This window comes from Macrosteles quadrilineatus, unplaced genomic scaffold (genome assembly GCF_028750875.1).
Source record: "Macrosteles quadrilineatus isolate MER2022 unplaced genomic scaffold, UCM_ALF_1.0 Scaffold_2__2_contigs__length_208266976, whole genome shotgun sequence".
Lineage (NCBI taxonomy): Eukaryota > Metazoa > Arthropoda > Insecta > Hemiptera > Cicadellidae > Macrosteles > Macrosteles quadrilineatus.
The window spans coordinates 200,519,255-200,663,433 of NW_026542595.1; the positions used below are offsets into that span (position 1 = coordinate 200,519,255).

The 144,179-nt window shown below is 31.4% G+C and overlaps 11 protein-coding genes across 13 annotated transcripts; 10 read left to right on the forward strand and 1 right to left on the reverse strand.

The window, feature by feature from the left end:
• Positions 1–4,540: 4,540 nt before the first annotated feature.
• Positions 4,541–8,434, reverse strand: LOC128983891 (uncharacterized). The gene is made up of 3 exons (XM_054403145.1): positions 8,301–8,434; positions 5,555–5,767; positions 4,541–4,879 (listed from the first exon to the last, which is right to left on the reverse strand). The coding sequence occupies exons 1-3, from the start codon at positions 8,367–8,369 to the stop codon at positions 4,649–4,651; spliced, it is 513 nt and encodes a 170-aa protein (XP_054259120.1). The 5' UTR covers positions 8,370–8,434; the 3' UTR covers positions 4,541–4,648.
• Positions 8,435–20,939: 12,505 nt separating this feature from the next.
• Positions 20,940–23,788, forward strand: LOC128987543 (uncharacterized). Its single transcript, XM_054408442.1, has 3 exons — positions 20,940–21,022; positions 22,446–22,649; positions 23,352–23,788. The coding sequence occupies exons 1-3, from the start codon at positions 20,960–20,962 to the stop codon at positions 23,637–23,639; spliced, it is 555 nt and encodes a 184-aa protein (XP_054264417.1). The 5' UTR covers positions 20,940–20,959; the 3' UTR covers positions 23,640–23,788.
• An 11,330-nt stretch (positions 23,789–35,118) lies between these two features.
• LOC128985270 (peptidoglycan recognition protein 1-like) lies at positions 35,119–38,624 on the forward strand. The gene is made up of 4 exons (XM_054404661.1): positions 35,119–35,226; positions 36,349–36,585; positions 37,581–37,708; positions 38,476–38,624. The coding sequence occupies exons 2-4, from the start codon at positions 36,359–36,361 to the stop codon at positions 38,622–38,624; spliced, it is 504 nt and encodes a 167-aa protein (XP_054260636.1). The 5' UTR covers positions 35,119–35,226; positions 36,349–36,358.
• Positions 38,625–40,438: 1,814 nt separating this feature from the next.
• LOC128985271 (peptidoglycan-recognition protein SA-like) lies at positions 40,439–43,704 on the forward strand. The gene is made up of 4 exons (XM_054404662.1): positions 40,439–40,815; positions 41,285–41,412; positions 41,937–42,028; positions 43,666–43,704. The coding sequence occupies exons 1-4, from the start codon at positions 40,520–40,522 to the stop codon at positions 43,702–43,704; spliced, it is 555 nt and encodes a 184-aa protein (XP_054260637.1). The 5' UTR covers positions 40,439–40,519.
• LOC128985272 (peptidoglycan-recognition protein SB2-like) lies at positions 43,679–46,438 on the forward strand. Its single transcript, XM_054404663.1, has 3 exons — positions 43,679–44,087; positions 45,635–45,762; positions 46,290–46,438. Exons 1-3 carry the CDS (start codon positions 43,747–43,749, stop codon positions 46,436–46,438), a joined length of 618 nt encoding a protein of 205 aa, XP_054260638.1. The 5' UTR covers positions 43,679–43,746.
• Positions 46,439–48,311: 1,873 nt separating this feature from the next.
• On the forward strand, positions 48,312–52,294 carry LOC128985037 (peptidoglycan recognition protein 1-like). Of its 2 annotated transcripts, none has more exons than XM_054404412.1 (4): positions 48,312–48,375; positions 49,493–49,744; positions 50,530–50,657; positions 52,075–52,294. In XM_054404412.1, exons 2-4 carry the CDS (start codon positions 49,515–49,517, stop codon positions 52,245–52,247), a joined length of 531 nt encoding a protein of 176 aa, XP_054260387.1. In that variant the 5' UTR covers positions 48,312–48,375; positions 49,493–49,514; the 3' UTR covers positions 52,248–52,294. The 2 variants fall into 2 exon arrangements, with proteins under 2 accessions (XP_054260387.1, XP_054260388.1); XM_054404413.1 differs by having other exon boundaries at positions 48,348–48,375; positions 49,510–49,744.
• A 640-nt stretch (positions 52,295–52,934) lies between these two features.
• Positions 52,935–55,962, forward strand: LOC128985448 (peptidoglycan-recognition protein SB2-like). The gene is made up of 4 exons (XM_054404934.1): positions 52,935–53,023; positions 53,983–54,227; positions 55,135–55,262; positions 55,811–55,962. The coding sequence occupies exons 2-4, from the start codon at positions 54,007–54,009 to the stop codon at positions 55,960–55,962; spliced, it is 501 nt and encodes a 166-aa protein (XP_054260909.1). The 5' UTR covers positions 52,935–53,023; positions 53,983–54,006.
• Positions 55,963–57,596: 1,634 nt separating this feature from the next.
• On the forward strand, positions 57,597–61,990 carry LOC128984661 (peptidoglycan recognition protein 1-like). 2 transcript variants are annotated; one of them, XM_054403996.1, is made up of 4 exons: positions 57,597–57,728; positions 59,321–59,453; positions 60,905–61,032; positions 61,829–61,990. In XM_054403996.1, exons 1-4 carry the CDS (start codon positions 57,659–57,661, stop codon positions 61,939–61,941), a joined length of 444 nt encoding a protein of 147 aa, XP_054259971.1. In that variant the 5' UTR covers positions 57,597–57,658; the 3' UTR covers positions 61,942–61,990. The 2 variants fall into 2 exon arrangements, with proteins under 2 accessions (XP_054259971.1, XP_054259970.1); XM_054403995.1 differs by lacking the exon at positions 61,829–61,990 and adding an exon at positions 61,592–61,794.
• A 12,281-nt stretch (positions 61,991–74,271) lies between these two features.
• LOC128985443 (peptidoglycan-recognition protein LF-like) lies at positions 74,272–77,838 on the forward strand. The gene is made up of 4 exons (XM_054404926.1): positions 74,272–74,527; positions 75,948–76,075; positions 76,891–77,016; positions 77,723–77,838. The coding sequence occupies exons 1-4, from the start codon at positions 74,292–74,294 to the stop codon at positions 77,764–77,766; spliced, it is 534 nt and encodes a 177-aa protein (XP_054260901.1). The 5' UTR covers positions 74,272–74,291; the 3' UTR covers positions 77,767–77,838.
• Positions 77,839–87,458: 9,620 nt separating this feature from the next.
• On the forward strand, positions 87,459–91,606 carry LOC128985273 (peptidoglycan recognition protein-like). Its single transcript, XM_054404664.1, has 3 exons — positions 87,459–87,703; positions 89,074–89,201; positions 91,470–91,606. The coding sequence occupies exons 1-3, from the start codon at positions 87,465–87,467 to the stop codon at positions 91,604–91,606; spliced, it is 504 nt and encodes a 167-aa protein (XP_054260639.1). The 5' UTR covers positions 87,459–87,464.
• A 4,672-nt stretch (positions 91,607–96,278) lies between these two features.
• Positions 96,279–143,329, forward strand: LOC128985275 (peptidoglycan recognition protein 4-like). The gene is made up of 4 exons (XM_054404665.1): positions 96,279–96,522; positions 97,677–97,810; positions 106,083–106,149; positions 143,077–143,329. The coding sequence occupies exons 1-4, from the start codon at positions 96,287–96,289 to the stop codon at positions 143,327–143,329; spliced, it is 690 nt and encodes a 229-aa protein (XP_054260640.1). The 5' UTR covers positions 96,279–96,286.
• Positions 143,330–144,179: the final 850 nt, after the last annotated feature.

The following is a 144,179-nucleotide window of genomic DNA, read 5'->3' on the forward strand; positions in this document are numbered from 1 at the left end:
TGCATGAGGTAAATTAGCATCCTACAGCTTGGTATTATATACCTTGTGATTAGAATGTCAGGGGAATTAATAATACTTGCTACAATGGATGCTAACTAGCTTAACAACACTTGATCACTCTAAGCTTTCCACTACCCACGTCAATACGAACATTAATTCCTAGTAGATAACAATCGCTTTTAAAGCTACTCATAAAATAATAATAATATTTTTTTTCTACTCATAAAATTTTATGTAAAATAACGCCTTTTAAAATTTCTGCTGATAGTATCAATTGACAACAAGCATAGTAGTGTAAAAGCTTTTAACCTCACATTACCTAAACGAAACATTTGTAGTGTCAATATACTTAACACATTACAGATTATTACTGTGTGCGCTCATTTTAAATTTGCACTTTATCACTAAAAACATATTCCATCCTAAATGTAAGTGGGAAAAGAAGCCAACAATCTTAACGCGTTACCTTATTTACTTTACTAAATTAAAGTTTATGGTGGAAATTAATTACTGAATACAATAGAAGGATTTAATGGTACATTGTAGCTATTAAAATCAGTGCTTGGTCCTTATACTTTCAAAAATTAGTGTACTTTAATTATATATTTGATAGCAAAACACGTTTGCCCACGTTGAAATACGATTGCGAATTGGTTATTTGTCTTAATAAAAGCTTATAATTAAAGTAGAGTAACATTCTGCACAACAATAAGCTTACAATGACCTACAAACATAGAATTACTTGTGTGATTATTATCTTCCTTTGAATCTTACAGTCTCGTCTGAACTCCTACACGCTTGATAAGTTTATAAATTGGCTTATTATAGCAAAAGCCATAAAGAAATATGTTCAGCTCTTAACACAGCTGCTTGTGATGTTTCTGTAACACGTAAATATTTGTTTCCTCCTTCTTGCTAAGACTTTTTCTACTTGTGTTTGTAAACTTTGGAATGTAAATTTTGAATTTTCAAAGTTACATTTAGTAATATAAGATAGAGTCGACAAATTTGTTAAAATATATTTGCAGTTCTCGTATTAAAAGTAAATATTCGGTATCATAATCAAACATTCACAGTGTTTAAAAAAACTCCACCCTCTTAGAACTTAACAACCTAATTGAACAATGGTTTGCAATATCTATGAATAGTAATCCTTTGTTGGTGTTTTGGCAACTAGTTTCGGTTCTTCTGAACCATCATCAGGCCTCAAGGTGTCAGGTAATCACTTCATCCGAAGGTCTTTAACAGAGTTCAATGAATAAAATATATACGACACACGATTACATATGACACAGCAGAACAGTCTAGACTTTACTAAGGCCCAGTTACGTTCGATTTTGTAAATGTTCCTTTGTGTTCTTTTTGTAAACCTGTGTAGGTTCTATGCCATCGTATGTTGTATATGTTTAATTTTTTTTAACTCTGTTTGTTAACGACCCTTGATTACCTGACACCTTGAGGCCCGATGATGGTTCAGGGGATCCGAAACTAGTTTCCAAAACAGCAACAAAGGATTACTAGTAGCAATTAGTGTAAACAGTTTTAAGTATAATACACTACTGTATTCCGCTAAACAACCATTTGATAAATAATTTAACAAATATATGTTTAACTAAATTGTATTGAATTCATTGAATCACGAGAACTTATCAGGACAACTCACATATCAGGTCAAAGGTTGTTAGAGTTTATCCCACTCATATCGTATGATTGAAATTATTATTATTTTTTTTTTACTTTTACACCTAATAAGCATGTTTAGGCTAAATTTATTGATTGAACCATTCGTTCCAGTATGATAAAAATTAGCAATAACATTATTTGGTTGTTTTTTTTTAGCAGATTGTTCTTGGCAACAAATTGTTTTTTAAGTTTACATTTAAAAAAATAACTCCAGCATCAGGCACATTATTACTGTGTTTTGTTTGTAAAATATATAGTTCCTAGTTTATTCCTCAACAAGGGTATAGTATTCTCATCATCATAATAATAGGTATTATAAATACATAATGTATAATAATACATACATAATAATAGGTGTTATTTTAAAAATGTTTGCAAAGCTTTAAGGTTTTAAACATCAAGAACAATATTTCTGGAATGGGAAATTACCGCTTGTTCTATACACAAAGGACAATATGTGGTTTGCATGTCAAACACAACATGTCATTTTCAGACATTCAGTCGCAATTACAAATTGTACAGACATTTTCCGAATTAAATGTCCCTCATTTCAGCATATGATGATACTGTATACTTACTCTTTTCACCCTATGATGTAAAGTGTTTCTTACATTGGGCTGTGAGCGTTGCGGGACACAAAGGACCTGCATATTATTAAAGTAAAATATCTTATTTAAATTATTTTCTTCCCTGCTGCACTCCGTAATATGGTATCCAATGTAGTTCATGTAAATCCGTAGTTTATTCTAGGACGCTAGGCACGAGCCTAGGATTGTAATTTGCCCTGGGGGTTGTAGCAATATCACTTAGATAAAATCCATTGTTGATTTAGTGGGCTTTGAAACTCAGGGACCGAAGTTCTGCACTCAAATGCATGGTTACAAATAATTTGGGTAAAACAAATCTTCCTTCTAAAATTTTTTATTTTTATTTTAAGTGTTTCGCTTGGTTAAATTTGAAAGAAGCACTGAAGTAGGTGACTTTGACGAGAAGGACTTTAGTGGTCTTACTCTGATGAAATAAATACTTCCACATAACGTTATTTGCATGTAAAACATTAATAATTTGTTATCTCTTTGACACTAACCGAATTATTTTGAGCATTTTTGAATGGAAACGTTTTCTACAGAATTGCGCGTACCCCTTATGTTTTATCCGCTAAGATGTATTAATATAAAAGATTATAAGTCATAGGTTCAAATCAGAATGATATTCTAAATAGATTACTATATGCAGTCCACAGATGATAATATTGTTTAACCCAAATTGATCAAGGACTAAAATTGCATAAATCATATGCATATTGCATGACTCATAATTTTGTAAGGGATTCTGACAATGCTAAATTTTACCACTTTTGTTGATAATTCCTCTAAAACTCAAACATTGTGTTACTTAGCTCAATATTGTAAGTTTGTGTGTGTTTTTAAATAATATTATTATAAGCCACCACCAATTATAAAATATCTCTCGTATATTTTTTTTTATTTACCAAAAAATATACTGTGTGTAACTGGAACCTTTTTTAAATTGACTTGCATATTTATTCTACTATATCATTTTAATTTACTTCCCAAAAAGTTTGTTGAACCGCAAAGCACTTTGTTGCACCAAAAATCAAAGCTGGAAAGAGTCTTACTTATAACAAAGGGTTCTCCGCTCAGCAAAGATCTTCAAATTGTCTGCTTGGTAAGTTTTCCAGACATTTTAATTAGGTGCTGTTTTCATCATGAACGAATCCTACTTTTACCTTGGATAGCCTTTTATCTCTTTTAAATGAGCACTGCAATTATTACACTAATTGAAGGTCAAACTAAGATTCCAGTTAATGAAGATTTGTAACTAGGGCGTATATAGATTGTTTAAATGTTTTATGTACATTCGTAGCCTAGATTATAGTTTAGATTTTAGTTACTAAAACAGGTGCAACATTTATTTCATGATTTAGAATATCCTGCTAAAATGAAAAAAAGTCTATTTATCCCAATTTGATAATATGGAAATGTTATTCCAAAAAACCTTTATTAGAAAGAAGAATTACCATAAAACGTACTCAGAATATAAAACAACCCCTGTCTACCCCAATAGACCCTCATTCGGGCTTCACAAACCGCCTATATCTTCTGCAACATCTGGGAACTGGAATTAAAAACCTTAGTATTGGATAGCGTTGTAGTTATTTTGCTTCTTTTCTTTGTTTATCATTATCCTGTTATGCGTTAAGTTTATTTACTAACTATTTACACTAACTGATATTACTTATAAAATTTTCCCGTAATAATCCTTCATGATATGTTAAGTATTTTTTATGTTGATGTAACTTACACGAGAAAAAAACATGTCCAGCTTGTATTTCATAAAAAATACCACATGTTGTACTGAGCATTTAAACAACTAAGCTATATTACAGCATAATATATGTGCCTACGGGGACTTAAAACAATGAAATTATTGGGTACCTAGTCCTACCTTTAACATGATTTAACTAAGATTATTGATTTTACAAAATGTTCGAGTTATTTGGGCTTTAAAAATACAGCCTTTTCAACAATACTCCAATATAGAGTTAATGGCTATTACATAAACAAAGGCCAGTACGTTGTTTGAATGATGAGCAAAACTTGTCATTTTCAGGCTTTTAGTTACAATAACAAATTTTTGACTTTGTCTGCATCCACAAAAACACTTATTTGTCAGGATTAGCCATTCTAGTATGGTTTTCCCCATGTGAGGTGATTATGATATTTGGCAATCAGGAAAGCTTCGTATAAAGCTTTATTTATCAATTTTTAAATCGAAAGGTTTGGTTAAATTTGAAACTACAATATAAAAAGTTATATAATCACTAAGAGGTTTTTATTCAGAAATACTTTACATTATTTAGTTTGTGTTAAACATTTCTACTTTAGTAAATGTATCTCACAAGCATACACGCAGTTATAAATTATATAACTTTGCATTATAATTAGCGCAAATTTAATTCCTGTGAACTGCTATCGCAGTCATTAGTACATGAATCCATGAAGCGCTTTTCTCGTAGCTGATTTCCACGCTTCATTGCATCTAGTTTTATTTTTGCTGAACACACAAATTGATCTAACTTTGTTTTCCAAGTGTCGTTTTTATCTTGAATACATGAAGAATCTCCCTTGCAAGTTTGCACAGCATCGTACCAGTCCTTGTCAATACTTTTGATCTGAAAGATTAACTCAGTTAAACTTTAATCGAGATCATAATTTACCATTATCTTTCACCTTCCGTACCCGAACACTTTATTGTGATTTGATAAATGTTGTATAAAAAAAACTAAAGAGATAAAAACACACTGCTAAAGGAAATGTTTAATATTATCGTTATTTGGTGGTAAATCCTTCCTACCTCTTCAGTTGTGTCAACACTTGACAATATATATTTCATATCTAAAACATTTAAGAAATTCTACGATCATACCGACGGTTACTTGATGACTATTAGAACGAGCTTTGTGTAAGCAAATGTTATTTAATACCTTTACTCAAGTAATAACCTATAAAAAGCCTACGGAACCTAGTCGATGTTTATACTTCCGATGAAAGCATATTTGATTGAAAACCAGGACCAAATTAATTATATTTGAAAGTGAGACACCTAGTTATAATGTGATCTTATCCCTCCTCTGTTCATAGCCAACTGCATTCAATCCTTCTAAATACCTTCTTTTATGTAAAATAAAATAAAATGTAAATAAAATAAATACCTTAAAGTTATTCAATGAACAAGGCATGAAGATGTCCTTCTGAGGTGTTTTTTATGTTTTTAAGTAACAATTTAATCGACAAACTTAAAGCTATTTAATAAAAATATAAATTATAATACAATAAAAAAAGCTTACCTGTCCCACATTGCCAATCATCATAGTTTGAAGGGACACACTTTTAAATCCATACCACTTTTGTTTTTTCAATTGAGATTTACATTCCTCAGCTCGGTCCCCAGTGTATTTCTTTAGAAATTCGTCTTGGGAGTTATCGTAGGCATAGTTGGACAGTTCATTTTTAGCATCTACTGTCTCCTTTTGTTTGTAATGATATGTATCTACGATCGCCTAGAGGCACAAATAGGCTGTTGAACTGTATGATTCCACAGCATAATCACAACATGCAAAGTTTAACCAGTTGAATAATATTTAGTTTAAACAGAAATCTATGAACAAATGAATATAATTTTACAATATTTTAAACATTTACAATATTTTAAAATACTTTACAATATTTACAATAATTACAATATTTTAAAATATTTTACAATATTTTATATTTATATTAATATTTATATATTTTTTCCAATATTTTTACTTTTATAATATATTACAGCACAATTTAAGATGTTCTGCATAAGTGTTACTTTCTCAAATATTGCATACTTGTGGATGAAAATGTTTTTATTGAACTAACACCTATTTAAAAACCAAAACGGACCTAATTGTTTCGTGAATTAAACCCGCAAGCTGCTGAAATAAATTAGATAGGAGTAATCATTGTTTTCCTCCAGCTATCCTTTATTGTAATGTAATATCAATTGTTTGCAACGCCATGTGTCATTTACAAGAAATATTTAGATAGGAGCTTTGTTAATAGGTAGTTATTAATAGATTGAGTAGCTTCAACAAAAATCGAAATTGTGTCAACATTGAGAATTTTTTTCTTTGGACTCTTACGTAAAGACGATTACGAAAAAATAATCAAATTCAATTTGATTTCACAGATTAAAATATTCCGAATTATAAGATAGGTTAATTATTTACTTCATAACACTTTATTTTTATAGGATTATAATATAAGATTAAAAAGCACTTTAAATGGGTATTTACACTTAAACCTTTAATGTGCTTACACGACTAACTGTAAATGAGTTTAACCGGTTGCATACAAAAAGCATAGTTAAAAGTATTCCATTTATTGTTAATCATGTTTATACCTCACATTTACACCATCGTGCATGAACAAAGTCAAATTGAAATCGTATAATTTTGTTGTGATACTTCATTCTGTGCTAAACATATTCAGTTTTTTTCGCGTTTTTCATGGTAAGTCCTAGATCTGAGACTTATAAGTACATATGTTTACTTTACTTATGGTATCAAAATGTCAAAGTACTTAAGCCTTAAAAGATAATAAGTCAAATTTCACCGATAAAAAGGGAATTGTTTGCCAAGTAGTGAGTAATTAAATTTATTATTTATTTGGGTGTCACATATCCTCATTATTAAGGCATTCGTTCTTATTAAATGTAAAAAATAAAACTAAATCTTTTATGTTCAGTGCGGTAAAGACAATATAACGTCAGGTGTTTCCCAGATAAATTGGCATATAAAACATTTAATTATTTGTATTTAACGTTGTAAGTCATCAATAACAAAACCAGTTTCATTGATTACATTATCTTTGAGTTGACTCTTTTAAGTCATCGGAAATTATGAATGTTATTCGTTTTGAAGTAACGCGTGTAATACTTTGCAATTGCTCGAATTATAGCAACAAGTGCACGGTGCGTTTTTTACAAATCACGGTACGTTTTGAATAACACAGTTAAAATTCAAGTAAAATGACAACATTATTTTTGCAAACGATTTATATTATTTAAAGCCTTAATGTACATATAAAAAAACAGTTAAGGTGACACAGTACTCCCTATCACGCCCATGTTAAAATTACAGTTTTTAGGTACACATTACTTTTACAAATATTAACCTATCAACTTGAAATTTTTGTACTAAGTTTAATACATTATTACCAACAATAATATGAAGCAAAAAAAGTTTTTGAGCAAAATTAAATTGTAAGTATGATTAAAAAAAATATAAAATATTTTGTAATTTTTTTACATAAAATATTTTTTTATTTCAAAGGTTTTTGGTTGTCATGGAAACTGATTCGTATTATTGTTCCTTATCATATGAGGAACACAAACACCAATTTTTATTGAAATTGGATTATAATTGAGGAAGAAAAGTGTACCTGACTAAAAACCACTTGACTTTCGGAAAACGACAAAAGTAGCCCCTGTCACGGGTAGTAGTAGGACCCTTGGGCATGCTAAAGTAAGAGTGTATAAAAGTCGCTGTATAGCTTAAAATAATTTTTTCTTCCATACTATTTGGTATGTACGTGTTCAGGAAAGTGTGTTCTACAAAACTAAATAATACAAAATGTTTAAAAAAAATTTATATTTGATGGCGTACCCTCTGCGTCTTGATTAGTAGTAGGACCTTGGATATGCTAAATGAGGCTGCAATAGTTTATAAAATTTACTGAAAAAACCAAAAATAATTTTTTTCTTCCTTAATTTTTATTATCTACGTGCTCAGAAAAGTCTGTTCTACACAACTATAATCCCTCAGCCGCCACCAGCCTTGGCGCGGAGTATAAATAAAAAAAGATAAGGAATTTTATATTTGAGTACTGTGTTATCTTAATCATATGTTGTAATACAAAAACACTCTGATTGGTTACAAATAAGCAATTTCTTTCTGGCCTTACAATGTGGTTTAATTTAAAATAAAATATTATTTTGGTGTATAAAATAACTATAGGTATTTTGTAACAAACACAAAATTTGTTTGTATGCGGAATACTTACACGGCTCAAGTGGAACACAGCAAGTAAGACAATGATACTGGTGAAAGCCATTTCTTGCTTACGGTACATAACGGAGTCGACTGTACACACAGATGTTTTGTCGGATGATCCGCCATAGCTGTTATCGTTATGTTCTGTTTTGTACTCAATAAATGTCTTGACAGAAATTATGACTACTTGTTCACCGGAGAGAATTGCTGTTATCTCCTAATTCAAGAGAAGTATACTAAATGAAATTTGTAACAGCTAAAGCCTGTTGCGAATTTTCAAGGCCAGAGTGGAATAGCAGTATATTATTTATACTGTGTAAATCAATTTGCTTTCTATTTTAGTTTGAAAATTATACTGATGTTATCAATAATTTGTTTCATGTACGTTATTATTAGGAATTCTTTTATAACAAATTTGAAGGATATTTTATCCAAATTTATTTCAAAATACTAAAGGAATTAAAGAGTTGAGGGCTATTAAAAAATCAACAATACATCTATTCCTTTAACGCTATCACTTACGTTTAGGAGCAGATTATAAAAGACAGGGACTGTAGAGAAACGGATTAGTAAACAGATTTTGTTAAATACTAGCCACCATACCCGCGCTTCGCAACGGGAAGAGAACGCTTAAGAGAATAATTACTATTTTATAGATCTGCTGTATGTAGATAAACTTTTAGTAATCCACTAAAAAGTATTAACTTAAAATATTAACTGGCTTCTTTGGTTTCCCAGACATTATTTTCTGGGAAATAAACCATACAAGTACAATGGGTAAAAAAAAATGGAAAATAGAAAGTTATAATAAGAATTACGCAATTAAAAAATAAAACTCCTTATTCACACATTATCAAAAATGATTTATTAAAGTAAAAACATAAAAATAACTGTAAACAATCTTACTTTACAGTTCTAATTTTGTATCACAACTGCTATTAGCAACTGTTGTCATAAATTAAGACAAATAATAGTGCGGCACCCTGTCGGTACATTTTTTTTACATTTTAATGCTATTGATCATCACGTAATCAAATTGTTTAGTTGAAACAGCAGATTCCTTAATTTCATTTCAATAAGAGTACTCATAAGGTTAACATTGCAAACTCCAGAGCCACTGGGGCGGAGCCCTTTTGACGTATCTGCACCAAACTTCACACAAACCATCCTTGAATAATGCGTAATAATGCCTGAAAGTTTCATTAAAATTTGTCGAGTGGTTTAGGAATCCATTCAAATATATATACAAACTTCCTCTTTTATAAATATAGATATAGTATGTATTATCATGGCACTATCTATAAGGCATATTTTATTTTAAGCGTACTTTTCCTGGTAAAAATTAAAATCCACTTGAATATTTCCTAAACCAAAATTACTTGTCTTTTACCTCTTTGAAATAAACTATATCACGTCTATAATGATATTTTACTGAAAAACATCTTGAAACAACATATTGTATACATTCAAACCCATCATTAATGGGGTTTTCACGTGAACGTAATCATATAAGCCAATATAAATTAGTGTAGGCTAAGAGGCATAATATTTCAACAGTTCTTGTGTTAACTGTTTACAGTAGTTTATTCCCTCTAGATAATTTTCAAATTGTTTATATTGTCTATACAAATAGAAGTATATCGCCCACCACCGACTCATACATACGAGGTACGCCCAGTTTATGATCTACTCGCGTGTTCTATCAACAAGGGTTTGGTGCATCAAAGACATCACGCTAAATTCCCATTAACGTTCATACAACTCAGGTATTGAACATTCAGCTAATGTTCATGATCTGGTGATATTAATCTTCTGTGTTGCTGAATGGCGTTACCAGTGATCACCATTATAGTGTTATAGTTGTGAAAATTTGAATAATGTCCATTGGGTGTGGCAGAGCTTACATCACCAAACTTGGCTACATAGACTATTTAAAGTTCCCCATTGTCACCCCCAGGTACAAAATAATCGTATATGAATTTTTAGTATCGAGATATTTTCATGGTGAGGAATTCTCAAAATGTAAGACTGTTGAGAACTTGTAAAACCAAATCGAAACACAACAAAATTAGCCACTACTGGCACGATCATACATTTTTGTGTCCCTTACAGTGGAATGAATAAGACGAAATTATAATAATGCACCTTATTGTTAAATGTTCGTGTACTTTCAGAAATGTTATACCAAAATGTTTCTGAAACAATAGGTGTTCAATATTTCTGGTTGGTGGACGTTTAAATTACTAAGAGAATTAGCATTATCTCAAATTTGTTAACTATACCACTGGCCTACTAGTTTCGCATGAAAATCTTTATATTCGCCATTTGCTTTAACAGATTTTTAGAACCTACATCCAAGAATATTTCTTTATAACGTTATTGTATGAGGTCGTGAAACATGGTATGTCAATTTGGATTCCATCATTCAAATATGTGTAGTTTGCTCAATCATTATCACTAACAAGTGTACATGATTAATAAATAATTGTTTTCTTTGATAGATGGTTTTGATGATGTGCCTTTCATGATTATTAAACATCACTTGCAATATACGTTTCCGACTACCTACACCCGTAAATACTATTCCATAAATTTTTATGTAAAGCACTACACTTTCAGTAATCATAAAAAATATGTATACTATTTTAAATCGGCCCTTCAAAATAAACAAACACAAGCATACACATTATAACTTAGTGTCAAAATAAATCCACAGCATTATAAAACCTTGGCAGTGGTGCTTTAATAAAAAAATAATTTTTCTAATCAAAATACTCCATACAAATAATCATCTTTTTCAGTAGTCAGTTACAACAGATAGTCTAGGTTCACTTTCATAAAGATTGTAATCGTACGCAAGTGTCTTAGTGACGAACGAAGAATGCCGAAGAAATTCTATGGCAACTCGGACGTTTTGGATGGGCAACTCTTCAACTGAAAAGTAAAAAATAAGTCATACGTATGTAGAAAGTCCCTCAGCTTCTCATACAATAGTTTCAACATCTAGGTAGTTGTAGTACACTGGGCTAGATTAATTTGATTCTACGCGTCGGTTATTCTTACGTCGCTGGGGGTGGTTCAGGTTCATTGCTCGGAGGTGGGGCTACAGCCGAAGCAAATATCTTTGGTTCACTTTCAATAAGTTTGTAGTCGTTGGCAACTTGCTTCAACACGTAAGTGGAGTAACGGATGTAGTCAATAGCATTCCGTACATTCTTTATAGGCAGATCAGCAACTGAAAAATATCATTGAAAATGTATGTACAACGGGCACTTCTCTCGGCACTTCATGGTTATGATTATAATTTATAGATTGTTGATGATTTGGTTTAATGTTTAACCACATAATGAATAATCAATCTGAAAAATATGTTGATCAATTGTTGTTAAATTCGCCGCAATATTAAGTTACATCAGTGATATAGAGTACAACTATAATATTTCTTACTTTTAGATTTTAGATTTAAGCAATTGTTATATTGTTATGAAATCTGAACGGATGGTCTTAGCAATATTTCAATAAAGAACATCATTTTAACTGCATCCTCTAATTTACATAAACGTTTTGAAGTTCAACAGTCCTAGCTACCAAGCTACAAATTATTTTTGAAATAGTATACAGAATTCTAGGTGAAGAATTAAGAGGCCCTAAAGTAACTGTGTCTTATACCGAAAGAACTAACTAATTTGACAAGAACTTTTTATTGAAGTATATAATGAATGGGTGAAGTTTTACTCACTGTTTTCGTAGTTTCCGATGAAACCAAACTCGACACTTCTTCCATAAAGCTCTGGAAATCTGTCATTCCTCTCGGGAAGAAAGTCCCACCCTCGTCCTTCGTACACCTTTCCATCACCACCGACAATAAAACTGAAAAATATTACTCCAACTAAATGTGAATGTGTAATCAAATTAAACCTGATTGTTAGTAAAACCATAGACAAAATGAATTGAAAATAGACTGTCAGCCGTGCACGTGCAGTGGTTACGATGGTTACCTTAGGTTCTGTCGCACACCGCTGGGAGCACCGTGTAGTTACGTAGCGAGTAGGCCGTAACTACATGGCGCTCCTAGCGGTGTGCGCCAGAACCTATGGTAACTGCAGCACAGCTGACAGTATATATTTAACTCTCTTTGTCTAAGGTAAAATTTAGTATCCTTAACTAGGTCTGTAACCAAATTAAAATACACTTTTGCAGTATATGTAAAATGGAGGTCAAACAATAATAGGTAGGACATGCTCGTAAGAACGGGAAATTTGGTATTTTATGCTTATTTTTTGTATCAAAGTCACTAATACTTGGATTGGGTACCGAATGGTCGTGATAAAATGCCTCTCATATTGATATGACTACTACTGTATTTATTACTTAAAACATCAACCGAAAACGTACCTTGCCAATTTTAATGGACTAACTGAAGATACACCTATAAAATGGAAACACTTAACAATTATTAGAGCCTAGACGAGCTAACTCATGAAATAATAATAAAACTGCAAAGCAAATTTCTAATAGCATCGTTCCCTAGATATAGAAATGACAATCCCTTTGGTATTTTAAAAACATACATGTTTATACGATAAATAACCATTCAGTGACTTTTAAAATTAACATTGCTCTTATAGCGGGCAAATCCAAGATGGCCGTCAGCTTCCAAGGACTCCCTTGGAAACCAATATAGAACCACAATAAAATTTTCTTTTGGAATTTGATTTTGGGATGGTAAACAGTCTTTCTAACAGCCTTCAAGGACTCCTTATTATCGTTACCACATGTTATCTGTAAAACACAGCTGTCATGCCTGATTTCTTTAAATGACAGCGGTATATGCGTCTCTAAATACCAGTGACAGCAGTTTGTAAGGGAATTCATATGATCCGTTGACTGTAAAAGGTCCAGGTTTTGAAACAACATTAGAAGCATGAAAGTAAGCTTGTTTTTATGTGCAGGTCCAGTAGATGGACCTAGTACCTGACGAGATAAATATTAATGGCGTGACTACTAAGAAATCTAGGATGTGCTTGCAAAACATATTACACGATAGCATTTTTTGGGAAAATGTACTAAGTATTTTTATCACCTCTGTGGATTTATTTGACATAAATAAGATACTACATCCAAACACGAGTCACACTAGGATTAAAATTTCCCAAAGGTTACAAGAACATAATTCATCCTTACTTGTAACCGATGTCTGGTTTCTCTTGGTCCACCATATGAGACTTCTGCATGTCTCTGACGGCCTTCTCGCATTGAGTGTTGATCAGACATGGTTTTGTTCCTGTGTTGTAGGTAAAGATGACATTAGGTATCGGTTTGTTCTCTATAGGAGGAGGTGGTGTCGACGAGGGAGGCTCCGCCCGCCATCGAGACCTGGGTATAAAGGCGTAGTGGTTCCCAAGCGAGTAGGGGTCTTTGGTTGATGACATGTTGGCTGAAACAGTAGTTTTTACCTTTATGGACTACAACACTAAGTGTTTGGTCATTTTGGAAAATATTAGGATGTAAAAAACTAATTAGATTAAACCCAGACTAATGAGTTAGTAAGGCCCAAAAACTTAACATTTAATAGACCTATTTAACTGGTCACACAATTATGAGTAAACGAATATAATATCACCAAGATTAAAGAAATAAAACACAGAATAACGGAAAAATCTATAAGAACTGAGGTTAGTCATTTATGTAAACATTCAACACCCATAATTGCACTGCAAGAGGTAAAATATGCATAATACAGGGCATTTAAATGCATAAAATACAAGTTTATAGTTAATTATTTGTTATTTATTAGTGATGAAACATGTATTTCTAAAATTACAAAATGAGGATTTTCTACGTTACTGCTATTTTTTTAAACGACAAAGTATAAGACATGTATATTTTTTCAATTTCGCGCACCTTTCCTTCAAAACTATTTTCTGCCGATTTTCATTTGAAACGGATAGCGAGGCCATATTACCTAACGGTTTACAGTGTTTTAACCAAAATACGATTGTACCAATACTTAGACAGCCTAACTCATAAGTTTTAAAAAAATAAGTCAATATATTAAAATTATGTGTTCTTCTTTAAGAATAATTCATTACAAAGATTATATTAAACAAAAAAGGAGGTTAACTCATTTACTTACTTGTTCCTTAATCAACAGTATTCTTCAGAAATATATGTACTACATTTTATTAGTGTGTATTCATTGAATCATGTTTTGTTTAGAAAAAATAATTGAGCATTTTGAACAGATCAAGAACATTAGCCTTATCTAAATTACACCCTTATCTCTTATTCTAAAAAGGCTTTGACTGCTACCACATAAACTATGAATTTATAATAAAGCTAAGATAGTTTTTCTAACAAACTAGTTCATGATAGCATATCCGTAAAAATACATCTGTATAATATTTTTTTGTATGTTTGTATAAGCTATTACGCCGTTTTAAACATTAGTCGGGTGAATACATTTTTAAAGAAATTAAAAAGTTTTTCTTGAAGCTTAAACTAATATTTTGCGTAAAGAATGGTATACATTATCGTTCAACCTGGACAGCAAGTTCGCTCCGCGGATATTGAATAATACGCTAAGCCTCAGGGGAAATAATGGCTAAGAAGAAAGCGATTTTGGCAAGGAAATGAGAAAAGTCTTAGCTCAAACGTATAAAAGGGAAATCTTCGTTTTACGTTTCCATCCAAACAAAACAATATTAATAATTTATTCTGTGATTTTGAATATCACACGCTGTTTTCGACACGGTTGGTATTTTTGAGTCTTTCGCTTAAACAGTTTTTTTAATTTACTTTATACCCATTGATTTATTTTCTACCTAATAGCAAATAATACCATGTCCCTGAACCGATTATTCTAAATCGAACAAACAAATATAATCAAATAAACTACTCGACTTTTCCTATAAAATACCTTCTGTATTTAAATTGTATATTTAAATTACGAAGTCCAATTGCACATTATTACTATTCAAAACGGGTTTAACCATCTGCATGTTTGATATTGCAGCATCCCCAAGAAAATTTGAAAACGTGCAATGCATTATAATCGGGAGTCTATTTAAGTTAAGTTCCTTATTACATACTAAAGCTATTTGATTATAAAACTGCCTCTCTCCTTAATACTCCTATGACTCTTAAGATTTTAACCTACAGGGTATGGCAAAAGTCTGGACCCCCCGTTAACCCTTTAACGCGTTTCAGTAGGAAAACCAAACTCGGCACATATGTACAACATAAGAAATTGCACTTTTTCCTTAAAGTTAGAACTTTGCCCCAGCCCCCAAAATGGGGTATTTTGGGGACAGCCCCAAATTTTAAAATGTAAACACCTATCATTTGACGCCTCATTTTAAAGGGGTTATCAAGAGAAATTGAATGGCACAAACAAGAGGTCAATATCGCACCCCTAATCAAAATGGCAGCCATTTTAATTATTTAAGATGAGCAAGCAAGATAAAGTCTGGACACCCACAGTTAACTTTACAAATTTAATATTTTAATACTGACCAAAAGGTGAATTCCCTTTTTTTATAAAGGTATGGTGAGTTTAGTTTTCCTGCTATAACCTGTTAAAAAGTAAATAGGTGATATTTCAAAATGACTGCCAATTTGATAAAGGGTGCGATATTGACCTCTAGTTTGCGCCATTTAATTTATCTTCAGAAACCCTTTAAAATGAGGGGTCACATGATAGGTGTTTACATTTGAAAATTTGGGACTGTCCCCAAATACCCCATTTTGGAGGCTGGGGCGAAGTTGTAACTTTGCTGAAAAAGTGCAATTAATTTCTTATTTTGTAAATATGTGCCGAGTTTGGTTTTCCTACTGCATCGTGGTAAAAGGTTAACTGGGGGGTTCCAGACTTTTGCCTAACCCTGTATAATAAAAGAATAAAGAAAAAGAATATTAAAGAATTATAAGGAAGAGGTGTTGTCCATCTGTCTATCTGTGTGTTTGTACGCGCTAAACGCAAAAACTACTGAACCGACTGGGCTCAAATTTCACAGAAATAAAAATTCAGCTTTAATAATATATTTAAAACTATTACCGATATTGACCTAGGACTCTGCTTCGTGGGCTATCAAGGTTCTGAGGTTAGAGTTTAAAAACTGATTATTGATTGATCTCTAACTCAGCAGAGAGCAAATTAACAAAGTTTGAAATGTACACAAGCAGAAACAACTGTCAAATTCACTTGATGTCACAAATTCCACACAGCCGATTTGAACTAATAATACTAATAATACTGTAATATTATAGAGGGAATTAGTCTATGGGTAGAATAAATTATTCATTAATATAGGAAATAAGTAAAATTAGTTTTTGCCGTATCAACTTAGGCTTTTGCGCTCAGTTTTGAACTTAGCCTTTGATAATTATTTTCTAGATGTATTTTTGTGGAATGTCGTGTGCAATTTAACAAACTTTTAAAATCACACATTAAAAAGAAAAGAATTTTGAACTCAAGTTTAGTTTAAAAATATGTTTTATTCACTTAGCTTACAAGCTCAATCCATGGGTTTACTATTTTTACACGCACATCATGACTAATCTAACCTTGACGCCACCTTGTTATTATACTTTAAAATACTCGTAAAAAACCCTTACAAAGCATTTATTACTGAATTAATGTGCATAATTAACGTGACCTATTTTACTAAACATATGTTTGACTTAAACTAAGTAAAAAATATGTCACAACAAAACGGTATGCATATTAATAAATCTAGTATAAATTCAAACAATGGAGAACCATTTTTGCAGTGCCTCCAGTATACGTACTAGAATACTGGAACTGACTTTTAAATGAAACCTTAGTGAATAGTTAATATTGCAAAATTGTTTCATACATTTAGACGAACTGAACCAAAGTGACTCGCTACAACAATAATTGGTTTACATTGTTAATGAATAATCCGTGCCTTGGCGTGTAAATCTGTAGTATCCGGTGTGATAAACCGCACTTCCGCCACCTAACTTCCGCTAAGTGTTAATCATCCTGTTACTTCACGTCACTTTCCTGCCTGTTTGTAGATAGCTTTTACGATGATCAGATATAAAATACAGCACATACAGAGTATGCAATAATTACTAACGTAATGTGCAATAAACTGTAAAAACGGATATTAAACCATTCATCAAACTTGTTCCTTGCACTAATTATGACCGTTTTAAATTATTGCCATTTAAAAATAACTAGCTGATACCCACGGGCTTCACCCCGTTTGACTTCACAAGTAAAATTATTGATTGGTTAAGTTAAGCTGAAATATACATAACCAAATACAGTAATACAAACAAATAATCACACCTCGTTTTAATAAGGTAATACATTGAAAGAATTACATACGAATAAGTACAGCTGTGGTATTTTTATGGAAAGTTCCCTTTAGAAAGAAATTACGACCTTTAAAAAAAAAAAACTAAATAATGGATAGTTTTGCGCAAGAATTCTTCTCATGACGAACATTTTAAGTATATGGTTTATGGGAGTGTGACTTGTAGTTTTCTCAAAAGTTCATGGGTACTTTGGGATTTATATGTGGATGGGAAATTATACTTAAATAACTACTGAAACCTAAAATGAATAACATATCAGCTATTTAGCTATACGAATAAATCCCAATAAGCTTAACATCTCCTCTTCGCACACATAATATAACAAAGTACGGCTACAATCTCAAAACTATACGCCTAAAAAGGTTACATTATTTTTTACAAAATACTATTTTTTTAATCAAGGTAAAACTGTTCAAACATTAAACCACTTACAATAGTATATTTCGTACCTAGGGCCGAAAATGAGGTTTTGCCGACTCGAGACCTTTTTAAAGTTCGAGACGAAGTCCAGAACTTAAAACGATCGAGAGCGGCAAAACCATTTCGGTACGTGGTATGAACGTTATTTTTCAACACACTATACCCTATTACCACTATGCACCGCAATAATAATGCACACTACAACACAACTACAACTTTATGGTTATGTGAAGAAATAATTTGAGGAATCGGCTAAAATAATAATAAATAGTTGCTAGGCAGCGGTGACAGTATAACAATTTTATTCCAATGCTATGGATACTGATTGTGTAAATATGCATTCATGTTTTAAGAATGTAAGTAGGCAGCTGATTTAGCGGCCCTAGGGATGTAAAAACCTGCTCGGTCCCCAAATGACGATGACAGCTGGCATGGCCAACAAAACGTAACTTTCAGCCACCAAATATCGTATGTAAAACAACTAAAAACATCATAGTGTGGTGAAATAATATTTTTAATCGTTCCATTTTGGGTTAGTAAGTAGCCAAATGGATGCAAAATGAAAAATATGAAAAACTGATTTAAATATATATAAATATAGAACTAAGGTCGGTAAAATTTTATGAGTTGATGAGTCTACATGGGTTCTATATTTTTTACACTAAACGCTGTTTTATATGTTTACGTAATACCTTACGTATACAAATATTCACCTCATTACGTTAAAAGGAAGATATCACAGATATGTGAACATTACATGTGTAGCAGGATTTGGAGGGAAATATGTTGAGTGCACAAAGTCTAAGCATCATTTCAAGTTTTAGAATGCTGTCAGATAAAATAAGATTAATGCGGTCTCTCGACTTAAGCGAGTTGCTTGGCTGCCTAATGATGCGAAGTCCCATCGTTTGGAAGGGAAAAACTCCTTATCTATTTCCATACAGTAAGCATGAATAGATTGCTGATTGCAATGAAGCTGAGGCGGCTGAATAATCCGTTTACAAAATGATTTATTATTAATTCATTACCGGGGGATTTTGAAAGAACCTAGAAAGGACTAGAAGAAAAAGTTACAAATAAATCAAATAAAAGAGTTGACATGAATATAACATATAATATATATACTTGTTCAAATTAAAATACCCCCGCCGTAGCAAACCTGCAGACTAAGAGAATTACCATTTGCCTGAATTGATTTTAAATTAAATCTGTTTAAATAACATTAGGTTTAGGTTTGCGGCTACAGCGAGGCTAATAAAGTGTGGTTGGGTAAAATATTAGTAGCTTACTATAGAATAAATAAATTTTCCAAGTTTGATCAAAATATTTCGATAAACAAGCAAACTACAACCTTTTACAATATTCTCAATACGAACATTGGAATTTAAAATTTACATTTTTTTAATATTTTTTCCGTAACCAATGACCGTACAAAAACACTTTGGTATACTAAATTATTATTTTTCAAGATCTTTAAAATGGTCAAGAGATGAATTGGGAAATTGTGTGTTTTGAAGGTCAAACCAAGAAGGTCAAAAACCATAAAACCCTTTTTAACCCCGTAAAACCCTGTTCCCCTGGTCCGATCATGCTAGTTCACGATCTCATTAAAGTTGATCCAGCCTTACACCTGCAAACCAAATGTCACCAAAATCGGGGAAAAAACTCAAGTTATAGCATTCACGGACGTATGTATATAAATAAATATATAAACATTTGAACGAATGGTGTTCTTGGCCTCTAGGGACATGAAAATGAAAAAGTATATCGGTCCCGGCTTTTAGATCTTACCGTGCCACCTATGGTAATAGCTACTTCCCTGCAGGGAAATTCGCTAAAAATATATATCTATTATTTTGTTTAAGGGCTAAAAAAGATTGTTTGTACTTCTTTTGCTTTTTAGAAAAAACTCTCTACGTATTTAGTTTCTATAGCGTATACAACCCCGCAAACGATATCCAAGTATAATCAATTGCTGATACAGTTTATACTTCAAACACACTAGTTTCTTTATACACTCTATAAAAATGTTTTAAACTAAATTAGTATAAATTCAATATTTATAACACAGGAAGGTTTGGAAAAATGTAAAATTGTCTATTTAAAAATGGTGGAACAAATGCTACTTAAACCTTTTAATTTGTATGAAAACGACCTTACAATAAGTACTTTAGTATTCCCTTGTACAGATTTTTTTGTATTTACAATTCAAAATATTTGTGCATATTTATAGTAACGGTATTAAAAAACTATATTTATAATACAATCAAGAAAATATTATATCTTTCTTTTATATTAAACCAGGACGGTTATTAAAAATGCAGGGTTGAATACGAAAACTCGTGACAAAAGAAATTAAAAGTTGGGTTTTTATTTCATTGTTGATACTTTATTGCGAATTCTCGAATAGCGTTGGGTAACCATTTACCTTTTATTAAACGGATATAAGACCTCTTGAATATACAATTTGGTTTACATTTTTTTCCGTCTTTTCTAATTTTAATCAGTAAATATTTCATAAGGTAAGGGACACGATGGACCTGCAATTTCAAAGATTATGAAACTAAATTAATATAAATCATTTTGACATATTTGTTTAACCACTAATATGCATACATGCACACATATATTTTTAGTTTCTAGGTTAGAAAGATTAATTACATTTGTAACCTAAAATTAACCAGGCTATAGCCAAAAGTATAATATTAAAAAAACGCATTTAGTAATAAGATTACAATCGGAATTCAGTTCGGCAAAAATGCAAGGTAAGAAATTTACAAAGATGGACCACTGATTGTTCAGATTAAACTGATTGCGTTGATAATGCTGATATAGACACACCTGATTGTTAGCAACAATCAACCAACTGTGTAAGGGTTCATTAATGGACAACCTCCCGCCATGGAGGCGAGACTAGTGTTCTTGGATGTGATTCTGGTAGTTTTGCTGACTCTCAATTCTAGGGTAAGACTCAAATTGCTAATTATAATGTAGTGGATATTCAATAATCTACTTACATAGGATGTGTAGCTTACTTTTGTTAACTAATAATCCATATTAAAATGTACGATATTATACTTAGTTTTCCAGTTGGATATAAATAAATAATATTCATTTTGAATTTAAACAAATGCATTTATATTTTATGATTTGTATAGGAGCTCAGCAAGGGAACTTTCGATGGATCTAATGCGTACTGTTTAGCAGTAGTTATTAATTGGAAAACTGTTAATCTCCTTAAAATTAATACAAATAATTATATTTAATTAAATAAATATTTTGTATTACAGAATTCCAATTAAAAAATACAGCAACAGGTATGAAATGACGGGTCAGTTTTTTTGTAATACTAGGTACTATACCTGTGCTTCATAATGGAAAGAAAAATCATTATAATAATAATTGTCATAGATTTAGAATGAATAATACATGATGAAGTTTTAGATTAAATAATTCTACCGCATAGTTATATAAAATTACTATATTTATTTGAATCAGCTTTCTAAAATGTCGAAATAAGCATTTGGTAGTTCTTCTTGTTTACATTGAAATGCCAAAGCAAATAACAACATAATGAGTTTTTATCAATATGCCAATGGGACACCAATCAATATTAGTTTTGAAAACTTTACCTTTAAAACATTGCACATCCATGGGGCGAAGCTCGCGATGAACTTAAGAAAGTATTCAGGCTTATGTGTTCCTATATATATGGGCCATCTTTATGGTTAATTTTGGCTATATTGGTTTAGTATTTTAGCCATGGCAGCCGCCTGGACAGACATGCAGACAGACACGACCTCAATTTAATAATAGTGTAGATAGATACAGTTTAAATCCGGGTGGTAAGTCATACAGAATTTTAATTTGTATACTTTTAATAGTGATGTTTATAAAAAGATTATACGGTAGAATTGTGTAAAATTTTATAAATGAATGAGCTATCATATCGTATAAATAAACCCCCTATCCTATTTAAATCCTGTATATTATGTCCTTCGTGTCATTTTAGGATACAATTAAAGTGTGAAAAAAGTGACAGATAGCAAATCATATATAGATTTGTGTAAGCAACTTTGTGTGGTTATGTGTAATCAACTTTTACATGTTTATCAAGTTTCATAATATATTAGAACCAGGTATAAAATGATTGTTATGTAAATTTTACGAAATTCTGGACATGAACTTTATAACTTCTACAGTTAAGAACAATGTGCACATTCAAAATGGAACTTAAGTTGTGGAAGATTATTCAGTAGTACCTATAACTAACTGTAGGATTAAAGTTTTCCGTAACAACTGCTACATTATATTACCATAAGTCCCTAAACCTATTGTACTGGATAGTTTTATAAACCTATTTTAAAGTTGCAACACATTACAACAGGGTGAAGCAGACAGCTATGAAGCTGAGTTGGATCTGACGAAGGAGACATGGGATAAGGTTCAGAAACTAGGAGACATTACTAAAGATGTTGAAACGCTGCTGAATAAATACAATGGAAACGCTGCAGAAAACTGTGTGAAGCAGCTTCCTCAACAAAACTACCGTTCTGCTCTTGACAAAAAACTAGCGTCTTACAAAAGCAAGGTAAGTTAATACATTTGTAAGCCAAATCGTTGTTACTCTTGCAATATTCTCTTCTAATATTTATTTAATTCGTTATAATTTATTTAGTTACAGAAAAATTCAAATGATGGCAAGTAGACTAAGTCCTAAGTAGTTCCATGGAAAAAGTTTAAAGAATGATTTACACTACGATAAATCATATATTAGTTTAAATAATGGATTATTAAATAGACAAATTTAATCATATTTTCAATTGTTTTTCAAAATATTTTCAAGGTTATTCAATATTTTCAGCAACAGAATAAAGCCTACTTAAGGTATTTCATAAACAGTCTACCACAAAACTCGTTGTTTTTGCTAGTGGTTCCTCAAAATGCAAAAACAATCCTAGAATAAAATGAATGTAAATAAGTGTATTAACGAAGAAAATACATCATGTACTATTTTGCTTGTTTTGGGCATTTATATATTAAATTTATTTACTATCTTTGTCATTGATTTTTTACAATATTATGTCTTTGTGAGATCAGGAATGAAAAAAAAAACATTATTTATTGGCCTGTTATAGTTTTCACTTCATAGTAAAAAAGTAACTAAATAAATCGTTTCAATAGTAAAACGAAAATTAAGTACACCAATCGTAAAATAGTTAACTTCATACATGGCTCACCATATAGAATATAAACCACCTATACCCTGTTTAATTTATATCTTAAATTCCAGCTCGACTACAATGAAAAATTGCTACAAGGTGAATTGCAGAAGTGCGGCACAGACGAACCATGCAAAGAGGAGGTGATGACTAAATACGAACAAAACATGGACGCAGTGGTGACGAATGCAAACGTGTACATCCCTGGGCTTAAGACTTCGGCACTCAACAACCTGCAGAAGTTTATGGACTCGTGTGTTCAAGGGACTGTGGTAAAGGATGAGAGCCGGCCAGTGCCCAAGAGCACAAGGGATCAAGAGAACTACGACAGTGAGGTCGGGGATCAATGGCATTGGTAAAACTGAGCCTTTGAAGGTCTAAAGCAGTTGATCCAATAATGCCATCATGATCCAAGCAAACAGGTTTCAAAGCACACTGAGTTCACTGAGCTAAATGTTTCCTATTATTTTTTTGTCTGGAAATAATATTTTTCGTCATTTACTTATAATCTGAATATTCCTAAATCAAGTAAAGGTATTTTCTAGTGTTTATTTCAAACCCTTGTTCATAGTTAATATACACTAAAAAAGATTGTTTGCGTTACCTTTTTTGTATTCAAATCTAAAAAAAAAAAAAAAAAACTGCAAGTGCTAAGAACAGTTGCCAAACAAACCAGACATATGTTTTTTTTCTGAAAATATAAGATGTAAAACTTGAGAAATTGATTACAATGTTCTCAAACGGACAGGCAGGCCACAACCTTACCCATCTAATTGAAGCAACTTGGGACCTCGGCTCACCTTTTCCAGAAAGAAATAACCTACTCTTGTGTAATTTAGAATAGCTAATAACAAAACTTAAAGTCTAAACATTTCTTTGCTGCAAAACCATACAGTTGTCAATTCTTTCCAGTTAGTATTATTCGAAATGGATTAATATTTTATTTGTAATACGAGTACTGTATGTTACGATTCAAAAGTTTAAAACAAAACTAATGTCCAGCTTGTCTTACGTCAATTTTACCGAGTATCCCATCAGTTAAAAGTGATAAAGATGAATGTGATATTTCCAAATTAAGGCAATAACTTCCCACGAAAATCAATGGTGAGTTTTGGGATTAACTTAGTTAGCAACCGATCTAAAAGTGTATTGCAGTTTAAAACACTTCAGATGCATAATATATACATTTCATTTGTTGTAGATAAAATATTTTATTTAATAAGGTAGCAAAATGCATTTTGGTGTTGTATAGTAAGGTCATAGCATGATAGATTTACTCCAAGTACTGAAATGCCCAAAGTTATAAGGCAAATCATTAAAATAGCTAAAACTCTGCAGTTGGTTTAAATATTAGGTCAGTGTAGTTTTACTACCCATATTTTCCATACTTTCAATCACTCCTGTTTCTTCTGTTGTCTAATAATTTGATTGTATCTAATGGTGGATTCCAATCAAACGGTCTAGAGTTATCACTCAGTTAAAGACAATCTCAGGTAATCAATGTAAAAAAAAACTTATATCTAACGTTTTCACCCTGAAACCAGCCACCCTTCACAGTTTTAATACTCTTTGAATTGGCTACTGGCATGTAAAGACAATTTAAATTCCTAATATTTATTATCGTTCAATTCGACAACTCGTTTATATTCCCTTAGTCCACACTGAAGTGTTATTGGCTTCAAACTACACCAAACGTTAAATCAAAGCGAGTGGTAATCAAACTGTCTGATGGAAGTGTTTGTGCCACAAAGACTTGCAAATGTGAGCTATTTGATCAATGGTAATTGTCATCAGAGAAAGCGTGACTATCATCGCTTGTGGTTGCATTAGGTCCTTGTGCGGATAACTCCATCATGGTTTTTTTTATTTGCTTCGATTATTTAATTTGTTTGTTGTTTGTTTGTCCTATTTAATTGAGCAGATGCAAGCCATTATACGTCACTGTAGTCAAAAAGTCTAAGTTTAAAATTACATACTGATTTTTTTTTATGGATTGAGCTCAAAGGTAATACTACTACTTGGAGGTTTGGAGCACATATTATATAGGTCCCAATGTATATAGGAACGACAAATGTTCACTTGTGGCTGGGGTTAGCCCACAAGCACCGGATGCTGGGATCGACGTGGCTTTGAGTGTTTTTTTTTTTGTAAAATTGTATCCATACGTTAGTTTTAAGGTATATACTTTACATAAGTGTAAGGCTGCTGTAAACGTTAAGTGTTTGACTTCTAGCCAAGCTTGAAATCCCATAAATATTGTTTACAATTGACAATGGTTATGCATTGTGTTAGTTACTCGAAGGGGGAGCAAAACCTTAATTTTAGCTGTAGGACTCCATATCTGGAAAGAAAAAAAAACAATAATAGTAATCCCTGGTAGGCAGATCTCATTGTATACATCTGCTGTTAACTGCCTATTTTTTGTATTGCGAGTCTATTAATCTTTAATGTGTACTAGCTAAATTCATTACACGTTTTGAGGGCTATATGCAATAACGTTACAATCAATTAATAATAACGAGTATACCTACAGGCAAATGTTGTGGTAACATCAAGGTTGTGGTTTCAATTGGAACTGTTATATTGTGGTCAAACAGTACCAGACATGATTACATCTAATGGAGGAGATTGAAGATGGTATAGGCTGAGACTGGATTTAAGAAAGGGTTAAAAGAGAATAGAGGAGAGCTAATACCTAGGGTGTGTTAAATCCGGTTTGTTCCAGAGAATACTATGTATAAATGTTCTACTACAATCAACCTTCATTTCATTGAAGATCTCCGCGTTTCTCAAAGAAATGTCTGCAGGACTAGATGATATTTTTTCTTTGTAACTGTTTTAGGCCATGGCATAGGTAATAGGTTTAAAGTAAAAACCTATTAATTTTTTTTCAACACTACCTTACAAAACCCGTCCTGAAATGGTAATTGCATTCACAAAAAAGACTTTTGTAGCTGTTATTTGCACTCAATAACTAAAATAAGCAATTAATTAGTATGAATAAAAATAGTTAAGCTTTATCTGAAATAAACTAGAACCAAGTGGGCGTATTTGTTAATTTAATAGTTACCCAATCATATAAAATTTGAAATCAAAAAGAATTTCAAGAAAGAGGTTTAAAGAAAGAGTTCAAAGATGGTGTTGAAAGAAGATAAATTTAAGGGAAAATTAGAGTTATAATTTGAAGTATCTTTAGAACAACACACTTAATTAGGCCAGACGTATATCAATTTATATTTTGTTTATAAACTTGCAAGTATAGCACAAAATTAAAAGACATAAGAGTAATTAGTTTTTTTTTAAATCTGAATTTCAACATATAATAATGCATGTAAATACTACATTGAGCTTTTGTACCATACTTACTCTGTAAATAATGTTTTTTTATAAATACTTTAAATAAAAACCGCTGTTATTAAGTTATACTCAGTTTTATTTTATCTGTTTATGGTTTTGTTTTTTATATTCGTGGAGAATATAACAAATAGAGACTGTAGCAAATATTAAGGTGTATTTTAATTTTAAATCTGGAAAGAAGATACTGCTAAGCAGAAAACAATATAAAACCAATTATTCTGGTTGTATTGAATCTGCGTTTCAAGAAATTAAAAACAATCTTTGCGAGTTCTTGGTTTTATATTAAGCACTGTTGAGGGAATTCAATTAAATACTATTGAAGATTGAAGTAGACACCGTTTACATTTCAATTATAATTCAATCTGTTGGTTTTGTATCCAAAAGACTTGCCGCTGCAATATTTCACTTACAAAATGGTTTTGTATTTAAAGCAATAGACTAAAATAGGAAAAGTTAACTATCAAACATTGATGCTATTCGAAAATGTTAAATGCTTTTAAAAGTATATTTGTCATTTTGTATGAAGTGAAATATACAACAATTTCAACAACTAGAAATGCCGCTTTAGAATATTTTAGAAGGTTTATACACATACGTAAATTGACTACAATTTTGAATTGTATGTATGGTGATCCCAGGATGATTGGTACAGTGTTTGCTACATAAATCAATGTAAATCGTCTTATGTAATTTCTAAAACAAATGTTGTATACTCAAATTTGATCTCAAGGCTTGATATATTATAGCCTATTGGTATGTTGAGTTTAAGTAAGACATGCTACGAACACTAGTGCGATGAAAGTGTTTAATTAGTGATTAGTACCCTACTACACGTCTTGATTGTATTCTTCCTAAGGGTTCTTACATGCTAATTAGAATTAAAGTATTTTCGGTACTTACGTATTATACGGAGGCCACTTATTTTACACCGCGCTGCGGCGGTTAGGTTAGGTTGGGTTATCATAAGTTTTTATGACTCATCTCGTATAGTTCGATCCATAACGAAACTAGGAAAGTTCTACAAACATATGTATGATAACCCAACTTAACCCAACCGCCGCAGCGCGCTGTAAAATAAGTGGCCTCCGTATAATACGTAAGTACCGTATTTTCTTATAAAGCCTTTGTTTGTCCTAAGGCACTAGGCATAGGATTGTTTTTTACATTACCTCAGGCTAGACCTAGGAGTTGCAGCATTATTACTTAAAATCCATTGGTGATTGGCGGGATTTGAGCCCGGGAACTCAGGGACTGAAGTCACGCACTCTAACCACCACCATCACCAGCTCGCTCCCCCTTATAAAGCCTTGCTAGAGTTTTCAATTGATTTAGCAGCATGCAATTAATACTGGTCTAAGAACACCTGTAGAGAGAGGCAGTTTCTATTTTTAAAATAGTTTTTTATATTACAACAAATAAGATTGTTACAATTCGTAATATTTTTAAACAACTCGTCTAACTTATAAACAGTCTATTAATGTTAACTGTTTACAGATACAATTAGTTTGACTTCATTTACGTATTATTGACCTTTAAGAATGTGGAAGAACAGAGGAAAGTCATGTTTCTAATGTGGCTCGCCCCCTGGTAATCTCTGAACGTGATTTTAACTTGCTAAACTTTTAACAGCCTTAAATTTCCTTTAAAATATTTCATTAACAGCTTGTACTATTTTCAAGTAAAATTTATTTTTTTTGTTTACACATTTAAGTATAGTTTACACTTACAATGTATTTCTTTCAGATGATGACTTATAATATGATATTTCACAATTTTTCAAATTTTTTTCATGAATTTATCAGTTATAATAAAACAACAAACTGTTTAACAATTTATACTACAGGTATGTAAAGGTGGGCATGTGTAAGGAAACAATAATGTTTTCGCATTAAATAAATAAATATAAATAATATTTTTAAACGTTTTACAGAACAACTCAACATAACTAAGTTAAAAAATACACAACAATTATAATAAAACAAAATGTATGATACAATAAAATTAGAGGCACTACACGATTATCTTACAGTCATTTTCAGTGGCGTCGTCCTGTAATCCAGCTACTAGGAGGTCACGAATTGTGGATATTTAAAGTCATGCACTGTGGATGCGATACTCCCTGGTGTGGATTAACGTCCGCACGAGTGAGTACTACGACTATCCGCAGTACTATTCTGATAATTAGACCAATTCGTATATACCAAGGAAAAATGTGGTTCAGTTTCCACTATAAACTATAGGTCCCTTTACCATTAACTGTATGGGCTATTAATTAACAGCTGTGTCTAAGGAATGTCGGCCTTAGTCACTAACAAGACTACAAGATCGCGCCACTCATCCTACACTCATCTCCACTCATACTTGGCTTAAAATACCTACTATGTATGGTCGCCATTTCATTGAACAGTATTGAACAGTAACATGTTTCTTTTGAAAGCTAGGACACCCCAGTTGTTTTAATTACATGGACAGATCATTGTATATCTTTGGGCCAAAGTAAGAAAACCCTTTTCTACCCACTTCTAGAGGCACTTATGCAAATTATGAAGGACGAACAAAGTAACTTACGATTCCTTCTACACTGTCCGTTAAAATCAAGCTAGACAATTGTAATTACCATGTCGGTTTGGGGTGAAAAGTAACATTCAATCAGCAAAGATAAATCACAAGCTCATTCGCATACATGGCCCAACATTGCTTTACAAAGGAAGGATAGTGTTCTCATTGATGGACAAACAGTGCTACACGATCGGGACTGATTGTACATTTGTACAATTCTGTGTTACCCAGGCAGTAGAAACAAAGTGATTAAGGTATATTTTGGCATACAATCCTCATAGTATGAGAAAATATTTACCAAGTACATCTCAGTGTTCAGTTGATTAAACAATTTTGTATATGAAACTGGGCCTTTCTTTCTATGGTAAAATTTCAAGTCGGTTTTGGCGTGTGTTAATTACACGGTTAGTTTTAATTGGGTTACGTTTATCTCTTCTTTTAGAATAGTGTATATTTTTTGGGTTTTACATAGCCGTTAGACTAAAAGAGACGACAAAAATGGTCCACAATCAGATATTTTGATTTACCTAAAATAATATTTAAGCTAGAAGAAATACATTTGAGATAAGCTAACCTTTCTATGGATATAAAGGATAGTATATAAAGGAAAAAAACATGTTTGATTTATGTTTGCTAGTCAAAACAACATATAGTATTCCTCATTTAGTGATTCGGGGTCACTAGATATATATTGCTTTTAGAACAATTGAGACCCTCTGGCGTATTACGCATACAACATTTTAAACAAGCTCCGAAACATTTATAAAGGGTGGTAGCAAAGTTATTTCCAAGCAAATTAATTAATTTGTCATGTGGTATCATGGTGGACGAGTCCTGGATGGATCACTCTCAAGCAATCGGGTGGCAAGGTGGGAGGCCACGTCGACTAACCCTACCATACCAGCCAGGGAGGAACTGGCTGCTGGTGGAGGCCTGCATTACACGGTGTGGAAGATCCTAAATCGAATCAGGGTCGAGGCACCAAAATGCAAGACAACATGCAGAAATGGGGTCTCTTACCAGATGAATAAAACATCTTGTGTGCGTGTGGTGCTGTTCAGGATCCTGGCCATCTGCTGATCTGTACACGCCTAGACCAGTCTTGCACATTAGATGATATTTTACAAGCGAATGACAAAGCCATATCGGTAACTAATTTTTGGAAAAGCGAAGTCTGATTCCCGGACACGGAAAGCAAGTATGGTGGATATAGTAAAATGGTGGACAGTGGTAGTATAATTATGGTACAAATATGGTACTGAAATTTACACGGGGTTTCCAAAACATTTCCCATTCGTAATCCCATCAGTATTTAATTTAAACCTATACCTTTTTGTTTACAGTATCTTATCTTACAGATCGCCTAGCCTTTGCTACGTAGTAAGCAACTAGCTTATACTTACAATCTAATAAATACAAGCTTTATTATTTAATAAATACAAATAAAATAACTAAAGCAACAGCAAATAAAAAATATTGTGAAGTTAATCGCACAAAAACCTAATCCGACCACAAGCGATGCTAGTCACGCCTTCTCTGATGACAATTACCATTGATCAAATAGCTCACATTTGCAAGTCTTTGTGGCACAAACACTTCCATCAGAGAGTTTGATTACCACTCGCTTTGATTTACATTTGGTGTTCTATGATCACTATCACACTTTACGGTAGACTAGAGAAACATCAACTTCTGGTTTCATTGGACGTCAATGGTAAATATTCTTGTTGATTTTGTACGTAAGTACCTCATTAAGAATTATACTTCGTTCACAATATTTAGGCAGGTTTATGGGAAGAAATATATTCACTCCACTTGACCCTAACCTTTAAGGTAATTGCTCAACACCTGATTAAGCAACATACATACATACAAAGCGGCATGGGAACTTCCCCTTAAACCGCTTCAATATTGTGAACGAATTACGGTACTATTAAAATATATATACCCCCACCACAGCAAACCTGCAGAAAAAGCGAATTTCCATTTGCCTGATTGGATTCACATTAAAATGACTCCTTAAATATCACATTTATTCCTTATTTAAACACAATTAATTAGTTTAAAGAGTACTTAGGTTAGCTGCAACAAAATCCTAAAAGTTTTTAAACCGTATATATATATATATATATATATATTATGTGAATTTGATCAGTTGGTATTTTTGCCCTCTAGGGAGCTCAAAAGGAAAAAAATAAATCGGTACTGGGTACACGTCTTACCATGAGTACTACTGTAACAGGCTATTTCCTACATGTGAAATTCGCTTACAAGATTATTTTACCTGTGCATATGCTGGTGTAATGACTTTACAGTTCTAACCCACAATATTCGCGCGTCTCATAAACAATCTATATCCCAAAAAAACTATAGTAATTAATCCTAAGTATTGTTACAATTGTATTGAAATAAAATATTAACTGCTGTCTACACCTTTAGAGACAACTTCTCTTAGTCTAGATGTTCTTACATATATTTTTACAAATCCGTTGTAAGTTTTACATATTCGGAACGGAAGGAGTTGTGGGGACAAGAGACAATTTGACAGAGCTACTAACAATCACGTTCTGAAGCGACGAGTGCCGAGCCACAAGGAAAACGTGACTTTCCTCTTTTCGTCTACTTTGTGTGACGGTGGAGAACAATACTTGAATGATCTAAAACCATTAACCATTAAGCTTCTCAAATCATCTGTTTACAGGTTACCAATCATCAGCAATAATTGAACGAAGCTGCAACCCATACTAGTTAGTTAGCAAGCATACACTAATTTATATTCGTTAGTGTTTATATTTAAATATTTCCAAACCATTATTGTTGGAAGATGAGTTAAGATAACAAGTTTTATCGTCAGAAATCTCTAAGAATACAGTTTTTTTGGAAAATTCATTTATATATACATAAAATACAAAATAAGGCTAGGACTACAGTTTTTTCTTACTGGACCAGTACTATTTAAGTCACAAAATCAGCTTCCTAAATGGTAGAAATAATTTCTACTATACAGTTTTGAAATTTTTTTAAAGTATAACGCAGTTCAATATAAAGGATTTTATATTGATTTTATATTGATTTTTTTGCCTAGGACCAAAGGCAAGAGCCCGGGATTGTTTTGCACATTACTTCAGGCTAGGTTGCTGCATTATCACTACACAAAATACATTGGTGTTTTTTTGGGATTTGAGCCCTGGACCTCAGGGACCGAAGTCCCGCGATCCAACCACTAGACCAATTCACTCCTCTTTAATATAAGATTGCAAGTTTTAGGCAATGTAAATAATATAAAAAATTTAAAAAACAATAACATTTTGTATTTTAAATTGAAACTCTCAATTAACCTAACTGAATAGCCACTACTAATACACTGTACAAGTATTTCAAACCTACTCAAAAATAGTAGTAACACATTTCAAAGCCTAATATTATATTGTAACGTTAAATGCGAAATGTGTATTTATACTTGTAAAATGACTGGATTTGTATTATTACGTGTTAAAACGGTCACAACAGCATTTACAGAGCTGCAACTAATATTTAAACGTCGCAAAGGGTTGTTAATCTTAAATAATAGGATTGTTTGACCAGATGCTCTCAATTTAGTGTGCATAGCTTGTTAATAAAGCGTTTGAATAAACTGAGAATACTTTGATAAACAATTATTATGATAAACCCAAATAAAGCATTCTTTGATTCAATTTAACTTTGAAAATCTACTAATTTAGTAACTAGGCCTAGTTAAGTCTCCTGTTTGTAAGATTATAGGAACGTTTTTGTCAGATACAGAGTATGCTAACATACAATAAAATGTAATTTGTCTACAAAGAGTGGTCCAAAAAAAGATGTTTTTTTAAATAAATAATTAAGAAAGTATACAATATTGTCTGATAAAAAATAGTATATTTTTTTACAAATATATAGGTCAGCACAATGGATATAATGTATATTAAATACCTCGTTTTTATTTTTACATAACAAAACTTTTTAGTTTAATTCCAACTACGGTTACAGTTAAAGAACGTAGCAGTGAATTCTCAAACAAAAACAAACAAATGTATCCGGATTAAAACAGATACCATGTCGACTTTAATGTTATTTAATTGCATTCCCTCGACGATATTTAATATTGAACTAAGAACCAAAGATAACTTTTTAATTTCTTCAAACCCGGATAACATTGGAAGAGCCATTACAATCAGAATAATTAGTTTATTTTGCTTTCCTCGTTTTCTTTAAGTTAAGATTAAAGGGTGTATTTGTTTATACAATTTAAACTAAACGTATAATCATCTTTAATATAATCAATAATAATATATAATCAACTTGATAAACGGAACCAAGGTAAAATGTGTACGTTTACATTTAGTACTGAATTTTCATTAAAAACAGAGTAATTGTTATACATTTCTTATATCTAACAGTAAGTCATGTAGCATTGTATTTTTAATCAATACGACAATATTCTATACCTTAATGGAACTGTCAAATGATTTTCTAAGGCAGCATAAATACTTTTTTTAGTTCTTATATAAATTAAGTTCAGATTTCGGCTTCAATTGGTAAGCAATCGTCCATCAGCAAAGATAAATCACAAGCTGATTCGCATACATGGCCCAACATTGCTTTACAAGGGAAGGACAGTGTTCTCATTGATGTACAAACAGTGCTACACGATCGGGACTGATTGAACAATACTGTGTTACACGAACAGTAAAAACAAAGCGATAAAGGTAGATTTCAGTATAGAAAATGTCTCACATTGCCAGACGTTAGATAAACAAGTATAACAGTGTTCAGTTGAAAATGGGCTTTGGTATCGCACAAAAATACTTTACAAACTATTTTAATTGTGTATATTTTGGCGTTTGTTTTATAGACATTTAGGCGTTACCAACATACAGTTAGTATTAATACTTGTTAACGTAGTTGAGAGTATTAACCCAGCATATCTTTCATGGATTAAAGTTGAAACTTGAATAAATAATTAATTGACACTCTGTGAACCAAGAACCACATATTAAAATTATGTGATATTTGGAACAACTTGAAAATTAGGTCATTTCTTAAAACTGTATAGTATTTTCTTGAAAAAAAATATAGCCGTATTTATTTATTTATTTCAGATTAATTTTTATTATTCATTTTTCCCATTTATTTCAGAATAAACCGTTATTACCTTTCATAAGTCTTAAAGCCAACTTTTTTACATTTTACAATCTATTGTATTTGAATTCCAACAACAGGTAAGTACATTACTTAAAACATCAAGTAATCTTAATCAAGTAATCTTTAACGTACAAAACAAAAGTATTAGTGAGAAAACTAAAGAAAGACGTTGGTTGTAGGATTTAGAAGTAATATTGGGATACATTTTTGGTCTCAACTTTTCTTATTTCCTTAAATAAATCGCTTTATTCCTGACCATCATTTCCCAGAGGGGTTCAAGACTTAGCGACTTGTTCAATATCCGTAGATCAGAGTTCTATTGTCAAAGTTGAAAGCCGTACTTAACCAACATATTGTAGGGCTTCTTTTGTTTGACTAATAAATAACGACCCAGTATTACTTTGTCCTTTAAAAAATGTTTTTTAATCTTTTTATTCTATAGAACAAGTGTCTTAATATTATATTTCCATTAAAGCGTCTTAAACATAAAAAAAACATTATGGTTAGGACCGTTCTATAACCTACCATATATTTTTAAATCTAAATTTGATATTTTGTATTATGTACATCAATTAATTACAAGTGTAAATTGAATATACGTCAAATGTGTGGCTTTATTTGGCAAATCTGTGAGACTAAGTGTATTTTTCTCACCATATGTTGATAACAAAATAATGTTGATCAGTAAAAAAGGGAATTATCAATTTTTGATAATAGTCTAGACCATTGGTTTTAAATTCTTTAGCAACATGGCGTCCTACTGTATCATTTTATGTATTGTAATATTTACGTGTTATTCAATAACACACTTACTTAAAATAGCTACAAGAATCCAAAATGACCTAAACAATACGCAGATTTATTGAAGTGAGTAGCTTTTCTTTTATAGTTTATTAAAAAAGTTGTATAGTTAATGATACATAGTAAAAATATTGTATATTCAATTCAATTCTTTCAAGAACATAGAAAGAAAATATAAAACATGTGGTATATACTACAAGCTGCTTGAATAAATAATTTTTTATTTGATTTTCGTTTTAATTTGGAATAAAATCTGGAACTGTTTACATCTATTAATTTAAACCTGGGGGTTTTTCCAGGTTTGACACAATCTTACAGGGAAATATAACCTGTAAATCCCAAGGCTTAGAAGTCCATTTGACCGAAATTCCCCCCGATCCAACTTCAACCCTCAATTCCTAACATTCCATTTTCTTCTATTTATATTTAACACGTGGTTATTAAAATATTAATCAGATAAAACGTATGTAATTTAGATGTAAAATGTTATATTATGATTCATATATTATTGAAATTTAATTAATACAAATTATTACTTTGTAAAAACCAGAATAATAGTGTCTCAATTTAAATTTTTTTTTGTTAAACTTAAAACGTATTTGTTTAAATTTTACTTCCTTCACAGTATACATTTTCTTAATCCTAAATTTCTCCGTTAACTAGCTTTTAATACATGATATTAGGGTATTTAAAAAAGATTAATATTGCCTGAATTCTTGAGATGATGTTTACTATGATTATAAGTACAAAATAAGCATGTTACGTCATCTTTAGATATAGTTTACAGCCTACACTAACATTAGTTAACATTATAATAATTTATTTATTATTATTATTATTATTATTATTATTATTATTTATTTATTTTTTTTATATAATTTATCATTGTTAATCTTTTTTAAATATAAATACATTGTTGTTATAGTTATTGATAATTTTGTTTTTATGTTAGTATTAAATGCATGGCATGAAAGTGTAAGTAAAAGTGAATTGAAAAGACAAGAAGAAACCCACTGAAGCAATAATATTATAAGTGCATGAACTGCTTCAATGTAAATGGTGTTTAAACTGTATTGAAGCATGTAAATAAAATAAAAATAAAATAAAATTATATAATATGTCTATAAACCTTTATAATATTTTTCACCTTAGTTTATGATATAAAAAAAAGTTGACTACTATTTGCAGCTGACCTAAAATGTCATTCCGCCTCAAGACTCGCTCGGATTGGTTCGCCAGGACGCCTCATCTTCCTGTCCCTGTGTTGCCTGGTCCAGTATCTTATGTGTTTTTCAACTACATGAGAAAGCAGTATCGTCAGAGAAAACCGTCTCCTGGGCCTCGACCTTCCCCTAAGCAAATCATCAGTGAGCTTTCGTATGTACAGCAAGGGGATATGCACAAGTACGCCGACATACGCTACAAGTAGGTAGCCTGGAATCATATTTATATTGTAAAAACGATGCCAGGAAACTTATTAGTATTCAATATCATTGGGAAAAGTATATAATTTGAAAATTTAAATTTAAAGGTCCATTTGATCACGATATTTAAAGATATTTTTAATTTGGGAAAACAAATATATCTGGTTCACATGATACAAAATAGGAAGCAAATAAATCATACTTCAATATAATACGTCATCGCTCATAATAGAAATCGTGGTGCAATTAATTGACACGTTTTGCCTATCGGGTCTGATTATGATTGTTGTGTTTAGTTTATTGTATTTTCTATTTGATCACGATTAAAAAAAAATTCAAAGTAAGATATACAAGTCTATGTGGACGGGTAAATACAAGGTTAAAAGAGGCCGACAACCTCTTACAAAAAAAACGTTAGCACATTGATACGTAAAAAAATACCAACGGTTTTTATTTTAAATTATGTTTATTTTATGAATAACGTTAACCACACTGAGCTGCTGATTTTTTAAGTTATCTTATTTGGTTGCCGGTGTATTTTACAAGAACTACTCACATTGTATGACTTAATTCACCACAAAGTCAACAATCAATAAGGCGATTCGGTGGCTCAGTAGGTAACACCACAGGTTTTGGGCCCAAGGCTGTCGTGGTCTTGGATCCTGTTAACTGCTACAAATTTTTATCAGTTTAGTACTTTATGGGCTCACATTACTCTGCTGGATGCGTTCCACGCACAATCCTCTGAGGCCTATGGAAACGGACTAATGAAAGCGAAAGAGTCGACCAACCTATTTAAAAATACAGTATTAATTCAATAAATATTTGGTAGCTTTTATACCTAACTATCCTTCATTATCCAGCCTTTAATGTAAGGTCCTGAGCATAATTAACTACACAAGACTAAGCATAACATTTTCATACTCACTAATCACCAGGTTATCATCAGATAATTATCTAACAAAGTTAAAAAAAGGATATTTATTGTTTTTGCAGTTTCATGATTGGTCCTGATGGTTACGTATATGAAGGCAGGGGATGGATATCGGCATCTACTCTACCAATTCAAATAACCAATACTACATTCCATTCGTTGTACATTGGATATATTGGAGACTATGCGGGTAAATAAAAATACTCTCCTATAAGCTACCTACAAGCAATACATTTTAGACCATATGACGAATACGAAATCGTAAATATTTGTTTTTAACGTTGCCTTTTTTCATGTAAAACAAAATATTTTTAATTCTAGATATTTTGAAATAAAATAATCAAACGATATTACGTTAATGGAACTTACCATTCTTCAGCATAGAAAAGGGTGAATTTTATTAAATGTAAAACACATATTTTTTATAAAGTCCGGATATTTTGAAATTAAATGATCAAATGGTATTTGAAGTTAATGTAACTTTTCAGCAGCATGGAAAAAGTGTATTAAGCAACAACTATTCTGAAGATAAAGTCATAAAAGACATATTACCTACTCTGACGCAAATTTGAATACTTCATTTCTTCTAATAAATAACAATTAAATCCTAAATATACGTATTAGGTGATTGCTTATTATGTGTTTTATAATGGTCTCCGAAAAAAAATATTCTGAGAAACTATATGACGATACTGCAAACTTTCTAATCCATACTTTCAATATTATGATGTTTACTTGGTAAAAGCAAATAGATAGTGCAAAGTAAATAAGAGTCGAACAATTTATTATTTTCGTTTTTGTTTCACACATATATCCATGTACATAATTATTATAAATTTAATAAAAATTTAAATTTTAAAGCCTGAGTTTTTTCATTTGTAATTAGTATTATGAATGTTTTTTTTTGCCTATAGATTGTGTATATATTATGTATAACTAATCGGTTTTGTATTTCAGATATGCCACCTCCAAAAGAAACATTTGAAGCAAGAGATGAACTGTTGAAGTTTGGAGTTCAAAACAAATTTATCAAAAAAAAGTTTTATAGCGTTACCCTTCAGCTACCAGATAGTTATAAATGCCGATGGGAAGAATACGTTGGATAAATGTATAAAATCTTTACACAATACGCAAGGGAAAAATGTCTATTATTGTTCATGTATATAATGTAAATAGCTGTATTTAAATAATTAAACATTAGGAAATTTTGTTTTAAAGCTTTAATTATATTACCACTTCACACTACGTTAATCTGATTTATAAAATAATAAAAATAAAGCAGAAGCTAGGAAATGCAAAAAAGGAGCCAAAATTAATATATTTGTAAGCAGGAACATGTATGAATCATAGTTGAAGGAAAGTATGTAACCTCCAGCCTTTGAAACAAATGACGACACCGAAATGTAACATTTCAGAATTTTTATACAAAAAAATCGCATTATTTTTGCCTGTGTTTTCAATACATTCAGAAGGCTCTAAGTATTTCTAGAGGCTTCGAACACTCTACAAAAGTCGTTTTTGTTTATGACGTCATAGTAAAGTATTTATGTGGTGACTTAGCTTTCAACATTTTGTGTAAGTACTTCCAAGAGAATCATGGACATAAACAACATTTTTCTGTTTTAAAATTGATGTTTTGTGATCCGTGTAAGTCTACTCTATACAATACTACTTCACATAGCTTAATTTATAACTTCTGAATTGATTCATGAATACCTGAAAGGATTAATAAAATTATGATAATTGTGAACAACCTTGTGTTGTAAACTGCAGACAAAGACAAATACTAAAAGAAATTGATGTGTTCCAAGTTGTTTCGTGATCTTCCACAATATATATGAGTTAATTAAAACTTGGAATTAAAATGGACTTAAATTGTCACTTATTCATTTAAAAAAACTTACAGTAGGCTATACATGCATTAAATACAGACATTAATTATTGGAAAACACGAAGATTATTCATCCTTGCGATAAGTATGTTTAGATTACTCACGCTAACTGTTGGATAACATGCGATATTATATAATTCATTATTTGATGTGTGGTGTATTGAAAAATCTAAACCATGTTTTATATAACACAGTAACTGAAATTGACAAATGACTGAAATGTCTTAATAAGTGTTTTTGATATAATTTAACCTGATATTGTTGGGACACAATTTTGTGGATATCGTAGAAGGTAATGTATACATAATAAAATTTCTGGAGGTTTATTAAAAATTACAGTGTTACATTCAACGAGTTCTATATTACTTACTTATGATAATGCGTCTAGAGATTATAAATATATTAAATAATAGAAGAATAAATTAAATATTTTAATTCAAGATGTACAAGAAACTAACGTTACCATTTGTCAATATTTGTATTTATTTTGTTGAATCTATATCATTTTAGAAATTAAAATTTTATTTTTTTTATTACCTTTTTTAGACAACATTCTCAAATTTAACTTTTTGTTTAACTGAGACTATTTTATAATACAAATTATAATAATTGTAACATGCATTTTGTGTACAGGTAACATGTAAATTGTAACCTTATGTGGACAGGTTTTATTCACAATTTTATTTTTCCATGTCTTTTGCATACGTTTTCAGTGTACACTGATTGTTGTTTTCAATGTAGATTTTATTTTGTCCCTTGTTTTGACTACCATTTAGTTCAATAGGTTGGTTTTACTAAATTATTCTTTAGCATTGGGTAGGTCTTTTTAACGATCTTATATTGTTTTTTCTTCTTTCTAACATTAATATTAGTTGGGTTTACAGATCCCAAAACGTAAGAAAAATTCATTTTTACTGATCGTGTTGGTCACCTATTAGACAATAAAAACCTGTTAACATTTGCTTTACTAATATGTTTAATATTACCACTCTTATTGTTTTTGTAGATTTCCGAATGAAAACTACAACCATTCGCAAATATGAAACTTCATCGGTTTAAGCAAGCTTAGGCTGTATCAGAGTATAAACAAATTTAAATACCAAAGTAAATATGGACGAGATCTTTGACACATTGTTCAATCAATACAAAACCGATCTCAACATTCGTTCCAAGAAGGTATGGAGGTCGCATACCGCTAAGAGGCTGAAGGACTCACATCCTGCTGCTCCCCTTCAAGGACCAGTCTCCTTCGTGTATTGCTCCTTCAACACAACATCACCTAAAGGACAACAGAGGGACTTCATGAAGGAGCTGGGACCTCGGCCTAAAACACTTCAAGTGCTTGACGCTTTAAAGTCCATTCAAATGCTCGACCTGAGAAAGAAATTTCACAACATCCGTTACAAGTAAGCAAAGCTGCCTTTTTGGAACGTGTGTAACAGTGAATAATACTTTGCTATGATTTTACGTGTTTGTGTAATGTTGTTCAAATCGTTAACTTGTGGATACCGAAATACACATGTGTAACTGCCACAGCCAACTTTTTATTGCTAAAACTGTGTAGTAAATTAGTGTATTACAATCTGGAATTATAGTTTCTCCCTCATAGCAATGTGAATCAGATGGTATAAATATCATATAGCTGTAAATCACTATTTTTAAATTGATTTTTAAAAGAATTGGGCGTTTTACATGAACCAGTAATTGGAATTAGCACACTTACTTTTAAAAGGATTTAATGAATCTAAATCAATTTTAACGAAATAGAAACCCCATAAAAGTATGGTAATACAAATCTTCTCTATCAGGTAGACAGTATGCCACATTGGCTATTTTATGGCCTAAAGTAGTCATGATTTGTGTACTACTTTTCAGCTTCATGATTGGCGGAGATGGTGTAGTTTATAAGGGAAGAGGGTGGAGGATCCGTCCATCTTTGCCTGCAAGACATGTCAACAACTGGAATCAAGGTGTTTACTTGGGGTTCATAGGCTACTTTCATGGTACGTAGGTATATTAAACCATTTTTTTTATATCGCACTAAAAAAGATTATTTACAAGAAAAAACTATTAAATGTAAGACACTGATACACCATTGTACGCATTTAACGTAATAATATGAGTTACAAGTTAATTGATGAATTAATGAATAAACAGCTTTATTATTACTAATATCTGCTGATACTTTAGCATGAGTGATTTATTAAAATCTAATTTTGATTTAGCTGAACTACTCGTACGGATTAATGTACCTGAACTAGATTAAAATATATATTTATAGTAAATATATATATGATATATATATATATATATGAGATATAATATATATATATTTAGCAAATCATATGTATGACATTTTTGTATTTTCAATTTCATTAATTATTTTGAATTGGCGAATTGTATTATTGTCATTTTATTTTACTTTATGAAAGTTTATATGTTGAATACTTATGTATTTTGTTACTAGACTACTTTGGGCCATTTTTATTTTCCAAAAAATAAATAAATAATGTGTATCATTTTGCAGATGAACCACCAGACGATAAACTTTTCCAGCTTCGAGACGAACTTATAAGAATAGGCATTGAGAAAGGTAGCATAAAGAAAAAGTTTTTTATGGTCAACTTGGCATTTCCTAGTGTTTATAGGTTTAATTTTGATATGTATATAAAGTAAAACCATTGTAAAGAGCATTGTATATAATTTTCGTTTTGTAAATTCTTAAAAAATATAGTTTTTTATGTTTTACAACCATGTGTTGTTTGATTTCCTTCATAACTATAAATTTAAGTGAGTTGTCTTAAAAGAATATAGAAGAAAATATAACCAAAGTACGACCAGGTAAAGCCTAAGCCCATGAACACTGTACTATTTATATTGAAACCCACTTAAAATTTGAAATAAAATTATTTTTCAAGACCAGGATGATGGTTATTTACCCTATAAAAGGAATTTTACATAGAATTTGATAAATTTATACAATTTTGGATGTTTAAAATTATCTTAAAATACCATAGTGACAGATCTATTTAAAAGCTTTTTAATTATCTGGCTATTCATGGTTTTTAAAACCATTTTCAAAACCATCTACTAAATTTTATATGTTTAAACTTCAACTAAAATGATAATTGCAGTTATAACCTAGCTTGCAGCTTTATTATGACGGAAGTACAAAATGTGTATAATGCGTTGCTCTAAAATGTTTCACACATTATGTCAAGCAAGTCCAATAGGGTTGCAGCATTATCACATGGATAAAATCCATTGGTTATTGGTGGTATTCGAACCCGGGACCTCGGGCTCTAAAGTCCCTAGCTTTAACCAGCTTGACCAGCTTGCTTTCCAATTTAATTTCTCGGTAGTTCCTATGGATCACACGTGCATGTTCAAGTATATAAATCCAACTATGACAAATCGAATTGAATCAATTTGCTACTTAATTACAATGTGTAACACGAGTATTTGCAATAGTTGACCTAAGAAAATATTGTCTTCCTCTTATCTTTGTCAAATAATTGTAATGGGTTATCTGTAATCTGTTATAAAAATACCATACTTTTAATATTACTAGAATCTTCCGGTGGTTATCTACATTATTCATATTCAACATTAGTTGTTATATCTTTACAGTAGTTGTAATCGTTAGGACAGCAAATAAATGTGCGAGAATTAATTATTCGGTTTGTCAGAGTATTTTAAATAAATAATAAAATGGTATTATATAAATTAGTATCATAAATGAATAACTCGAGTTAATATACTTTTGGAGTTTCAAAGCAAGTTTGTTAATTTAAGAAGAAAAAATGTTCGGAAAAGAATTATACTCTTCAAAACAACGGTATGTGCCATTATAAGTTTTTAACTATACACTTATACAATTGTTATTATATTTAAGAATAGCTTATAACTGAAGCATATTTCTGTGATGCATATTGTCATTTCACCATTAAGAAGGTAATTGTACTACATTAATGTACATTAATGTATCTTATTTAATCACGTTTTGAATCGATTATGTGACTTTTGTTTCATAATACCTGCTGGACTAGACAAATTACAATAATATCTTGACTTTAAAACATGCAACAGAAGTATCTCATGTAACTTTAAAAGGCCAATATTAAAGCATTAAATTGTAAATGTAAGTGTGTAAATATTTTAGAGCTAAAATATATAGATGTTTAAATGTAGTAGTATTTTTTATCTATCTTTGTAAAATATATAGGTATAAATATAATTGACATTAACTGTTACAGATGTTGGCGGATCAGTTCTACTATTACAAGCATGCCTAAACAACGTGTCATACCTATCCACTGAAGAAGAAACCTATCACAATGAATCAAACTAAATTAAAAATAAACCCAGAGAGGAAACCTCCGGTTCCCTCTGACTTTTGGTATAACTTTGACAACAAAATGTTTAAAATTCGAAAAAAGAAGTTGTGGTCCCACAGCCGACAAGCCCCTCAAAGAGTGGATAAAATGCTTGTGGCAAAAACACCAGTGTCGTTTGTGTATTTATCCTTTGGAGTTGCTACAGTGAAAGTGAACTCTAGAGTGGCGGATTATTGGGCTACAGTGTTGGGCCCAAGGCCAAAGACTATACAAGTGATAAAGGCCATGCAGGACCTTCAAGCGAGGGAGTTCAAAATGCTGAAGCCGGATATACGTTACAAGTAAGAACCTAGGATAAATATTGTTATAGTTACGCTACTAAGAGTTAAGCAATTTATAACAAAAATAATTGATAGTTAAAACAGAGGGAAATTAAGGATAATAAGAAACACTCTGTTACCCGGATATTTGAAATGTTTCCCTAAAAGCTTTTGTCTTTTAACTAACCCAACTGATCATTAATCAAGTTGGTACGTATTATAAGATAGATCTATTGTGAAAAAATCTATTTTAATCATATATTAAATTGCGAAATAACACCCATTTAAGTTTTTTTCATTTATCATTTAGTTTTAGCGAATTTCCCTATAGGGAAGTAGCTATTACCGTAGGTGGCATGGTAAGACCTAAGCCCGGGAGCGATTTACTTTTTCATTTTGATGTCCCCAGAGGCCAAAAACACCATTCGTTCAAATTTTTATATATGTATATATATATATATATATAGATTTATATATATATATATGTGTCCGTGAACGCGATAACTTGAGTAATTTTTTTTCCGATTTTGATGAAATTTGGTTTAAAGGTGTAAAGCGGGATAAACTTGAATGAGTTCGCGAACCAGCATGATCGGACCATGGAAACAGGGCTTTACGGGGGGTTTTATGGGGTAAAAATTGGTTTTTCTCACTTTTGACCCTCAAAACACAAAGTTTCCCAATTTCTCTTTATTTCTTTTTAAAGAGCTTAAAAAACAAATAACTTAGTATATAAAAGTATTTTTGTACGATTATTGGTAACGAAGAAAATTTAAAAAATTGTAAATTTAAAATTCCCATGTTATTCTTATGGAGAATATTGTAAAATGTTGTAGTTTGGTTGTTTATGGATATATTTTGATCAAACTTGGCAAACTTATTTATTTTGTACTTAGCTATTAATATTTTACTAAAAAACACACTTTATTAGTTTCCTTGTAGCAGCAAACCTAGGTACTCGACCTATAATGTTATTTAAATATATTTAATTGAAAATCAATTCAGACAAATGGAAATTCGCTTAGTTGTCAGGTTTGCTGCGACGGGGGTATTTTTATTATTTTTGATTGTCTCGTTATTTTAACCTATAAAACATTTCCCAGAGGCTTTCAACGTAAAAAGTATTATGGGTCCGAAATTTACACGAACAGCACTTAAAAACCAACATGAAAGCACTCTTTACCCCATACAAGGAATACTCAACCTTTAAGGCAACTATATGTTTAAAACTTAGATGCATTTATCTGTAGGCCAAGTTATACTCTATTTACCTAAAGATTGCTAACATATATTTGTATTTAGTAGCACATATATATATATATATATATATATATATATATATATATATATATATATATATAAATGTTTTTGTGATCTAATTGATTGTGGTATACTAGATCTGAAAAATAGTTTTAACACAGTGACTTTCAAATAATATTGAAGACAAATACTACTGTATATTCTAGACACCCAAAATATAATTGTTAGGTCAATTAACGATTATCTTAACGATTATTATATTTTATTAACCTAATTTTTAATCTAATTGTTTTCATATCCCCTGACAGCTTCATGGTAGGAGGAGATGGAGTTGTATATGAAGGAAGAGGATGGAAAAACAGGCCACAATTACCTAAGAAGTATTGGTACAGCAATGACCAAAGTCTCTACATAGGCTTTATAGGTAACTGGCAAAGTAAGTGGACGTTTTGACAGTGTGGTAGTTTTAAAGTTAGTGGTAGTTTAAAAAAATGCATGACAATTAAACAATTAAAAGCAAAAAATAAAAGTCAATGAATCTGGAAAACCAGCACCTCAGTAAAAAAAGTATGAAAAAATATGATCGGCAAACTTAGTTTGATTAATATTTCAATTTTATTAGCCTCTTTACATGACTGTTTTCAAAATAAAAGAACACAAATATTTTTATTTTTTTATAAAAATTGTTTCCAGTTATGTACAACTTCCAGTAGAGTCTTTTTACTCGATTGTATAAGCGATTTTTTAAAATAGATCACTCCAAAAGTTGACTTCATGCTCGTTTTAAATAAGTAGAATCATTCAGAAAAACAAAATGACTACTATACTATTTTAAATTTAATAATACTGTATATTATATACAACCTAGAACCTACATAAGCATGGATTTCTTAGTAAATCAAACTGTTAGACCCATTGAAATAATGTTCAATAGAAACACTAATCAATGTTATTTTATTTCAGAAGTGCCACCGCCAAAACATCTCATAGACCTTAAAAACGAAGTGATAAAAATAGGTATTCAAATGAAGATGATTAAAATGAAGCATCTTCAGATTGTACTTCCATTTACTTGTGATTATAAACATGAGCTTAATAAATATATATTTTAAATCATTGTAGTTATGAGGTAAAAAATTATAATATAACTAATTATTAAAATATAAACATTATAAACATGAAAAAAAATATATTTAATGACCATGCAAAATTGTATTACAAATACGCTTCTTATATTATTTACCTGTAAAACAGTTTTATTTTGTTAATATTTTTGTTTATTTATTTTCTTACTATACAATAATAAATGTTATACCCATGCTTTGCTAGGGGGTGATAAGACAGAAGTGCATTATTATGTGTAATTTTGAATTAACTTAAAAATATAGTTGTTTCTATTATTGATCGACTGTACCACTTAGTTTTTTAACACTCTTATATGGCAAGCCATAGGGAAATTCTGACAAAAGAGAAATCATTAAAACTTATACGAGTTATATTCTTGTAAAATATTATAATTTAATCTTGTATTGAGAGAGTTATGTAAAATCTTTAGGTATTTTAAATTATAAATTGTTCTATTTATAAATATCCCTCCACGTAAGCTCTTGCGTTTTAAATAGCCTATTATCCATTTGGATAAACGGTTAGTCAGGTTGATGATTTAATTTTTTGGTTTTGATTATATTTAGTAAAATAAGCAAAATGAATCATATGTCATATATTTTAAAACTGTTGTTCGGTTTTGGTCATCACGTAACAAATCTGTAGACAACTACTCTCTTAAAACAAATATTAATAATAAAGAAAAGCATCAGATTCTGGATAGATATTAACTTATTTCCTTAAAGCCACTAGATTTTTTTATCATCGTAAAACAAGTACTGTTCTGTCTAGAATATTTTGTGGAGCTTCAATCTGTCAACTGAATTGTAGCTGAAATATCGTCTGAGAGAACCTATATTTGTCGCTTATGGTTTTCGTCTACACAAATATTATTATGTTTACAATTAAATTATAAATTTTACTTTTACACAATTACTATCCATTAATAATGACTTCAAGTGAGGGGTTTCCACATTAGGCCGGGTTACTCGTCCAAAACAGTGACATATTTGCACACAGAATAACAGAGCCAATATATTTAAAATTAAGTCATTCTCTTATATTTACATTAATAATTCAATGATTTGGGCAATTGACTTATATGCCAGCAAATTGTGGCCTGCTACGTCCAAATGCTGGTTGGGTGGGTGCTTGTTTTTTTATATGAATTATAATTATGTCAATTATTATTAATTAATTCTTTGACACAGCATTAAAATTCGAGGATTAATTTATGCAAGATATGGAATGTAGGTGAAAAGTGGAATAATATAATGGAGCATATCCATATCCAAAGCAAAACCACTCTATCAGATAAGCTTTTTATACAGTACTTAGAACGATCAAGTTTCCTTCCGCACTATTTGCTGGTTGTACCACGTAATTATGCAATTAATTTTTACACAATCAGGTTTTTATTCGTCCTAAGATGCTAGGCACGATCTCGGGATTGTTTTTCACACGACTTCAGGCAAGACCAAGGGGTTGTGACAATATTACTTGGATAAAATCCATTTGTTATTTAATGGGATTTGAACCTGGGACCTTATGGACCAGAGTTCGCGCTCTACTACTAGACCTCTAGCTACTTTCATAAACATGAAATAATAAATAGCATTTAATTTATTTGAAGTAAAATACCAAAAAAACAGTGTAACTCTTCATACCAAATACCGGCACGAGTTGTAATACGGTTTCAAATAGAAACGTGATGTTATATAGAAGTTATATCATAGTAAGTCCCAGACAGACCGATAACAGAGGCTATCTAAATAATATCAGTTTTGATTGTAAATAAGTTAAAATATTTGGATAGAGATTAGACTAAAAATAAATGAATAAAGTTTTTTTTTTCATTTTAAGAACAATGGAGACTCTTTTGTGTTAAACAGATTTAACCAAATCATCATTTTTCGTGGGGAAAGTATTAAAGTAACCTAAACATGTAAGTTTAATACAAATAATTTATTTTTGACCATTCAAATTTCGATTTAAATTGGTAACACCTTATTTATACTGCAGCAAACAAGGTTATGAAATTGTTAAAATGTTTGTTAGTACTCTAAGAGGAAAAACACAATCATTGTATAAGATCTATGTTAGTAGGTAGGCTTATTTATCTATATTGGAACGCTAAATTTACCAGCTCATAATAGCTATTTACAAATTAATTCATAAATAACACATGTAATGAACATTTCACCTAAACTAGTTTTTTTTCTACAATCAATTATTTTCCTGTATACGAATTTTATATAATAATGAGGTAGAAAATAAGTTTGCTAATTTAAAACACTTGCATTATATTCACTTATTTTTTTAAATGGGTATATTCAATATGGGTATGTGTATATTCTAGGTATAATGAAGGTTTATTTTTTAAGACAAACCTAACTAATAATTATAGTATTTGAAATCTAGGTTAAAACTAACATATGTTCAACATTTGCTCGGGACTTAAACGGTCGAGAGGACTAAGATTCCTGGGTCTGAAAGGGATTCAGACCGTTAGTTATTAGCCGAATTTGTACCGAGGTTCCTTTGAAACCTCATGTTTTACCACTAAAACAGCTAGCCCCCATATGTTCTGCAGTTCTAGCACTTGATCGAAGATAATCAAGTTCAACTGTCTTTATCGTTGTCTGTAAAAAAATATTTTCGTAAAGTTTACAAATAGAGATGGCTCAACGTCTTAAACCACGTTTGAAATTTAATTAAAATATAGATTCATTGCAATTAAAACTACCATTAAAGAAAGCTAGGTTTATTGTTAATAGTTTAATAGAACACTAATAGTTTAGCTCCAATAAAAGCCAATAGATTCTATATGATTCGAAACCGGACTTAAATTTATGTCATGATGAAGCTCTTAAAGAATTAACTATACAAAAAAAATAAAAATAAAACAGCTGATCATTAACTATACTCTCATCTAGTTCATACAATACTAATAACTTTTGCCTTTAGTCACAATGCCAAACAATATATGCCTCGTTGTATAGATGACAAACTCATATAATACATTACGATTAGACCTTTTTAGGATTTTTTATTATTTACAGAAGACCCACTTTTCCAGCGCCAATGGAAGACATAAGATTTGTGACCAGGCAGCAATGGCGGGCGCAACCATCGTCGTTCGTTCCCACCATGAACCCACCAGCCAAGATGATTATGTTTGGGTTTCCTCAGCAACAGTACGCTCCTAAGGGCAAACCGTGGCTTGGAAGTCGACCTTCGTATGAGTCGGCTGTCTCTGAGATCAAGTTCATTCAGAAAATGGACCTTAAGAAGTATCCAGACATAAAATACAAGTAAGTTTTTCTTAACATCATGGAATTGTTATGATGTACAGGAATCAGTGTTTATCAATTGTCAATTATCAATTATTGAGATAGGGACGCCACCTAGGTGCGTATTTTAACCCAAATATGAGTGAAGGATGAGTGTAGAATGGTGTGTGATGACCTGTGTAGCTTTGTTACTGACTAAGATCAGCGGTTTCATTAGTCAGGATCGTTTATTTAAAGCCCAATGAAAAGAAACAGCTGGGTCCAGTTTCGAACCATCAAAATGCTACTGACTTTTCTCAGGATCGAACCGGCAACCATTTTATTTTAGGCTTATGACGCTAATTATTTAAGGGTTTAAATAACTTCCCAAACAGAAATGTTTTTTAACATTTTACAAATGACAGATTTTTGAACTTTTTGTTCAATTTATACTTTATTTCATTTATCTATGAGAGTTTCGTAGTTTTATCAATTAAAAAAAAAATTATAGAGCGATTAAGTTTAAATCGAATATTTACAAAGCTAAAAAATTTAAACAGCAAATGCCTAATTTATCGATGTGTTTGTATATTTATTTTGTCGTAGTACACATTACGTTAACTTAAGATTATATTATTCTTTTTGGCCTAATGTGGTTTTTACTCTTAGCTTTACTACTTTTACATAAAACAATTTTGTCAGTAGGACTAAAAAATGTGCAGCAAGTTGCGTAGATAAAGAAATAGATTCACTAATCAAAAATGGGCATATGTGTTAATTTTGTATTCTACGGATATTTCTTATTATTTTTATTTATTATTTTACAGCTTCCTCATAGCACCTGATGGGATTGTATTCGAGGGAAGAGGTTGGGACAAGGTCCCAACGTTGCCATCAAAATACAGAATCTTTTCACACCTCTCCTACTACATAATGTTCATAGGCGATTTCATAAGTAAGTAAAGCGTGCATTGAATGTTTATATTCTATTATTCCTAAATACAATAGTTAATTGTAAATACAATGTGTTGATAAGTTTAACGTAAAGTAACACTTAAAAAAACGATTTAACTCAGAAAACCATTAATTATTGAGCGGAGTGAGTGAAGCTATTATATTACACTCCTGATTTTGTTTTACAAATACTCCTCCTGAACGGCTAAAGCAATCCGCACGAAATTTAGCAAAATCATATTAACCAACTAAGGAAAGATATAAATCTAAAACGGCACAAATCGAACGAGAGGGCTTTTCCATACGCAAAGTTTAAGTTTAAGGAATTTAACATGGACTTTATGGGTTAATTGGTCACCATGACAGCATTTGCAAGATAACAATAAAAACTTAAACAAAACAGTCGTAACATATATCTATTAACTAATCATTTAAGCTAGTACATTACAAATACAGAACAAAAGGGACTAGCAATCTGATTAATACCGTTAAGCATGATTTACTACAAAATGCATTAACGAATAGGCTATACATACACGGTTGACTTTTGATACCGAAAGTAAACATTCCATTTACGTGAACTAGACGTACCATTGACTTTGGATACAGCAAGGAGGCATCTCATTTAGGTGAACTAGATGTAGCATCGACTTTGAATACGGCAAGTAGACATTTGATTTTTGTGAACCAGATGTAGCATTGACTTAATATAACAATTGGTTAATATACTTGGTCGAAGTTCTGGTATAAATGGGAAGTTTAATAACTGTACGTCGTGCATTTATTTTTACTAATATTGGTTAAAGTTATTTAACTGGTACTAAAAGAATATTGCTAAAATACGTAAAATAGCACTTTGGTATCGTTGACATGGGTCGAATGATATCAATTAACGTCAAATATAAACATTGTTCCACGCCAAATTTGCTGGAATCCTTCTTTAGCACTTTATTACTCATTATAAAATAATCAGTGATTCATATTATAAAATTTAGGTTTGTTTTTAGCATTGACAATGCCAATTTTTACTCTGGAATAAAAACAAACATTTAATATTAGTTTAAAATCCTAAATTTTGCAATCCTCCTACAGGCAAACAAACGACACTTGCCGAAATAAATATGTCATTATATTTTACCTGTGCTACGAAATGGTTATAAAAATGGAAAATACGGTTCGATGCACACTTTAAATATGCAGTATATACAATATTTTATGCTTGCTTTTACATGTATAAACAAAAATCTTGTAATTTATATCATATCAAAAATTAATAATCAGAATTATGCCACTCCATAACATTCACGAATGCACATAAAACCTAGCAATAACTACTGTTCACTAATTGTATTTAGAATATTGTTAAGGACATATGTGAGGTTTTATTCTTGGATATAATTGGTATTATATTTTTCCAGATGAACCTCCAGGTGACGAATACTACATAGCAAGGAATAAGTTATTACAGTTTGGTGTCAGGCACAACTATTTGTGCAAACGATTTCTGCTGTATACGCTGAACAGCAATATAAAGTCGCCCAACGAAGCGTACGATTTCAATAAAAGAAGCTTGACCGGCTCGAAATTCTGAATATACAAATTCGTGTAAATACGTGTAAATAATGTTATTTCTATTGAACATATATATATTCTTATGAATAAAAATGGAAACGTTGAGCATATGCAGTGTTTATATTTACGAAGTTTTTATAGAATCCTTTCCACTAAATACTTTTACTAAAACTATTCCTATTTTTATGTCTAATCTGAATTAATATCATGTTCTGTTTTACTGATGAGCATAAACATTGTTTGTTCCAATATAACACATAAACATTTACTAACAATAAGTAATACCGTATGCAGCATGAACACACGTGTTAAACATGTGTGTGGGGGCGGGGTTGAAAAATTAAACGAGTTATGAGGAAATTGATTTTATTCTGTGGAAATTGACGAAAATATCTTAAACAACCAGTTCAAATAGTGTACCATCGCTTAATAGTAATGGTTATCAAAATCCAAAGCTATATGACTACTTTTATAATCGGGAGTGATAAGCCGATAATGATAACTACAGATGCCATTGTCATTACATAACTTTGTAGCTTCACATGTTTTGGCACAGACAATGTAATATCATAGATTAAATGTAAGCAGTTTAAGTACGAACTAAAACAATGTATGGTTGGCTACAACCTGTTTTTTATAGTGTAGTGTATAAAAAACGAATTGTTTACAGCGGTTTTTAGTAAGAAAGTGGTGTTTAAATTTGCATATAATGTTTTATTGCATGTCTGATTAAATTCATTGAACAACTTGTGTGAACTTTATTGATTGAAAAGTGGACATGTAATTGAAATAAAAGTAAGTATATATATTTTAAAATAATAGAACATAAGGCTATTCCGTCCACTATTTTCAATCATGACTTAAATGTAGCATTTTGTAAATCACTCTAGAAAGTATTTAAAATGGTTTATAATACAGTTGTGGTTTTTATAATATTTATCATAAAATCCATTTAGAAGGATCCAAGCCTATTCGTGTTAGGATTGTTTATTTCTAATTATTGGCTTTTCCAGATCTATAAATGAATTTTTTCATGAACTAAATATTATATTTTGCATGTATACGTAAAATTAAAGATTTGAAAGGAAAAAAAAACAATTATACAAAAATAAATACAAAAAACATAGGATTTGTTGTGTGTTAATACTAGAAGCGAGGAAAATGTTATGAGTTTATCTTTTATATTCTAAATTTCCAAACCCCTTCTATAAGTAAGTATACTTCGTAAACTTACTATTACTATCAACGTACTAAGGGAGAACACATATGCAGTTTTAGGTAAACCTTAGTCTATGTGTAAGTCTTTCTCTAGCGCACGTTATAGGTGTCATTAAAATACAGTTTTTGACTGTGTGAACTTTTATGGAATATTGTATGCACTCACTGTCCATAAAAATTACTCTTTAATCAATTAAATATATCTTAGTTCACTTTATTCGTGGTTGAGGATTTTTAACTCGTAATTCACGTTGTTGCTCCTTGCTTTGCTTTATTACAAAACAATCCTATAGAATTGCCTTACTTTTTACTAGTTATTCCATAATAAAACCCTTGTTAAGTAATGATTATATAACGTCCTCATTTTTAGTGATACTATTTTCCTACGGAAAACATTCTTTTAATATGCAATTTATATTATAATTACTTATATAACTTGTTGTATTTTTTTAATTATTTATGTCGTTTTCCTTTTGTAGGCCTCTCAGTTAGTTATTCAAATTAAAATGTGTTCACAATTCATTTTTCTCTTGTAGGCTATAACAATGATAGGCTAAACAATGAGTTCATTGAGGGTTGTACCAAGGAGGACTTGGGGAGGTAAAGACATCCAGGGTAACCTACCACGTGTCAAATATCCAGCTGACAAAATATTCTACGCCTTTGTATTTGCGGAACGAAAGCACGGACCTAGGCCCGGGGCCTTGGAGATAGAATGCGTCGAATATCTACAAAGGTTACAAAACTGGGACATGAGGAGGAAAAAGGACATCAGATTCAAGTATGTATTGCAATATGTATACGTTAGTGTCTTATTATTTTTAATCTATTTTAAAAGGTTGTTGCTAGTTTGTAGCTGGACAATCATTGGTTAATCATTGGGCGTTAAGCATATGCTATCTTGTCTATACATATTTTAAGGTTAAGGATAATATGTTAACTTAATCCTTACATGTGGCTTATGTTGATGGAATTAATTAATTACGCTAATAACACAATAGACTTAGACACACAGTGTTGGTTAGCAGTTTGGGAAAACTGGCCGAGTGTCCAGAACATCCTCATCACATGGGGTTTGGTCTTCTTTTCCTAAAAGAGTTCCTCCTAAAATTGCCAACGACTTGGACAGTGATGGACAAAATCGTTTGCCAATGAGTTCTTCTTTGAAATTAGTACTTTTAGGCGAATTGTTTGGCCATTTAAAAATATTCACTATTGATCACCTGTATCAGTTACTCTCCAAGCTTCGGTTGACGTACGGGAGCCCTGAGTCCTCCCGTACAATACGAAACAATACAGTACAATACAATACAATAATACACAATACAATACAAAACAATACAGTACAATACAATACAATATTTATAAAATACCTTTCAACAAAAATGTTTATAATTTTAAAATCCTCAATTATATTACAACTCAGTAATCTTTATTGCCTATTATTAAATACATTTACGAAAAAGGAGTTCTTGATTTGATGAAAATTATATTTAATTAACATTACATTTTATCGAGTTATGATATTTAATGAAGACAGTACATATGAAATCATTTCATTTTCAAAACGTTAGAAGATATTAATTTCTTCCACCTTGGAAACAAAACTCAATATTTACTAGCGATATTTATTAAGATACAACCAAAACATATAAGGTAAATGTATATTTAATGTTGTAATTGTTTAGTTTTGTTATTGCCCCGGACGGAAACATTTACAGAGGTCGTGGATGGAATAACGCCCCTTTTCTCCCACACAAGCATAAGGAATTCAACTACACGTCCTTCTACATCGGATATTTAGGGGACTTTAGATGTAAGTATAGTAGTTTTTAGATACTATTTATGTGTTTATTATGATAAAATATTTAGTACTAGCCTGGTGACTAGCGTCTAAAATTATTGTGTCAGAGTGTTAAGTCAGATTCCTGATCTACCCTGAAAACGTTTGCAGGGCTTGGATAAATCTACTTGAAAAATAATATTTTGTATTATATGTACCTGACGTATACACTACGAGATGGTCACTAATACAGTTTATTTTCCTCGTACCATTGAGGCGAGGAATGGATAAAAGAAAGTCCTGCTAAATGATATTTAGGTTAATTCAAACAAGAACGAAGTTTATAGTTTTAAACATATATTTTTAAATAGTTGACTACTGGCTTATTTAAAACCTAATACAATTGTTGTCAGTCAATATAAGAAATACGTTTCTTAAAAATGTAAATACTGTTTCAGTTTATTATAAAGATTGATAAACATTGATTGTAATAATCGTGTATTACCTACGTTTTTCACGTGTTAGAATAAGTCATTTCAGTACTAAAATAAAATCATATTTATTTAAACTTTTCGTTACAGATGACATGCCTGCTATAGATCACTTGTACCTTCGAAGAAACATAGTCCAATTCGGTATAGAAAACAAATATATATCTGAAAGATTCATCGAAATCAACTTGAGACACACACTTATACCTCTTTTGTTTGATGAGCTTGTAAAAATAAATTGATAAAGTTGTAAGAAAAAATTATATTACAGTTGGTAATTTATTTTATTTTAATATTTACTTAAAGTGCAATTATAACATTGTTGAATAGTGCTATATTTAAATATCTTTTCATAATTAAAAGGTTGTTTAGAACAAAGTAGATGTGTATATTAAGGTTGAGTACGTTTAAATTATACTTTACGTGGTTTTCTATAGTAACTGTGTTCTTCTTATCACCATATACTTAAATTTATTTGTTATCCTGGCAATATTTATTAGGATTTCTATAATCCACACTGACTTTGGGTGTATATGCTTTATATTGTAAAGCTATATGGAAAGTCCATATAAAACATTGTTTAATTATTACAAGTTTCTTATTAGTTTTATGCCTAATGTCATTGAATTAAAGCTGCAACCTTATATTCAGGTAGAGTAATCACATTATTTTGTGTTGCTTCACTAATAAAAAAAAAAAACAAAGACAATAAGTGAATCGAATTCAAATCTTACTTAGAGTGATGTAAACAAATACATTTTTACTTTGAATGGCACCTTGTGACGCAAATTTACTGCCAAAGAAAAATAAATTTAAAGTAGCACAGGAAGTTTCGCCACTTAAAAAATCAACAGAGCCTAAGGAAGTGCTAAGTTTGGTCGATGGGATACTCCAGAGACCATTGGTGATTTTCGGTAGTCTAATTTAAGTAGCCTTAATTAACCAGTGATCAGAAAAAAGTATCTCTAGACATAACAACATCACCACCCTACACCGTGAGTTTGATGGGGTCCCATAAATTTGTCTTCACTCTGTGGGACTCTATTAGACATTTGATTTAAACTTGAAACTATTTCAAACCGAAATCAAATAAACATACGAAGATTTAGAAAACAATATAAATAACCATGTATGACATTGTATTTTGTCATAATAGTATATCCATAGGGAGCTGAAGTTATTGGAAGCTTCACATAAAAGTAAACAAAATAAAATTGGACGTACTTTAAGCTGGTGTTATACTTTTACTTCTATTTATAACCAACCCTGTAGTTGAGGGATTTGTATCATACCTACTTGCTATACGATAAATAGTTTATTTTAACACTAACAAGAGTGTAGGAAAAAATCTCATATATAATTTGTACTCAGTTACTGTCTGAACTCATAATTATCGATACTTGATTTTAGATATGTTATCAGAACCAATATGACGTTGACTAATCTTCATAGCATTATCTACTTAGTAAAAGTCTGTTATATTCATACTTTTTTTGTTGAGACAAATAACATGTTTTATTTGTAGTAGAACTGATATAGGTACGTTTTATGACTAGTGTTTTTAATGGCATTGGATTTCATTGTGTTACTTATTGTATTTGAATTATTTAAATCGTTCGTCTTTTCGTACTTAGCTAAAGTAGTCTTTACTTTATATTGTTTGCTAAGCTAAAAAAAATACAAACATTATTTTACTAAGGTCAAAGGCTTTACTACTTTAATAATAATACTTTAAAAATGTTTTTCAATAAACAATACTTTATCGTAAATGCATCCAAAACGCAAGCAGCTTGTGAACTCTCTTATTCTACATTGAACTTAACGTTATAAATTTAAAGTTGTAACATTGCATTGTTGCCATTTTCAGAGAATTCGTTATTATGAAAAATGAAAACAATATAAACAGGTGAAATTGGTAGACAATTGACTTTAACGAGAATGCCTTTCAAAATGCACTGCCAAGACGAATGGCGGAGAAGAGCAGCGGAGTGGGAAGGTACAATGAAAGGTAAGTGTAGTTTAAAAAAACTTTACATGTTGTGACATTTCAATCGATTTAATAAAAAAAAATATTAACCGTCCATCCTTCGTAGATTCATTTTAAGTATATTTAAAACCACACAGTAAAAAATATATATTACATAACGCGTGAACTAAACGTGCAAAAAGGTAACATAATTTAAAAAGTCGACAAGTAAGCATTTTTGTATTAATTTTCTTCGTTTATTCAGACAAATAAAGGTTTATAAATAAAAAAAGGCGAGGATCCAGCGTACCCTAACCTTACCCCTCCTAAGCTGAGTAAAACCATCTGTTTTCACTATTGAAATCTTTGGAGAGTGAGCTGGTCAGGTAGTAGAGCGCGGGGGCTTTGGTGACCGAATCCTGGTTTCAAATCCCACCAAACACCAATTAATTTTATCTATTATCACTAGTACTAGCGTGAAGTAATGTTTAAACCATTCCAGGGTTATAGACAAATATTAAAGACTTTTGAATAGGATTTTATGTAAAGTAATCTAATATATAAAATTCTCGTGTCACAGTGTTTGTCTGCAAACTCCTCCGGAACGACTTCACCGATCGTTATGAAATTTGGTGTGTAAATTCTGTAGGTATGCGAATCGGACGTAAACTATTTCCCGTTTCGAAATTCTTAAAAGGGCTCCGCCCCAGTGGCTCTGGAGTTTCCCATGTTAACCTTATGAGAAATGGAATTAATGAATCTTAACAGCTGTTTCAATTAAACAAGTTGGTTCTGTTCTATGATGTTCAATAGCATTAAAGTTACAAGGATTACCAACAGGGTGCAGCACTATTATTTCTTTTACATTTATGACAACAGCTAATTTGCAACCAAAAGGTGAGTGAGCGTAGCGAACGAACTTCAACCTGGAGGCGAGTGAGCGTAGCGAACGAGCTAACCTGGAGGCGAGTTAGCGTAGCGAACGAGCTCCAACCTAAAGGCAAGTGAGCGCAGCGAACGAGCTCCAACCCAAAGGTGAGTGAGCATAGCGAACGAACTTCAACCAGGACGTGATTGAGCGATGCGAACGAGATCATCTACAATATTAAACGTAACGGTACTTTCTTTTCATCGGTCTGTCTTAGGGGAAACCTATAACTTAGGCGATACGAAGTTCGCCGGGTCAGCTAGTGTGTTTATAAAAATGGTTACTTCCAAATCGTATAGCATAAATATTTATATTTACCCTGCATTTAATTAAATTGTATAACTAACTGATCCTACGAAGCCTGCTATAACATTTTTATCGAAACTGATTAAAGTTAAATAAACCATTTACAGAAAATGACTCTATAAATATTATATTTTTGTAATTCTAAGTTAGCGATATTAATATATTTAATATTATTAAACATAATAGAGCTGAAAATAATTTGTTATACAACTTATAATTGATTAAAATGTTGACATGAACAAGAAAATTCCAAAATTTACAGATGCACATTCTGTCAGAGAATTATTTCGCCCATTCCTAATATAGCTACAATCTTTAAATTGCATTTTTATGGATATTAATATTCACATTCAAAAGTACTAACAAAAATGTTTAGTAATGCCTATAATTTTCACTACAGGACCGATTATCTACATATTCTACTCAGTGACAGAAGATCACTATTGCAAAACCAACAACTCTTGCTGTAAAATGATGAGAAAACTTCAAGCTATTCATAGGGAAAAGAAACATTTTCCGGACATCAGATACAAGTAATACAGTACGTTGGTTTATTTTTGGAATGAATAATTGCATTTTAAGTGTAATACCATTTAATGTGAATTTTTTATTTAATTGTTTTATTAAGGCAAGATATTGGTGAAGTTACATTATACAGTATTACTAAAACAATAGATTATATATGATACATTCGACCTTAAAATTTATATTTAAATCAAACTTAAAATTAAGTAATTAACGTAAAATATATAGATAGATTTATATCGGTCTAAACGATACCATACATTTTAGAAATTTAAAATTGTTCAAAGATGTTGTTTTTATTTTAAATGTCACTACTTGATCACTCATTAGTAATTTACAATATCTTTCTAAGTCGCATTTCCTTTCTAAAAATACAAGGCAATTAAAAATTACGTCGTAAAACAAAATAAAAGTATAACAAGTATTTTTGTTAGAATTTTACTACTTTTAAAACTTTATACTTTGACATGTTATAATCTTATAAAACTACTCGTAAAAGCAGTGTTATATAATTACGTATTTATAAAATCTTTTGTTCTTGTTTGTCTTCAACAATAGGTCTAACAATTTCACTTTTAATTTTTTTATTGTAATACAAAGGGTTTCTTAAGAGGTTTAAAATTTTACCTACGAATCGGAAAAAAGCGACTACGTTTTTAAAATGCTACTGATTCTATTTTTACAAACATGTAAAATACGTCAAGCTCTAAAGGTTATGGTTTCTTTTAAATTTGATCGGTTTGCATCACAAATAATAACTTAGCAGCACATACTTTACAACATATAACATTGACCCTTAAAAATTAATATTAGTTTCAAAACTATTCCATGATACAACCTATAAAATAATACCTCAAACTTAAAACAAAGTGCCTTGACTATATAGTCGTTTAAATTACCTTGTTACTGTCATAAACGATCCTTCGTAGTATGTGAGACTACAGCTGTTTCATGCTTCAAAGGAGCACATCTTCAGGTCGGAAGAACGTCAAGTAGTCTTCATTGGGATTAGATATTCCTCGTTGTGGAGTTCGTCAAAAGTTTAATAAATAGACAAATCACATAACACACGGAAACACGAAACATTTAGAATTGGTCGACCAGACGACGGTAACAATTGTTGTTATTATTGTTATTATTGTTACCGTCATCTGGTCGACAAATTCTAAATGTTTCGTGTTTCGTGTTTTTAAACTTTTGACAAACTCCACTACGAGGAATATCTAATTCCAATGAAGACTACTTGACGTTCTTCCGACCTGAAGATGTGCTCCTTTGAAGCATGAATCAGCTGTAGTCTCACATACTACGTAGGATCGTTTTTAACAGTAACAAGGTAATTTAAACTACTGTACAGCATCATGAAAGTGTCTTGACATAAATATTCATGAAACACCGGATAATGTTTTTTTTTTTTCAAAATGTCTAATAATAATTGAATTACCAAACTGTTTGACAGCTTCTGCATTGGAGGAAACGGCCACGTTTATGAAGGTCGAGGGTGGAAGATTCGCCCATCCCTTCCAAGCAAATGGGTTGAGTTTCAACCGAGAAGTTTGTTTGTAGCCCTAATCGGCCATTTCTATGGTAATGCTCGCATTAAAAGTCAACATACCTATCTATCTTTCAAGTTCTAATAGTTAGCTCCAATTAAATTTAGGTTTTTAAAACTTTAAGCTGTGTTACCGAGTTTAAAACGACACTTATTGATGTCGCAAAATTAAGCACATGTGTAAGAGACTATATAATTCAAAGTAGCTATTTACAATAATTAAAACGTTTACAGTTATATAATAAAACAGTTTTTTTTAGTTAATCTTTTTACAAATATTAGCTGTCGTTTGATCCCAATGTTTCTATATAATCATTGTAAGAGTTGAACTTACTTGATGATAAATGGACTTACTTCAATAATTATTTTACTCCTGAAATTTTATTGATAAGGAACAATTATCCGTAGAATACTGTTGTAAAGTCCCTCTAATCCGTGATTACATAAATTGGTAGTTACTATATTATGAACTTTAAAAGGATTTAGCCCACCTTAATTCTTCAAATTACAGTTTTTTTGTGATTTTTGTTGTTGTTAGATATGCTTACTTATACATAAATACGCAGATTAATTTAGGTTTATATATTTTTGCAGATTGTAATCCTACAGAAAAGATGTTTTTTGCAAGAAGAAAACTGCTGGAATACGGAGTAGCGAGGAAGTACATTTCATCTAAAGTATTGGAAGTTCACGTTCCTCCTGATCTTGTCCCTAATTAGGTTAAAATATGTATCTTAATTCGATATTTTGAAGTGAAATATCCCACTAAACAACTATTTGAACTCACAAAAATTAAATATTACACCGACATCATTCGAATTTTTTTTTTAGATCGGGTCCCGACGGAAAAAATGTTTATCACACGAAGAAAGCTAATAGAATATGGAGTCAGAAACGAGTTTGTGGCACCTAAAGTTTTGGAAATTCGTGGTACGCGAAAATAACTAGTATGTTTTATCATAATGTAACTCAACAGATTTTATCTAAAACAGTTAAGTACAATGTAATTTAGTGTAAATATTAAAATTTGTATTTTGTGATTTAATAAACAAAATATGTATTAATTTGTAACAATTGTTACTGTACAGTTAGTTGTTTAGTTTTAAGAGTTTAGTAGATCTCGTTGCAACCAAACATAATATGAGGTGGTTTAAATTATGTCATCAAATGCAAATGCTTATTGTAACTAAATTGTTTTAAAGGATATTTTAATTTAAATATTTTACTAACAATTCTATACGACAAAATCCAAAGCATATTGTTATTTTTCTCCTATAACAATAAAATAATTTCACTTACATCATGTAGGAAAGTACATACATACTTTGATATTACTTTTATTAAATATGGTTAATTGTAAAATCCCTAAATACAAAAGAGTATAAATAAATTTAAATTTGTATAAATATACGACTGTATCTCTATTGAGAGAGAAATTATGAAGTAGGCCTATAAGACTTAAAAAGAAATAGAACACTTCTCAAATAAAGACAAAACATGTGTTATCTTAATTAGCACCTACAAACTTTTGATATTCATTTCACTTTGAACCTTTTACAGAAGAGTGTAAACTATAAGTTACTACTAATTATTTAGAGAGCTAGAATGCAATAATGGATTATGAACTGTTTAACTTGTTTTATGACATGAATTTAATATTTTGATGAACTTTTACAGCTAGGTAAGTACATTTATGTACATATTCAACTGTAGATAAACGTTTTAAGGTAATTTAATGTAAATAGCCAAATCATAAATATATTTCCAAAACACACCCAACGTACATTATTACGCTAATTGTTTTGTGTTGTTATTTTATATTTTATAACGGTTTATAAATTCTTTTGACGAACTAATAACAAGTAAAACGTCAAATCTGTAAGGGAGTTGTAAGAAGAAATATTGAATGATGTTAACCCATGTGGTATCCTTTATTAACTAAATGTGTAATAAAATCCAAATCCAAATGTGTATTAAAATGTTGATTAAATCTGTTTATTGAGCTATACATTTAGTTTCAGAACATAAAACAGCGTAAATGTTAACCCTCAAAGACTATCTGAGACTGTTATCTAAAGTTTGCTTTTTTGATCCTGAGAAAATTCAGTAGCTTTTTGTTAGTTCCAATCTGGACTCAGCTATTTCTGATCATTGTGGCTTTAAATATGATCCTGACTGACGAAACAGCTGATTCATTAAGTAACAAAGCTAAACAGACCATCTCAGACCCTTCACTCATATTCGGGTAAAAATATGCACTTAGACGGTGTTCCCACTTCACAAAATAATAATAATGATAATAAAAAGAACTAAAAGTTAATTTAGATAAAACGTACTTAGGCCTGAAAATATGAGACTTCCCATCCAATATTAAGATTATAAGCCATGAAAATAGATGAAGTTCAAGACCATCTCACCAGAGGGTACTAGTTTATTGGGTTACTTTGGTATTATACCGACCACACCTAAGTTTGGTTTGGTTACAACACCTAGGTTAGGTAAGGTTAGGATAATATAGAACCTAACCTACGGGTAACCAATTTAGGTTTGGTCAATATGATACAAAATAAAAAAATATGGTACCAAGTAAAAAAATATTAATAAAAAACTATCCTAACAGCTGATTATTTTTCACTTGGACACAAAATATTGTCATTATTTGATTGACCGTCGCAACAAACATCGATTCGTTTTTTGGCTTCAACTTTTTACATTGGATGGGAAGTCTTCTCGTTGTAGGTACATTCAATTGTTTAGCCAAATAAATATGAATGTAATATGTATAACTAATATGAGATTTATGTGGGTGAAAGCCATGCCTCTCAAGATAGTTCCGGGGCAAACTTGGGGTAAAGTTCAGGCCAAATGGAAAGTTCCTTGTGTTGGTCCAAGTGAATACGTGTTCTTCGTCAACTCCAACACCAGGCCATGTTTTGATGGCTTTCTGTGTATCGGACAAGCAAAGTACATCCACAATCTTCACACCAAACGCAGCTCATCGGGGTCTCCGGATGTTCGCTTTAAGTAATGTACATCTAAAGAGCTTTGTTTTGTTTTAGTGATGTATTATTTACATTTTAAATGGTAATAGTTTGAAGTAGCTAAGCATGAGTTTTGTTTGAAGATAAATATAATGAAACTCGTAAGTGAGATTATACATATGTTGTCTTGGTAGTGAGCGTAATGTATTTTACGTGACACTGAGCTTTAAGGAAAAGGATCAATAATTTCCTCTATTGATACTGATATTAATATAATTATTTACAAACCTCTTCGAAAAAAGATACTTGATCAACAAAGTACTGATTTAGCTGTACAAAAATAATACAACTTTTATTGATATGGTCAAATTTATTTCTAAGATAAATAAAAAATAAATAATTTGGAATATAAGGCTATTAAAACACAAAAGCCCCAGTAAACGTGGGGTCCATTACTCCAGTCGGACAAATAACTAAAAATCTGTGTTTGTTGTTACATAAAACAGTTATATTACTGTAGCTAACCACACAGCAATATTTAAATAGGTAAATGTTATATGAACCAAAAGTTAGTTCCAACTAAAGTAAGGGACTGTTTTTGTTTTTGTTCTCACGCAACCGTACCTCAAACTATAAGTACGGCCTTTAGTAATGAAATATTTTACTTAACTTTTTTGTATAGTGAAAAGTGTTCTCTCGTTATAACTTATAACGTAGTTTGGTAACTTAAATAATGATGTATACATAATTTGTTCTCGGAAGCAAGTAATTTGCATGTTTTGATTCAAATATACATCGAACTTTTTACCTCTTAAAACATTGTTTAAAAGTAGTCAGTTTCACCTTCTGGAAAATTTAAATCACACTACTGTAGTCAAAAAAATATGATAGCTTTTAATATTATAATTAAAGTATTAGCCTATCAGCCTAGGTCTGAAGGAGCAAAACATTTTGATTACGCTTAATGGCCAAAACTGAAAAAGGACAAACTTTGCATGATGGATGATACATGACATAAACTTGTTATGATGGATGATGGATGACATATACTTTGTATGATGGATGATGGATGACATACACTTTGTATTATGGATGACGTATGACATAAACTTTGTATGATGGATTATAGATGACATAAACTTTGTATGATGGATGATGGATGACATAAACTTTGTATGATGGATGATGGATGATAGATGGCATAAACGGTGTATGATGGATGATAATTGACATAAATGTTGTATGATGGGTGATAGATGACATTAAGTTTGTATGATGGATGATAGATGACATACACTTTGTATGATGGATGATGGATGACATAAACTTTGTATGATGGATGATAGATGACATAACCTTTGTATGATGGATGACAGATGACATAAACTTGTTATGATTGATGATGGATGATAGATGACATTAACTTTGTATGATGGATGATAGATGACATAAACTTTGTATGATGGATGATAGATGACATAACCTTTGTATGATGGATGACATAAACTTGGTATGATTGATGATGGATGATAGATGACATAAACTTTGTATGATGGATGATGGATGACATGGACTTCGTATGATTAATGATGGATGATGAATGACATAAACTTTGTATGGTGGATGATGGATGACATAAACTTTGTATGATGGGTGATAGATGACATAAAATTTGTATGATGGATGATGCATGACATAAACTTTGTACCATGTTTAAGTTTCATGATTGGTGGGGACGGAAACGTTTACGAAGGCCGTGGGTGGAACGTCAGACCTGCACTACCTAGGAGGCACAACAGGTTGAATGGTATAAGCCTTCTTGTTGCTTTCATTGGCACCTTTCTAGGTAAGAAAAGTGTAGAACTGAGTCTTAGTATAATAAGGACTATGACAGGTCCTACAAGAAGTATTGAATTTAAAACAATGTAATTCCATGTAGGAATAGTATTTTACAATATCACTGTAGGTTGTTTTGGTTGGGCAAACAATATTCAGTGTGTCTACAATGCTATTTAAAATATAGAAAAATAAATTAACTAAATACTATTACTTTGAAAATGTTGGTTACGATAACTATAGTTAAAATACAACACAAATAACAATTAATAATTTCGGATATATTATTTATTATTTTCGAAATGTAACCAAGTAAAATCTATGACCTAGGACATACGGTGAATTACCACACAATTATTTTATTTTCTACAATTTTTCTAACGTTAGGTATAAAGTACCACATATCCGCTGGAGTAGAGTGAAAAAGGTAGCTTAGAATCTAACATAACATATGATAATTAAAAAAATCTCTTTTGCTATCAGATATTAATGGCAAAAGAACTAAGCATTGTGAATAAGTTAAGACAGGTGTTTTTGAGCTAGAAACTTGTAATTTTTTCGTTTACAGAGGAAATATTATTAGAAAATTGTACTAACATTGAAATTAAATAATTACACTAGGTTACTAAGTATTGAATATATTAAGCTCATAGATTATTTTTTTTCTACCATCAATTGCAATTATATTACTTTTCCAAGGAATGCATATTTGTTTTCTTCAAAATTGAACTGTATCCAGGCATTTGTAATCCTATTTATTTAAAATATCATCAAAACGTGTACGTATAATTATACAAATCTTTTTTTTCTGCATCAGAAGATAAATAACCTTTTGTTTTTTTAGGGATAAACTTAATTATGAACTTAATAAAACTAGACTTAATCACGAAACAATTTAGCGTCATATTCCGTTGATCAAAAGATCCCACCATCAAATTAAAAGTAAATAGGTAATATATGACCTATATAATGATTCTTTGGTGTTCATCCAAGTTCATAGTTTGTAAGTTAACATGTATACAACTAATTTCAGAAACGGAGGTTCCAACTATCATGTTTGAAACGAGGGAAGAGCTTGTTCGTTATGGAATAAAGAACGGTTACATATTACCTAAACACACCCAGTTCAGCTTGCCAGCTATAAGTCCCGAGGAAGTGTTTAGATGAACTAAACAAGGATCTTTTTACGGGTTTGGACATAAAAAGTTCGTTTTACGGGTACAAAAATCAAACGGAAGATCATTTGGCAGAAAACATACAACAGTAAATGTTTGCGTTGGATCAACTGTTGATTAGACAATACAAAAATAAAATTTAATAATTTACAGCATAAGTAATTTGTAAGTTGTTAAGATTCTGTGTACAATTTATTTTAAATAGAATAAATTTGTATAAATTTTGTACTGTATAAATACAGTTTAAAATCGAATGATTCAAGGTATTGGTTCATTTTCCTTGGTAAAATTTAAATTTATTGCAAATAAAGATTTATGTATATAAAAAATTAAAATCTTTAACTAAAGAATGGTAAATTGGAACGTTAGTTTAGTTGATGGATTATTGTTTGAGTGTAAACTGATTAAGTATTTGGTAATGAAAACATTTCAATCTTCATCGATGTCTTAATTAAACGATTAAACGCAAGGAAAGCTGCATAGATGTTGTGGTTGTCCAATTTACCTGTTAGTTTTTTGTTTTTTTTTTACCTGTACTTGTTAGTAGTAATTCAATGATCTTTAACCTTAGTATTACGTGCAACTGTCAAACGGTGTAGTAACATCAAATTGTGTCTATTTTGATTACAATCTGGGCCGTTTTTACTATTGCCTTAATAAAAGAAGGCTTTTTATAACCCATGCAATCAAACTTTCATTTTAAGGTAAGAAAGTTATCTTTAAGTTTAAATATACATTAACTCCTACTACATTTGAAAAGACTGTTTTAGCCATTGTTAAAATGTAATATTATAGTAAAAAAAAAAAAAAAAAATTAAGTAAACTAAAAATGTGTAAAAGAAACAATTTATGTTACAACACCTATGTTAAACACCTATGTCTATATTTAACACCTCGAATACTTATAGAAAAATGCAGTGGAATTCCGAAAGCTATTTTTTCTACGGTTCATTAAATTCCTATGTTAAACGATAGTGCACCGGATATAGATAATATTTTAAATATGAAAAAAACATACTACACCGATTTTGTAAATATTTTCCTGGTGAGTTGTACGATAAACTGTTTTTTTACTTCATTCATAAAAATCATACAATGTTAAAACACTTGGTATACATGTGAAATGATTCAATGCATGTAAACTTTATTTTCATGGGTGCGTTATGCTTTATTAATATACGTAATTACTGTACCAGATTGTTTTTGTCAACAATATTTGTAAGTTAGTAAACAAACTATGCATTTGAGATTATATTGTTTCTAGTAATCTGTTACGGCAACGAAGATATCATTAATATTAATTTTTAAGGTGTCGGTGGTAAATTACATTTCACTCAACTTTATTATAGAAATTTAACTACCAGAAATTGAAAAAATTTAACAGTAGATTTGTTTTTAGGGTTTTTGTTTTCTGTTATTTTTTTTGTGAGGATCAATAACACTACTGCTAATTTACGTTCTTTTGTGCATTACATGCTCAATTAAATGTTATGTACTGCAATTTGTTCAAACCAAAACAGATTATATATATGTGAAACGTTCCGCTGCGCAGGAGGGAATAAAGTTGTATTCGTGACCGGTAAGGAATGGAGACGTCACAACCCAGTGCAGGCTCTCCTACAGCCAATGGCTTGTCCTGTGGCATCTGTCGTTGTAGGTTATACCCTGAAGGACCCTTGCTTCGACCACCAAGAGTGTAAGAGAGAAATCAAATGGACGCAGAAATGTCACATCTTTGGGCGTAGCCTGGGAGACATACGGTTTAAGTAAGTTTTATTTTTCATGATCATGTAAAAGTAATTGTTGTGTTCGACTGTAATTGATCCTAGAATGTGAGGCTCTAGTACGGAATTGTCTTCAACAATACTCCAAGCAAGGCTTAGATGGTCACAGCGATATCGAATAGATATTCTTGATTGGTGGTATTTTAACCCGGAATCTTGAAGACCTAAACCCAGCGTTCTATCACTAGACCTGGTTATTTAACCATTAAACTAACACTAATGTCTGCATTGCATTTTTAGAATTACAAACAAAATTGAATCAATTTACCTATTACGATGATTAGGCATATAGTGGGGCGTTTGCATACCTTAAATGTATATTATTTCCTGAGCCTTTAGTACTTGACAATACTAGTATAAAGACCATTAGTCAATAGTCATTAGAACTCATCATCCTCATCATTAGAATCGTTAGAGTCATTAGGATTGGGTCATTAGTCGATATGACTGGATTAAACTTTATTTGTATTATTATTTACACTGTAACATATATCATAAACATAATACCGTAAAATGAGCTATTTTCCTATGTATTTTAACTTATTTTGAATGGTTATGAACCGATTAATATATATATAGTTAATTAGTTTTAAAAACGTGTCAAAGATTAGAAAATCATATATAAATATTGCTAATAAGTAACTACAACCTTACTAAAATAATTACCGTACCACGTTTCTTATAAAACGTTACTCTGATACTAAGAATTAATGATTAGGTGAAAATCTTTAAGAAAAGACTGTCTACTTGACATCAGACATAAAACAACACACCTCTTAAATCACACATACATTTATTTTGCTTTTGAATCTAACAGTAAAATATGAAACTCGCTGATATTCCATGAACGAAGAATAACGGGTTTGTTTGTGTAGCTGAATCTAGGACCGTTTAGAATATGAAAAACTAGAATAATATGCATGTAAGCTAAATTTTTGTGTATAGCTTTGCAGGTAATTTCAATTGTATTACCTAGTATTTTAATGATGCGCATTTTTAAATCAATGTGACATCGATAGTTATACGAGTTTTATTTGATGGTTTGCTACAATGATTTTTGTACCTACGCCATTTAGTGGCAAACAGAAACAGTCTACCTATAAGAGACATGCATATTTATATTAAACTTTAAGTTTAAAATATCATTATTTTCATATAAAGAGTTTTAATTCACACAATCCTTCAATTTTCCCGGGTAACAGGCTTATGATAAACTTCCTCCTATACCTACCCTTTTGGTATGGATATTCTATGAATGTTAAGGCATAAATAATTAAAGACTTACATATTCGTAAACTATTTGTATTCAGTTAATATGGTGTTTATATAATTTTAACACAAACATACCATAGCGTTTTTCAATTTGCCTCCAGTGTTTTTACTTAGTGCCTTAGTGCTGAGCCTTTATTTACTTAGTGTTTATTACATATTTGCTTTACTACTGCTGAAATGATAAGTTAGTTTTACTATATTGTATTACATTTTTTCCACTTTTTACCAGTTTTCTAATAGGTGGAGATGCTGCAGTATATGAGTGTAGAAGTTGGAATATCAAACCCTCAATCCCAGACAAGTTTCGACTTGATGTTGATGACTGCATTTACGTGGCATTTATGGGCCGATTTGATGGTGCGTTTCATAAAATCCTAATTCAGTAATATTCGAATTATTAATTTAAATATTTGGTTAAAATTTGCCATGCTCCATGATCTGTTATCAAAAATTAAATAAGAGGATGACGAACTATTAGGTATTTAAACTGAATAAAATTCAAGGAATGTGTACTGGATATTTGTAGCATTTATAAGAGCCATAAAGGTTTATATAATTATAAATTCGGGTATAGTATAATTTAATTTTATATTCTTCTGTGATCGACTTTACTGGTACCTAAAGAAATTAATATCCGCAATGCTGGTAAATTTTGTAATCAATATTGATAACTATAAATTATTTTAACGTTACATATTTTGATTTGAACCAGAAGACATGAAGGTTCATGCCTTACAAATTAAAACATGCCTTTTATTTTGTTCATAAATTAATTATCATCTCAGTAAAGGACGAATACGGTATATTTTCTTTATGATTGAAAATTTTAAAATCCTAAGTCCATTTCCATCCATATGGGACTGAAGTATAAAGTTAAACTTACATACTCTATAACCATGTTTAAGTTTAATGTTCAGAAAAATGGTCCTAAGAATACTTCTTCATAAAGCTATTTCTTTTAAGATGAGCCACCTACTGAGGAAATGATTGGCACTTACCGATGGCTGTTGGAGTACGGAGTAGAACACAAATATCTGTCAAAGGACTACAATGAGATCTTTCTGGACAAAACAGGGAATTCAGCAACGAATGTGTCATCAGTTTTAAGGGGCAATGGAAATACGAGCTTTCAACATCAATATGTTGACAGATGATTTGAGTTTGTTGTATTTAAAAAATTTGTTTCTTAAGGAAAGTTGGTTTTTAAGCAAAAAGTACAAACGTTTGGTTGGTAAATTTGATGTTTTAACAGTGTATGATGCTAGAAAATCTTTGCGTATTGAACTACAATATTCTTTGAACGAAATATACCTAGAACTTTTAATATCAATACTATTTATTTGAGAAAGCTGAACAAAGTTGTTTTTATAAAATAATAGTATACAGACTGTCCCAAAAGTCCCGGACCGGTTTAATATTTCCTAAACGACAACAGATAAATAAATAAAATTTTGCACATTAACACCACACTAAAAAATCTACTTTTTTAAGGAACTATCAGTTTTCTGTCATATCATGGGGACGTCCCACGAGGAGTCAGAAGGAAATCTTAAATAGGAGCATAGGTCAATATGCACATCAGTTTAAAGGGCTTAGCTAGCAGAGTTCAATGCCGGAAACCGCGCCTCGAAAGGATCACCCGTTACAAAATGGCGGCCGTTCAAAGATTTCTTGAACCTGCCATTTTGAATCTTTGAACGACTGCCATTTTTTACTCAGGCGTTCTTTTGAGCTTGAATTTACGGCATTGTAATCTACTAGTGAAGACCTTTAATTTGATGTGCATATCGACCTATGCTTACGCTAACAAAAATGTTCTGACTCCTAGGGCTCTGCCCCCAAATGCAAATTAAATGAATCTTTGAACCACTGTTACTCTTGACTTGGTTGTCCGTTTGAGTTTAAATTTGCAGCATTATATTCTGCTAGTAAAGACCTTTAATCTGATGTACATGTCAACCTATGCTTCTATTTAAGATTTCCTTCTGACTCCTTGCGGGACGTCCCCATGATGTGACAGAAAATTTATATTTCCATAAAAAAGTAGATTTTTAGGTGTGATGTTGATGTACCAAATCTTGTTGATTTATCTGTTGTCGTTTAGAAAATATTAAACCGGTCCGGGACTTTTGGGACAGTCTGTATGTCTTTAACTACTCAATTCTTAAACTAGAATTATCATTAATTAAACAAAAAATGGTATTATGTAAACCATACAAAATCAAAAGTATAAAAGCAGATAAAGTCCATACCTATATAGTATTAGAAATACGTTTTATTATTAAATAAAAATTATGCTAAAACAAATTTTACCAAAACCAAACCTTATTGGTTACACGATTTAAGCTTTCGAATGTAAAAAGCCGGTAATATGAATTTTAATTTCAAAATGCGTTAGATATTTGTTTATATTTATTATAATATATTTATCATACATATTTATATTCGTATATTTAATCAAAGGAAAAATGCATTACGAAAAATATCTTAAATGGAACAAAATAGTACTTGTATTTACCTTTTGTATTGGTTTAATAAAAATACCTCGTCTTTGCATGGTTCAAAAAATTTATTCATTTTATTTAGTTTAAAAGGTAAACGTCAGATATTGACTACAAAATGTTAAATTTACTAGTGAGTTATACCTACTAATCAATATCAAGCACATTAAGTTCGACCCATCTTTGTAACGAGATTTTATTTCTTGAAGTAAAGATTAATTTTAGAAATTGTTTGGTACTGTTTATGAGCTCTCCTTTATTTACTCTTAAGACTATATAGAGAATAACATCTAGTCAAGAATAAAGCTCTATATTTAATATGCAATAAGATTCATGTTTTTATTTGACAACCTGAAAACAACAAGACTATAAACCATTGCCTATCGAATACTGAAATATGCCAAGCCAACAAGACCATATTGCAAATTTAAGCTGATATTAAGTTAAGAATTATTTGGAATGTCTAAGCTGTATTTTTGAACTAGACGAGTTTGTCTTCAGGCAGACCCATCTATTAGTCCAAATTATTGGGTACATTTGATTTTACTTTTAGCATAGAAAATATACCAAGAATAATTTTTAGAACCGATACTGGCAATCATCTAATAATTAAGTGAGCAATTTGACCACCAACAATAATAAAAGTATTTTAAGGCGTATTTTTGTTGTTGTGTCTTTTACTTAGAGGCTATTTTTTTAGTAATCGACAAACTATAACGGTATCAATAGTTTTCGTCAACTTAACCATCTTTCATTTATAAAATATAGTAATTTTTTATAAGAAAATATACATTAAGTATATTTTAAATTTGTGTACATATGAATATAGAATAATCATGATCGATAGTAACATTAAAAGCAATAATTTAAAAGTTCAAAATTTAGCACGGAAAAGGGACAATATTTTAATAGGGAAGATGCTTGATAACGTTTGTTTGGAAATCAACAAGTTGTTTACTTTTAAGCAATCCCAACGAATGACGTAGTTTCTATATTTAACTCTATATTTCTATATTTTGATAAGAGTTCATTAGTTCATATTCAGGGTTCATTTCTTTAAAGCCAGAAGTAGATAGTGACGACCAGTGGTTATCTTGAGTGAGAACTGATATTTTTTAAAGGCAAGTAAAACTAACTCTTCATAATTATATGGTCATAGGCATGTAACGGGTATGACATTATATTTAAATATTTGTAAGTCAATTACCCTTTCAATATTTATAAAATTGCTAAACGAAAACAAATAAAACTGTATTGCCTGCAATTTCAGAAATAGGCAATCTTTTTTCCTTGTGTTGTGCCGATGTATATCACATCTAGCCTCCAGCTCATGTTCTCTCTCTTTACACCACAACTGACAAGCTGACAGGGGACAGTCATCCCCCAACTGTTTGAAAAGAGGTCTAAAGATGTTCTTGCTGATTCCCTACTCCTGAAATTATCCTAAAGACTTCTCTGTTCCTGATGAAAACTTAATCTCTTCTGGTATATTTACAGTTGTTAAGTAATTGAAAAAAACTACTAGGCCTATGGTCAGTGATCATATCAGTAGCTTGAGATTTAGAATGGTAAAATATACATTTGAAAACTGAAGCTAATTTGTGCATGGAAATTTTGTATCTATAGCATTACTAAGATTTATCCATACATCTACAGCTGTTAAATAATTGCAAAAAAATAATGTAAACTTTATTTACCCTTGAGCATATTTTTTTCCTAGATCAAACACACATTTGAAGGCAGCCATGTTCAACAGACCACAAGTGACTCTCCCCCTCCACCTCGTCACTAGAGAGGAGTGGGGGGCGAAGCCTGCTAAATTCACCCACGATATGCAACATCAGCCAGTACACCACTATGTGGTAGAGTACGCTGCAAGACGGCCTTGTTATCAGCCCAACGATGGTTCCTTGATTGACATCATGAAGAAGATGCAAAAAAACCACATGGCTGACAAGGACTGTCCAGATATTAAATACAAGTATGAACCTCTATGGTTGTTTGAAGTTTGAATTGTTGCGTGCCATTTAGATACACATTATGTATCGTAAGTTAATACAGCAACTTAGGTAATATGTTCCAAGGGGGGAAATTAATAATAATAATTTCCTATTTGCCTTATTAACGAATTTCCCTATAGGAAAGTAGCTATTACCGTAGGTCTTATGGTAAGACTTGAGCCCGGGACCAATTTGATTTTTCATTTTGATTTGCCCAGGGGCGATCACTTGAGTAGCTTTTGTTTGATTTTGATGAAACTTGGTTTGAAGGTGTAAGGGGTGATGAAATTGACTTTGTTCGTGAACCAGCATGATCGGACGATGGAAACGTGGTTTTACGGGGAGTTTTATGAGGTAAAATGGGGTTTTCTAATTTTTGACCATCAAAACACATCATTTCCCAATTTATCCCTAGACCATTTTAGATAGCTTATAAAGACAAATAATTATGTATATTGAAGTGTTTTTTTGCAGTTATTGGTTACGGAGAAACTTCAAAAAGTTTTAAATTTAAAATCCCTATGTTATTCGTTTGGAGAATATTGTAAAATGTTGTAGTTTGCTTGATTATGGATATATTTTGATCAAAGTGGGCAAATGTATTTATTTTATACTATGCTATTAATATTTAATAAAAACATACTTTATTAGCCTCCCTGTAGCAGCAAACCTAGGTACTTGTTTAACCTAATGTTATTTAAATAGATTTAATTGTATATCAATTCAGACAAATCGACATTCGTTTAGTCTGCAGGTTTGCATTGGCGAGGGTATTGTATCACTTCTTTGATACAATTGTAGACAAAGGTACCGTAAAAATTGTGTAAATGTTCAGAAACACATGATAGTGTTTTACCAGTATGTATATTATTCCTAATTTAATTTTTTATGACTAATTAACTCCATTTTTCACTTTACTTACGTACGGGATCCAGTATATACTTATTAAACTAAATTATGAAAACCATATTTGAAACCAGAAAAAAAAAATCCTACTTAGAAAGTTATAAGTATATTTACATCTTAATAAACCTAAGTTATAAAAATAAATTCAAACTCATATGATATTGTAATTATTTATTATTGACATGTCTATGATGATGCACTAGCTAATCAGTAATTAACTGCGAGAATGAACTCTCAGCTAAACATGTCAATATAACAATAATAACTTTAATGTAATACTGTACTTGTTTAATTTTAGAAATAAATTATTATTAATTATTATTCTGATAAACTTTTTGAATAAATTAAAATACCAATCCTGTAGGAGATATTTATTATATTTTATAAATATTGGCTACAAAATGTTATGTATTTCCATTATTTGATACTTACTTACATTTATTTTTTATTTAATACATACATATATTTCTACAGTAATGTTTTCGATATTTTCAGTTTTGTTGTTGGATACGATGGCATGGTCTATGAGGGGAGAGGGTGGATGTTACAACCAACACTTCCAGATAAATATTGGAAAATAAAACACATGTGTGTATTCATTGGTTGGATTGGTAAATTTACAAGTAAGTTTTATGTTAACATTTATAAATATTGAACGGAAAGACAGGGTGTATTTTAAATAGATAAGGGTACGAGGAAAAATTACCCAATACATGTAAGAAGATGCTAAACTTTACACAGAATTTAAATAGTTTATTTGATTTATGCCTTTGAACATAAAATATTTTATTATAATTAACTACCCCTACGTTATTGTCCATCATTTTACTTTTTATATACATCGTTTATGGTTGTTCAACGAGGTAATTTTCCAACATCTATGTAGATGTTTTTCAAGAAAATCTATTATAGTCAAGTTCGTGCTATTCCAAAGTCACAATTCAGGACAAATATACAATTAACTGTGTTTTGGACAGTAAAAACCTATTTAAATTGTGTTAAAATGTTTTGTAGAAAATCAGCCGACACAATGAAAAAACTAATAAATATGTTGGGTTATATTTTAAAGGTATTTTCACTATAATATATATTTTGCTGTTTTTCAATTTTTTTACAGTTTTTATAATTCATCAATATTTTTTTAAGAAATCATCCGACACAATAAAAGAAACTAATTAATTTTGAGTTATCTTTTAAATGGATTTGTATTAATATGTATATTTTGCAGTTTTTTACAGTTTTCTAACAATTGAAAAACTCGTTTAGAAAACAATGTATTGGTAAGGATAGTTAAAAATAGTAAATTAAACTATAGTTGATGTATGATACGAAATACATATAAAGATCTAGCTGAAACAGACGAGATCTAAGTGCAACAGTAACACTAAGCATATGATTGAGCATGGGATTTTAACAACAAAAACCATTTATTGTCTAGGTGCAATTGAAGCAAAAGAAATTACTCCACCGAAGAATGTTGTGGACGTCCGAAGGAATTTGATGCACATCGGGATGGAGAGGAGACATATCAGTCATATACTTAGAGTATTCTTCATAAAGCAAGGTAACGTTATTCTAATATTTATTAACCCTTATTTCACAAAAATCAATTCCTAATAGTTTCCAGCTTAGGGATTTGTTTATGAAAATACTTATAACCTATAATATTTTTAATAGATTAACATGTACGAGTTTTTATTATAACATTTTACATTGTTGTAAAAACAATTTTACAGTAGACCATTATAAGTTCATTCAAGTTTCAAAGTAACAATTAGATAATTTGTTCTTTTAATGGTTTTATGTAATATTCTTTTACATACATACACATACCCTCTCCCTTTCTGGTTGTGTATCTCCAGGTCTGGGTGTTTACTAGACCTCTCCATCTTCTTCTGTCTCTCCACAATTCCTCTTCCTCCACATACTGACACTGCACTCCTCTTGCTTCCACATCTCTCACCTTGTCAATCCACCTTCTTCTAGGTCTTCCTCTTGGTCTCCTTCCGTTTATGTGAAGCTCACTCATTTTTCTAATTCTTCTTAAGTGGACAAACAATCTCAATCTCGATTTCTCTACTCGTTCTTACAAACTTTCTTAAACCTTTCCTCTTCTTTACTCTGTGTTTTTAATTCTATCCAATCTTGTTTTCCCTTTAATACCTCTTACAAACCTAATTTCCCCCGCATGAGCCCTAATCCATTCCCTTTCTGTTCCTTTCCAAACGTTTGCACCATAGGTTACTATTGGTAATATCATTTTGTTTCAGGCAATCACAAAAGAAAAGGTGACTTCTCACCGGATTGGGAATAATCATATCTATAAATATAAATTTCCTTTTTGGTCTATAGTAAATTAATTTTGATTCACAAGACTATTTTAAAGTAGAATGTGCTCAATAAATATGTTTTTATGATATATCATGGGTGAAAAAGTTTTATATTACATGAATGCTTGTTAATATTTGTAGCTTCCTCATAACAAGCACGTACGTTACTTTGAAAAATTTTGTTTGACGCAATTACTACTCTTATTAACAGAGAACCCCCTTCTTTTAATTGTTTTTCATTATATTTTATCTCACACTAACCCTTAATGTAAATTAAAATATTACAAAATGATTAATATTACGTTAGGTAATATTTCAGTTTAATATTGAATGTAAAGTGTCACATAAAATTTTATTACTAACCACATGAAAATTACTTATACGAATTTTGGAAAATATATGTTGACAGTTTAAATAGGTAGCTGTGAGACCTTTATTATGTTTGTATATTTGAAAAAATTCATGTTAATACTTTAACAATCTGTTTGAAGTTGTATAAATCTGTTATGTTTTGGAAGCTGTGTTTTAATGGTGTTGTTACAAATACACATAATTTCGCATGACTTAATAATTGTATCCTAATTAGAAGAAAGTAAAAAAAACTTCAATGGTTAGAAAATGTATTGTTTTCCGGCAATTTTTTAAACAGCATCGTCTTATTCCTGTTTTAATAGTCTTTGTTTCACAGTGCATAACCTCAGGGCTAATTTGAGGTTTTTTACGATATATAAATGTATTTTACACCTAAAGGGTGTAAGGTGTATTTCACACTTATGTGTACGAAGCCCAACTGCTAAAAACTATCGTCTAGGCAATAGAGAACCTCTTGAAAACGCTGTATGTACAAGTTCAGGAGGGTGACTTCATATGCTAGAAATTCCAGCGATGTTCTACAGTGTTTGCTGCACTGATGAATCAAAGTTGTTCTGTCCTCTGATCTTTCACTATTCTCCTGAAAAATGCAGAAAAGGTGTTCCACGGTTCAGGAATGGTTTATTTTGGGGTTTGGATCAGATGAACGTGTTTGTCTGGCAAAAGTTGCCTGCAACTGTTTCAAAGTCCCTTCAGACCTTCCCTAATGGAATCAGATAGGCAGCACATCATCGTTATCGGAGTTACATACTGACAATTAAGGGTCGCTGACCATCTCGTTTTTTAAGGTAGGACCCGAATCAGGCGTCTCTGGCAAAAAATGATTTACACATAAATCTCTCTCCCCGTACTCTTGTTCAACTTACCTTCGGGGATCTCTTTAAGTCACAATGTCCACCATAGACACCTCTACCTATATTGCGTTTTCTCCAGCTTTGGTAAGGGTCAAGGCTCCGTTATCGTCGAACATCAGCTTAAAATCTAAACCAAAGTCAAAGGGAACCACCCCTCCACCAATAAGAATGGTTAGCACTGCAGTTGTAAGCTTATATATTTAAATACCCTCGCCGCAGCAAACTTGCAGACTAAGCGAATTACCATTTACCTGGCTGGATTTCCACAAAAATATATTTCGTGAAAATGGTCATAATTTATTCCTTTTAAAATAACATTAATTTTAATTAGTACCTAGGTTTGCTGCTACGGGGTAGGTAGGTGTGCTTTTATTGAAATGGTAGCTTTAAAATATATCCATAAACAAGCAAACTACATCAGATTATTTAATCTCCATAAGAATAATATGGGAATTTTATATTTTAAGTTTTTTATTATGTCCGTAACCGTTAGGCATACAACAACACCCCAATATACAAAATTGTTTAAGCTCTAAAAAAACGGTTTGGAAAGAAATTATGAAATGTTATGTTTTTTTTTTGTCAAAAATGGGAAAGCCCAATTTTTACCCCGTAAAACACCTCATAAACCCCCGTTCCCATAGTCCGATCATGCTGGTTCGCGATTTCGTTCTAATTAACGTAGAATAACGCGTTTCTACCAAATTTTATCAAAATCGAATCATTATTGCTCGAGTTGTTGTGTTAACGGATATACAGGATTAGTAAAAAGTCTGGAGACCCCCTGTTAATTTTTTTACGGCCCATACTAGAAAAACTAAACTCGGCCCACTTTTATCCTATGTTATAAGTTACTTTTGGGCATAACCGCCACTTGGCAAACATCCCTAAAATGGGGGATTTTGGGGAAAACTCTAAAATTTCAAATAGTAAGACCCATCGAGTGACCCATCATTTTGAAGGTCCTGGTAAAAGACAACTAACAACGCAAACTAGAAGTCTCTATCTCAATTTAGTAAAAAATGGCAGCTGATTGAAACCTTTAGAAATCAGAATTAACTTGCAATTTTATATTCAATTGGCCACCGTATTTTACTGTAATAAGAGACCTTTAGTTTGCGTTGATAGTTTTATTTTTCACGACCTTCAAAATGAGTGGTCACTCGATGGGGCTAAAATTTAAAATTTTAGAATTTCCCCCAAAATCCCCCATTTGGGGTTCGGGAACCAAGTAGCAATTAGGCTCAAAAAGTGCTTCATAACATGCCATAAAGGTGTGTTAAGTTTAGTTTTCCTAGTGTCAGCCGTTACAAAGTTTACAGGGGGTCTACAGACTAGGAAAGCTCTGTAAGTCAAATTTAACTTCTGAGAGTTTCAATCAGCTGTTATGTTTTACTGAATTGAGATAGAGACCTCTGAATTGCGTTGTTAGTTTTCTTTTACCAGGCCCTTCAGAATGAGGGGCAACTCGATGGGTCTTACCGTTTGAAATCTTTGAGTTTCCCCCAAAATCCCCGGTTTTGGGGATGTACCCCAAGTGGTGGTTATGCCCAAAAAGTACTTCATAACATGCTAAAAAAGTGTGCCAAGTTTAGTCTTTCTAGTATTATTTGTTAATATACAAAATTAACAGGGGGTGTCCAGACTTTTTACAACCCCTGTATATGAATTTTAACGGAGGGTGTTTTTGGCGTCTGGGGACCTCAAAACGAAAAAGTAAATCGGTCCCGGGTCCAGTTCTTGCCATGAGTACTACGGTAATAGCTTATTCCCTTTATGGGACATATGCCAAAAGTAACATACATTTTGGAAGGTCAACCCTGTATGTTAATATAAATCTAAACTTGATTTCCTTGACTGTGAAGCTGAAAAAATACTGATGACAATGACATTAAATAAAATAATAAACACCTTCTCGGTAAATCACAAGTATAAATCTAAGCCACGAACTTAAACAAAAGTAATAGTTGCGCTTACAATTATTTATAAACAATACAGGCACTTTGACTATTATTAATTTTCTAAAATAATTTTAGCTTTTTCTAAAACCGATCCAAAAAAGTTAACTTTTTACTGTTACATAGTTATTATCTGATTATTTCTATGTTTTTAGTTTTTCCGGAACAAAAAAATTCCATTCTACTAAGGAACAACGTTAACAACGAGCCTCCTCACTGCATAAAAAAGTATTTCTACTACAATACAATAATCTACTTTCTTAAAGAGATAGATGTTTTTCCACAGATCTTTCATTTAATCCAAAAGAGGTGAAAATAAATACACTGTGCATTCATAATCTTCTCTACTGTCATCACTTACTGATTAGGAGCTCAGATACAATTCTATCTCCTAGAATTTATCTTATTTGTTAACAATCATTATATTAATCTCATCATTGATTCATAGGCTAACGCACTCAAACAGAATTTTATCGTTGAGATGCTTGACATCCATGATGACTCCATTAGGCTCTATAAATGTTGATTTGAAGTCCAGAGGGGTGCAAGATGATTTCGGGTTTGATAACTCGAGACCAATGGCAGGCTGAGAGAGCGTTATGGGCGACATTTCTTCTCCCACCAGCTATTTACGTGTTTTCAACATTCGATACCCATGTTTCGCCCTGTTTTTCTGAAAAGAAATGCTTACGTGATGTTAAGTTTCTTCAGAAAGAAGCTATGCGGTCTGGGAAGGTGCCTGATATCAAGTACAAGTAAGGTATTTTTGTTATGGTTAAATTTATATATTATGAAATTTCTTATTATGTGTTTGTCTCGTACAGGATTTGGGGGGTGATGTTTATCTTTTTAAGGTTCTTAGTAAGCTTTATACCACCCTTTTTTATTTATTTACACTAAGATATGTCTGAATCCAATTTTCTAGGGATACCAGTAAAATGAGTATTGTTTTTAAAGTGTATTAGCCTACATATCAAAGATCAACTTAATATTACTTTTAACAGTATTTGTTTTAACTAAAGCCCTAGTGAAAATACAACTATTGTCCATAAATCTAGTTTTTCTAATTCGAAAAGAAACATGACATAAAAAAATCATCTAGAACCAAATATATTACTGGAGAATGTGTTACTTGTTTGGCATTTTGTGAAAGTTTGTATTTAAAAAATTAAGCCCAGACAGAGAATATTACACAAGTACCATAACATATATAACAAAATAATAAAATTACTAACTACACTCGCTCATTCTTATTATATTGTTAACAAACTGTACATTGACTTATTTAGATTATGAAACTAGCATTTTTATTTAAGAAAGTAAAGCTATAGAGCAAAATGTCAGGCAGGCAGTTTTAGGTTTTAAGATGTATAAGTTTTTAATTCATATTTATCTTTAGTTTCTTGATAACGGCCCATGGTAAGATAATCGAAGGAAGAGGATGGATATATTGTCCTGGGGTTCCTACTAAATACAGGAATTTTCTACAAAGAAGCATCTACATTGGCTTCATGGGTAATTTTACTAGTAAGTTACTATTACTTTGTTTTATTCCATGCTAACCTCCTAATAGACCTCTTATAGGTTTATTACTTTAAAGCCGACTCGTGCCTAAAGCTTCTTTGTTTTTTTAGAAACCACCAAAATCCTTGAAAAATTTTGCGTCTCAAGAATATTTCCAGGTTCCGTAAACTCTTACCCAAAACTATTTCACACGTTATTCTATGCTAGTCCTAGAGGGTCGCGACGAAATTAAATTGATCAAATCCATTCGATATTCGTGGGATTTGAACTGACGACCTCGGTGATCGAAGCCCTCCGCTCTACCGCCAGACCAGCTCGCTCTCAAGAACTTAAATTCAATGTTTACATAGTAATGACACTTAATGATCCCTTGATAAGAATTGTGGTTCCTAGGATCATTATTGCATTTGGTATTTAACACTAATACCGAAACCCCACATAGGCTGACGTTCAGCAAAACCCCCGGTCTGTGAGACCCCATTTGAAAAATAATGGACTTTGCTTAGAAACACACAAACCGAAACCCTCGGTCTGTGAGACCCCGCTTTAAAATGCACTAACGTTGGGCTTCTGAGACGGACATGTTATGAACAGACGACCTGTCAAGGTCACGGCACCCATGCAAAATGAACAAGCGATATATCAATAGGTAGGGGAGGAAAAGGGGGGGGAAGGTATTGGGGAATGGAATCTACCTAGTAAACAGTGTTGCCAACATGCGTTTTTGAAAATTCCTGTGGGCCTGTCAGACCGGGGTTTCGGTGTTAGTGTTAATGATGTGCTCACTTCAGAATCCTCCTTATTCTATGGGATTTTTGAGTGTTGAACATTACTAGCATCTCAAGGTCCTGGTCACAAATCGATGAGAACCTCTTTTGCGAAGGAGGGGGGGGGGGGTTAACGTCACACTCTTTTCTTGAGGGAACACCATTACCGCAGCGATACGAAGTTTAGAAATCGGTGTTCATGGTGTAGTGAATAGAGTAATCGGTTAATGTTTATAAGGTAACCAGATCGAATCCCGCAGGTGACACTAACTTTTAGTCAAATACTTTGCTTACAATGCGATTACTTTTTAAACGTATATCTTTTGTTAGAATTTAAGGCAATTGTAATTTTATTTTATGAACAGTACTGTTTTTTTTTTTATTAGTCATTCGATCTTTCGATTATTAGATTTTTGTCTTATATCCAAGATAACTAATTTAAAAAATTAATCTTAAATTGACATGAGGAGCTCTCCCACAATCCCCCACTCCTTCGCAGAAGAGGTTCTCATCGGTTTTAGACCAGAACCCTGATACGCTAGTGTTTAACATTTGGTAGCTTATAAAACCTCCACAATTCTAAATTTTGTTTTCTTGGTAGCTTCAATTCAAACGATACTTTTTCAATGATTTATGTCAAGATTTTTTGTATGTAGTAAAATTTACACTATGTTCTCACTAATTAGGAACGTAATTTACTTTAAGGACTTTTCAGTGTAGTACTGATGATATTTATTGTTTATCAATATAAAAAGAACAACCGTCAAGTATCCCTACTATCCAACTCGATTATAGGTCCGCATTTTAATCATAAAATATTCATAATGTGTTTACTTTTTTAGGAGACGATCCACCTAGAACGATGTACTATGCAAGAGACAGGATAATTGAATTTGGATTGAAAAATGACTACATATCTCAAAAGGTATTGGAATTTGTGTTAAAGAAGAACTGAGATACTCACAATCGTATACTTTTGCATCCTAAATATAAATTGAAAACGGGTATAAATGCTACGACATGTAATTGTGTGTAGGCCTGTAGTTGTGAACTGCTACTAATTTTAATATCTTCATTCGTTCTGTAATCTTGTACTGAACAAACTTTAAGGAATTGTTATTGAATTAATGCATTGGCTAATGTTAGCTGCTTTGTTAATCTTTGTATATATATATCGTATTTTTTTACTTTGTGTTACAATTTTGTGTAAATATAGCATGTATGAATTTGTATTGAGTTAATAAATATGTATACTGTCAAATAGATATAAGTTTTTTTCAACCATTTCCCTATTTAATCCCTAAATTAATTTAAGTTTTTATTAAACAGTATGCTCCCTTATGCGTGAAACAGTTGTACTATTGACTCCATTGTAGATACCCTTTTTAAAAGTAGCAAAAAAGAGTTTTTATGTGTGGAAAGTCAAAAAAATTTTAGAAAAGTCTTTATGATTTACGTAGTTACTGTATTACATAGACTTTCATTACAGATATAAAACATACATATTCACATTTTAAAACAAAAACACTGCATTTTAACAACTAATACAACTTTTACTAATAATTTTTAAAATTAATATAAACTTTTTGTAAAACAGAGTGACTACTTGATACAAAATATCAATAGTATTTTCGGAGTGTGTTCATCCGATGTATGAAAACTAAAATGTTCAGTTGTTCACAACATTAAATCTGTCATGAAGCACTATTGTCTTGGAAAGTCTGACCTTTTAAAGACACAATATCATGCCAAATACAAGCTAGTACAGTCGTGAGAAATGTAAACTTATCAACTGCTGATAACTATACGTCTTTTTAGATAACACGTTTTGTCTGTCCATGACGTCACGAGTTACTATGGCTCTTTCATAGATAGGTCTATTTTTTTAAACTCAAAGTGTTAACCAAAAAGATGATATATTATTTATTCAGATTCGTCTCTCAGGGAATCATTAGTCTTAATCGTAGTTATATTTTATTGAAATGACATTTTATTCCTCATGAACTACTATTGAGTACATTCAAAAGGTAAGTTGTAATACTGAATTATGAATTAATATGCCATTTTAACCATACACTTACGAGTTGAATGAGAGTTTAAACGAACTGTCTCTGATTTATTTGGGAAAAACTACTCTTATATTGTTTTCTGTTATTTTACGTAATACACTTTCATAATTTTCTTTAGCCTATAATGTTTAAACAATTTGTCTAGATACTGACTGGGGGAAATCGTTGTGAATATAGTTTATCCTATACTCTTATATGAGCAATGTTTGCTTGTATGTACGCTTGTAGATAATCTAAAAGGCTTCGAAGATTACCTTCAAATGTTGTAAATAATTTATTTCTGGCCTAAAAACTTGTTTACTGCAGCTAAAACTGCCAAAAAGAATCTAATGACGTAAAAAATTGAAATTGAAAGTCAACGATTTTAAACATTGGCCTCATAGGTTAACAAGTAACCTTGTTGGCCGAACAAAATAACATTGACAAAAGACTTGTAACATGTGTTTATAGCAAGCTATTCACAGTATATACTTTTTTTGTAAGGGAGAGAGGGGGTAAATGCTTTTACGCACACAGGTAGCCAGCCTGTAGTGCGAGACTCCTGAATTTATCACAGACTGCTCACTTAAAATTCCTTCTACTCTGTTGGATACAGACCTGGAATATTTTGTCACATTACTCAAGGCCACGGTATACTAGTAATTTGCAAAATACAGTACAAAAGGAAAAACATCAGTTGTTACTATAGAGCAAAGATTACACTGAAGATTAGGCTACTTGACATAGGGTATAATGTAAATAACTATAGGGCCATGGTCCGGCCCCCAGGTACTTTATATCTTATTTCAACTGTAGCTTAAAAAGTACATTCACACTCATAAAACCTTCTAGAATCAGATTTATTAAAATATAGGGCTTAACACGTTATGTCCAATGGAGTAAATTTTGTATTGCCTACATAAGAGTGTCTTCTTCAAGGTTAGTTATCCTTATAGGAATTAGGTGTTGGTTTTCTACTGCAGCCAGGGAAAATAGCTAATAACCTACTCCAATGTTTGTGTAATTTATTTATAGCCCAGGCAAATTAGACATATGCTCCCCAAAAAATCTTCTAAAGCTGGAATGTGTTTTAATACCTTTTGGGGGTCCCAAATAAGAGTCCTGTGAGCTTGCGACGGATTCTGACGTCTGCTTAAGTTTTGGGAGTCGAAAAACTATGAAAATTTTGCACTTTTTAAAGTTTTTCGCTTATAACTCCTAAATAACGAATCCTACGGCAAATTTTATTTAAGGTCTCTTTTAGTACATAAAAGTCTGCGTCGATTGGTGTTAAATACGTCAAAATCGGCCGAGCCGTTAAGCCACTGTAGCTTTTTAAAGTTGGATAATTTTCATCAACATGGCCAAAAAGTTGATTATTTGACCATTGATTATTCGGCTTACAACTCCTAATCGACGCTTGCTATACAAAAATGCACCTGTAGTTAGTTTGGAAAACACAAAATTCTGCGTAATATGTTTGTTTACCAATCAATAATGGTAATTGATTGCTACCTACTGTGTATGGTCGCCATTTCATTAAAAAAAAAATACTAAAGTTTAAGTTGGAAAATTGTACTAAAACGAATATTTAATATTAATATTTTTTCAATGAAATGGCGAACATACAAAGTAGGTAGCAATCAATTGCCATTATTGATTAGTAAAAAAAACATATTGTGCAGAATGTTGTCTTTTCCGAACTAACTACAGGTGCATTTTTGTATAGCAAGCGTCGATTAGGAGTTGTAAGCCGAAAACTGGTCAAATAATCAACTTTTTTGCCATGTTGATGAAAATGACCTAACTTTAAAAAGCTACTGCGGCTAAACGGCTCAGCCGATTTTAACACCAATTGACGCAGAATTTAATGTACTAAAAGAGACCTTTGAACAACATTTTCCGTAGGATTCGTTATTTAGGAGTTATAAGCGAAAAACTGGAAAAATGCAAAATTTTCATAGTTTTTCAACTCCCAAAACTTAAGCAGACGTCAGAATCCGTCGCAAACTCACAGGACTCTTATTTGGGACCCCCAAAAGGTATTAAAACACTTTCCAGCTTTAGACGATTTTTTGGGGAGCACTCCCTATATTTGATCTAATTTTCCTGGACTATTAGAAATCTGACTCAAATATATTTTCAGACAATATTAACAGATGTATTATGTCCAACACTCTCAAAGGATTGACAGACCTGGGTTTAGAATTATCAGCAGAGATGAGTGGGGAGCAGTTGACCCGTTGTGGGTAAAGTTTCTCGCACTTCCCGTGCAACATGTGTTCTTCGAGTATACCAACACGGACGAGTGCACTAATAGGGAGGAGTGTATGGAGATGATCAGAATTATTCAGCGTTACAATCTGAAGCTGAGATCCAATCCTGACATACGTTACAAGTAAGTAAATTAATTAGTATAAACAACGAGGGTGTATTTGTTTACAAGTGATTTTCAGGTACGATTTGGTTTTGTACACAGCGTAGGTCAAAACTCAATCCATCAACATAAAATAGTAGAAACTGTATCTAAACTTATTAACTCAACTTATTTTGAGGTTAAATTAGCTATTTGTCTATTAAGTACACAATGACTGTTTGTGCTCGTAATACACACTAGATTTTTCTTACAACTATAATAAACATAAAAGTATATTAACTTTATAGATGTAAGTAAAATGTCAGTAAGGTTATGTTTTTTTTCTAAGAAATTCAACTTACATAAACATTAACAATAACAAACAATTAATACACAACATCTGTTATGTCAAATGCCCTTAAAAAAAGCAAAGTCTTTGTATTTTGTTGGGGGCTTGGAAGTTCTCGTAAGCATTTTCTGCTGTTGTTGGGACCTAAGAGAAGAATAGAGTACACATCTCAGGCCAGCATACGGACATGATTTTCAAAACAAGAAAATGGAACCTGTGCAAGTACAGCAGAAAAGGCATAAGATAACTTCCAAGTCTTCAACAAAATACAAAGACTTTGTTCTAAAAAAAATAGCATGTGACATAACAGCTGTTATATCAAATAAAGGTTATGCTATTTCTCATCAGCTGTTAACTAACGCACCAGACCCGAGGCTGTGTTTGGTCTAGAAACGACTACTGGAAAGTGGTGTTTTAGCAAGAGGGAATAATTATCTATTCCCACTCTAGAGCAGCAATGATCTGTTTTGCGGACTGTATTTATGGCAATGTGATAATTTCCATGCAGTGGAAGGAAAATGTATTTTTCAAACAAATTTAAGACACAGGCCTAAAAGATAGTTCAAAGATGGATTGGAACAGGAGGAACTCAAAATAAATCAAGTATTTTATACGTGAACTGCAAAACATTTAATAAACCTTACAGGCGTAACTTGACCAATAAATAGGCTAGAATAATACATAACAACAGCACTGTTTAATTATGTTGAAATATCAAATTCTTAATGATCGTATATGACACATATGCAACAAGAAAAACACATTTAAACAGAAAAAACTAAACAAACAATAATTAACTTGTATATCTAGATAGGCTTCTACGGTCACTTAATGTAGAATCGTGGTCTTGGCCGACAGTGTCAAAAATTGATTTGTCGTCTGTGAGGAGTCAACTCGCCCTGAGGATGGTGTGTGAAACGTCGGCAAGTGTTGTGTTTCGTCATTTTTGCCACGTCGTCGCCTGAAGACCTCGATTCTTTAATAATTAACTAGTTACAATAAATAATACGTAAAACAAATAATTTCTGAACGGTGAGGAATGGTTTGTTATTTATGATTTTAGTTTCCTAATTGCTTCTGATGGCACCGTCTACGAGGGCCGCGGATGGGACTCAGCTCCTCGACTGCCTCAAAAATACAGTAATGTCAGAAGAAAAGCTCTTTACGTTGCCCTCATAGGGAACTACATAGGTAAATGGTCAACAAAGTCACTTAGCAGATTGTTACTGCTTTGTGGCTGTAACCTTTTTAAAATTAGTTTTTTTATTCCATGATAGGAAGTCTGGAACCAATTCACAAATGACTTCAGACTATGTCTAGGGTTCATGGCATTATGACTTAAATATTTGTTTACGGTAGGCTAGATTTTACCCCATAATAGGACAATAGGATCTAGTCCAGAACCGATCCACAAATGAGTTCAGACTAGGCCGATGGGTCATGGTATTATGACTTAAATATTTGTTTACGGTAGGCTAGATTTTACCCCATAATAGGACAATAGGATCTAGTCCAGAACCGATCCACAAATGAGTTCAGACTAGGCCGATGGGTCATGGTATTATGACTTAAATATTTGTTTACGGTAGGCTAGATTTTACCCCATAATAGGACAATAGGATCTAGTCCAGAACCGATCCACAAATGAGTTCAGACTAGGCCGATGGGTCATGGTATTATGACTTAAATATTTGTTTACGGTAGGCTAGATTTTACCCCATAATAGGACAATAGGATCTAGTCCAGGACCGATCCACAAATGAGTTCAGACTGGGCCGAGGGGTCATGGTATTATGACTTAAGTAAATTTTATTAAGGTAGGCTAGATTTTACCCTGGGACTTCAGAAATCGCATGACTACTTTATATTATAACATTAGCCCTCTGAGGGTACTACTAACCTCACGTATGTAATTCCACTAATTATCTTAAGGGTGTGCTCTACCTCAGCTCGGATTTCTCAGTACGATGTTGCTAACGCAGACCATTGCACTGAACTGGGCCATGAAGAGCACTTGCAAGCCTTTTGAATCTGGGTGATTACATCGTTATCCTCAAACCTTTTAGTAAACTAACTGCAGATTATTGTTTTTAAGAATTTATTGCACTTTCCCCGTTTGTTATTTCTTCTCTAAAAATAATTTGTATGCGTTAAAACTTATAAAAAAACGTTTCTTTAAAATGTTTACCAACTTTTTGGCCCAACTTTTTTTTATATTATAAATCACAGGACCTACAATAATATGTAACAAAAAATATGACACCAAGATCTTTTGAATTGGTTCACAATTGGGGCTACAAACAGTGAGAACCAAAACCCTTGCATTTGCGAGCGCCAGAGCGCAGCCTTAAGGCCATTCAACATATTTTATATAGACACTTTGTAGAATTGTTTAAAAAAATTCAGTTTATATTTTCAAAATATTATAATAATAAACTTAAGTACCTCTTTAATTATAACTTTTGGTAGAGCATTACATATGTGTCCCTTCCATAACAAAAACAACACCCTTTAATGATAAACACTGTCCCATTTTTGAAATATCTTTCTCTAAGTAATGACATCTGGATTATTATATTTCATAGTCCATAAATAAGTTTACCAGATAGGTATTTTAGTAACCAATACTCGAAGAAAGAATTAAAGTTCTTGGCTTATTCTGATGCTCAGATATGGCTCCTTGAGTAGAGTTCAATCACACTGCTTTTGGTTTAGTCATATTTAAATCGGTTTTTAGAAGTAGATACAATTAATCGTGGTGGAAGTAAAATAATACAAATAGAAAAATAATCAGATTCTTAAGGTATCAATTTTGTATAACACCCCCAATCAATAGAAATATGCCAACTAACCTAAGGAGTTAATATAGGAAATCCTTAAATATGTGCCACTTATATTTTACACATGTGCTAAAAATATATCTAAGAAAACGTCAACATATTTCATAGGATCTTTGAATGATTAAACGTTTTTATTAACCACACTTATTTTAGCGGATAGTAAATAAAAGAAACGTCTTATAACACTTAAAACATATATTTACGCTTATACTGTTACTCACAAGACAGTAAATATACAAAAAAGATGGTAAGTGGTGATCGATTTCGATTGGACCCTCCAATCATCATCAGACCTAATAGGCGAATGACAAGAATCTTGAATGGCGTCCCTACTTATACCCTATTGGCTACCGGATTCTTGTAATTCGCCTATTGGGTCTGATGATGATTGGAGTGTCCAATCTAAATCGACCACCACTTACCATCTTTTTTGTATATTTACCGTATTGTGAGTAACAGTATAAGCGTAAATATATGTTTTAAGTGTTATAAGATTTTTTTTATTTACTTTCCGTAAATTTAATAACACGTACAATGCTGATCAAGAAGTTACTTATTTTAGATAATTCTTAATTCCCATAAACATTTTCCTTGATTTAATATTTTTATTATGTTCCAGATAAGGCTCCCAGTGAAAAAATGTTTCAGGCCAGATCCGACCTAGTCGAACACGGAGTTTCACTAAAATATGTCAGTGCAAAGCATTTAGAGTACAGCATTGTAACTCCAAAAGTCCCAGGGACTTTGGATAATTAGACATGTTTGAAAAATAGTGTATATAGTTTGAAGTTAAACAAATATAAAGTGTTTTTATAAATTTAATTTACACAATTTTTTACCTACCTACACATTGAGAAGCGTAAACGAAGCAATACAACCGTACTTCATTAAATTATTATAAATGTGAAAGATCGTATGTTTGTTTGTTTGAAGTTCAATCACGCACTGGTCAGATTGGGCTGAAATTTGGCATGATGATAGCTCACATTCTCGATTAACATATAGACATATTATTATCGCAAAAATCCTTTCGGGCTCCGCACCAGTGGTTCTGGAGTTTTCCATGTTAACCTTATGAGTATTCATATTAAAAAGGAATTAAATAATTGTAACACCTTTTCTAACTAAACAAGTTGGATCTATGATATTCAATAGCATTAAAACAGTTATAAGGTTTACCAACAGGGTGCAGCACGATTAGTATGTTTTTCATTTAACTCATAACTCATAACTCATTTATTGAACCAAAATAACAGATACAAAATTTGCATTGGTCATGTCAAATAATAGAACTAAAATTAAAATAAACAATAGACAATGTTGCTTCAATAAAACAATATCAATTACTTCTTACAACAAAAAAAAACCAACTAACTAAACCCATCAGCGACACAATCTCGAACACTGTAGTAACCCTTGGCCAAGAGTATTTTTTTGATTTGCTTTTTAAAACTGTTCAAGTCCGACTCCAGCTGAAGGGAGGGAGGGAGGAGATTAAAAAGTTTAATGCCATTGTAATGAAAGTGTCTCTTGAAAAATGTAGTTGAATGAGATGGTAATTTAAGATGAGAATTGTTACGTAGTGAATAGGAATGTGTAAGTGAAGATTGGTATTGGTGTAAGTTTTTTTTAATGAGAATCAAAGTTTTCAAAATGTATATTGAGGGAAATGTTAAAATTTGTGATGAAATAAAGTATTGCCTGCAAGATGTTCTTCTTTTCAAACCAAAGACTGCCCTAACTGCCCTCTTCTGGAGTCGGAAAAGGAAAGAGGTTTTCCCACACTCACACCCCCACACCGGCACTGCGTATATCAGGTGCGGGAAAATCACTCCATAATATGCTGTAATTGGAACATCACATTTTGCAAACTTAAGAAGTTGGCGGAGAAGAAAGATTCCCGAAGAAATCCTTCTACACACAGTGTCAATATGGGAATGAAAGCGCAGGTTTCTATCGAGCACCAATCCCAAGAACTTAACCTGATCAGTTGCCTCGAGCTCAACATCATTCAAAAGGAAATTGTTTTTGTTTTTCCCAGCTGAACTTATAGAAAAATTTACAAATTCAGTTTTTCTGGCATTTAGACTCAATGAGTTGTCCTCGAACCACTGCATCATGGAGCTCGCTTGCAAAAAGGCCTTTATTTCGAGTTCATCGAAATTTTGATCAGAAACCGAGAGCGACGTGTCATCAGCAAACAGACAAATGTTTCCAGAATTTACAATTGATGGAAGATCATTCACAAAGACAAGGAACAACACCGGACCGAGGACTGACCCCTGAGGCACGCCACGAGCAGACTCGCAATGGGGTGAGCGGTAGGTATTCAGATATCCCAAGTCATCCACTGCCTGAATCATCACAAACTGCTTCCGTCCTGAAATGAATGACTTAAACCATTGCAGTGCCAGCCCTCTATTTATGACAACAGCTTATGAACTAAACTACAAAAAACACAACACACAACAAGAACTTTCAAAGTAGGAAATTTATGTTTTTAACTCAATAAATAATGTCTCTTATTGTGCAAATGGGTGATGGTTTAATTTTATCTATTGTTTATGTGCAGTGGCAGGACATTATGGCTATGGTAGATGTGTTTTACTAAAGCATACCGAAAATTTTAAGAACCAAATTTTCTCAAAACTTTTCCTGTTCTCTGTCCTCTTCCATTGCAAACGTAAAGCAGGAGTACAACACTATTGTTCAGTTCTTTCACCAAATAATTTTCTTTAGCCTTTATTTAGAACAGCTGATGTTTAAAAAATGATTCAAACTGTATAAATAAATATTATTGATTTCTGTTCTTCTTGAAAACATGACTTATTTTATTTCTCTCTTAATATTTCATTTTTATTCACAAACACTCCACAACTATAATAAGAGTGTTATACTTATATACGCCAAGTGAAGGACAAGTACTCTGCTAGTTGTAATATATTTAATGTATCAATTTGATTCATATTTTTAATACAACAATAATTACTTAGCTGGTTCTGTTTACCATCCACTTACTTTATGTTTGTGTTACATTTAAATTAATAAAAGTTATTACGATGTCAACTGCTGTAAAAAATATAGATTTATGAATTAGGGACTACAGTTTAATTAAGTTACAGTATCATTGCAAAACTATTGTTTCTTTATTTTTGTTTGTTTTTGTGTTTCTAAAATGCAGTATTTGGAACCTTGGTTAATAAATTGTAAATTGAGTACGTAAAACAAAGTTCCCAAATGAGTTGTCTAATTTCACAGAAACACCACTGTCTTTTACGCACTACGTTCTTCGTTAAGTCACGATATATGTTCAAATGAACAAACTTGGCAAAGCTGTGAGTAAAACCAAGTAACAGATAGCTGATACAACTATCACGGATTACATATTTCGTTGAAAAGTAACGACATGACATAAGAAATTGGACTGATCTCTTTTTGGATATTTTTTAACTCAAAATAATTCGTTATTATTTTTCTACTCAAGTTGAATTAGAGGTAATTTACGAAACAGTATTAATAGCTATGTTACAATCTAAAATTGTTTGTGCAAGTAACATATATTTTACTATGATGTTTTACGAACAATAATTTAAATATATTTTTATGTTTGATATTAATATCTACGATTTTAATGTTTTTGTACACTATTCTATATTTAAAATTTTGGGTTTTATATATGTACGTTAATAATATACAATAATACAAAGTACTCATAATATAATACAAAACAATATACTGCTATTTAATATCAGTAGGTGAAGAAATTGTAATTATTCTTATCTAAATTGGTACGATAGCAAAATAGATTCAAACCCTGTGTTTGGTACTATGAGTGAAGTAAAAACTGTGTAAACATGGAAGGTTATATTGGCCAAGTGAAGAAATTGAACGATGGAATCAGATGCTATACTACTTAAAGGATTCCTGTTATAGAAAAAATAATGTAAGTAAATTATATTTTTGTAGTAATATATGATGTCTATTTAAACATTAACCAAACGGGTCTTTAGGAGAGTAATAGGTATTAACCATGCTTCTCATAGGGCTAGTAAAAATTTTGGAGACCCCCCCCCTGTTAATTTTTTACGGCCCATTCTTTTATCACGACCTTTAAAATGAGCGGTCACTTGATGGGGCCTAACATTAAATTTTTCTGAGTTTCCCTCAAAATCCCCCATTTTGGGTTTGGGAACCAAGTAGCAATTAGGCTAAAAAAATACTTAATAACATTTCAAAAGGTGTGCAGAGCTTAGTTTTTCTAGTTTGAGCCGTTAAAAAAATTACAGGGGTCTCCAAACTTGGAAAGCTGTAAGCTAAATTAACTTCTGAGAATTTCTATCGGCTGCCCTTTTTTACTGCATTGAGAGAGAGACCTCTGGTTTGCGTTATTGGTTTTCTTTTACCAGGACCTTCAAAATGAGGGATCACTCGTTGGGAATTTTTTAGTTCCCCCCAAAATCCCCCATTTTGGTGATTTACACAAAGTGGCGGTTATCCCCAAAAAGTACTTCATAACATGCCATAAAGGTGTGCAGAGTTTAGTTTTTCTAGTATGGGCCGTTAAAAAAATTAACAGGGGGTCTCCAGACATTTTATTAACCCTGTATTTTGAAATTTACAAAAATAGTCAAGTTTATGTACCCGTTTGAGGACATACAGTTTGAAGTATATGTTTTCCATATTTCCTTACTGAGATCCTGTGATAAATTTAAATACACGTATACTCTACGTCCCAATAGGCCTATATTTGCCTCAAATATTTGCGAAGGTATTTTAAGGGGCTTAGTAGTAGGACTAATATCATTGGTAAAATTACCTAAGTGATTCAATTAGCACCAGCTATAATGTATAATCATTTTATTCTTAATAAATGAATGAAGGCAATTTAAAATTAACCATCGTTGCAAAATACCCATATGGTTTTCAAAATTGGATCAAGAACGCAAATGTATTGTATAAAGATGTTGGCTTACAAAGATTAACATGTTTTGTTTATTATGTCACACTCATTTGGTTCTTTTTCTTTTTTTACTACTTCACTAAGTATACTACACGCAACATAACTTTGAGAAAAACGCCTATATTAGCTGTGTTATTTTTTATAACTTGTTAAGGCTTATAAGCTGCTCCCCTAGTTACTTACCAGTTACTGATGATCCTGTTTCGTTAGCCAGGATTTATTTCAATTTCCATTTATTTCAAGCCTAATGATCAGAGACATCTGAGTCAGGATTCGAACAGTCAAAAAGCTACTAACTTTTCTCAGAGTTGAACCGATGACATTAGATTGCTAGGCGAGCACTATAACCACTCAGCTACCCAGCCAATGTATAAGAAAGTAACTGACAATGATAGGAAAGTAAAGAAAATCAATGTTTCGAATTTTATTTTAAACTTCTCTTACATAAATTGCAATTTTTTTAATGTTTTAGAACCATGGATCGTGCAAGGTTGAAATTTGAGCCTGCAACTTTTACTCCGCTCCAACGAGAAGCATGGGAAGCTGAGTCGCCCCGAGGACAGTTAGACTACTTAACAGATCCTGTGACAGCTGTGTTCTGTGGCCTGAGGACCAATTCTAAAGGATGCTCACACACAGACCACTGCAAGATGCTCATGAGAGACATGCAAAGAAGAGATATGGAGGCCGGCCTACCAGACATAAGATACAAGTAATTCAGCCATATTGTATTAACTAATTTTCTCAATTGATTTATAAATATTCAAGTGATGATTTTTATCACCCTTTCTAGACGTTCTGGACTAAGAGGCGAGATATGGAGGTGGCCTACCAGATATCAGATAAAAGTAATTTAGCCATATTGTGTAAAACTAACTTGTTTTTGTTCTTACTTTCTAAATTGATTCATATTAATCATGATGTGTCCTACCAAACCCTTTTTAGACGCCCCGTTAAAGTCTCTTACTATACCAACATCCCATTAAGCTTTTGCGACCTTAGTCTTGGATCCATTTATTCAATAGCCCGTCCTTCTAGTATAACTAACTACACAATTGCATTTTGCCGTCTTAAATATCTACCTAAATGTCTTCTGCAGACTTAACCGTTTACCTATTCGACTTACTTATTCTCAACTGTTTGTTTAGTATCCTTCTGAAATCTCAACAGTCTAGATGGTTAGGCTACAGATCTAATTTTATCTGGTAGTGTTCTGCAATCTTAACTGCCCTTTTGGGAACCTTAAGCAAACTTACCGGTCTACCTTGTGGATTCTTAGCACATGGCTTCCACCATTGTGTTAACCTGTCAACTTACATGGTCTTCTGCCGTTATAATTGTGTAACTTGTGAGCTAATACTATCATAACTATATATTTAGGTTGTATTATTGTGGACTAATAATTATCCTTTATTATGTTGCATAAGGTTAACGTCGTTATATATTTTGCGCAATTATCAAATTAATAAGTAGGCTATTATTTCATCGTTTGGCCTTAATCAATACGTCTGCTTTAAGCTAAACAGTTTTCAAAATGTGTTCAATATTAATTTTTTTATATTGCCTTAGCATAGGCTACCAAGCTATTCCTGTTTAGTGACTTTTTCTTATTCAAGCAAATTGATGTTTTCCCTACATACATGTATTGAAGTATTTAGGCCTACCAATTTTTCTTTTTTTTAATATCAATATATTGCTTCCATTTTGTTTAAATATTTGTAAGATTTCTAATGAACATGTTTTCTTCCTTTAAACTTTAAGAGCACTTGTGCAACTTATCACACCATTAAAACTAGTTAAGAAATATTTAGTAGAGTTTTATTCATTGAACAGTCTGTATCAAACCAAACAAAAGATTTTTCTCAGTTTCTGTATAGGCGGTGACGGAGAGGTGTATGAAGGAAGAGGGTGGGCCTCAAGACCATCTCTGCCTTCAAGGTACTCCAAGTGGGTCTCTCATAGTCTTTATATAGCCTTTGTGGGTCCTCTGACAGCAGGAGGTGGGTAGTTTATCATTGAAAATATTTTGAAAGTAAAAGTTATAAAATCGTTAATCAAATTTCAAAGGTAACCAGTGTTGATTTCATGAGTGTATAAAACATAAATGTTTAGTTTTAACGATGTATTGCATTATCATTTTACACGTATGTAATTTATTCAAAAGTATAAAAATTCTAATTGCTATGCATTGATTGCTTTGTAAAAATATTTTTTTACCGGTAGTTGGGATATTTTATAACAGGCTATATGAACTGAGAAAATCTTAGGATAACATGAACTATATTTTTTTCAACAGTCCCTGGGTTGATGAATTTTAATGTGCTCACCTAAACCACGTTTTCGTCCAAATAAAAAAACAAAAATAGAGAATAGTCCAGGGGCAGCTAGCATTATTAAAAAATCAAAATAAAATTGTTCAAATGCATTTAAGTCAGTTATTAATAGAAACTATATCCTTCTATTCTTTTTGTGTGCAAATTACACTTTTCAATAAAACTAGACAATGCTGCACGGCAATTTTAATGACATGAGGAACAAAACCAAATAGTTGAAAAGGTCCCATTATTCACTATACTAGTCTTAAAAATGAAGGGCTCTTTTATTAGCAAATAAATATAATAAGTCTAATATCTTTATTTCATGCCATTCTGTAAGTAGTTATTACAATTTCGTTCTGCTTCTAGGAATACGCCCGAGTCAAAAAATGGTCTTCCACAGAAACCTTCTTGTGGAGGCGGGACTAAGGGATGACATTATAAACAGGAAGTTCATGTTTATACTACTGTACAAGATATAGGAAATTGTGGAATCAAAGTCATTTCTGGCTAGTATCACTTAGTGCTTTTGAAAAATGAACTTAAACCTGTGATTCAAAACTAAAAGTGGCGTGGGTGTAATCGTAATATAGTGTACATATGTATTTTTTAAATATATTTTTTAACTTAGAGTAAAGTAAATTAACTTTCAAGCCTTTTGAGTTGTATATTTTTTTATTACTTCGACAGAAAAAAAAAACTAAATTTACTGAAGTATAGAGTTTGGGGATTCCAGCAATTTTAGAACATTTTACATGATAGCCCATGATTTGTAAAGTTTAGCGTCTTTTGATTTCCAGCAATGGGTGTTTTATCAATGGAATTTTAGATCATCAAAGTTTTATTAATAATCTACTCAGTAAAAAAGTAATGTTGATATAATAAGTATACAGGGTGAATCAGACCACCCGTGCACATACTTTGACGGGACATAAATACAGCCGCTTGTGTAACTCACTGACTCACATCAGTTATGGATATGTTTACCCACTTCTAGAATAGCTGGGGGTCTGCAATCTTTTGTGGAGGTCCATTTTGGTCCCATGCCAACCAGGAAATTAAAAAGCTAAATTTTCAAATTTCAACCCTCCCAAAATATTCCTTTAAACTCCTCGTTTTTAACACGTCTATAGCTCGAAAGCGCTAAAAGCTAGCAAAGATTTAAAAGAATTTCCATGGTCAGGAATTGAATTTCCCTCAAGATACTTTAAGAGGTTTTTCGAGAATCGCACTTGTCATTTTTCTAATCAAAGTGATGCTTTAATAAATTATTTAAATTTGAAATGTAGGTTTTATTCGAAATAAATAAGCGCAAAATTGACATATGATTGTAAATGTATAAGCAATATTACGTTAAATACTATGATTAAATTTATATCTCCACGAATCCAATTCTTATAATGCAAAACTCGTAGTTATTGCAATCAGAAAGTGTATGAAAGCCGTATAACCTATTCTGTTTGTGTAGCTGTCCTAAAAGCATTTTACGTATTGGTCCCGGATTCGCAAGTGATTGAACCTCTGTCATTTAATCATAGATAGTTTGTTTTAGAGTTCATGACCACTTTCATGTAAAATTTAATATAGACAGGATTAGTAGACTGGATGGGAAATTGTATTCTCTTGGATAGATGAAAGTGATGTTTTTTTTACATTTGCTAGAATATATTATTTATGTTAGCCTATTTCCTAATTCTAATGAATTGTAGTGCTGTTTTTAAATTATATTTTACTTTATGAGTTCTTCGTTCTCTCTAAACCTAAATTTAGAGCTAGATGGGTAATTTAAAACTAAATCATTATATGGATCACTAGTTTCACTTTTTTCTAAGTAATTTAAAATGAAAAAAAAACAAGGGGCCTTTTCATGTTGTAAAAAATATGACCAGTAGAGCAAGCATATAAAACTTTAACTATAAATTATATATTAATTATAATCATATTATTGGGAACTATAACATCTAAGTATAAAACATGAATTAATTATGTTATACCATTGAAATCAATGTTTCGTTATTATTTATGGTAAAAAACGTAACTAGGGACGATGCCAATATCTCATACGCTATTAGAATTAGTGAACACATTGGAGAACCACACAAATTTTTATCACATAAAAACAGTATTTATACTTTTTAAAAATGGGCGCCATTTTGTGATATATGGGCTAAAATTAAAAGTTCTTATCGAACACCTTTTCATTAGTGTCTTTTTTTATGTTCATGCAATCAAAAAACGTTTTTATTATTCAAACCTTTTCTCTGACGCTAGTAATTATATCTAAGCTATTATATTTAAAACTATATAAGAAGGTATGGCGTGTTAAACCTTGGAAAAAGTCGCTTGCTGCGTACTCTACATATGCTCTAGCTTGTAGCTCCTTAACGAGTAAGTTCTGAGAAGGAAATGTGAGGGATTAAACGTTTAAATTTATTTACATTCCAAAATAAACATAAACTACAATGTGTTCAATAATACAGTTTAAAGTTAGCCTCTAAAATAAAAAATTGAGCCACTTTTTTATAAAGTTCATATTTTTAATGTCACAAGAAAATAATTATTCGCAATTTAATGTTCTTTAAGTCAAATTGTTTCTGAGATACCAAACCAAAGGTGTAAAGTTAAGTTGGTCACCCTGTATTAGCCTACTTGCCATGTAATACATTTAAGCTCTTATTAATCTAATGTTAGCCAGATAACGAATCTCAAATTTTAACGTTTTTCTTAGTATTTATAAGTCGTTAAAATAATTCATAGTTGATTATTAATGATAAACTTTACAGTAATTTACAAATAGCATATCTTCCTCTCATCATTCGAGTGTCATGCTCTTGAAATGTATTTTTACTATTCAAATACATAAATACGTAAATACTATATGAGTCTTGTGTGGATATGTAAAAAAAGTTTCAAACACGGCTACCCGTGGTCATAAGCTATTCCTATCTGAAAAGAATATTGAAAGAGAACTTTAAAGTTATATTTTAGCTGCGGTAGGACCTTGAACTTTGAAGTTGTTATAGAAGTCACAGGCAGCTTGGGGCGTTGAAACTTACTGTCAAACTTGACATTCGGAGGGAAGATAACGGTATGGCAATAACTTTTGTCTTTATACGTTTTTAAGCATAAATAGTTTAAAATGTAAAAATATGTTCTTTTTTCATGCAGAGATATACACTCAATTTAGATACAAATATGGTTTCCAGTACCTTTTTGCCATTATTAAAACATCAATAACATTTTAATTTTATATCTAAAAGATATCTATTAATAATATAAAATTGTGATACTATGAGTATAAATGGTACAATATTGTTTTATAGCAAATAAAGAACTGCAACTAAATAATTAATTTAGGAGTATCATATAATAAATTGTACCAACAATCATATCATAAAGCGTATACGATTTTAACCCAATTTACTTCGGTAAATTTACGAGTATAAGATTTTAGTATTAAGAGTTTTAATGGTACATTATTTTTTATAGCAAATATTGAATAGCAACTAAATCGTGTTTTTTTTTAGAATATTATAAACATAAATTGTACCAACCGTACATGATTCTGAACAAATTTATCTCGGTAAATTCACGAAATTTAGATTTTGGTCTTAATCTGTGCTATTTATGGATCAAATAACCAAAATTTAGTTGTGTTACACCATATATATGTACAATGTTTATATGTTTAATATGCTCTTTGTAAACCATATTGGCATGAATAGAGAAAAAACAATTACGTTGAAGTTTGGCAAGCTTCTGGAGTGCTTGACGATAGTCATTAAGTCGTAATCAATAATTCACCCGTATTTGAATATAAAATCAATCAGCAGACAAGTTCAATTCGGAAACTTCAATCAACAGTTAGGTATTCACCTCTTCCTGAGTTTCACGAGCTCATTCAATTATTAGTTTCCCGTTCGCTTTCAAAACATCTAGTGCACTTGATTGAATTTCTCATAATTGCGTTCGTCGAACAAGTTTTTTTATATGAGACAAGATATATTACCTTTAATTTACACTCTTTTCATACCTATCTGCGAAAAAAAGTTTATCATCATACTGTCCAGATAACAGCTGATTTTTCGGGCAACTTCAAATAGGGAACTGAAAACAAAAACATATGGTAAATTTTTCGGTTCCCTAACCTAAAAATTTATTGCGTAGTCATTTATTATATTTATTGCGTATCAAAACTCTTCTTATCACACGATGTTTTAGTTTTGTTTGTAAACAACAGAAGTGTTGATGTTGATGACGGCTTTGTATAGCCTAAAAGGGTATTGTTGGTACTTAATCGTATTTCCTATACTCCGCGCCAAAGCTGGTGGCGGCTGAGGGATTAGGACGGCCAGGTCGGTGAGCAGGGCCGACTTATGTAGTCCTACCTGGCCGTCCTAATCCCTCAGCCGCCACCAGCTATAGTAATACACGATTACGTACCAAAAAGAGCCACTTTGCTCCTATTGATGAGGCTACTATTGTTAAGTCGTGGACTCAATCGTATTTGATTTTGCAAATATTTACTGTACTCAACACAACGGTCTGATCACATCCTAATAATAAATTCAAAGGACAGTATGTAGAATCTGTATGTATACTGAATGACAGGTATTGCTTATAACCTTTACTGAATGCGAAATGTTATTTGGTAAATATAACCAGGATAGAAAGCATTTATTTTTATCAAACTTGTAATTTGAATTACGTAATGATTACATGCACCGTAGTTAATGAAATGATAGGATCACTTTTCAGTTAGTCCAAACATATATATAATTACTTTAGGTATGTCAAGTCCTATAATAGACATAGAGAAACTTCAAACCCACCATTTCTCGTTTGCACTTTGAACAAGATTTAAATCTCTAATTGGGTTGGTTTTTACCAGAAGAGTGATTTACATGTCCATCAGCTAGGGAGCATGCAGTCGTGACACAGGGAATATCAAAGAGATTGTGTGGATTTTGAATTGACATGCACATGCCACAGCGTTGCAAATGAACCTTTTGATGCTCTATTTGCCAACCGTATGTTTTACCGAACTGTGACGGTTATAGAAGATTTTTTTTGTATTAGTTACTCAAATATAAAAACCTACCCTTATAATGTGGCTGGGAAGCAAACTGGTCTAGTGGTATCGGCAAGTTTCGAATCCTGGGGTCGTGGGTTCAAATCCCACCTGTCACCAACGGATTTAATCCATGTAATAATGACGTGACCTTGAAGTGATATGTAAAACATTTCTGGGCTAGAACCTAGCAGCCTAGGATGTAAAGTTGGGACACATAATCCCTTATAATGTAGATGTAAGGGTCGTAAAAGAATTATTGTCTCTAGAAAATAATTTTTGGTTAAGAGTGGGAAGTATTCGTAGCATAGCTACTGTAGAGTACGTTTAAATTATTAATTCACCTATTCTGCAATAGAAATCAAATTCCTAAAGATATCTTCTTGATCACTAGTGCTCCCCTTATGTCACTCCTGAGAAGTAAAATAAATGTATTTACCCTTTCAATACAAGGAAAATTCAATCACTTATACATAATTATTTTTAAGACCAATATAAATGCACTTAAAATATATAAAGATGGATTGATATAACATGCTAATTCATAAAAAAATACAACGGAACTGGATAGAACCACAAAACTTTAATGTTTATCGTTATAAACATAATTGTTAGATCCACAATATTGTTGTCTGTGAATTTCTGAAGTCTTCCATAAAACACGCCGAAATGTATTTGTTCAAAACATAATCACATAATTTTGAATTTTTTTTCAACTGCTCTTCCCTATGCGTAAAGTCTTATTTGGGGTAATTACAGATTCCTGAGCAGTTTTAGATGTTAAACACCTATGACTATTGCTGTCTTGCGTTTTAAGTTTTTTACTCACCAACTCATCCTGGTCTAGTATTTTTGTAGTTTGACGGAAAATTAGCATGCAAAGGACCAAAATAAGAAGAAAAAAATTATTAGTAATTTAAAACATATTTGCTACAGACTGAGATGCTAGAAGTTGTAACCAGAAGAGAATGGGGTGCAGTAGAAGCGTCAAGGGTAGAATACATACGGAAGCCATCAAGCGTCAAATACATTTTCCTTGTATCCACTCATCAAGTCAAATGCAACGACGCCACCACTTGTCAACGAATAGTGAAGGACATACAGCGAAGGCATATCACGTTTCATAGAGTTCCTGATATTAAATACAAGTAAGTATTATGTGTATTTGAATGTGAATATTACTAAATAATGTAGCTAAGAAGCATCCTGGCCTTTGAATCCAAATTATAACGCTTATTTTACACTATACGGTTACGGCTTACTGACGTACGGTTAAAAACAGTACGCATTTCAACCGTTTCTATGTTTCTTTCACATTACAAGGTTTCCGAATGTACAGTGACAATGTGTTTACAAATTAAGAATAAACAGATTCCATCGACACAGCAGATTGTAAACTATAAACATTGTATTGACTATTTGAACTGGCTGGTGGGCTTCAGTTCGATTAAAAATCGTGCAGTATGAAATTTGCATTTAACAACACGCGCCACTGACGAACGGCCACGGCTTGACAACCGTCCGTTCAGTGACAGTGGACGGCCGAAAGACGGCACGGGTTTCTGCCGTCTCTGTAACCGTGTAGTGTGAAAGCTTTCATGCCCTTTTGAATAGCATAGTGAGTAGTGCAGTGTGAAAGAAGGGTAAGAGTAAACTTCCCTAGAGGAATGAAGAAGAACATGCGAACTTTCATACAACTCGGTTTCGGTGGTACTAGAAACCTGTGCCGTCTTGAAGCCGTCCAATACTACTGAACCGGACGGTTGCTGCGTCGTGGCCCTGCTTCAGTGGCACATATAGTTAAATGCACACTGTTTATGATTAATGTGACATTTTAAACACTTTCATTTCACCGTATGATCAGAAACGGAAACACCATAATGTAAAAAAAATCTACATACAGGGGTAATATAGTACAATTATTGACCGAACGGTAAAAGGTAGTAGGACTGCCTGCATATTTTATTAACGTATCAAAGTGTATATATAAGAAGTCCTCAATATTTTGTTACGTATAGCCTAGTTATTTTCTATTTCAATAACCACATAGAACAGACTAAATAGCACTCTAGATTTATTAAGTGATTTTTTTCTTATATTGACAAGATTTGTCAAGAATAACTGCACAAATATGAGATATTTGACTCATGCATACCCAATCAGGATTGTATTCATCCTACAAAATACTCAGAACAAAGGAGTTATTTAAATAATTATTTTCACTAAAATTATATATTAAATGTGACTATAATTTGTGGCAAAAATGTCTAAACAATATGAACCTCTCTTAAATGAAGCATACTTTGGTAAGATGATACTATATAACATTTTTTTCAGTTTTCTTGTTGGCGGAGATGGCGCAGTATATGAAGGTAGAGGGTTCAATGTCGTGGGAACGATACCATGTCCATATTACCAATTGAGGTTTTCGAGTATAATGATTGCTCTCATAGGAGAGTTCAGTGGTAAGATCTTCATAAAAGCGATAAGTATTTTTATTGTTATACAGCAGTGAACTTAGAGGAGTGAGATAGTTAAGTGATATAACATGGAAATATGCTATCAGTCACCTATATATTTTATCCTAATGATGTCACGATCTACCTCTGAGCCTGGTAAGAAGTGTATTAAACACTATTTCGATTCAAGTGTTGTAGAATGTAAAGGTGCTACATAAAATAATAGTTAAAAGTTTTATTATTATAAAAAACAGATTCCATGATTTTTTTTTTAATTTTGGTTTAAATAATATTAAAGCATAAGACATTTTAATAACAACAATTCAATATTTAGATTTTAAGTAAACTTATATTTTATAGGTTAAAAACATTCATCTAGTAAACAGGGTTTACAGTGTACAGTATATTAAATTGTTTTCTTTTTCAGAGAGTCCCCCACCACTAAACATGCTTGATGCGTTCAGAGGCATCGTCAAAACTGGTATTGACAGAGGGTATATAGCTCCTAAAACGTTGGTTTTCCATCTATAGCACTTGTTGTGTAACTTAAATCAAAACTATTTAAAACACTCTGTAAAATTAGTAAGTAAGAATTTTTGTACGGATAAAATTAATATTTTATGTGTTTAATATTTAAACGCCACAACTCTAGAATCAGGATTTGAGTACTTCTTGAACTTAGATAACCAAGTAGTTATTTGTTATGTTTATTTAGTTTTTGAGTATTTTTTTATAGTTTGGTTAACTCGTTGGGTAAGTAAATTATTATGTGCCCGTTTAAAAAAAAGCTCTTCCAAAGAAAAAAAAAAATATTAAAAAACAAAAGACTATTAATACGTTTAATCTTTTTAGAAAAACGTAAACGCACAATATGTTAGTTTTAATTAGTTGTTGCTCAGCTGGTACAAAAAATTATTTTAGGATAAAAAAATCACTGAAATTATTACTTGTTTTAGTTGTTCCAAATTAATGACAAAGCGTGTTCTAATCAAAAATCCATAAATAAAACCAAAAACTGTAACAAATGTAAATGTTTTATTGAGTCACTTATTATAATATTTTCATAATAAATATAGGCCTTTCATGTATTGTGGTCTAAGACCAGATTAACATGGCAGTGATGAAGGATTAGTTCACAAAAGTGAGGAGTATCCATAGTGGCAACGTTCTGCAATTAGCTTTTGTGAATTATAATCCAGGCTGCTGATTAACACCATTGTTGTGTTAGACATAATTTAATCTTAGCTTAATAATCATTCACTATATTAAAATTATCATGAACACACTTTCAGTGCACATCTAGTTACGAAAGACCAAAAGATTAGACCAATTACAAAATGTATTTTGCTAAAATAAGTCGGTATTATTTGATCTAATAACTGTTATCTTCAGAGGTATGTTATTTGTTTTTGAAAATAGTTAATTAATTGCATTTTTTTGTAATTCTGAGGGTGTAGAGATCTACGTATATTTTAAGAAATATATTATTTGATTGAATAATGTAAGCTAAATTGTCAGTTTTAAGATAACTGTTAATATTATGTTTTTTATTCTTAGTTTTGGGATACAATTCTCAAGCATCATTCTTGCTCTCTTTGAGCAAGTTTTTCATTATCTTCTTTAAAGATGTGTCTCTGAGCACAGAAAGCAGAAATGTAATTGAAAACTTAGGGAACTATTCTTTCACGATCCTTTCGATTTCTTTTCACTTTGATTAGTCTTGTGATCCATATAATAAAAAAAAACTTTAAAGGTAAAGAACTGCCCACGGTTGTGTATTACAAGCTAACAAAAGCAATCAGGATGTTCTGATGTGGCATAATCTCAGCAATTATTATCCATGGCGTTCCTTCTTCTTTGTATAATCTTCTTTCTATGCGAGTCTCAATCTTCAGACTTTACACAGGGAAATAAATCTTCCTTTAATTTAGAATAGTATTTTGTTAGGAAGGTCATTATGTTGTGCCAGAATTTGTTTAAAATGTTATTAGAAATATGACATGAATTGAAATATACATTTACTAACTAGTGTGTAAGGCCACTCTTTTAGAAAAAAACAAACTTTTGATGAAAAGACAATTGTAACCCATGTGACAAATTTTATTTTTAGTCATACTGCACATTTATTAAAAAAAAATATTCATAAACATTTAATAAAACTACTTAAAATGTAAAAAGTTTCAGCTTTTAAAAAATTGCTTACGGTATGTAAACAAATATGGAATTGAAATGATTAGTAACCATTACAAAAAAAGAACAATACTATTTACAAATTATAAAAACACAATATGTTTAAACCAATAAACTTTACCAATCTAAATACTATGCAGCTTGCAAACATTAGTTTTGATGGTAAATCATTTGCATCAAATAAGCATGAAATGAAGGCAGAGTTAAAACCAACAGAACCATTGCTAACTGAGTTAATCCAGAGACAGTTAACTAAGTTAAGATACGAGACACGTAGTAACTGAGTTATCATTGATACTAGAGTCGCAATATATACCTTGTTGTCGGTGTATTGAATCAAGACCACAAACAATTAAGACCTTTTGACCTAATTACTGAAGTTGTAAGGTGTTTAAACAAATCATAAAGAAATTTACTTAGGAAAGCTGATTGGCTAGAAGTTACTACTGAAATAACCATAGTCTAACAGTTACAAATGCAACTTTAGGGCTGTTCGAAATGGTTTGTGTGGTTCACTAATATATGACACTAAGCCATGAACCTTTTCATGAAACGTATGCTTTAATACTTTAACACCTTATTCTGAACAACGATTGTCAATACTTTTAGTTGTACTTTAACAATTTTATTGTATTTTGTTTTTGTTGAAATAATACTAACACCAATATTTGATGGTACAAATACTAATGGTTACCTATCATAATCCCTACAGACAAAGATTTACTTTTTTCATTAGGAAAGGAAATGTCCCTAAAAAAAAAAATATCTCTATGTTATGAATGCGTCATTGAAATATGTCATGTGATTCCACTTTAGGTTATAAAGATGTGAATCGCAGCAGGTATAATTAATTTAAATACCCCCTCCCCCTCCGGAAGCAAATATAATACTCCCAATATCATATGACCTATACCAGCTTACTTAACAAAGATCGAAGAAAATGGTGTTGTCTTTGCTGTGACGTAAACATGCAGCCTTTCAAGTAAAGACTTTATGCTAAGTGGAGTTTCCTGTAAAATTTGTTTTCTTATTTTACCGACCGGAATATTTAGGTTACCATCAACCAATCACCTAGAATCCCCAATCTTTAATTTTAAATATTATGTTATAGGAACATAATTCCAATTTTTTAAACCTCATGTGTTAACTTATATTACTAAGTAATGTTCTGTTGTTGTCGGCAACGTTTAACAGACTTAAACCGTAAATGTAGTTTAAATCACAAGTTAAGAAAGTAATTAGAGTTTTGTGTTTTGGTTTGCCAGTTTGGCGTTCTCGTAGTTTACACTCAAAGCTTCTCTCTTATCAAATTACGTATGTTCCCTATGCAAAAACATGTATAATAATAATAATATTTGTGGATAATAAATTTGACAAACCTAAACTATTTACAAACTATTTTAATACTTAGCCAATGATTATAGCTTGTCACAAAGTGTTACTAATAGAAAAAGAACAAAGCAAATAAGTCTATTAGTTTTTTTTTTTTACGAATATTATATTATTAAATTAAATTGCTTTAGATCCACGCTCATATTTTAAAAGACTAAAAGTTTATTATTTATCCTACCAATTAATGTAAATCGTATACAAAAATAATTAATCCTTGCATTAACTTTCTAACAGTTTTGTAATGAAAACCAAATTATCTTTTATATTTGTATTTCTTACGCATTTATTTCAAAACTTCAAACCTACATACTATAATTTCCTTTGAAGTACGATTCATTGGACCAAAAGATAGTTACGTAATAATTACAGACTAAACTGCAAATTAATCACGGTGTATACGGTTACTTAGAAAATAAACTTATTAGACCAATTAGTTCAAATGAAATGTAAGTTTGCCAAAGTTTCTCGAGGCTGGTCAGTTAACAGGGCACAAACGGACGGTCCGAGCTATTGTACAATTTATAATTGAACTAAGATCGCTTGGTTTTGGCAATAAAGATAACTTTGATGACCAAAGAGAAACTAAAACCTGATTCCTAAAAAGTATATAATTCCATATGAATTTATAACTATATTTTATTGATGTGAAACGATGCTTCTAAGGTTTAAGATTTGTTTCGAAAGCAATCTCAACGAACAAACACAAATAATTTTAAAGCGTCACATTCAATAAATTATATCGTAATTAATCTGTTTTACGCTTGAAAATGTAAAAGTAACATTCTTACTTTTTTAATAAAATGTGAGTTCGTCCATGTCCAAAGAGTATTAAATAAAGCAGTCGATTTCCCCCTAATATTCATACCTTTCTCTTACAGTACTTTTTACCTCTGACTTTAGCTTTAAATTCTGACATAAGGCTAGGAAATCTTTTTAATAAATTTTCTTTCTTCGCCATATTAAATGCATCATTAACTACGTTCAAAAAGATTACCAAGAAATTTTGTGTAACCAACTCCAATGCTGTTGAGTAAATACGATGAGTAAATATGGTAAAAGAATGAATCTATAACTTGTCATCCAAATAAGGTATAACTAATGCCTAAAGTTTTAGTGTATGAGAAAAAAATAGAATACGTGGGAAAACATACTTAGATTTTATTCGCATTTCGGTATTGTACTGAATACTCACTAAAACAACCCAATAACGTATGTGGTCAGGTGAATTATTAATTGGTTTTAATAACGTTATAACAAACTAGTAACTAGCGTTTGACAAAAATCAAATTGAAAAACAATTAATTTAAAATAAACATTGAAAAAGTATTTGGAACTAAAATTTAACACCTTTAGTATATTGTTCATCTTTATTATTGTATATCATGTGTAGACTACTAATGACTATTATAATAAATATTGTCGAAGAATAAAATAAAACAAAGCTCCAAACCGTAATACCCCTTCTTTTATTGTGCAACACCTTTTTGTAGCACATAAATACGCCTTTCATGTATTGTGGTGATTGAGATCGGGACTTTACGGCAGTGATGAAGGATTAGTTCACAAAAGTGAACAGTATCCATAGTGGCAACGTTCTGCAATTAGCTTTTGTGAAGGCTTCAATGCAGGCTGCTGATAAACACCATTGTGTTGGACAAGATTTGATCTCAGCTTTACGCAATAATCTTTCTCTATTTAAGCTATCGTACTTATATTCTCCGCGTTGTCAGTTGATAAAAAGAGAAACATAATGAAATGGATAGGCAACAGCAAAAATAATTTATAAATTATCAAATAAGTTTAAATCATGCAGTGAACAACAATATTCATGTAATACCTTAAAGGGTTTATTTATGATTTAATTATTTTAATTGCTGTTTTGAATATCTCAGCTAGAACTCATGGCTTGTCATAAAAATAATTGGTACTTTCCTGTTAAAGGGAACATTCATTATTATCGATTTGATTTCTTTCCAATACATCGATATTCTATTTTTGACCCGATAATGAACGAGATGTCAGCTGACAACTACGATAAGTAAATATTGTTCAGTATCAACAAACAATTTAAAAATATTATATTGAAATGAAAATGTTCTAAACTAACCTTACCTAACCAGCCAAACTTGCTGTAAAATTTCCAAATTCCGTTTCATATTACTCACATGCCTTTTTTTGTTATCAAACGAAATTTTGAAATGATACAGCCAACCCAGCAAGTTTGGTTGGTTATGTTAGGTTTGTTTAGAACAGTTTTACTTATTATTTATGTTTTGCCTAAACAAGATCAGTTGTCAATTTGTTATTTAAATGTGTTTGAAAATATTAAAACTGAAGGTATGGAGCGTAAACAAAAACAAAAATATCGATAAATCGAAAGAAATCGGTTCGATAATAATGAATGTTCCCTTTAACAGGAAAGTACCAAATAATCTATTGAAGTTTGTATTGAAGAGTGCATTTTTATTTCTCCAATGAAAAAAATCAATCTTCATTATTTGAAAGATTTTTTCTTATGGTCAAAAAGCTTAGTGAAGCTTACTTAACACTTTTATTAAGTTAATTCCTTAAACATGGGTTTTATTCGCTAAATGTCTTTTCCCAAACTGTATTGAAATTTCAGACAGTGTTTACCGTATGAGCTAGAACAGTAGAAAATAGTGATACTAATAACATAACAAAACTTGAGCACTCTCTATTTTATGTTATTTAAGGTTCTAATATATTACCCAACGAAGGTATACAAATAACCTAAAGTTCATGTAATTGAGATCAAAACCCATAGAAAGTACAAGGCAGACAACAAATTACCCTGTTGTAACCGGAATTACAAGTTAACAGAAGCAATCATGATGTTCTGTTGTGGTTTAATCACAGCATCTCTCCTCCGGATTGATCCTTTATCTTCCTGTCTTACAACTCTTATTATTCCAGGAATTCGAGACTGAAATAATCCTTCTTCCAGCTCTGAATAATATTATTTGTAGGAGAGTTAAATAGTGTTAAAAGATTTATTGGAATGAGAATTTTATTTATAATCGAACGTGTGTAAATATGGTTTCAGAAAAATGAGCTTTGTCGTATCTTACAAAATATAACATAGTCTTTTGTATTGTGTCATTATTTTTATTGATTTAAAAATTTTAATTGGGGTTGAATGAGGTTTTTATTTATTTATATTTTTTTTACAAATAGGTTAAACAAATATGAACACAATGAAGTGATGCTAGAATCAAAATCAGAACCATCGCTAACTGAGTTAACCCAGAGACAGTTAACACAGTTAAGATACGAGACACGTAGTAACTGAGTTATCATTGGTGCTAGAGTTGCGATATCTAGCTTGTTGTCAGTGTATTTAATCAAGACAACTAAATAATCAAGACCAGCTGACTTCATTACCGAAGCTTCCTAGTAAAACAAACTCATGTGTCTACAACCCAACTCTTATCTACAGTTGATAACTTATCTTTCAGTCACTGTTCAGTTCCAGTATATTGGTATACTGGTACCGAGTATCCGGAAGCTACAATTAAAGCTAATAAGATTAATAATTAATTATTCTTTACAAAATGGCTTGTTTGTTTTGGTACTATGAAACTTATTTCTACAATTCATGCTTTTAATTTAAAAATTAATATTATTTAATTTTTAATTGTTATAAAGAGATTTATGGCCAATAGATGAATGATTATTTTATTAAAGTTTTGGAATTTATATTTATTGATAGCTGTATTCAGTTTAATCGATAAAATATCATAAAAACCTTTGTGATTTTTAAATACCTAAAATCCATCGTGCTTTTGGTGTATTTGAATCAATAAAAACTTTAATGTATTAGGAACTAACGTAAAATAGTTTCTTCCTTTGGAAGTCTACCAATTTTAACACTATCTGAACTATAATTTTAATCAATGTTAAAAAAATATTGTCTTAAGTTTGACGCCAACAAGAAGCTTTCAAAGTTAAAGATTTTATGCTAAGTGAAGCCCCTGTAAAATTTGCTTTGTATTTTACCAAACTTCAAAAGTTAACATTATATCTGCAGCGTAAAAAGCTAACTTGAATATAAAGTTTAAAAAATATTTGAGAAAACTATTATGATAAGTAGAGTTGGTAGTATTAATATGTGACGTAAGAGTATCATAATAAAGTATAGACTAATGTAATTAAGCATGCTCGTCATATTGAAATGGAATTAAATCCTTCATCATGTGGTTTTCGGCAAGTCTAACTGAGGGATTTTGTTTATTTTTAAACTAGCTGTACCCGCGGGCTTTGCCCCGTTTAACTTCACAAGTGAGCTCGTTCGCATGGCTCAATCACGTCCTGGTTGAAGTTCGTTCGCTACGCTCACTCACCTTTAGGTTGGAGCTCGTTCGCTCCGCTCACTTGCCTTCAGGTTAGCTCGTTCGCTACGCTAACTCACTTCCTGGTTGAAGTTCGTTCGCTACGCTCACTCACCTTTTGGTTGCAAATTGGCTGTAGTCATAAATTTAAAAAAATAATAGTGCTGCACCCTGTTGGTAATCCTTGTAACTTTAATGCTATTGAACATCATAGAACAGAACCAACTTGTTTAATTGAAACAGCTGTTAAGAAATTCCTTTTAAATATGAAAAATCATAAGGTTAACATGGGAAACTCCAGAGCCACTGGGGTGGAGCCCGAAAGCCCGATCAGAATAAAAACTACTTAGTTTTCCTATTTAATGCCCAAAGAATCGGTGTACCGAATTTCAGCCTCCTAGGTAAATGGGAAGTGGGAGAATTAGTGATGAGTGAGTGAGTGAGTCAGTCAGTCAGTGAGGGCTTTGCCTTTTATATATTTAGATATTAATTTGCACAAACGTCTTATTCTTTCTAAATTGCAAGTTAGTTAAAAACAAGTACAGTTTTGAAGTTTGGTTCAGTTAGTATTTTGTTCTCCAAGTTTCCTCACATTGTTCCTTGTTACAACTTGCATATTATTATTCAAAACACTATTCACTATGGTTCTATTCGATTTAACACAAATATTAAGTAAAACATCATTTAACATTAACTGAAACAATTAGTTGCTTAATAGAAGTGTCAACAAATCTATCTGATCAACAATTCTTTTTAAGGCGATTGTTTTAACATATGTTTTCAAAAACTTCGTTCGTAACGATATTAAAATCTTCAGGAACCATCCCTAATTACAAAATGCTGTGAAAATATTGAAATAAGTTACTTAAATTAAAATTGATTATATTGGTTTCTATTAACTTGTTACTGCCATCACAAAATTGTTTACAAAAGCAAGAAAGGTCTGTGTTAAAAAAATGAACTAATTATTTAAATTATTTATAATAATGCAATCTTTTTTGTGGCATGTAAATCGTTAGTTTAAAAAATCCCCCTTTACACATAGCTACAGTACGTTCTGACAGACTTAAAAATATAATATACCTTTAGTATAGTGTACTATATTATACACCATTAAACACATAAACCAAAACTTAAATAAGTCATCATTTTTATATACAACTGCGCTGATGAATACAACTAATCTATTTCCACAAAAACATACGTCAAATAAATAGATTACGAAACAATTATTGTATTTCAAAATGTAATAAAGTTTTTTGCCAAGATATTTCTTTATGTTTTATTATATGACCACCACTACTCATTAATAGCTTTACCGCTATTTCAAGTTACTACACAGTTTCTTTGAAATTGTTTACGGAATAGTACAAAGAAGAGCTTATATTAGGTATTAAAACGCTATATTTAAATTCCATTAAAGGACTATCGAAAATCATCCTATTTAATTTAAAAGAAAACTGCTCCTACATTGTTTAATATATTTTTAGAGCGATCGAAAATTAAAGAAAATAAATACTCTGATATTGAATTGAATCGATATCTATAGCGTGCTCAACAGATCATTTAGCTTCTTGAATTCTCATTTCGCTAAACCACAAACAACAATGATAGCTTAACCACAATTAGAGAACACAACACAAGTTAACAGAAGCAATCAAGGCACCGTGTTATGTTGAAACCACGTCGTTGATTTCCTGATTGTTTTACTCACGATTCTCTTGATCAACAACACAGTTAATCAAACCACATTATTTTAGTTTTATTTTCTTAACTGTATGATATACCATATAAATTTTATGAATGATTGTATTTTTTTGTCATGTAACGTTTTTCATCGCTGTTTTATATAATCACAAAGATGATCGTTTACGCTTCATCCAGGCCAACCATAGTGATTTTACAGTTTTATTGTAATAGCAACACACATGTCAAACCATGTAGTTTATATCAACAAATGGACGTATGAGAAGCGAGCTGGCCTGTGCCATGGACGTAAAACTTGGGACTTCGGTCCCTAAAGTCCCGGGTTCAAATCCGGCCAAATGACTAATGGATTTGATCTAATCGATAATTTCGCAACGCTTGGGAATAGCATGAAGTAATGTGTAAAACAAACTTGAGATGGAGCCTAGTACCATAGGACCACAAATAAATAATGTGACTTTACAAATATCAGACTTTTTGTGGCATTCAATTTCATTTATCCCCTATTTCAGCTAACTTGGTAACCCTAACACATTTTTTATTAATGATAAAGCACGCAAAACTATCTTCTAAAGTATACTTTTGTTCTTTCTGTCACCAAATAATATTTGTCCATAGTGTGTTGCATGGTAATTTAACATTACCAAATATTAATAGTATTATGAACAAGTTGAACACATATGCACTAAAACGTATAGGTTGATAAGATGTCAAATGAAGTGCTTAAGCCGAAATAATCTTAGTTACTGGCTATTATCGTTAAATGGTTATTTTATGCATAGCGTATATAGTGCAATGCTTATAAAATATACAAGGGCTATACAGTTTTAAATTACTTTAGATTTATCAGTTATAATATTTATCAATCGCCAAATCATTTAAGCTCATAATTTTATTCCAAACTATTAAAAAACAACTTTTTACATTAAATCTCATAAAAAAATCTAAATCCATTTTATACTAAGCGTTGCTTTAATTTCAACAATAAAGACTTTAATTATGCATATGTATTTAATGCAAAACGCTGCCTAATATTTTAATGAGATTTTGTCAGTTGCAAGTTTTAACGAACCCTTACAAATTTAAATATTCATTTCAACACGCCTTGGTCATGTAGTATGCAAATTTCGGGACGGGATTCTTTTATAGCTTTGTATACAGCCCAAAATTTATCGGACAGATAAAGTTGCTTAGTTTATCAGTGATTCGTAAACCAAAAATATAAACGTAATTTTATGCCTAGATGAACCCGAGAATACTGAGGTTCTCAGAATGCACCTTAAAAACAAACCTGTCACCTTTAGGCATATATATCTTACAATGTTAAAGTTTCTTGAATTGCAAATAGAACTGCTTTGATTAAATCACTAAATCTTTATTTTACTGACATTCAGATATTATTCGCTAGTGATTTAAATCATTAAATCACTTAAAATCACCAACGATAGGTAGGAATTGTGTATCAAAATAAATATTATACACTTTTAGTGTGTTATTTAATATTTATTTATTGGTGTTATTATATTTATTGGTGTTGACATCTACTATTTTTTTGTAATTTACAAAGCAAAGTAATCTAACAATCCATCCATAAGCTAAGATACAACTTTTAATATATACGTGGTATGATAAAATAGCCGTAAAACAAAAAGCCATTCAGTTTAATAATTATTTACTAAATTTATTAGTTTTTATCGTTGTTGTAGAACGGTATTCTGTCATATTATGTGTTTATTACACGATAAACCTTCGTGGAATATACAGAATCTAAAACATCGATATAGTGTGGCTGTAGACTTATAACATAGAAAACTAGCTTTAGTAAGTTTCAAATCCTAAAAAATTATTTTAAGCTTCTGAAACTCGCATTAAATAGTTTGAGAAATTATAATGATAATAGTAATAATAATAATAGCGATGGACTGGATCTATAGAGGTTATAAAATATGGTATGAAAAGATGGTGAAGAAATACATTTTGTAGGTAAAAATATGTCAACCCCACCACAAATCAAATTAATTGTTCGTACAACCTGAAATGGTTGGGCCTGCATCGTAAAATATACAAAATTATTTTTTACTCGTGCTATTTAAGATTACTGAATGCAGTAGTCGTAGTTGATAGCAAGTGTAAAAATGAGTGTTTGAAATAAGTTCTTTAACGATAAAAACCCTCATATTTTCAGAAAATTTCAACCTTCAAGCACTTTTCAAATTCGTATTGATTTTTAACAATAAATACGAGGCAAGCCCTTAGTCCGATTTTCACAACCTCTCTGGCTTAAAAGTGTTTTGCTCTTACCAAAATATCGCGTAATTCACGTTCCGTCATTCATCACTTTCCTACTTTATTGACTTCCTTAAGTAGTTTTTTGTCATTTCTTTCTTGGTATGTGCAAATAGTTTAAATCAATCTAAAACATATGTTCGTATACAGTGATTAATGAATGCATCAGTTAATACTTTTAAATAACTTAACAAATACAAATCAACATTTTAGAACTATAATGCTTACGTTCCTATTACATTTGTTCCTTCTTCATATTTTAACCTTTTTTGTTTTCTACTTGTTCCTATTCTTATATGTTTTCGTAAATATTTCAAATATCTACAAATTTAAGTAATAGTTGTAAATAAAGTATTATTATACAAGTTTACGCCAATGGCTAATTGCTGGAAAATTTTCCCGAACAAAAATTTAAAGGTATTAATGGTTTAAGGAATGTCATAGGAATTCAACTTTTAGCGTTAAAATGCCTGGTCTAACATGAACTCTGTCATCTTTAAAAAACAAAATATTGTACTCTTTATAAATTGATCACGTAATAGGAAATAGTTTAAACACTGTTAAATAAGTTCGTGAAGTAAGTATACGACTATATATGCGTAATAAAGCAGCACAGAATTTTATCCACCGTTTCGTATACAAATACGTCCTCTTTTGGAGGAAGGTAATCATAAAAATAAAAAACCAGATAGTGTTTTGTAATAGCGATTTTTTCTAAGAGGAGACCTTAGCTCTTTTATATGCAATTGAAGAAAATATATCTATACTTATTTAATACGCAAGCAGGATTTTTGTGACAATTACTCCTCCGAAACTACTGAACCGATTGACATGTTTTTTGTGTTATTGGAAAGAGCGTAACGTGAAGTTGTGCAGGAAACTTTCTTTTTAGGGAAATAATTAGAGAGTGAGGCCCTGGGTCCCTTTAAAGTTTCGTATTTCTCCATAAGATTAACATGGGAAACAAACATTGTTTTGAAACTCCAGCTGTTGTCAGAAATTAAATATTAATAATTGGTCTCCATGGAAGCATCAGAAAATTCACAATGTTTACATTTGCTTTGACATTTAAATGTAAACAACCAGAACTGTCAAATGCCTATTTCACAATTTCAGACAGCTGATCCAAAAAAAATTAAACAAGTATGTGGTAGGTTTACTTTAATCAAACTTGATGATGGATTATTTATTATAAATCTATTTCAATGATTAGGTATGAACTGTAAAACAGATTTTTCCCGTTGCGAAGCAAAAATTAATAGTGAGAAGAAGAACATATTATGTTAATTGTAAACAGTCAATTTGTAAATATTAAAAATGTGTTTAGTTTTGGATGTTGGTTTGTGTTTAATGATATAAGTTATTAGTTGTTGAATTTTAATTTGAAAGATTTGGTATATATAAGTAAGTCTATGATAAATAACACCATTTCAGAGCTCTGTCAGTTTTTGCCTAACTTTGTCATGTGAGGTTTAAACTAGCCTACACCTTATACATACTTTGGCTACACATTGGCTAAATAACTTAGGTACGGTACTTTATAAAAGCTGACTGACTTTTTACGTTGACTTAAATTGTAAGCTTACCTTTTCCCGTCCATGTTCAGTTTGATTGTTAAAAATTAACCCTTTAAACTGGAATAGGACTGTTATGTAAATTGTGAGTATTTCCATTAGTTAATAATCTTTTAGTTGACTCATTTAAAATCGTCGGAAATTATGACTATTGTTAGTTTTAAAACAAGTTATTTGTTTATAAATAACTCCTGTACTTCTTTGTAATTGCTCGATGTCGAGCAACATAGTATTTTTTAAACCTTCTCTTGAAAATTAAATATCTTCTCTTAGAAACCCCCTGCATAATAAATAAGGCAAATAAGGGGCCTTGACATTCAAATGCAATTTTTGAATTTAATCATCTAAGTTTTCAACGAACCCTAACAAACTTTGATATTAAGTTAAACACGCCGAGCTCCTGTAGTATGCAAATGTTCGGACAAACTTCCTCAGATATTAAATAAAACCCTTACACTGGCAAAAACCCTGTTTTCTCATAAAATAAGACACCTCATTATTCAATCATTTAATTAACAAATAAATATACAAATACTGGAATTTAAATTCTCATATCGTACATATCGAGTTGTTAATTGTAGATTCCAATATATTACGGGTTAAAATAAAATAAAATGTTAAGTCAAAAATGGGCATTGACCTAATACTTATAACTATTATATAGACTAATGAAATATTTATTTAATCGAGCAGTCGTGACAAATTATAAGATATCAACGCTTTTGAAGTAACAAAAAATTACTGAATTATACTTAGATTTTGCTCTCCACAGAACGTTAATTTTTTATACTTAGCAAAGATATATGTCAGTTTCTAAAAAAAATATATAAAATAAAAATAACCTATCCAAATAGAAACAAGGAATAATTGTGTGAGTGTAAACTTGGTTTTTAATCTCAAACGCGTAATTAAATATGTTGCACGAAACAATTTGTTGGCCGGAAAACCAATTAAACTTAAACTCATTGAATGATTCGACGTAGATGCCGACTTGATTTATAAATTTAATTGGTGAGTGCAATTTCTTATTGGATTTTACTCTAAATTACCTAATTTAAGGTTGTACATGAACAATTTAATTTGTTAATATGCACTCCACGATCATAATTAAAATTAGTTATTGTGATTAAAAATCTAACAGATCTTAGCTTAATTATCTTAACTAATGCGATACTGTGAATCCTTCTACCTGATTAAACTTGTACTGCTTATTTCTTCTGCTTGCTGTTATAGGTCAATTCTCTAAATAAGTAAAATCTTTAACATATTTATTTTCGTTATGTTTTACTTGCATTTCATTGTTATATTCCGTATCAGAAGTCAATGGCCTAAATACGAAGTACCTTACCATACGTAAATTAAGTAAAGGAATATGGACTTACAAACGTCTACCTTGCCACTAATTAATTTAGACAGTTTCGTAGTAATTTTAACCTTCCCTGTATCCGATCCTTTCGATTTAGCCATGGATGTGATTCAAGCACATATTAACGCACCAGTGATGAAGGATTAGTTCCCAAAGTGAGGAGTATCCATAGTGGCAACGTTCTGCAATTAGCTTTTGTGGAAGCTTCAATGCAGGCTGCTGATGAACACCATTGTTATGGACAAGATTTGATCTCAGCTTTAATCCATCGTGGAACCACCTTTGATTCTATGCAATAATCTATCACAATATTAAAATACCTTACTCTGAAAATAGCCACATTAATTTGTTGCAGACGAAAAAGAAAGTCTATAAGAAACGTATTTGTTTGGTTAAAATATTAAGCTAGTAGGCTGATGCTGATGGTATCTTTGGTGAAATGGCAATACCAATATCAATATCAATTTTTGGTGACATTGATGTAGTTTTCACCAAAGATTGAATGCTGCAGCGATCCAACAGGTCAACTAGTATTTCAAGCAACTCAATTAACGAAGTGGTTATCTCCTGAAAAACCAGATACGAAGCTCTGCTATGACCGTGGAAGACTTATATAAAAATGGACATCACATTTAACAGGATAGCTCGTGTTTGGACAAATATGTTTTATATAAATCGAATGAAATTAACCGTTCTGCGTGGTTGTACCACAATAATAGATAAAGTTAAAAATTTCTCTATACCGTTCTTGAGCAAACTTACTCCAAATATTAATCAATAAAACCAGAGGACCCATGCTGCTCCACAGCGTTGAAATAAATATCATATCCGAGAAATAATCAAATTTATGATTTTTGAATGAATAATACAGTATCTTATCTTGACTTAATTCAAACGATAAATAGCTCAAATTAAAGCTTATAATTTACTGATTATTTGGAGTCCAAAACTTAAAAAAAAAAAATATTCTGGATGTATTAATTTTTAATCATTGAAAAACGCTGTACAAATTTATTTTTTTATTTCTTATGTTCACCTTGCGTTTGCTTGAAACTTGTATGATTTGGATAACTAATAGCTTAAATGAAAGCCGGTATTTCACTAAAAATTCTTAGACCAAAATACAAGTACCACCCATTATGAAGGGCTGTGTGTGTTGTCGTTTGTCGTTTTTACAAGGGATTACTGTATCACTAAAATTCCCTGACCACTAAATAACTTACCAATCGCCATGCAAAACAAAAAAAGTTATCGTAAATAAGGAAACACACAGTTTCACCCATATCAACAAGCGTTCAAAGTGATTTTAAGGCGTCCGTTTACAGCATGTTAATACTCTATAACTGCTTACTTCGGCACGATAATTAAGAGGAACATTTTTTTTTTTTTTATCTAAATATCTTCTTACATAACGTATTATGCGCTAATCCCCATAGTTTTCCGTATGTGTTTCATCAAAACTAACGAAAAAACTATAGATTTTTGTCAAATGTTAGCCCCCTGGCCCCCAACCTGAATATTAAAATAAATTGAGTCAAACGTGAGCTTTCACTTTAGGTGTTGTGGATATTAAGGGCTAATATCTACTAATTGTCCATAACGAATACATTTTTATTATAAACCAATCAGGAAGTTTTAGCATATTTTGACACATTCTGCAATATTTTTTGAACAAAACTACATCCAAGTTCAAAGTCAACAGTGGTCAAGAGATGAGCAAATATTAACTGCCGTCGTGCGAAATTGATCCACCAACCAGATATTTTTCTTGCATTTTGCCTAGAAAACATTATATTTTTTCACGAAAACATTTTACAGCAAACTAGGGGATATATTTATACTATCAATTTATAAAAGTGCTAGTTGTAACTTGAAATGGTAACACTTGTTTTTAAAACTGAACAAATTAATAACATGCAATGCTTAAGGTAATAAGCAAGCATAATATAAATATAATGCATTGTAGATGGTAAAACAATCTATACTATTCTCTTAAACAGAGGATTTCTTAAGCGTTTGTTTTGTAGAAAGACCAGTTTTTTTTTTTTTTTTTTTTTTTATGGTGACGTTACTAAGCGAGGCAACAAACGTTATAATGAAAGCATGATAGTCATGCTAAGGGACCAATATTAATTTGCACAATAAACATAGCTATTTAAATACAGTATTTGTTATTGATTTAAACATGATGTTTTTGTAGAAGCAATAACTGTATTAATAAAACCTTATCAAGGGTTATTGCGATTTGAAATGGTCGTATTTGACTTTATAGCATTCTTTCATGGTAGGCTTGTCTTTTATGCCAACTTAAGTCAATTTTAATTTCACTGTTAAATTACGATGCTTTACTCTTTAATCCTTGAAGCTTTGTTTTTTTATTATCATGTTGTTTTATTTTTCACTAACAGGTTTCGTAGATTATTCACAGTTCAAAATGATATGGACTGTCGTCGTCATTTAGGTTCACATAAATGCCTTACGGTAATGTCTTTCATTTAAGAATTGATTCGCATAAAGTGAAGGGATGTTTGAATTCAATAAAATCCAGACTTAATATTAAAATTAATTTTCACTAACTAAAATGAAAAAGAACAATTACTTCATAGAACGATTATGGTAATATTCTAAGTATAAAAAAATGAATTCACCTTAAAATAATTACAAGCTAATTTTTGTTTTACCAAACCATTGCTTATCATTGATTAGTATGGACTAAATACATCAACAGAACCATTGCTAACTGAGTTAACCCAGACACAGTAACACATTACATTTACATTTGTTGTCATGAGAGCCGAAGCCCCCTGACTGCTTACCCGGTACCTATCCTTCAGGACATACCCGGGCCCCATGATGTAGGCCGAAGCTTACGCATCAACCTATAGCACATCATGGGCGGATGACTTAAGGTCATCAGGCTCGCCGGCTGCCGAAGCAGACCCTTCGGAAAGAGGGTTGCCCCTCAATCCTAACCAGGGATTCCGGCTGCTTGTTTAAGCGTCACTCCACCTGGGTTCCACTAGGTCGGAACCTAGAGGTCCATAGTAGAGCGCCCCGACGCATTTAGTGCAAGCAACACTCGGGACCTATCTCATCCCTGACAGGCAGAACCCGCCATCAATAGCCAGGAGGAAGGGGACCATCAGCACGCTGACGGGGGGAACCCCAACCTCCCATTTACACCGCTGCCCGATCGAGGCCTTACCCATTGCTGGGAAACCAGAGATAACCAGAGCGATAGATCCCCAGATACCCCTGGCGGGCTCGGACCCAGCACCCGATCTACTTCGTTTGCCCGTCAGACCCAACATCACTGCCAGGCCATCAGGGTTTCCCAAAAGGAGGCAGGTATAGAAGTGGGACCCACCCGGATGAACCTATCCACCAGAGGTGGCGACACCCTTGACTCAATTGAGGTTCCGGGAAGAACCCCCCACACTCAAGATAACCATACCGTCCGTGCTCAGAGACAGGGGTAGGTTTGCATAAGTACCTACAAACCGTTGCCCTCACACTGCGGAAAGTTACGTTGCCCTTGAGTGTCCCCGTGAGCTGCGGGTACTTGCCCGTTTTCACCTCCAGGAAAGGTTACTTCCAAAGTCGAGGATTTGCCCACTGAATGCTGGTCGCACACCACAAGCAGGCCGAAGCCCAAAGTACCACAGACACAGGTAGGTTAGAGATTATGATGTACTTCCATCTCTCCTAGAGCTAAACACCCCTCCATCCTGGATAAAGGAATGTCACTGGGACCCGATGCCCAGTCGACCATGTCTGTGGCCAACTTGAAAATGCCGATACCAACACGGAGCATTTACCTCCCCTCTGGGGGCTAGGTATTTCACCTCCCAGGACGAGGCTACTTCCAAAGTCGAGGATATGCCTCACAAAATGTCAGTCGAACACAACAGGTAGGACAGTGTCACAACCACAGTTACAGGTAGATGAGGAGAGGCGGAATTAACGGCGTCACTGAGAGCTAAACACCCCCCCCCCCACCCTGAATGGAGGGAATGTCACTGGAGGCTTCCCCTAAGGGGCTGGCGCTTACCAGTCGTCCATAACTGTGGTCTACCTGAAGTGCCGGGTCTGACACCGGGCAGTTACCTCCCCTCTGGGAGAGCTAGGGTCCGCGTGGTCGCCCAGGCCACGAACCCACGCAAGCGTGAGCCCCCTGCGGTTTTAACACAGTAACACAGTTAAGATACGAAACACGTAGTAACTGAGTTATCATTGATGCTAGAGTCGCGATATATACCTCGTTACCAGTATATTTAATCAAGGCAAAAAATAATTAAGATCTTTTGACTTTATTTCTGATAGCTACAAAGGTGTTACTATAAATATTGAAGAGGAAATTGGGCTTAAGTCCCTTAATATAATGATGTGTCCTGCTGAACTCTAACATCAGCAAAAGAACCCAACTCAATTATTAATTCCTAGACTAATTCAGCAGCTAATCAGATTTTTAAGAAACTTATACAAATTTAAAACGTTAAATAGTTTGAGTTGCTAAGCTGGCACACCATCCACCTTACATTTGGGTTAACAAGGTTCGATGAGTCGGTCGCCAGTTTTTAATCTGTGCCCGTACTTCAGTGTTTTTCTGTAGTGTCGTGTGTATTTGAAATTGATTTGACGTTTGACGCAATGAAATGAAGGCAATTTAGTTAACCCTATTAGTTTATTGTATTGGTTTAGCCATGACAATTCCGTTTGCAACAACCATAAATATATAAGCTATTTAAGGTTATGATACAGAAATAGATTTTTTACAAAGGCTCGGTTTTGAAAAAAATTATCATGTTATAGAATGACTTTTCTTTTAAAAATACATAATTATAGTAACTTTTGCAATTTTATTTTACATTATAGGGTAATAATTGATAAATAACAAAATTTTTTGGTAAATTAAAAGCAGTTTCTCTACGCAGAAAGTGTTACTTACAATTTTACCAATGATATTAAACTTGCCTCAAATACGACAAAATGGTATTTTCCTTGGTTGGAAGCGAACAGGAAGCCTTTAAAGTATATATTTTATGCTAAGTAAAGTTTCCTGTGAATTTTGTTTTGTATTTTACTGAGCTGAAAAAGCTAGGCTACCATCAACATTGCTAACATGTATAGAACTTTTCAGTAATCATTTCAAAGTACAACTAGCTAGATTTTAAGCAAGCTTATGTCCTAGGTGAAGGCACTAGGTGTTTAAATTGTTTTAGTTTTATCGATCCAAACATTTAAAGCTTTTAACTTTCTTTGGTTGATTGCTTCTTTTAACCTTATGTTTTCCCGTCCAAGCCCAAAAGTTTTGGGTTGTGGGTAGAACAGCTCAAGCAAAGCAAGGGGTGAGTTGGTTTAGTACAATAATTGAACTGTACTGACACACAATAGTGGTGATATCACGATTACAACATACGGAAATTCTGCCATGGATAAAAAGTCCGCCATGCCATCGATTGACCCACCAATTCACCATAACCATAACTATAGTTTTTTAAATATTATAAAAAAGGAAAAGCACAATGTAGAGTCAATACATGACAGAACAAATTATATACATGTCTAAAACTTTTGTTAAAACACGGTGAATTGATTATTTAAATTAATTGATTATTTAGTAACATGAGAGTTAAATTATTTCAACAAACTGTCATTTTTAAAATTGTTTTCTTAGATCTTTAAGAGGTTATATTACCAACTCCGTTGATAAAATCGTATCCTTTATTAGGTTTTACATAATTTACATTTTTATTTTCAGGGTGTTTCTGAGCAACCTGTACCCCTTTTGTGGGATTGTTCCTTGCATGGAGACAAACAGAATTTGGAATATAACCATGGGAATCCCATGCCTAGTTTTCCATATAACACCCCAACATGGAATGTTTTTATTTGGTACATACATGTATAATAACGTTTTAATGAACTTCCAAAAATATATTTTTTTTTCTTAAACGACTTTAAAACGGTGGCTATTTAAATATATAAATCATTAATATCTTGAAAACAAAACATTTTGTCGATAAATACAATGAATAATGAATTTTTTTATCTTAAAGACGAATCTAATGAAAAACCCAATTAATCTCTATGTAAAATATGTCACATTCTTCTTTTTCCACACCCTGTATAGAGTAGAAAGATTTATTTCTTTTCATTTACAACAACGGTTCATTACAAAGAAGCCAATTAAAATTACATCCTTACAACATATTTAACAGGGGCCATAAGCTATTTAGGAATAGGTAATACTTAATTACTGATGTGGCTACAGGTATCCCAAATGGTACTTGGCCTCCCCAACACACTGCCTCCACACCTATCTGCATCTTGTGTCCTCCTTCCTTCTTCCCAGTGTTTTCCTATGTCCTTTTCAACTTGGTTCCACCATCTCAGTTTCGGTCTACCAAGGGGTCTTCTTCCTTCTGGGTTGTTCTCTAATATTTTCTTTGGCAACGAGGTGTCTTCTTTTCTTTATTTATTTATTTACGGCAAAATCGCCATTTGTACAATCAATTACATGCATAACAATTTGTGGATCAATAAATACCATTAACATGCTTTTATCTTAAGATATGTCCTGCCCATCTCATTCTTCTACTCCATAACTCAGCGACAATGTCCGGATCTTTAAATAATTCTCTTAGTTCCCAATTATGCTTTAGTCTCCATTGTCCATCTTCAAAAGTCGGCCTGTACACTCTTCTCAATATTTTGTTTTCATATACTATAATTTTTTTCAGTTTTTTTTTTTTACTTAAAATCCAATTTTGTATCCATACGGGAGGACTGGCCTGATGATGGTCTTATATATTCTTAGTTTGTGCTAAGTTTAATATATTTTGTATTTCTATGTCTTCATTACCAATCACTTGTAAGAATACTTCCAAATATTGGGAATTAGTAACTTTATGAAATGTAAACTCTTAAATCTCAATGTAGTTTTGGTTCCGGTCCCTTAGTTGATCATCATTTTGCTCTCTTCCCCATCTCATAAACTTGGTTTGGTTCTCATTTATGTGCAATCCCATTTTTTATATAAGAAATAATTTCTTATCCCAGGTTAATAAGAGTTGTTGTTGCATTTTTAAGTTCATCAACATTATGTGCACTTTATACCATAACATCTGCAAATGCTAGAATGTTTATGTTCGTTCCTATCTTAATTTTAAAGGAATATTAAATAACGGATCTTAATTATTATAACTTGACTTCAAATTAATTACAGAGCTTTAAGTTACTTAGAGAATAGTTGTATAGACCAATTAGGTCAACTGAAATGTAAGTTTGCCAAGTTTGTTGGGGTTGACCAATTAACACTGCACAAACGGATGGTTCAGGCGATTGTGTAGTTTATAATTGGATTTAAATATCTAATTTATCGCAAAATAGAGAGCTCTGAAGGTCAAAAGACAACTTTTTATGTAATTACTAAAACAGTTTATTTGGTTATATGTATTTTGAATATAAACTGAATTCGCGTGAAGGTACTTTTATAATTACAATTTTGATTTGCATAGTAATTTTATATGTTTAATATCCCCCCCCTAAATGTTATAAACCTTTAAATAAAATCGATAAACCATTAACTTAAAAAGTCCTGTCTTCCATTGTGCTAAGCCTTTTTTTGTGGTAAACTCAATCTTCTCATGCGTTTATGGCCCGATTCAATCTCAGATTAACATGGCAGTGATGAAGGATTAGTTCACAAAAGTGAGGAGTATCCATAGTGGCAGCGTTCTGCAATTAGCTTTTGTGAAGGCTTCAATGCAGGCTGCTGATGAACACCATTGTTATGGACAAGATTATATCTTACGCAATATTCTTTCTAACAAAATGAAGCTATCGTTTTCAAAGTGTTGACATGTTAAGTTATAAGCAATTATGTTTTAAAACGCAATTTTTACTACGTAAGTGGTTATAGCCATGCAATTCATAACAACATTCATCTAATGCCAGATAGATACTAACAGTGATGTTTTGTAAATTTAACCAGCATTGTAGCTTTTTGTAGCTACGGTGCACGTTTTGTTTTTCAGTAAGCAAATATTTGAAATTATCCTAAAAAGCTTATTATACTTCTTGCTGTCAAATGTCTGGTAAAAAAAACAAGTTCAAGTTACGTAAAATTATCATTTAATGGCCTAGTACTTTTACTAAGTGACTACTTTGTAAAGTCGATACATATTTATTAAAGAGATGATTTCATTTAAGGCGTTCAAAAAATATTCTATTGTTACAAAAAATGTATAAGCCATACGATCGATTTCCCTCATATTGATGATTATACAACAGGTTCTTTCTCCATGCCTAACCTCAGTCCAAACATTCATTAATATTATATAAACATTAAAAATAAATTTTAAAATGAAAAATCTTGCGTGCGAAATTTTAAAAGGCAAAGATTGACATTTTTTTAAGTATGATAATACTAAAATACATAAGTAAATTAAGTAGCAGTTTAACTGTACAACACATATCATAACACCAAACATAAAATCTGCTTTGAACAATTCTGAACAATTTCTTATAGTTATATTTATATTTATATAATGTTTATATTTAAATTTCTATAATGAAAAAAAAAACTACATACTAAATACAGTTGTATAATATTGACGCAATAGACTGTATTCAGTAAACGCATGGGAAAGATATTTCAATGCTGACAGTTTTTCTCTTCTGCAACAACGGTCTTTGCTAGGCCTATTTGGAGACTAATAGTTCCCAATTATGATAATGTTTTTGTTATTTTTGTTTCCAAGCATTCAATTATGGTGAGTCGGTAGCTCAGTTGGTAGCGTCACGGACTTCAAGCCCAAGAGAATGATGTGGTGGGTTCGGATCCTGGTCACTGCCGCAAACATTACATGTTTCAAATTTGTATCAGTACAGTTCACCTAATTACTGTACCGGCTTATCCCTTGCATTGAACGTCCCACACAAAGATCTGTAGTCTATGTGGACGGGAAAATGCAAGGTTAAAAGAGGCCACAAACCTCTTATTAAAAACTAGATACGAAAAACTGTATATGTTTTAAGGATTCTATTATAACTGTTCTTAAAATCAATTAGAGTGTCTAATTAATTAAATCTAACTTGATAACTACGTATTGACAAGATTTTATTACAAGATAATACAATAGGTCTAGATATATTTAAATTTCTGAAGCCTATACACATAAATTGTGTTGAATTTTTATTTAAAAGTATCTAAACACTATTTCAAATTGGAAAACATCATGTTCCAGTTAAATGATTTAATTCTACAAAGAAAACAATAAAGTGATGCTAGAATCAAAATCAACAGAACCATTGCTAACTGAGTTAACCCAGAGACAGTTAACACAGTTAAGATACGAGACACGTAGTAACTTAGTTATCATTGGTGCTAGAGTCGCGATATCTACCTTGTTATCAGTGTATTTAATCAGGACCACAAATAATGAAGTCGTACCAACTTAACCACTGATTGGACAATGTGAGTTTCTACAATATGGCTGCTTACTAAAATACATCAATATACGAGTGGTATAGTTAGACGCTTTGGCTGAAATAGCCCTTAATTTAAGAGTTATACCTTAAATTTTGCTGAGTGTAAAAGGATTGCTTTGGTTTGTACTATAAAAAGTAGATCACTCAACTTTACCAGGTTAATCTTCTAAGTTTTTATATAATTCATACTTTTAGTTTAATATCGTTACAAATGAGAACATTGACATGATTTAGAAGTGGTAAACATTAATTGGAATGTGCGAATAAGTGATGGTATTATTATATTCATCATTCCAAATTCCCATTTGTGACTTTTAGGTGTAGCCTTATGAATTTGAAATTTTAAATGTTTAGAGTGTGATTTAATTGACACAAGAGTTATTACCCTTATGTTTATGACAAAATCTAAAGAATTTCTTACAATAAATATATGCACCATTTTAAACACTTAATGACTTAGAATTTGTATTAAAGTTAAGAAAGTATTGTCTTTGGATACACAGAAACGCAAAACTGTTTAGCTTAATTCGATGTGCTAGGTGGAGTTCCTTGTACAATATTTTGGTATTTTAAACATGGAAAAGTTAACTTTCCATCAAAGTCAAAGTGTCTATGAAACTTCAATGTGGGCTTTGCAAATCGTATGGAAATCCTTTTACGCTAGGGGTGGTAGCTGATAGTCAAGAAATAAGTTGAGAAAAATGCCTGATATAGTCTATGATATAAGTCACTAAACGGATTATAGTTGTTAGAATGTATTGACTAAATAATAAGCTACAATAAAATATCACACTTTTTTATCAGAGTAAAAAATATATAAAAATTACTTTGGTTTAGTTGGGATGTGGTACTTTTCAGTTTCTCTGAATTTCTCCTCTTTAGAACTAGCATTTTTGTTATATTCAACATACCTCACCTAATTAATTCGTCGTAACCAAGCATTTAATAATTAGTCAAGTGCCGGAGGTTTAAGAAAAAAACTCCGAGTTTGCAGCTTTCCTGACTAGTTAGTTCCACATTTTTTACAACCATGCGGGCACCAATGAAACCATTTTAAATACCCTTGGATCAGATACATCCCACATCATGTAAAGTCCCTTGGTATTCTACTGCGATTATTCACCAACATTTTTAAGATTAAACTTGTCAATTCAATTTAAGTGAACAGTTTTGTTCAGTCACACAAGTTTTAACGATGAAAGTAAATTTAATAATAGTGTTATCCAGTTTTATGAACTTTAATTTAAACTGTGGCCCTTATTTATATGATCAATTTAGCTTCTTGAATTCTCATTCCATTTAACCGCAAAGGACATTAATTCGCAATCAACCACAATTAGAGAACACAACACCAGTTAACTAAGCAATCAGGGTACTGTGTTTTGTTGAAAGTACACCATTAATTTGCTGATTGTTTTCTGTATTATAATTAATTCACTTTAATGGTAACCAAACTAATCAACCACGCTTGCTTTTTTCTTGTCAGAAAAGTTTGCTGTAATATACCAAAATGTTATTTGAAGTATTTTCTGCTTTATTGAATTATAACGAAATTCATCGTCAATTAGTAACAAACAATAATATTTAATATAATTGTTTTTTGCTTCGATAATCATGGAATTGTTTACCAGTGCACTGTTTGAACTGTCTACTATATATTCTACAATTTAATATATAGTTTTATATGTATTTCAACTATACCACATTAGCAGGCCTGAAATGCAGTTAACAAAAATAATACTTTCTATGCATACAGGGTGATTGATACAAGTGTGCCAGCTGTTTATTCGAAAACTGTAAGAGATATCAAAATAAGTTAAATGGGAAGCACCTTGGATTTTTTATTTTAAAAATTGTAGTCAAGAAAAAAAAATATTTTAGCCGCCATTTTTCCAGTATGGTCACCAACTTTGATTTTTCTTACGGAACATCCTGTATTTTATAATGTATTTCGGTAGAAAATGTAATTTAAAGACAAATTTACTCTTGTGTTTTTTTTTTCATAAACCTAACCATTTCAAAGATAATAATCGTTTAAGTTGTGAAATTTCTAATGGTTTTCAAATAAAACAGCTGGCATGCTTGCTTAGGCCTTTATCTAAACTCTTTCTCGTGCCAAAATTTCAAAACTTTAACCATTATTATCTTTGAAACGGTTAGGTTTATGAAAAAATCACAAGAGTAAATTTGTCTTAAAATTACATTTTCTACCGAAATACAATATAAGATACATGGTTCCATGAGAAAATCAAAGTTGGTGGCCATATTGGAAAAATGGAGGCTAAAATATTTTTTCGACTTGACTAAATTTAAAAAATAAAAAATCCAAGGCACTTACCATTTAACTTATTTTGATATCTCTTATAGTTTTCGAATAAAACAGCTGGCACACTTATATCAATCACCCTGTATACTGTAAACCAATCCATAGTAGTAATTAATTACCTTGAAACGTGTAATCTCAAATAGTTTGTCTGATTCAAACTGGTTCCTTAGTTAATTCATACTAAAAATATAACCCTCCTGTAACTATCGTAATTTTAATCTTTATAACAATAGAAACATATGTTTTATTTAATTACATGTTCACACGTTATTTGTTTGTGTTGTTATTGTAAATATTTACTTTTTAGTTATTGAAATATTCAATACAACACTGTGATATTATTAGCAATTTTGTAAGAAGAATTAATTAACGTTTTAAAAAGTCACAACAAAATTTAATACTCAAATAAACACGCCTCGCCTATGTTGTATGCAAATTTCGGGCCCGCCAAATTGTATAGCTTTATATAAGTCCGAAGTGCCCTTTGATCGAAATTATAAAACAAAGAACTACAATTTTACCAGAGGGGTGCCAGAAGAACTAATTGGTGTATGGCACAACAAACAATTTAGCAGTTTTATAAGTTCCAAAAGCCATTGAACTCATACTGGAATTATTAAGCTGAAAACATATTATTGATGTATAATTTTTCTTATTTTATTTAGACTGTTGCTGCTTGTAAATAATATGGTGTAAATAATAATACGGGGAGTATTATTATTTTAGCTATCTTCGTTATTGGATAGTATCGGCTGTATAAGAAATAAATATCGTATTTCTATTCAATGTATATTTTCTTTGAATATTTTTAATCCTCTTATTTCTTTATTTTTTTTTACCAAACTGTTGTATTTCGGTTTTAATTGTTGTGCTATCGCTAAACTTACACATCTTACCTTGTTTAAACCAAATTTTAGTAATTTATTTCAAATTCTAACTTCACGCTTATGCTAAACACTTACTATTGACACGTCAAATTGTATAGTTTTAAGGAATCATTAGGGGAGTCTGAATGATTTTAGTAGTGGTCGAGGTTACATTTATTAATCACAAACCTTCCTGTCCTTCTACTTCCTAGTTGGCCGTTGATCTATCTACAGAGAACAAAGTGGTACCTTCCCGAAGAGAACTCCATACATGAATTCAAAAGTTATCATAGTATGAAACTGACTAAAAGCTCTGAGGGCCAGACATATGCAATTTTACCTCTCTGACTTAAACTGGGTTTTTACCCAGGCCAAGAGGTCACGTCATTCTCGTAGCGTCATCTATCACATTCCCTTTTTATTGACTTCCTTAAGCTATTTTCTGCACGTTCCTCCCAAACTTGTTTCTTCAATTCTTCAAGTATCTCTTAAAACATTGAAATAGGATTGTGTACGTAATTGAAACCAATAGTTTAAAGATGTAAAAATCTCTAAAAAATAACACCCATACTATGATATGAGACCATATTTTCCCTGTTATATGGTAAAAATATTCTCTTGAAAATCTCTTACGTAATAACTACTGCAAATAAGGAGCCTTGATATTCAAATGTAATTTTTAAATTTAATCATCAAGTTTTCAACGAACCCTAACAAACTTTGATATTAAGTTAAACACGGCGAGCTCCTGTAGTATGCAAATGTTCGACCAAACTTCCTCGGGTATTTAATAAAACCTGTACACTTGCAATAACTTGTTTTTACTCATAAAATTAAAAACTCCGTGATTTATAAATCACCTTATTACCTTATAAAAGTCTAAATAATGGAGTTAAATATTACTAGAGCTTTTTCGAAATTGTAACTAGCTGCTTTAATTGTTTCAAACTGTAAGTACTATTCTTAATCAATGTCCGTAATCATTGTATCTTGAAGAAATGTAAAAATTTAAAAATATTACAACTAGGAATTTCACTGTCGTATTATTTAAATGTACGAATCTAACTCGGGTAAATGTACTCAAATGTATATTCATAGAGGTTTGTAACAGCTACATTTGACGAAGTTGTGCCGTACTAACTATATCAAGCCTGTAAGGTAATTTATAAATGAAAAAGAAGACCAATCAATTTAATACAATTTTAAAATACTCAAGGGCCCAATCAAACTATAATCAATAAAATAGTAGTATCAATAATATTATTAATTCAAAATTCAATTAGGAATCAGTTATAGTAAATTTCGTTTTATTGTCTTTAAAATTATATTTACATAAATTATGTTTTTTTTTCTGAAAGAGAAAGATCCTGAAAGCTGTTATTTCAGAATTATAATTATAGTTTAAAAATACAATTATTTCATTGAAAATAAAAGTTAACACAATCCAGTCGCAATAAACTGAAGTTATAACACAAAAGTGATCATATTTCATACCGGAAAGTCACTAAAAGGGCAGCGAAAATATATGACCGTATAAGATGACATAGACCACACGGTGTTCCGAGGTTTCTTACCACTAAAGTCTTCTACAGAAAAACTGTTTTAAGTGGTACCATTTCTTTCAAATAAAGGGCTAGTAAAAATGCTATGGGATTGTACTTGAATTGGGGTCGTTGATTTGGTTTATGGTGGCTTGCCCCTTAAATTTTTATTTGAAAAAGGAAATGCAATAACTGAGCCAATAATATGCATGCGTCCGAACCGTTGTGGTTGATGAAAAGTTTAAAATATAATTGGTTTCAAATAAATATCTATTTACATTAATCATGTTTACAAAATAAAAAATACCGTTATGTTAACAAACAACGAATAAAAAAAATCTAAGTTTAATTTAAACCATGCATAGTTAAATATGTAGTATTTAAGAATAAGAATAAGAATGTATTTATTTTCTTGAAAGTAATATTACAAAACAATACAAATTATACAAATATAACATAGATACTGTTGTATTTTCATTCGTAAAAGAAATAAAATAGATTAACTTCCTACAAAATAATTACACTTAAAAATAATTTGAGTTATTACATATAAACTAAGAACAATATAAAATCAATTTAAATCCTCATGTAAGAAATTTAACAACAGTTCTTCCAAGAAAATTTAGGGCCTCCAAAGGCATAGCCTGTGTGAAGGTTCCTTATCTATTAGATTGACAACGGAATGCGTGGGATAGTTTAAAAAGCTTAACATTACTTACCCACTTATTGCCATATTAAAAACATAATTATCTCAGTTTACAATTACCAAGATTCTACGTTGTCTTTGTGGTATTTTAGAATTGATGTACATTAATGTACATTACATACATTACATGTACATTAATTCTAAAATACCACAAAGACAATATAATATCATGAAACTACAAAAATAATAATTTATACAAGGATTTTTACTAAACATTCAAAATTATCACCTGTCAAAAGTCAAGTCTTAAGTGTCTTTGAAAATAAACCTAAATTTCTACAATTAACAATATTTTCTGGCAATTTACAAAAAAACTTTGGACCTACAAAACAGTAACTATTAAGGAAAAAGGTTAAATTAGGCCTAGGCACAACTGCACGCTCTGTTTTCATCAATCTTTCTTTATAAATATTATTTGGCTTCCTTAAATCTCTACTTGATTCATAAAAGATGTTTAAAACTTTGTGTAAGTACATATACCTTAAAGGGAGTATTTTTAAGTCAGAGAAAAGAGGTTGTGATGGTTCCATTTTGCTCTTTTTCCTAATTGCCCTGATGATTTTTTTTTGTATTATGAAAATAGGTTTCAGGTTAGTTCATAGGTACCGCCCCAGCAAAATGTCCATAGTCTAATCTACTATTTACAAGTGCAAAGTATAAAAGTCTCAAAACATTTTCTGGACAAACGTCCTGTAAAAAATAAAAATATCTCAATGTTTTGCTTAGTTTTCTTTTTAAAATATTAATGTGAGGAGTCCAGCTATCCTCTTGATCAAGGACTAAGCCCAGATACTTTATACTGTTGGTTTGCTGAACCACAGCACACTTATCAGTACAATGAATATCTGAGTACAAACATTCAACGCATGTGTAAATAATATCTCCATCAAATCGCTTTTCATTTCTCAATGAAAAATTTATAAATTTAGTTTTTTCTGGACTTAGCAACATGTTATTTTTTGAGAACCACCATTGAAGAGCTTTAAGATCTGAAGTCATCTCATGTTTTATGTCAGTTAAGCTATTCCTAACATAACAATGGGCAGTATCATCAGCAAATGAGGTAATCTTCCCATGCAATGTTGCATTACACAAGTCATTAATGTAAATTAAGAATAAGGTTGTACCCAAGACAGAGCCCCCCACAGTGGGGGCACCCCACTAGTAATGCAACCCAAATCACTTAAGTTGTTATTAATTTTGACCAATTGTTGTCTGTTTTCCAAATAGCTTTGATGAAAAGTTTAGACTGTAATAGGTTCCAAATAAATATTTATTTACATCAATTGGTGTTTATTTATTTACATCAATTGATCAATTGGTGAAAAATAACATAAATGAGAGAAAAAATCCTAGGTGTTAATATATTGTGTAACAAGATAATATAGACTGAACATTTGTGACATAGCGGTTAACTTAAACCTCACGCTATGGCCCTTTTCATCGGGGATATGCACGATTTACATCATGTAAATATTACTATACATTTCAGTCCTTATTACTGTGCCACTAGAACAAGTGCAAGCTAATTAAAGTTTTTACAAACAAACTTTTCCCGGAAGAAACATTTAAACTACTTTACTTCTCTCCTACAATGGGTTTCAAGGGAACAGACTGCAAAGTAGATTGTAAGAAGTTAACACCGCCTCTTAGGTTTAATTTTCTTGTACTTAGTAACTCGACTTGAAGTTGAAAGCTTAGTTCCACTCGAGTAGACTCTTATTTCACTTAAACATCTTAAGGAGGTTGTGTTTACACTAAATTTTAAAAGTGAAATCACTAAAAAATGTTACAATAAAATGATTTGTTTAAACAACTTTTTGTTAAAACATACCAAACTTTACTTGAACATATACTGTATATTACCAAATTGTCTATTCATGAAGTATTTTATTATACATAATTTTGATAAACAAGTACTTGTTATAAAAAAAGTAAATTTTCTGACTTATTATCTTTGAAAACGGCTGTTGAACCAGATGCCTAATGTACTTAGATAATGTTTAATTACTAATTTTGTATTATCTTCTAATTTTTTACTTATTTATGATCATGTTTTGATTGTTCAGATAGTAGTTCTAAATATTACAGCACGGGTAAACTAAGCAGCGTCCAATAGTTGCATTTCATTTTGTTATTGTTTAAGGAAGAGGAGGTGAAATTCTTTTACACACACAGGAGGCCAGCCTGAAGTGCAAGAGGTTGGAGCTGATGAAACTACTCACTAAATACCCCAGTCCCCTTATGGACCCAGACCTGGGAATGCTTGTGAGATTAATTCAAGCTAGCAACATGTGACTTAATCCCCTAGGGCTCAAACCGTGTGTGGCATTTAGTTCTTTTAAGACCTATACAACATCCCGGTTAAGGTCAAGCTACTTAGCGCAGAATAAGCTTTGTAAGAAATCTGACACTCTGGTCCAATCCCCTCACACTCAGTTAATTTCGCGATGGATTTTAGCAAATTTCTCATATAAGGAATAAGCTATTACCATAGTAGTAGTACTCACGGTAAGATCAGGACTCGAGACCGATTAACTTTTTTGTTTTGAGAAAAAATTATCTTATTTTGATGGAATTTAATATAAACGTGTAAACCTACATTTATTCGAACGAGTTCACGAACCAGCATGATCAGACTATGGGAACAGGGATTAAAGGGAGTTTTTATGGGTTGAAATTGGATTTTCCTTTTTTTACAAAAAAAAATTACCAACTACTTTCCAAACAATTTTTAGAGCTTAAAAAACAACTAATTTAGTATGAAGCGTTACAATGCGCCTAATGGTTGTGGTGAAAAAAAATATATATATAATTTAAAATTTACATGTTATTCTTATGGATAACAAATAAACAGTTGTAGTTTGCTTGTTTAAGAACATATTTTGATCAAATGTTGAAAATGCATTTATTTCTTACTAAACTATTAACATTTTTCTAAACCCCCTTTTTTACCCTCCCTGTAGAAGCAAAGTAAGTACTCGTTAAACTAATTCAATTAAATAAAGGAATAAATGTGACATTTAAGGAGACTTTGTGTAAGAGATTTTGTGTAAACCCAATTAGGGAAATGAAAATTTACTTAATCTGCAGGTTTATTGTGGCAGGCGTATTTATACTTAATATTTTCACCTTCAATAGGTTATTTCACACTGTATTTTTATGTTTTGTTACTGACATACTTTTGTAATCTGACATTTTTACAAACCCTTTAGCCAAAGGAATGGATTGATTGAAATATTGATTGCTTTCCGAAGGTCAAAAAGTAAAACTCAAACTAGCTATAGAATCATAAACAATTTTAGTGCAGTACCTAAAGTCAATGACTTCATATATGTAAAACATACGGGTAAGTTAATCATCAATTTAAGAATATTATTCAAATTTTAAAATAACTCCTAATTTGACTTGGCTAATGCATGTATATGTTGATCTGGCCTAATAAATGACTTATTGACTTATTAATTATTAAAAGAAATTTATAAAACATGAAAAAAGTTGTTTGTTATAATAACTACAATGAATGCTTTGCTTAAATGAATAAGTTTTCAGCCCCAGCTGTGCAGAAAGAAGGTTTTCTTTACCAACGTTCATTTGTGAGGTGGCGAGCTAAGGTTGTTAGTACTTTGTCGACACTTCTAATCAGATTACTCACTAGCGCTACACAGCTGTTACTTCTACAGATGTTTTATATACTCAAAAAATAAGCCTAGCATTTGCTATGCTTTAAAATATAGCTTTGTAATAAAACTAATACTACGATATATTATGTTATGAATACATTCAAAGTTTAATTTGCATCATCGAAATATTTATTTTTTACGCTGTTTTAAACCAAATGTTTTGTTCTTTGTAACTTTTGTTTAAAAGGATTTAAGCTTAATATTAAGAATAAAATATTAGGGTATTTTTTTAATGTGCTTGTGTTTTACTGTCGAGACTGTTTCAGGAGGTCTAAACTAGAATCAGAAACCTTTTATTTAAGGTTTGAAAATTTAAACTCAGAATTACATAAAATATAGAGTTTATAAATAAATATTAAAATAACCATTAAAAAGTGTTGGTGATTATAAATTATTCCAATTCGTGTTTAAATCTCTTAATATTATCTATTTCTTCCATAAGACTTTGTCGCAGTGATTATACTACACTACGTGAATCTATTTTTTTTTTTTTTATTAAAATGACAATCGTGTCTATATCTATCTAGAATAATGACTATAAGGCAGTCATGATCTACTATAATCCTTTTACCAATTAATAAACGTAGAATAAAAATTCCCTTTCGCCTTACATAATAAAATCCGTACATATAATTTACTCTTGGTAAAATATATCTCTGATGAATAAGGACTAAAACTAGTAATTTCTATGACAAGAAAGGAATGCACCCTTACATAAATTAAGGACATTTATAGTAATTCTAAATCTTAAATAACAGGCCAATGGAACGTTTTATTTTAAGTATACTGGTTTGTACAATGTAAGATATTGTAGTAAATTTTGCTTTGACCATTACGAAAAATGAGAGGGTTTCCTTGCGCAATGAATCCAGCTTTAAGTGAAAAGATCTGTCATCGAAACTTTTCCTCCTACTACTCCTTAATCTATGGTTGTAAAACGCAATGTAATTTAATTTTGCTGAAAAAATAGCAGTTGTTTTTCATTTAATACTTTACATACCAACTGATGATGTTTAGTAAATAGTGGTATTTAATTTAATTACTTTTAACAAATATGTAAGGAAAATAGTATAGAAAAAATTACATCGGATCTTGCATATCAAGAAAACCTACCCTAGCTGTTTACTATTTCGTCTTAAATTGTTGTAATTAGGCTTGATGGATATTGTTTCAACTTTGTAGGGATTTTTAATAGGAGATGTTTTAATAGGAGGGAGTTTTACTATCTCGTCTAGTATCTGAAAAACATTAATGATTCTAAGATACACTGTGTTCAGCTTATCTTTTTATATCTTTGGGCAGCTTAGTTCTGTTACTCAGTGACTATTTTCATAATCATTTATTGCCGAAAAACTACTAAACCAATCAATTAGTTTTAAAGTAGAGTTATGATCCAACAAAAAGGAACAATTTATGTAAAGCTTAGTAAAGGATCCGTTGAATATTGTTAAAGTAATTAATTGTTTATGATCTTTAACAAGTCAATCAAATAATATTATATGTTGAAATATGTCTTAACAGTACATTCGTATATAATTGGCTTTTATATAATTATGTTTTGTATTGTTACTAACCGGCGAAGGTATATTAAGGATTCAGACCACAATAGTAAAGCATGAAGATTTTAGCTGCGTTAACTCCACGGCTGAGAGGTCAGAAGGTTTTACCAGTCAAAAGCCCTCCTTTCCCGCCATTTATCCTTCTCTTCCCGCCATTTATCACTTCCGCTATTTATTGACTTCCTTAAGAAATTTTCCTCACGTAAAACGTTTTCAATTTGTGTGAGCCTTCTGTAATATTTTTTCTTCTCGTATTTATGTCATGTACTTTTTGTGACTTATTGCTTCTTTTTAAGCGTTGTTAAGTACCTTTTGAGTACGACTCAATTTAATGAGTTGGAACTAAATTCAGACCATAAGTACAATAGATAAGTGGGATTTAAAAATATAGATCATAAATTATTAAATTACTAAATCCAGTACTCCAAGCAAATCAGTTTTTTTTTCTTTTACTAACTGAACATTTAGTAAAAATAACATATCTGTCACAAAGTTAACATATTATTCTGGTTAAAAAAGCAATTACAACTGAATGGATCATCCCACATTCTTTTTTTACTTTCATTATGTATCATAAAAGAAATAAAAATCCAAGAACGTACAGTCAAAATTGAAAAAACATATGAAAGCATTATTTTATACAACAAAAAGTGGCCTAAGACAACCATGATTGCATGAAATAAACAACCCGTTGTGTTGTACTTAACACGAAGGTGTATTAGGTATTTATCAAAGAAAATAAATATAATTATTAACTTATTAAATTCACCCTATGTTTTTATGAATGATTGTTACGACTATATTTTACATGCATAACTATACATTTTGCATCCGTGATCGACACTTGTCATTCACACAGATCTATAACTGTCGTCAGGTCTTTACTTATTGATTTGTTTACAAAAAACTGTTTAACATTTAATACGGGCTAAAGTTTAAACAGTTTCTTAATATGTTGAAATCATACTGGCAAAGTTAAATACAGTATGTAATGTACTGTGTGCAAAATACCGCTTAAAACTGGAAAAAATATAAAATACACTAGATGTTTAGGAATTAAATTGCTATACAGTATTGCCATTCTAAATCAATAAATTAATAGTATTAAATTTTACCAGAATGGACGAGTCCACTGATCGTCAGGTAGTCCACCCTTAAGGAAATGAGAAACTATATACTACTATAGACAAGTATATATTTATAAATGAAGCCTACACTCTACCATGCAATGAACCAGATACATTAAAATTGTGTTTAAATGACGTAGGTATTAAGATACATGACAAATGCTTAGTATTTTTTCATATACTGAGCGTTGTGAACCAACGTAAAAAATTAAAATCTTCCGAAGCTATAAACGTTTTATTTCCTTACTATCTTTTTCGTAATCTTATTTACTGGACATATGTTTTTGAACACGTAAGACCTTAAATGTATGTACATTTTTGGATTATTAAAATATTTATACACCAAATATACCTGAATGAGTCATGGCTGATTAAAATGTCAGTAAATATGTTTTATCAGAACAATTACGAACTACAACTCGTTTGATAACCCTCATAAGTGTAAGTATTTTCTTTGTTTATTTTTTTTAGTTTGTTTCGGTATTAACAGTTAAAATGTTTGAAGTTCCGTTAAAGTCCGTTAAGTGGATAATGACCAAACTTCATGTGCAATTTAGTAATACAATTCAGTAAAAATTTTGGTTGAAAAAGGTGTTACAATGATTTTGTTGTGAATAAGTTAGAGAAAACATCATCCTAATAACAATGTCGGTGTAAGTTAAATTAAAACCTTCTTATGCATTACATTTTTTATATATTTACTATTATAGACTAGGAATTAAGTTTTGTTTCAACTTTTTGTTACATTTTTTGCACGCCACAATGTGTGAATGTCATCTGTTTATGAACTGACTTTTAAGCACGGTGAATCTTTGTAATGGGGGTTACGTTGCATGCAAACTACATTTATTTTTACAGGAAGTTAAACTTATTTTATTATTTTTAGTTCTCATTATTTCTGTTTTAAATCCTAAAATTTTATCTCTTGCTTTTCATCCCGTAAATTTATTAAAGTATAAAATTTAAATAGACATTTTTTAGATCAATTTAAAATCATCAATACTTAGATTTATACTTTTCCTTGGATGATCTATTAATCATTAAATTGCAAAAAGGTACAAGAGTGAAAAGAAAAAAATAATGCTTAGGTGATTCAAAAGTGTCCTATCAAGTGATTTACTCGGTATTAATGTTTATAAAATATAATAATACGGTGAGAATAATTGCAAACCAAAATAACATTGTTCAGCACTTAAATACGAGTGCAGATTTTTTTTCGAACAACTAATATATATTAAACTGTGTTTTTGCTAGACCAGTTTCATTCATCCAGAAGCTTGGCAGAGGAGATTTGGAGTATGTTCCCAGAGAAGGTTGGGGTGGACTTGATGGTCAAAACTACGTCAAAGAAAGTATCCAACTGACTCCTATATCCCATGTGAGGATAGTATCCACAGGAGAGCGTGAGGATAGGTGCAGCAATGTATCCGAGTGTGCACAGGTCCTCCGCAGGATACAGAAGTACCATATGAAGTTTTGCGGCCTTGAAGACATCGCTTACAAGTAAACCATCCAGCAAATATTTAAAATTTAAACAAAATATAAGATCATTGTTTGGGGTTATAGAAATTTAATCATGTGTCAGCATCATAAAATAATATGAATTTTATTTACGGAATGAATAGCTCTACACTAAGTTATTTTCCTCAAGTTGTCGTTTGTTCGGTGAAAATTTACCTCAAAATAATTTAATAAGTGTTGTTTTCAAATTATATAAATCGCTATCCATAGCACGTTCCACTCATGTATGTTAATGTTATTTCGTACTCCTGCTGCATTTATTGACTATGTAACCCAAAATTGTATAGTTATATCAAGACAACTCATTTTTCTGTATCTTAATCAAACCGTTACATCTTCATGACACTGAATACAATGTCAAACGAGAGATTTAATTTCCAATTAAATATTAATAAAGTATGATACGTAGTGATTTCTATTATTTCAAATAATAAATCAATGAAAGAAATGCATAGTATATAATTTTAAAAATATTAATATGGCCAAGGTTTTGTATAATCTACTAGTGTTATTTAAGTAGATCCTTAAAATACAATTACTTTGGTACACTAAAGCGGATGCTAAGAAATCTAATTTCAATAATTTTAAATTTGTGGGACACATCAGTTCTTTACTATGTCTTCTATTATTATTTAACTTTGACAGGTTTTTAGCCTCAGAAAACGTATCACGAGACCTTCCTCATAGCAATGTTAAATAACCTTTGTACATAAAATATTTTTCTTTGATGTATATTTTTGTTACGGCTTCAACTAAACATTTTCAATTGTTATTTTCTTAGCTACATGATAGGGGGAGATGGCAGGGTATATGAGGGAAGGACATGGAATTATCTA

Coding starts and splice junctions, on each gene's coding strand:
- LOC128983891 (XM_054403145.1), bottom strand. CDS start 8,369: ATGTACCGTAAGCAAGAAATGGCTTTCACCAGTATCATTGTCTTACTT. Junction 5,768..8,300: donor CTGTGTTCCACTTGAGCCGT/GTAAGTATTCCG, acceptor TTGTGCCTCTAG/GCGATCGTAGATACATATCA. Junction 4,880..5,554: donor TGATTGGCAATGTGGGACAG/GTAAGCTTTTTT, acceptor TTAATCTTTCAG/ATCAAAAGTATTGACAAGGA.
- LOC128987543 (XM_054408442.1), top strand. CDS start 20,960: ATGGAGGCGAGACTAGTGTTCTTGGATGTGATTCTGGTAGTTTTGCTG. Junction 21,023..22,445: donor TGCTGACTCTCAATTCTAGG/GTAAGACTCAAA, acceptor ACATTACAACAG/GGTGAAGCAGACAGCTATGA. Junction 22,650..23,351: donor TAGCGTCTTACAAAAGCAAG/GTAAGTTAATAC, acceptor CTTAAATTCCAG/CTCGACTACAATGAAAAATT.
- LOC128985270 (XM_054404661.1), top strand. CDS start 36,359: ATGTCATTCCGCCTCAAGACTCGCTCGGATTGGTTCGCCAGGACGCCT. Junction 36,586..37,580: donor TACGCCGACATACGCTACAA/GTAGGTAGCCTG, acceptor TTGTTTTTGCAG/TTTCATGATTGGTCCTGATG. Junction 37,709..38,475: donor ATATATTGGAGACTATGCGG/GTAAATAAAAAT, acceptor TTTGTATTTCAG/ATATGCCACCTCCAAAAGAA.
- LOC128985271 (XM_054404662.1), top strand. CDS start 40,520: ATGGACGAGATCTTTGACACATTGTTCAATCAATACAAAACCGATCTC. Junction 40,816..41,284: donor TTTCACAACATCCGTTACAA/GTAAGCAAAGCT, acceptor ACTACTTTTCAG/CTTCATGATTGGCGGAGATG. Junction 41,413..41,936: donor GTTCATAGGCTACTTTCATG/GTACGTAGGTAT, acceptor ATCATTTTGCAG/ATGAACCACCAGACGATAAA.
- LOC128985272 (XM_054404663.1), top strand. CDS start 43,747: ATGAATCAAACTAAATTAAAAATAAACCCAGAGAGGAAACCTCCGGTT. Junction 44,088..45,634: donor AAGCCGGATATACGTTACAA/GTAAGAACCTAG, acceptor ATCCCCTGACAG/CTTCATGGTAGGAGGAGATG. Junction 45,763..46,289: donor CTTTATAGGTAACTGGCAAA/GTAAGTGGACGT, acceptor ATTTTATTTCAG/AAGTGCCACCGCCAAAACAT.
- LOC128985037 (XM_054404412.1), top strand. CDS start 49,515: ATGGAAGACATAAGATTTGTGACCAGGCAGCAATGGCGGGCGCAACCA. Junction 49,745..50,529: donor TATCCAGACATAAAATACAA/GTAAGTTTTTCT, acceptor ATTATTTTACAG/CTTCCTCATAGCACCTGATG. Junction 50,658..52,074: donor GTTCATAGGCGATTTCATAA/GTAAGTAAAGCG, acceptor ATATTTTTCCAG/ATGAACCTCCAGGTGACGAA.
- LOC128985448 (XM_054404934.1), top strand. CDS start 54,007: ATGAGTTCATTGAGGGTTGTACCAAGGAGGACTTGGGGAGGTAAAGAC. Junction 54,228..55,134: donor AAAAAGGACATCAGATTCAA/GTATGTATTGCA, acceptor GTAATTGTTTAG/TTTTGTTATTGCCCCGGACG. Junction 55,263..55,810: donor ATATTTAGGGGACTTTAGAT/GTAAGTATAGTA, acceptor TTTTCGTTACAG/ATGACATGCCTGCTATAGAT.
- LOC128984661 (XM_054403995.1), top strand. CDS start 57,659: ATGCCTTTCAAAATGCACTGCCAAGACGAATGGCGGAGAAGAGCAGCG. Junction 59,454..60,904: donor TTTCCGGACATCAGATACAA/GTAATACAGTAC, acceptor ACTGTTTGACAG/CTTCTGCATTGGAGGAAACG. Junction 61,033..61,591: donor CCTAATCGGCCATTTCTATG/GTAATGCTCGCA, acceptor ATATTTTTGCAG/ATTGTAATCCTACAGAAAAG.
- LOC128985443 (XM_054404926.1), top strand. CDS start 74,292: ATGTTCAACAGACCACAAGTGACTCTCCCCCTCCACCTCGTCACTAGA. Junction 76,076..76,890: donor TTGGATTGGTAAATTTACAA/GTAAGTTTTATG, acceptor TTTATTGTCTAG/GTGCAATTGAAGCAAAAGAA. Junction 77,017..77,722: donor AGTATTCTTCATAAAGCAAG/GTAACGTTATTC, acceptor ATTTTGTTTCAG/GCAATCACAAAAGAAAAGGT.
- LOC128985273 (XM_054404664.1), top strand. CDS start 87,465: ATGTATTATGTCCAACACTCTCAAAGGATTGACAGACCTGGGTTTAGA. Junction 87,704..89,073: donor AATCCTGACATACGTTACAA/GTAAGTAAATTA, acceptor TTATGATTTTAG/TTTCCTAATTGCTTCTGATG. Junction 89,202..91,469: donor CCTCATAGGGAACTACATAG/GTAAATGGTCAA, acceptor ATTATGTTCCAG/ATAAGGCTCCCAGTGAAAAA.
- LOC128985275 (XM_054404665.1), top strand. CDS start 96,287: ATGGATCGTGCAAGGTTGAAATTTGAGCCTGCAACTTTTACTCCGCTC. Junction 96,523..97,676: donor CTACCAGACATAAGATACAA/GTAATTCAGCCA, acceptor GATTTTTCTCAG/TTTCTGTATAGGCGGTGACG. Junction 106,150..143,076: donor AAAACTGGTATTGACAGAGG/GTATATAGCTCC, acceptor TGTTTTTGCTAG/ACCAGTTTCATTCATCCAGA.